Source organism: Carcharhinus amblyrhynchos, chromosome 10 (genome assembly GCF_965287045.1).
Source record: "Carcharhinus amblyrhynchos chromosome 10, sCarAmb.v2.hapA, whole genome shotgun sequence".
Classification (NCBI taxonomy): Eukaryota; Metazoa; Chordata; class Chondrichthyes; order Carcharhiniformes; family Carcharhinidae; genus Carcharhinus; species Carcharhinus amblyrhynchos.
Window position 1 is genome coordinate 42,425,016 of NC_137333.1, and position 144,179 is coordinate 42,569,194.

The 144,179-nt window shown below is 44.1% G+C and overlaps 2 protein-coding genes across 2 annotated transcripts; one reads left to right on the top strand and one right to left on the bottom strand.

Annotated features, from left to right (window-relative positions):
• Window positions 1-3,897: 3,897 nt before the first annotated feature.
• LOC145349488 (uncharacterized) lies at window positions 3,898-67,892 on the top strand. The gene is made up of 21 exons (XM_080198023.1): window positions 3,898-4,014; window positions 4,133-4,389; window positions 5,238-5,386; window positions 7,085-7,210; window positions 7,700-7,861; window positions 10,266-10,389; window positions 11,343-11,476; window positions 11,929-12,088; window positions 12,179-12,282; window positions 14,648-14,743; window positions 36,147-36,198; window positions 38,246-38,384; window positions 38,507-38,745; window positions 38,833-38,981; window positions 49,010-49,135; window positions 50,268-50,429; window positions 54,568-54,688; window positions 54,784-54,917; window positions 57,189-57,348; window positions 65,564-65,667; window positions 67,236-67,892. The coding sequence occupies exons 1-21, from the start codon at window positions 3,898-3,900 to the stop codon at window positions 67,334-67,336; spliced, it is 2,916 nt and encodes a 971-aa protein (XP_080054149.1). The 3' UTR covers window positions 67,337-67,892.
• Window positions 67,893-74,416: 6,524 nt separating this feature from the next.
• LOC145349489 (matrilysin-like) lies at window positions 74,417-109,447 on the bottom strand. Its single transcript, XM_080198024.1, has 6 exons — window positions 109,305-109,447; window positions 99,443-99,588; window positions 97,499-97,644; window positions 84,329-84,454; window positions 77,024-77,185; window positions 74,417-74,835 (listed from the first exon to the last, which is right to left on the bottom strand). Exons 1-6 carry the CDS (start codon window positions 109,410-109,412, stop codon window positions 74,417-74,419), a joined length of 1,107 nt encoding a protein of 368 aa, XP_080054150.1. The 5' UTR covers window positions 109,413-109,447.
• Between the last annotated feature and the right edge of the window lie 34,732 nt (window positions 109,448-144,179).

Consider the following 144,179-nt stretch of genomic DNA (forward strand, 5'->3'; position numbering starts at 1 on the left):
TTGGTCAGCTGACTTACATTATGGAATTGAACTGACAGACGAACAGTTCATCTTCAGTCAGCCATTACAGAAAAGGACATTCATTGTTCTCATAATAATGCAGCTCATATCATTGTCAATCACAATCAGAGTAGAGGGGATGGTTTGTGTGGGGCAGAAAGAGAGGGGAGAAGAAATGTGAAAAGCAATGAGCAGGAGGAGAGATGGAAGAAGCAGTAAGATGGAGAAGAGGGGAGTGAAAGAAAGGAGTATGAAGGACATGGAGGGGAATCAACAAAATGGAATGAGAAGGGAAGAGTGAGGAGAAATGAGGGAGGAAGAGGTTCAGGATGGATAGATATATGAGAGGAAGAGAGGAAAGGGGAGATGGGGTTAAGAGTGTAGGGGAAAAGAGAGAAAGTGAATGATAGTGGAGAGATGGGAAGAGGGAAGGTAAATTGCATAGTTTGTTGTTATACTAACCCTACAGTGCAAAGCATGACCGGAAACATTTCCACATTTCTACGTAGTTCACTTGCAGGAAATGTGATGCTTATGCACTTTGTGGGATTATGTAAATGTCAAAATGGATTCTAAGGAAAACCCAACACTGCTTCTTTTCTAATGCAATCAGGCTAGCAAAAGGGAGGTCCTATTAAACTCTGGATCATTTCCTGACATTGATGGTTTCTGTGAACTTCCAAATGTGGCTGACAACCACAGGGGATGTACAAGCACCAATGAGACAGCAGTCATAGCTGAGATTTGAAGAGCAGCCAATTCATTTATGGCTCTCAGCCTGTGAAAGGATTGGGGCTGATGGAGCTGTCAAGTTTGTCACCACTATCCAGCACAAATCCTTTTACTGTATTCTCATTAGTAATCTGATTTAATCTAAACATTTGCAAAATAGTTAGACACATTGCACAATAGTAGATGGCACAAAATATATTGGTTCTTTAATTGCATGGGTTTTCTCTGGGTGCCTCGGTTTCCTCCCACAGTCCAAAAATGTGCAGGTGATATGGATTGGCCATGATAAATTGTCCATTAGTGGCAGGGGATTAGCAGGGTAAATATATGGCATTGCAGTGATGGGGCCTGGGTGGGATACTGGCACAACTTGAAAATACGTGTGCTCAGTTTCCTCTTTGTGTTTTATGCATTTGACTATGAGTTCCACAGGGACAAAAACTCTTAACAGAGATCTGAGGGAGATTCTGAGAATTCCAGCAATGCGTCATTGGCAAAATACTCTTCTTGTGTTTCTGATTGATCGCAATTATATTAATTAAGTAAGAAGGGGTTTTTGGAAGAATAACGCATTTGGGATCATTCTGCAAAACTTTAAACACTGGCTGCAAAAATGGCCTCAGCTTGCAGAAATGTGAAGCTGATCACTCAGAACAGGTTCAAGAATTTCCCACTGCAGGGAATGAAAAGGAAGGATACAGATTAAAGAGTGAGGGCAAGGTAGGCAGTAACCAGAGGAAGAACACAGGATATAGCCCAATGTTTTCAGTATATTAATGGCCAGCTACTATAAAGTTGCTTCACATCTGATTCCTTCTTCCTCACACCAACAACAACCTTTGTTGATATAGCACCTCAATTATAATAAAGTGTCTCGAAGCTCAGGGAAAAATCAATAGCTCCTGCTGAAATTGGCAAATGAACTTGGAATCTGTAAATTTCAGTCAAACACCCCTACCCCAAACCCCCACCTCCAAATGAATTGTTTTCACCATGGACAAGTTGCAAAATCCCTTACTTTTAAAATCTCCTCCCCAGGTCTGTTACAAGACAGAAGTTCATTTATCCTGTTCTATCACCCCAATTTCTCAAAGATGATGTATGCTCAGTATTTGTAGATAAAGAAGGAAGCAACTATTTTGGAGGATCCACTTTCTGGCAGCCTTTCTTGCAGGTATAGCAAGGGTATCAGCCTGAGGTGGGAAGTTCTCTTGTGTCCAGATTTTCTTCGTTCGCTATGGCACAGAGCCAGTGACACAGAGCACTCACTGGATCATCACGCTAACGGGCGCCTTTCATGAACCGCAAGGGATTCAACCCTCTCAATGTCTGATGTGTTTGTGACCACATAGTGTGCATCTTGCAGGTGTGTGCCCGTTTTCCAAGGACACCCATGGAAATTATATCTTGGGTCACTAGCAAATACTAGCCATCTTTTGAGGGAGAGTGGTGGCTGGAAGAATGACTCCTCGGGGACAAGGGGCACCCACCCACTCACTCAGAAAGTCACGGATGACACTGGGACAGGAGGGAGGGTGCACAAATACCAGTGGAGACTTGGTACAATGAGACTCATGCTCTAATCTGTAAGCCGGTGGAGCAGACCATTGGACTGGTGAAGATGCTGTCTGGTATCTGTGTCGGTAAGGGAGTGCTCTACAATATAGCACCCAGCAGGTCTCCCACATTATTGTGGTGTGAAGCACACTCCCGTCAATGAATGGGGATGTGGGAAAGCTTTCCTGGGTTTCTGGGGGTTGGGGAAGAGTTGCCGTCAACTGAGTGTCTATAGTTTCCTCACTGTGGGTGAGTCATCGCACAGCCGTTCTCACACTCATCAGGGATGAAGTGCTGAGTGCCTGTAGGGGTTTACATTGTTTTCGGCACCAAATGATATGGTGACGGCTCTGTGGGTTAACAGAGTGAATCGTTATTCTCGAAGTAAGTACAGTGGTGACATTTCTACACTTATGCCTACTTTCACCCATGCCAACTCGGGGCCAACAACTTCCTACCCTTCCTTACCCTTGCACTACGTCTAGGTGCTTCCCTAGAATCCACAGCTGAGGTTGGAGAAGCTTGCTGACTTCTACACCCTGTTGTCTGAGATTACCTTGGTGAGCACCCCCAGGTGGGCCTGGATCTCATGGGTTCTGGCCTGCTTTCAGGCAGCATGGGTGTTGCAGTGCTGCTGTCTATGGTATGTTAGCCTGGAGGCATGTTGCTGACAGGGAGGGGGTGCTGTCAGATAGGCTGAACGCCCCTGGGGTCTCCAGGGCCCCAGGTCATCCTCATCCCTACTGATGCCTGATGGCCTCAGTACTCTTCATGGGATAGAAGGGCAGTTGGAGTGAGATCTAGAAACCCCAGCATCCTCTGGCATTGACATTTGAGGATTCCAACTGATGCCTGCATCACGCATTAGAAACCCTGCACCACGGAGCTCACACCCTCATGTGGAGATCATGAGCTGAACCATTGTGCCAATATTCTCTTCCATGGAGTATATGTCCTGTGCCAAGGTCTCCACTGTGAATGCCGCCCTTGCAGTGTTGGTCTTGTTATGTTGAATTGATGGCACAATTTCCTCAGACAGAAGGCGATGTGACTCCTCTGGTTGGCTTTGCACTCCGAGGAGGGATGTGGTCATCCCTTCCTGATGCTTGTGTCTCTTTCCAGTTCCATCAGCTCTGAGATGACCAGATTCAGGGGTACATCATCGACCAGGAGCCCAGCAGGGTCCTAGCCTCCGGCATCCCTCTGAGAGCTGGTTTCCTGCATTGGGAGGAATCCGTCCTTCTTTCACCCAGAACCGACACTGATGAATTCTTGTAAGATTCCATGTTTAAGTCGTAATCAGACAAAAATCTACACTGATTTTGTTGACAATTGTTCACTTAAATACAGTTTAAACTGCTTCTTGGCAAATAAATACTTAACAATATATCAAAGAATTGTATGTACTGAATAAGGGAAGACAAGCATGTCCTTTAATGGACTTCCTATCTTTGCTTAATTAGTCATGACATGTTTGGGGTTTCTGCTCTCCCTCAAACATGAATCATTTGATAATTAGCAGAACATGGGACAGAAAATACTATATAAGCTGTAAGGAGAGAATCAGAAGCAGAAGTTTCTCTCTCAGTTCCAGTTGAGAACAGAAAGATGAAGCACTTCTGCTTTTCAGTGTTGTTTGTTTTACTTTCTGCATCTTTTTCTTCTGCTGCTTCACTACGTTCAGAGAGCTACAAGAGAGATGGAGAGGATCGGCAATTTGCAGAGGTACTGTGTGGAACGTAACTAATATAATAAAACTATTGAATGGATTTAAACAGATTTGTCTTTCTTCTTTCACTGAAAATGTCAAGATTAACAATGTTGATATTTTGTTTTCTTGAAGGCCTATTTGAACCAATTTTACAAGTTCGAAGACAGTTCACCACTGTTTTCTTCAAAGGTGCTAAACTACGTATCGAAGAGTTCCCTGTCCAAAAAGATTAGGAAAATGCAAGAATTCTTTGGTCTTGAGGTAACTGGAAATCTGGACTCTGCAACGATGGAAGCCATGGAGAAACCTCGATGTGGAGTCCCTGACGTTGCTGAATATAATCACTTCCCCGGAACTATTAAATGGAAAAAGAACAAAATAACATACAGGTAATACTTTTCAGAGCATTTCAGAACATCATTTCCATAATTGATTGGGTCAAATGTTGCTGTAAAGGTAAAAGTGTGTTAAGAATGACTGATATTATTAAGGCACAATTGGGCAGGAAGTTCAGGGGGTGAAGAGATCTTGCCTGTGTTGTAAATCTCTAAGACGTGCACATTCCATTTGTTCTGCTCAACTGTTTCCCTTAAACAAACGCCATATAGTTTTAACTAGACTGTTTTTGTAATTTTGCATTAACTGATTATTAAATGGATACAGAGGCTGGAATTTTACCCCTTCGCCCGCCTTGGAATCAGAGCTGGCAAGGCTTGCAGAACGGAAATTTCCATTGGCCTCGGGCGAGCGTAAAATCCCACCCCAAAAGTTTTGATCCAAGGACTAAACTCATGAATGAGGTTAGAATTGTTAATTCAAGTCAAATCAGGCCTCGTGTAGGGGATAATCTGTATTCTTCAATCTCACTCATCATATTTAAAAAAAAATGAAATCCTTAGATTTTAAAAAAGTTAAATGTAATTTTTCTTTTTAAATTTCTAATTTTTGTTTCTCTTATTTGAATTCAATGTATCCTGCACACCTTCAGTCCTGTTCTCCCCACTTCCTTATCACTTGTTCCTTTATTTCGTTCTCAGTCCTTGGATCACATTGTTCAAGTAAATAGACTGTTGCTGCTAATGGTCACTGAGGTTTCATTGTACTTACGGTGCCATTCTCAGCCCTCAGTTGCAGCAAGTTAACGGGGCAGTTGATTTGTGAGCTGAAGGGTGTCAGCAAAATTTAGCCCAGTACCTTTGCAGACACAAAACCTTATGTTCTGTTTTCTTTTATGAAGAATTTTAAATTATACCCCGGATATTTCCCCCGGCAAAGTGAACGCCGCCATTAAAAAAGCCTTCAAGATTTGGAGTGACGTCACGCCTCTGAAGTTCAGAAGAATCTCTGAAGGAGAAGCCGACATCATGATCTCATTCGGGGCTCGAGGTATTAACACAAATCATTTCCATTACTGTTGCTTTCAGGATTCATTTAAAAATCAAAATTTCTTGTTAGCTGGTGGATGAAATTGTAAGAAAATGAGCAGTGTTGATGGAGTTGAAGGGAAACGTGTGAGATCCTGGTTTGATGACTGTTTGGTGTTGTAAGTTGCCTACAGATGTTAGGAATGGAAATACACACATACAGTATATCTCATAATCCCATTCTGAATATACAGGTCCTCATTTGTGTTGTTGAAATTGGATTTCCCATTTGAAGATAGAGTTAGGGCTCTGTAGATGGTTTACAGGACAGTCCATATGGAAGCATTGGAACCTGTAGGATCTCAATTTCACTTAATGACCAATGTTGCAAAGTCAATGTCAATTGTAACGGTGTGATTCACTCTATTTCACCTGGATTAGAGCAGGAGAAAACTGGAGAAAACCATCTAGAGGTTCTCATTTCAGTTCAAATAACATACAAACTGATGGAATTCCAGTAAGTATCAGTGTGTAGACCATAATTTCATCTTGCTGCAGCTGTATAGGGCATTGGTGAGGCCGCAGCTGGAGTACTGTGTGCAGTTTTGGGCGCCGTACTTACGCAAGGATATTTTAGCCTTGGAGGGAGTGCAGAGGAGGTTTACTAGGCTGATGCCGGAGTTGAGGGGGTTGAGCTATGAGGAGAGGCTGAATAGATTAGGCTTGTACTCGTTAGAGTTTAGAAGAATGAGGGGAGATCTCATTGAGACGTATAAGATGATGAATGGGTTGGATAGGATAGAGGTGGAGAGACTCTTCCCGCTCAGAAAGGATAGTAGGACTAGGGGGCATAGCCTCAAGATAAAGGGGGGGGCGGTTTGGAACAGAGTTGAGGAGGAACTTCTTCACTCAAAGGGTGGTGAATCTCTGGAATTCTCTGCCCGTTGAAGTGGTGGAGGCTGCCTCGCTAAATATTTTTAAGATGCGGGTTGATGGGTTTTTGATGAGAGAGGGGATTAAGGGTTGTGGGGAGAGGGCCACGACAGATCAGCCATGATCTTATTGAATGGCGGGGCAGGCTCGAAGGGCTAGTTGGCCTACTCCTGCTCCTATTTCTTATGTTCTTATGTTCTTAAGATGGAATGGTTGAGTTGAAAATGCATTCTTTTACACAATTGAATGGCCACCACCAATTTTAAAGGAACCTTTCATTGGATTGCCACAGTCCAATGTTGGTTCTTTGAATATTGCTGGAAAAGTGGAGAAATTGCAATTTCACCAGCAGAGGTGACAAGAGGAAGGTCAGTTTGAACTGATCTCTGTAGGGCCAGGGGGAGTAGGAATCTTCTTTAACATTCCTTAAGAATAATGCAGACACTTGCATTGCAGGTTCCACTGTTGTGTGTTCAACTTTCCACAGAAAGCTTTCAGGTGGTGGGCATTACACTGGTTGGTAACACTGAGCTGGGTTGTTATAATCATATTGATCATCCCCAGTCACTGGCTACGTGACAGCCTTCCTCAAAATGGGCTTTAGAAAGGGCAACATACCACCTGGATGGTGCGTTCTCATAGTCAGCTGCCTGGATCTATCCTTTGTATCCTCTCTGAGGGGGGAATGTTGCTGCACTTTGAAAAGCAGGTTCATTGTGAATATTTACCTTACAGATTTTGCAGTTTCAGAGTTCACATTGATGGTTGTCTGTTCCATTATTTTCAGAACATGGTGACCATTATCCATTTGATGGAGTTGATGGAACACTGGCCCATGCTTTTCCACCTGGAGGAGGCATTGGGGGTGACACTCACTTTGATGAAGATGAAACCTGGACAATGGGATCAAAAGGTACAGAAATTGACCAATGTTATTATCATAATTAGTGTCAAAAAGATGAAAAAATGAGTAGGATACTTCCAGTTAGAAAGCAATTTACATAGCTATTAACTGGTAATGTTAATTAGTAATTTTTGCAATATCTGAATGCAAGATTTTAACTTTGATGTCAACATATATACACTTAAGGGTTACAAATTCTTCAAAAGCCTCTGAAAAATACAATGTTGTTAATAATACCTTTGACCTGAATATTTGCCCAGTTACCTTCAGTAAGTGTAAGATTTGGAAGTGTATTGGAAATTTTTAAAGGTATGAAACACTCCAATCTGAGGAAATGGACAGGGCAGTCACATGAATTAAAATATATGTTCCTGTTCTAAACCATTCAATAAATAGTTTGGTGCTCAGTTGTTATTTTACAAAAATTTGAAACCTCATTACCCTTGGAAGCACATTCACCAGATTTTAAATTTGCTGTTTTGTAACTGTTTCGTTTAGGATATAACCTGTTCCTTGTGGCAGCCCATGAGTTTGGCCATGCATTGGGACTGGCTCACTCTCGTGATCCTGGGGCATTGATGTACCCCATATACTTATTTAAAAAGCCAAAGTATTTCCGTCTTTCTCAGGATGATGTGAATGGAATCCAGGCTCTATACGGTAGGTTGAAATATTCTTTCCTAAGCATTTACCGATCATGCAGATAATTAAATTGTATCAAGGTAATAACATCATGTGATCTGATTGAAGAGAAAGAATGAATCATTTTCATAACCAATACGATATTCAAAGTAACCTAATGCTGTAAAATAAAATATTAAAGCTTCCTGGTGTCCTTAACTTGCTATGATTGGACATTTTAGGGTGGCAGGGTGGCACAGTGGTTAGCCCTGCTGCCTCACAGTGCCAGGGACCTGGATTTGATTCCCAGCTTGAGTCACTGTCTGTGCAGAATCTGCACGTTCTCCCAGAGCCTGCGTGGATTTCCTCTGGGTGCTCTGGTTCCTTCTCACAGTCCGAAAGAACACAAGAACATAAGAACATAAGAAATAGGAGCAGGAGTAGGCCATCTAGCCCTTCGAGCCTGCCCCGCCATTCAATAAGATCATGGCTGATCTGTCATGGCTCAGTTCCACATTCCCGCCCTCTCCCCATAACCCTTAATCCCCTCTCTTATCAAGAACCCATCAACCCGCTTCTTAAAAATATTTAGCGAGGCAGCCTCCACCACTTCAACGGGCAGAGAATTCCAGAGATTCACCACCCTTTGAGTGAAGAAGTTCCTCCTCAACTCCGTTCTAAACCGCCTCCCCTTTATCTTGAGGCTGTGCCCCCTAGTCCTACTGTCTTTTTTGAGTGGGAAGAGTCTCTCCACCTCTATCCTATCCATCCCATTCATCATCTTATACGTCTCAATGAGATCTCCCCTCATTCTTCTAAACTCTAACGAGTACAAGCCTAGTTTATTCAGCCTCTCCTCATAGCTCAATCCCCTCAACTCCGGTATCAGCCTAGTAAACCTCCTCTGCACTCCCTCCAGGGCCAAAATATCCTTGCGCAGGTGCGGCGCCCAAAACTGCACACAGTACTCCAGCTGCGGCCTCACCAATGAAAGACATACTGGTTAGGCACATTGGCCATGCTAAATTCTCCCTTGGTGTACCCGAACAGGCGCTGTAGTATGACAACTGGAGGATTTTCACAGTAACTTCATTACAGTTTTAATGTAAGCCTACTTGAGGCACTAATAAAAATAAACTTAATAAATTTTAATTTGGATCGTACATGGGACGGAAGCATTCAGAGCAATTTTTCCATGCTTGTACATACCTTGTTTATTGTTTGAATGATGAGTTGAAATTAAAATTGGTAAAGAAATCCGCAGTTTTCCATATTGTGGAGTCAAATGTATCACTCGGAAATCTATTTCAAATGTTGAAGGCTCTTTATATAGATTAATATTTCCTGATCTCAAACCAAAACTGACCATTAAGGGGAGGGAAAGGACACAAATCAGGTTTATTCCATTTATAGAAAGGAAGGCAATCGACAGCTCAGCTTCCATGAAAAAGACTCACATCTCGCTGAGGTGGAAGCAATGATCCACATATTTTGTCTAGAGTTAATTTTATTCTGTGCTTCTTTCTCACCCACCTTCTGTATCCATTCCTTCAGACTACCTTTATCCGTCAGTCCCTGAGTGGTCAATGTTTTGCTCTTTGTTGGAATAGCCACCAGGAGTCCAGATAACCAAAACTGGACAGAGCAAACCAAAACACTACAATTATACTGCACTGACAACACTTAGCAGCATGTTATACAATTGATTAATTGATTGTGGCTCCACATTGATAGAACATCTTAAACACCAAAACAAACAACAAGTTTAGGATGTTTGCAGTTTTTCCATTGGCTGCTTCTCATCACTTTATAAAAAGCATGTATGTTACTCATGTTCTCTTCCAGGGTACACATCTTTACTAGTGTATGCATGACATTTCTCTCTCATTCTTTGAGAGCATGTTAGGCTGAATTTCTGTGATATTCATTCCAATACTCTGCTGTAACTTTGATGGAAAAGCTATGGAAACCCCAAATAAATGGCATAAATTCCATATGTGCTGTTTTTGGAAACTCTATTCCTCCTCCTCTAAAGGCACTGGGACAAACAGGGAAACTCTCTTGAAATGAAGCACTTTCATTTCTTCCTATCTCCTTAGGATCCTAGATTCTGCCTCCAGGGTAAATTTCCACCTTGTCTTCTATTTTGTCAGCTTCACCAGTCATTGAAATACTGTCAATCTTATTACTTTTATTAGAATTGGAGTTCAGCATTAATCTCCTTTAGCCTGGGATTACTAACTCTGCTTTGAACATTATGGTTGGAATTTTACCACCCCACCAGCCAAGGAAAGTAGACTAGGCAAGGAGCAGACAATGGGAAGGTCCATTGACCCCAGACAGGATTTTATGGTTCAGGACAAGAGAGGATGTAGAATCCTGCCCTATATTTGATATTGTTTAATAATTGCTTGTTTAGTAATATCACCTTATTTTACTTAAGGTGCAACAAATGATCCTCTTCGCCCCGGACCACCACCACCAAGGACACCAGAGAAATGTGATGCAAATTTGTCCTTTGATGCAGTTGCAAATTTTCGAGGAGAGATCTTTTTTTTCACTGATAGGTATGAACTATGTTGAACACACCAGAACATTTATTAAAATTTATTTTTGATTTGTTTACTAGTTAGTAGTCATACACTTTCATATGGGAAGGTTTTAGCAAATATGTATCAGTTACATTTTTGGTTAACAATCTTGACTTTTTACGTTGAATAGTAGCTTGAGGATGTTTTTGTCCACAGTTCTCCACATGTCAGCTTCTTACTGCATCAGATTTCTGGAAGCGGTGATTATTTAAGTCAAAGTGCTTTCTTTTTATTCATTATTTTATGGGACATGGGCCAGCATTTATTGCCCACCTCTAACGGCCCTCCATTCCAGAGAATCTGCTTCTGGAGTCACATGTAGACCAGACCAGGTAAGGAAGGCAGATTTCCTTCCCTAATGGACATTACTGAACCAGATGGCTTTTTACGACAATCGACAATAGTTTCGTGGTCAGCGTTAGATTTTTAATTCCAGATTTTTATTGAACTCAAATTTCACCATCTGCTGTGATGGGAAGTGAACTCAGGTCCCTTGATCTTGTCCTTGGTCTCTGGATTATGAGTCCAGTGACAATACCATTTCACCACTGCCTCCCCTTCACTTAGTGAGACACTGAAAACCAATCAACCTGGCTAACCTGCCAAATGTTCCAGGGACTGGTTATAGAGTAATGACGCTGAACAAAGGTTTGCATTTAAATCAGATCTTTTGGGGTTTCAAGATGTCCTTAAGTGCTTCCAATCAATAAAATGTAGTTATTGCTGAAACCTATGACTTGGATTTGTACAGCCCTGGAATCCATCATATACGTACTATTTGTATAGGGAACATTTTTAAGACATATGATGTACCTAGAAAGATAACGGTTTTTAATGAAGAGTTTACTAATGCTGTATTATGGAATAACTAACTATAATGCCAGTGGATTACTTTTAATATATCCCAACAAATCCTTGCTTTTGATTAGGTTTCTCTGGAGGAGACATCCACAACTGTCTGAGGCTGAACAGAATTTAATTCATGCATTCTGGCCAAAGAGTCCTGAAAGCATTGATGCTGCGTATGAAAATGTGAAGAGGGATTTTCTTGTTGTTATTAAAGGTTGTGTACCGTTACTTTTCTTGGCTAAAGAAGAGATAAGTTAGTGATAAGTTAGTGCTGGAAACAAGAATGTTACCATGAAGAGAGACATAATGTCCTGGAATTTGGGTTCAGTTCACATTTTTGAATGTGTGCTTTGGAATTGAAATTAAAGACAATTTCTTCTTTGGGATTGAAATTGAAGACAACTTCTTCTTTGGGATTGTATGTGGTGATGTATAATGCTGTATGTCAAGGGCTGAACTTTATCAGACAGAGCCAACAAGGGATGGAGGGAACTGCAATTCTGGCAAAAAATAATCAACTTGAGTGCAATGTCAAAAGAATGGAACTAGATTGGCTGTCCAACATTTTAGTCAAGAAATGGCGCCCAGATGAGGAGACATGGAGGATAAGGAAAATGTATTTCTTAATAATGCAGATGTAACAACATCATTTCTGTAATCCCATAGGAAACAAATACTGGGCCATCAATGGCCATGATGTCATGCCAGGTTATCCAAAGTATATCCATCAATTCGGTATTCCAAAATCCGTCAGGAAAATAGACGCAGCTGTTCACATTATGTCAACTTCAAAGACTTTATTCTTTGCAGGAGACCAATACTGGAGGTAATGGCTCATTCCTTAAATCAATATTCAAGTCAATATTTTCTCATCACTGTTTCTCTGTTTACATAAAATATGTGCTTCTTCTTCCAGTTACGATGAGACTAAACAAGCCATGGATGAAGGTTACCCACGCCTGATAGTAGATGACTGGCCAGGCATCCCTGGAAAATTGGATGCAGCATTTGAACATCAAGGTAAATTAGAAAGCAAATATTCATTGAAGTATTGAGATAATCAGAGTATTAATGCACTCTTTTCCAGTGGAAAAGCGACTTTGAACTGACTTTGCCTTGAAAAAGTGCATGCAGTTTTTTTTGTTCAGTTACCACTATACAGAATTTCTCAATGCACAGTGAGTTAACCATTCTGTACATGAGCTACGCAGATGACCAACTCCAGATTTGATCCCTGGTCTATTCAGGGATGTGACCTTAGCTTGGGTATTAATAGCGTCAGTATATGTCCAGTGAATTCCTCTGGTTCGGGGGCAATAAAATCAATCATAGTTCCTGTTCTGGATTGCTATTTATTGACCCCTGGAAGTGTGCATGTGGGTGTATGCTTGGTCACTGAGTCTGAACTGGCCTTCTGTTTGTTGCCAATGTTAAGGCACTATGTCTAGAAGTGATGATGCAAAGTCCACTTTCATTTGCTGTTTGTGTCAATATTATGACCTTCAGAAATATGAGAGATTTTCGCTCTGTCAGTTTGGGGAATGTTGTCCCTGATTGGACTGGAGTTGTTCGATTTGATCCTAGTTGTTATCTTGAATATGAGGATAGAATTTCTGCAGCAGTTCCACGTTTCCTGTTAGTAGGAGCAGTTGCTTGAATTGGATGTTGATGGCAGCCTCTAGAGCAATGATCTGAATTCCGTTGGTGTCTTTTCACTGGGATTGCACTGACCTGTTGCAGATATTAGGGTGGGACATCAGGAGCAACCCTGCAAAAAATTCCTGGTGACAATGATTTTGCTTCTATGATAAAAAAAACAGGGAACAAGGAACAAGATAGTTGGGGGCAAATAATTAGAATAAGCTAGCCTCAATTTAAAGGTTTTTTTCAGTGCTTTGAGGATAGTATGCATACATTGAAACTATCATTGTGTATTCAATTCAGGTTCATTAGTTAAATTAAGCCACAATTCAGTGTTGAGCAGAAAAGGCAACACAGATGTCAGACATTTGATACCTTCTTTCTGAGAGCATGAAATGTTGGTGAAGACAACCATTCATTCCACTGATTTTCACCCTTCCAGAAAGATCCTTATATTCCCCATTGCCCCGCTCTCTCTCCCCGCCGCCCCGCTCTCTCTCCCCCGCCGCCCCGCTCTCTCTCCCCCAGTCTCCCGCACTTGCCCCCCACTCTCGCACTCTTTCCCCCACTCTTTCCCCACCTCTCAATCATGCCGTGTCTTGTTTCTTAAACAATTTCTGCCTCTGCCGCTGTCCCCTGCTGTCCATTACTGATAGGAATCATTCTCCATAAAAACTTCTTGACATCAGCTCTAAATTTCCCGATTGTCTATTCTCAAAGTATTTTGAAGAAACTTCCCATGCTCACACTGTCCTCCCTCCTGCTGCTCTCTTTACCATCACTCCTTAGCCACTTCCCTTTGAGGCTTAAAGCTGCTCTTTTTCTTCCAATTCCACACTGGATGCTAGGTATGAGCGCTGTGATTCCTCTTCACTGTCTTGAGTATTTGAATATCTCCTCAATGCTTCACATCTGAATCACATCCTCAATGTTTCTAATCAGTTTGATTGTGTATTTGTTTAGCTTATACTCAGTTATTTGTACTATACAGTTCAGCATTCTGTATTTATTTTATTCATTCGTGAGACATGGGTGTTGTTTGCTGGCCAGCATTTATTGCCCATACCCAGTTGTCCTTGGAGGGCATTTGAGAGTCAACCACATTGCTTTAGCTCTGGAATCACATGTAAGCCAGACCAGGTAAGGGCGGCAGATTTCTTCTCTAAAGGATATGAATGAACCAGATGGGTTTTTCCGACAGTGGTCAATGGTTCCACAAGCACCAGTAGATTTTTAATTCCAGATTTTTTTTTATTGAATTCAAATTCCACCAGTTCTGGTGGCAGGATTCAAACTTAAGCCCCCAGAATATTAGTTTGGTTTCTGGATTAATGGTTGAGCGATAATACCACAGGCCCGTTGCCTCCCCAGAGATATTGGCTCAGTTGATTGCATCTAATAACGTGCATTTTCCCTGTCACTGTTTGATCCGCTGCGATATTTTGTCAGACTCATTTGTAATTCCTTGGTTACCTCTGCTGATTCCATTGCTCTTCCTTGTTTGGGATGATCTTCAAGTTTATTCACTTGGATCTGAGTTTTTGATTTCAAGTTTTGATCCAATTCAAACTTACTTTGTGACTTTGGAATTCATTACATCTGCAATCTGCTAAGGAAAGACTGCGGAATGGTCCATCTAAAATGTAACAATAATAAATACATCTTGTTTCCTTTCCTCTTTGCATCAGGTGAAGCTGTTTGTGGATCTTGGGCTGAGCATTAACTTTTCTATTTTGTTTTGTAGGAAACGTTCACTTCTTCTCTGAATCGCTTCATTACGTGTTCAACATCAATGGACAACAAGTGCGTTATATTGGCAGAATCAACCGAGCGGTGGGCTGTTAGGTACATACCTTACACATTTGTAGTTGACAAACTGATGAACAATATTAGATGGATTATACGTAACATAATAGTGACATACTTCTCAGAATAGCTTATTTTTATGGTTCTAACTAATATTGTTTTGAAGACCTGTTATAATGATGATTATAAAGAAATTATTATAAAGAAAATTATTATAAAGAAGAAAACTTTGATATAATTTAAGATAATTCTATTCTTTTGTACTTATTATTTATAGTAGTGCTATTTGCATACTTACATCAATTTTATTATTTAATATTTATGCTACAAAATCTGATTTATTTATTGTATTTTCATTTTTTGTCTGTGTATGCAGTAAATTTATAATTATGTTTAAGTATTAATGATGCCGTTAGGCAGATTTTTGACAAATGCATATTCTTAACTTGGGCAAAATATATTGTCATGAGTAGATGAAATGCAGGAAAATAGGAAATCCCTATCATTCTTAACCTAATATGTTGAAAACAAAATAAAACAATATGAAATTTAATTTGCTTACTGGCTCTTTGTAGTATGTGTCATATATCATTTGACTTTGGGTAATATCAGCTGTTTTAGGACTAAATAAATGCAAAATATTTTAATAACATGTTCAACCTTTTGTTCAAAATATTGGACTTCAGATTGAGGTTTCCAAAACCTAGAATCCTCAGATATCCAGAAATTGTCATATTTTATTCACAATCATTTCAGAATTCTGAATATTGTTGTTGCCTTCCTGCTGCTTTCTTTATATTGCAGTGTAAGAATGTTACTTATAATGACACAGAGTGGCGTAAGTTCGGTGTAATGTTCATTTTTGGTGGTGGCAACAAATGACCAGTTTGGGTGGTCTCAGACCAGTCACTTACTTTACTCAGGTGGGATTTTCTGGCCACGCAAGACCAGGAAATCCCACCTGAGGCCGACGTACTTTTGTATGGCTCATGTCCTGCCCATTATGATTCCCGTGGCAGGCAGGATGGGAAAATTCCATTCAGTGTCTGGTATTCAGTTCTACTGAACATAACAGAACTCATTCTTCAACTGCCTTACATGCTGAACACCTGATCAGCTCTTTCTATGAGACTTCCCCGGATGAGATGAGGTTGAGAAATGGCTGGCTGGGATACTTGCCATGAATGTTAGAGGCAGACATACTGAGATGGCTCTGATTCCCCTTGCAGGGGGCTGAGTGAAGGTTTTCAGAGGTAATCTTTTCCATGTTGTTCTGTCTGGAAAGCAGTTGGGTCACTCCTTTGGGAATGTCTGCGTTCACAACTCCTCATTGGGAACGTCCGTGTTTACATCTCCTCTTTGGCAATGTCAATATATATTTTGTTTAAGTTGTGTAGGATACAATAGGCTAAAAGTATACATATTGCCTGAGCTGAAATATATTACTGAGACTTTTTAATAAGCTCACAGAGATATAGACCTCATTGTAATACTGCTGTGCAATTATTTAGGCCACAATTAGAGAGATGATTATCCATGGGAGCAGATGGCATGCTTTGTCATGCCATCTATGATTGCATATGCAGAAGTCAGGGAGGACCAAATTTCAAAATATGTGCCGCATCTCAGCACATCTTTTGTTGATGTAGAGGATCCTCTGCATATTATCACATAGTCTATACATTGAGTAAACCCTAACACTCAGATCTCCTGCCTTGAGTAACAACATCCCCTTGGTCAACATCATTGAATGAAGGTCAGCAGCAAATACCTTCTTGCAACAACAACTAGCCAACAATATTGGAGGTGATGGCCCTTGTGCATTCTTTAGTGTCTGTCTTGCAAGCCCCCTCATCTGGCCTATGTTGCTTGTATTTGCAATGGAATCCTGGTGGTTACTGCATGGACAGATGGATTGCTGTCCCTTTCACTGGAGGAGATTGCAGATGGCCTTGCAGGAAATTTCCTGGGCCATGAGGCCTCAGCCTCAGATTGCACTATCTTGGCATGGATGGCGGCAGTCTGGGTGGCTGGTTCGGAGGTAACACCAAGGAAATTGGCAAAATTGCATTGGTATGAGCATGAACACTATCATCCTGAGAGAGTACTGCATGTTTGTATTGCACGGAGCCACTGCCACCCTCAGGGGGCAGGACCTCAGCATTCCCAATAACGTGCTGCAACATGCATTGCTTAAGAACATAAGAAATAGGAGCAGGAGTAGGCCATCTAGCCCTTCGAGCCTGCCCCGCCATTCAATAAGATCATGGCTGATCTGAAGTGGATCAGTTCCACTTTCCCGCTTTCTCCCCATAACCCTTAATTCCCTTGCCTACCAAAAACCTATCTACCTGCGTCTTAAATATATTTAGCGAGGTAGCCTCCACCACTTCAACGGGCAGAGAATTCCAGAGATTCACCACCCTTTGAGTGAAGAAGTTCCTCCTCAACTCCATTCTAAACTGCGCCCCCCTTATCTTGAGGCTGTGCCCTCTAGTCCTGCTGTCCTTTCTGAGCGGGAAGAGTCTCTCCACCTCTACCCTACCCATCCCTTTCATTATCTTATACATCTCTATAAGATCCCCCCTCATCCTTCTAAACTCCAACGAGTACAGACCCAGAGTGCTGGACTGTGTGAGCCACCATGCCCCTTTGAGCACTAACATCTGCACCCATGATGCCAGCTGTCAGAGCCTGCATGGCATCAGGCATGGATCACATTGTCTCCATCTGAGCTTCCATTGCAGCAGCGAGAAGGAGATCTAGAGACGCTGTTACGTGCTGCAGTGGGAGTTAGGACAGTGAGCAGTAGGCATTCCATCATGGGTTGCTCTGGTACTGCTACATTGGAATGGAAAAGATGAGCTCCAACCTCTGCAATGCCCCATTGCTTCACTGTTCCAGACTCCTAGCCAACGACTACAGGCTGCCTGGCAGACCTGTCAATGCAGCTGGTATCTTCGTATGCTTTATCATCTGTCTTTTACAGTCAGATTTGCAATAGAACTCATAGAATCCTACAGTGCAGAAGGTGGTCATTCAGCCCATTGCGTCTGCACTGACCACAATCCCACCCAAGTCCTATCCATATAACCCCTTCAATTTACCCTAGCTAGTCCTCCTGACACTAAGGGGCAATTTAGTGTGGCCAATCCACCTCACCCACATATCTTTGGATTATGGGAGGAAACTGGAGCACCTGGAGGAAACCCATGCAGACACAGGGAGAATATATAAACTCCACACAACAGTGACCCAAACTGAGAAGTGAACCTGGGTTCTCAGTGCTATGAAGCAGCAGTGCTAACCAATGTATCACCGTGCATCCCCGAAAGCTCATTTGCAGTCTTACCCACTGATGAGATAGGAACTGTCCAATCTTCCTGACATGGCTGCAGTCTACTCTTGATTCAGTATGTGCAGCTATTAAGAGTGGAAACATCTTCTTCGCTGTAGAGGGTTTGTTCTCCCTCTTCTTTATAATTCAGAGGCTGCTGAAATCTCAGTGCTTAAAGGTACAAAAAAGAAAAGAATAAGAGGTAGGTAACAATGAGGGAAGGGGAGGGTAGCAGTGAGGGAAAGGGGAGGGTAACAGTGAGGGAAAGGGGAGGGTAATAGTGAGGGAAAGGTGAGGGTAACAGTGAGGGAAAGGGGAGGGTAACAGTGAGGGAAAGGGGAGGGTAGCAGTGAGGGAAGGGGGTAACAGTGAGGGAAGGGGGTAGCAGTGAGGGAAGGGGGGGGTAACAGTGAGGGAAGGGGGTAACAGTGAAGGAAGGGGAGGGTAACAGTGAGGGAAGGGGAGGGTAACAGTGAAGGAAGAGGAGGGTAACAGTGAGGGAAAGGGGAGGGTAACAGTGAGGGAAGGGGAGGGTAACAGTGAGGGAAGGGGTAACAGTGAAGGAAGAGGAGGGTAGCAGTGAGGGAAGGGGGTAACAGTGAGGGAAGGGGGTAGCAGTGAGGGAAGGGGGGGGTAACAGTGAAGGAAGGGGAGGGTAACAGTGAGGGAAGGGGAGGGTAACAGTGAGGGAAGGGGAGGGTAACAGTGAGGGAAGGGGAGGGTAACAGTGAAGGAAGGGGAGGGTAACAGTGAGGGAAAGGGGAGGGTAACAGTGAGGGAAGGGGAGGGTAACAGTGAGGGAAGGGGAGGGTAACAGTGAGGGAAGGGGAGGGTAACAGTGAGGGAAGGGGAGGGTAACAGTGAAGGAAGGGGAGGGTAACAGTGAGGGAAAGGGGAGGGTAACAGTGAGGGAAGGGGAGGGTAACAGTGAAGGAAAGGGGAGGGTAACAGTGAGGGAAGGGGAGGGTAACAGTGAGGGAAAGGGGAGGGTAGCAGTGAGGGAAAGGGGAGGGTAACAGTGAGGGAAAGGGGAGGGTAGCAGTGAGGGAAAGGGGAGGGTAACAGTGAGGGAAAGGGGAGGGTAACAGTGAGGGAAAGGGGAGGGTAACAGTGAGGGAAAGGGGAGGGTAGCAGTGAGGGAAAGGGGAGGGTAACAGTGAGGGAAAGGGGAGGGTAACAGTGAGGGAAAGGGGAGGGTAACAGTGAGGGAAGGGGAGGGTAGCAGTGAGGGAAGGGGGTAACAGTGAGGGAAGGGGGTAACAGTGAGGGAAGGGGGTAACAGTGAGGGAAGGGGGTAACAGTGAGGGAAGGGGGTAACAGTGAGGGAAGGGGGTAACAGTGAGGGAAGGGGGTAACAGTGAGGGACATGGGGGTAACAGTGAGGGAAGGGGGTAACAGTGAGGGACATGGGGGTAACAGTGAGGGACATGGGGGTAACTGAGAGAAGGGGACAGTGGCTGGGAGATCTCTTATTCAGCAGCATCATTACTGGGAAAGCAGCAAGGCAGAAGAAGGTTAAGTGATGTGATAGAGATGTATAAAACTGTGACAGGGATGGATAATGTAAATAGGGAGCAACCGTTCCCTCATAGAAGTATTGAGAGTGAGAGGGCACAGATTTAAAGCCATTTGCAACAGAAATAAATGTGCCGTGAGAAAAGCTTTCTCGCACAGCGAGTGGATTGGGCCTGGAATGCTCGGCCTGGGAATGTGCCAGAAGCATTCAATAGAACATTGGATGATTATTGGAACAGAAACAATGTGCAAGGTTAACGGAAAAAGGCAGGAGAACGGCACTGAGGCATCATGCTCATTTGAAGATCAAGCACAAATACAATGGGCTGAACGGCCTGCTTTTCGAGAATAACAATTCTGTGATTCTGCAAAGGTTGGACACTCTGAGAGAAAGATATTCAGTGTTGCGGCTGACATGCAAGATGTGTGTGGGATCTTGCTGTGCCAGGTTGGCAGGGCCAGGTGAGGGCGTTGGCGGGGGTCACGGTTTTGAAAGGTAAGGGACGGGGGAAAGCGAGGATGGAGGCTGGCACATACTTAATTACCTCCCAAAAAGGAATCATGTTTTATGAAATCCAAGCCTTTGACATGTTAATAACATTGTGATATAAATTTCTGAATGCAGGGAAAAGCATAGCAATAAAAGGAAGAAGAGAAAATAAATGGAGTTATCACAGAGATGGACAGAGATGGTGCCTGGATGTGGCGGGGGGGGGGGGGGGGGGGGGGGGGGTGGAGGAAGTGGGGGCGAGGGGGGGGCAGTGAGGAATTGATAACCAAGGAAATTCTTACTGTAGAGTCAAAGCACATTTTCAAAGGCAACGCTTCTCAATATTCAAAAGAAATCTGGAAAATAGTCTCTGCATTAGAGAAAAATACTATTTGGGAATAAATTTGAAGTTTATGAAAAATCATGGATGAAAAATGGTTTTCTGGTTCATTGAAGCTTCTTCTTTCACTATCCCAACAGGGAAGAGAAAAAGCCCCAAAATAGTCAGGAGGGACGGAGGAAGAGAAGGGATGAAAGGGAAGAAACGCAGCACAGAGAGCGAGAGTCGGACTCATCTGGGAAATCTGAGTGGTGGGACAAAGGGAGAAAGGTTTTGTCATTTGATCAAAATGTTAATCAGTAGAACAGAAATTTAAGCTTCCTAAATGTTGATTTGCTGCTGTAGGATGACAGTATTAAGTTGGATGAGGTATCATAAATATCATAGAATCCTGACAGTACAGAAGGAGGCCAATTGGCCATCGAATCTGTAACGACTGCAATCCCATCCACACCCTATTCCTGTATTTACCCTGCCTAATCTCCATGATACTAGGGTCAATTTAGCATGGTCAATCAACCTAACTTGCACATCTCTGGACTTTTGCCGTGGTCATTATTTCTGGGGCTTAACTGGTTAGCTTGAAGAGAAATGAAAGAATTTAACCTCACTCATCTTTGCCCATTTGGCTGGCTTTCTCCACTTTCATTGATGTAGTGACATCTGGTGGTGAATATTTGGAATTGTCACCATCTCTGTAAATAGAATAAAGACAATATTACTCAATGTTAGGTGTCAGCTCATTATACTCAATTAGTCATGCAATGTTACATTTAGAATGCCACCTACAGGTAACTGCCTTGAGACCAATCACCCATTTTAATATATAATAGATCTTTACATTTTTGTGGCTTGTGGCCAACATTGTGAGACTGGGTGGGAGAAATTAATTGTGCTGGTTGGAATGATCTTGAAACATACCCAGAGATGTTGATCTGAGGTCCAAGCAAAATGAGGCCTAGGGTTTCATTAGCATTGAACTGGTGAGCTGTGGACTTCAATTGACAATCCTGCGTCGCCTGTATAGGTACGATCAGATCGATTCCATTTGATATCGGATACACCCGTTCTTCTGCTCATCCCAGTTCCATTGAAATAAGATTATTGACAACTCGGCTTACATTTTTTACAGAGGGATCCAGTTGTTTCCTGTAAGAGTTGAAAGTTAGACCACAAAGATGCAAACAACTGCCAAATTTCAATAGGAGATCTTTTACCCAGAGTTAGAATCCTGATTTGAACATAAAGGGCTCGCTCTTACTGGCCATTCACCCTCCCGCAACAGTGAAGTGGACTGATCCTCCAACCTCACCCGAGGCTGGGATTTTCCCCTCCCGCAGCAGTGAACGGAGATTTGGCTGGGTGCCAAATTGTCTGATTTCGCTGCAGAGGGAGCATGGCGTGAATAGCTGGTAAGGGCATGCCCAGAGAATTTGGCACTCATCCAAATCTCTGTTCACTGCAGTGGGATGGGAAAAGCCCCGCTGTGGGCGAGGTGGGAGAACGCGGCCCACAGGTTTTTCTTTCAAGTGCATCTCAAATGTCACCAGCTCCCACTTGCTCTCTTTCTACTCAAGTCTGGAATAGGAGTCAGGTATTTGTGAGTAAAATAAACTTTGCTTTGGAGATGATGCCATCAAGTTGATCACATCATACAAATGTAACATGTAAATGTTCATTCTCTCCACAAGCCAAATCTTACTTTTGCAAAAAACCTTTCTTTCTTTAAAAATGAAACAACATTTTCAAAACAAAATTGTTGCAAATCAAGACTTTCCATAGACGGCGCACTGTTATGCTTGCTTTTAAAATGCTATAAATACTGTTCTGTAGCGCTGAGGGTGTTTCTGCTATTTCAAATCAATAACCCAGAACTCTAATGTTAATCTATCTCACAACATTTCAACAAGGTTTTTGTAACAATGTTAATTATTATATAACACAGCTAACACTGATATATTCAGACCGATGTCCTGTCGCGAACAATAACGCAGTCCTTTCAGGGTTTTTGAGGAAGAAATACAACTCACTCCAGGTTCCTGCACGAGGTGGGCAATGAATCTCGAAATGAACCTGAAAACATCAGCCTGAGGCCTGACTGAAATTGGGCCTGAACTTCAGTTGGATTGAACCAGCAAACTACAGAAGCCAATCATGAGCTCAAATTCGTTATCAGTGGCCTCAGGATTTTGGGCCAATTCTGACACCCAGCCCACAGATAGATGGTAAAGCAGAGGGGATTGCCTAGGGTAGCAGCAGCCTGCGTTTTCTTTGTGGACCAAGGAGAACTCTTGCTTCTGTTGATTCCACAGAAGTTATACTATTACCGCAGTTCTCTTTTAGAGTAGTCCTTTTAAGAATCACCGGTCACACCGCTCAGGGCCTGGAATATGCATGACGTAAGATTTTCCTACATACTGACGAATATCGATAGGATTCTACAACTGGTCCCCTCGTTGACGGAGCTTAAAAATAAATATGGGCTCCATGTCTTTATAACTAGTGGCATTGGCTGGAATTTTACCATCTTGCTTGCCCTGATTCCAGGACTTGCAGAATGGAGTTTTCTGTTGGCCTCGGGCCTCATCCAAGTGAAGTCATAAAATGCTGCCCATTGTCTATATTAGAAAGGACATTTTGTTTGACTTTCATAAACTACTACTTCAGTCTGAGCTGGAGGATTGTGTTCAGTTCTGGGCACCCTGCTTTAGGAAGAATTTTAAGGTCTTAGTGAGGATGCAGAAAAGTTTGAACTTGAGTGGCACTGGAGAAGATGGTTTGAGGTGAAGCTGAGAGGATGTTCTCTTTCTAGGAGAGAATGTTAAGGAGAGATTTCCTTGAAATGCTCCAAATTGTGAAGATTTTTGGGAGAATAAATGAGGAGCATCTTCTTCTACCTGAAGAAGGTTCAGTAACCAGAGGACTCAGATGTAAGATTATGATTTTCTTTTTACACTGAGGTGAAGAACTTTAGAGAATTCAGGGTAGTTCTCCTTAGAGCAGAGATTTGGCGGTGAAGGATATGGTTTAATAAAGATGATTAAAATGATAAGGTGTTTGATTGAGCAAATGAGGAAAAATTAGTTTTACTGGCAGGAGGATTGGTAAAAAGCAGAAAGAAGATCTTTCCGCAGTGGATTGTTGAAATCTGGAACGCACTGCCTGAAAGAATGGCAAAAAGAGATTCAACTAATAAATGCTTGAAGTGAAAGGCATTGCAGGGAAAGAACAGATAACTGGTAGCACAAAGAACAAAGAACAAAGAAAATTACAGCACAGGAACAGGGTCTTCAGCCCTCCAAGCCTGCACCGACCATGCTGCCAGACTTAACTAAAATCCCCTACCCTTCCGGGAACTACATCCCTCCATTCCCATCCTATTCATGTATTTGTCAAGATGCCCCTTAAAAGTCACTGCCATATCCCCTTCCACTACCTGCACCAGCAATGAGTTCCAGACACCCACCACCCTCTATGTAAAAAATCTGCCTTGTACATCTCCTTTAAACCTTGCCCCTCGCACCTAAAACCTGTGCCCCTGAGTAATTGACTCTTCCACCCTGGGAAAAAGCTTCTGACTATCCACTCTGTCCATGCCTCTCATAATTTTGTAGACTTCTATCAGGTTTCCCCACAACCTCCGTCATTCCAGTGAGAACAAACCAAATTTCTCCAACCTCTCCTCATAGCTAATGCCCTCCATACCAGGCAACATCCTGGTAAATCTTTTCTGTACCCTCCCCAAAGCCTCCATATTCTTTTGGTAACGTGGTGACCAGAATTGAAAACTATATTCCAAGTGCAGCCTAACTAAGGTTCTATAAAACTACAACATGACTTGCCAATTTTTAAACTCAATGCCCTGGCCAATGAAGGCAAGTATGGCTTCTTGACTACCTTCTCCACCTGCATTGCCACTTTCAATGACCTGTGTACCTGTACACCAAATCCTTTTGCCTATCAATATTCTTAAGGGCTCTGCCATTTACTGTATATTTCCTATCTGTATTAGACCCTCCAAAATGCATTACCTCACATTTGTCGGGATTAAACTCCATCTGCCAACTCTCTGCCCAAGTCTCCAACTGATCTAAATCCTGCTGCATTCTCTGATGGCCCTCATCGCTATCCGCAAATCTACCAATCTTTATGTTGTCCACTAACTTACCAATCAAACCAGTTACATTTTCCTCCAAATCATTTATATATATATTACAAACAGAACTGATCCCTGAGGGACACATGCCACTTGTCACAGCCCTCCATTCAGAAACACACCCTTACGCTGCTACCCTCTGTCTTCTTTGACCGAGCCAGTTTTGTATCCACCTTGCCAGCTCACCTCTGATCCCATGTGACCTCACCTTCTGCACCAGTCTGCCATGAGAGACATTGTCAAAGGCCTTACTGAAGTCCATGTAGACAACATCGACTGCCCTACCCTCATCAATCATCTTCGTCACTTCCTCGAAAAATTCGATTAAGTTCATGAGACATGACTTCCCCTTCACAAAACCATGTTGCTTCTCACTAATACATCCACTTATTTTCAAGTGGTAATAAATCCTGTCTTGAAGAATCCTCTCCAATAATTTCCCTACCACTTATGTAAAGCTCACTGGCCTGTAATTACCTGGATTATTCTTGCTATCTTTCTTAAACAAAGGAGTAACATTGGCTTTTCTCCAATCCTCTGGGACCTCCCCTGTAGCCAGTGAAAATACAAAGATTTCTCTCAAGGCCTAGCAGTTTCCTCCTTTGCCTCTCTCAGTATTCTGGGGTATATCCCATCAGACCCTGGGGACTTGTCTACCTTAATGTTTCTCAAGAACCCCAACACCTCCTCTTTTTTGATCGCAACATGACTCAAACTGTCTACACATCCTTTCCCAGACTCATCATCCACCTAGTCCTTCTCCTTGGTGAATACTGATGAAAAGTACTCATTTAATACCTCGCCCATTTCCTCTGGCTCCATGCATAGATTCCTCCCTTGTCCTTGAGTGGGCCAATCCTCTCCCTGGCTGCCCTCTTGCTCTTTATGTATGTGTAAAAAGCCTTGGGATTTTCCTTAATCCTGCTGGCCAATGCTTTTTCATGACCCCTTTTAGTAATTAAGTAATTCTTTCAAAATACGGTTCAGATACCATTGTCTAATTGGCTTTCTCCTATGTTGTACAGTCCTCTGATTCTAGTTATTGTTAAATCTCTATTGATATATTCAAGCCACCTAACACCTGTGTCAGGGAGGTGACCTCATATCTATAATTCACGAGCTTCCAATCTGATTGAGAGTTTGGCGTAGGAGGTCATGACCTGAAATTGACCCCTGACTTCCATTTTATCCACAAAAAAACCCAAAGAATGATTATTTTCTTCCTTTGCTTTTCTTGTTTTGTCAGGTTCTGAGCAACACACACGACCAAAAGAAGTTCAACCGCTTTAACCGCCCAAAGATTGTTACAAAATAAACAATTAATCCCATTACTGCATACATTCCTTCTCATCTTACTCATGCAGTCATTAATGCCTAGAATACACTGCACCACAGCAACCAGACACATGAGGGCTGATGTTACTAAACTGAGCTTTTGGTTAGAAGTCTTGCCCTCCAGAAACAAATAGTGACAAAGTGCCGCACACTCCCCGTGAATTACCATCCCATTAATTTTAATGGATGAAAAGTTGTGCAAAGGCTGCTTGTGATTTTCAGATATGTGCTCCCTGAGAATAGGAATGCTTTGATTAAAGGGATATATCTCTGCCATCATTTAACATTGATTCTTTTCTGTTTCTTTAAATTTCTCAAATGTCCAAAGACCGTGTTGTGAGGGAAACTGCATCTTCCTCTTTCCCCTGTACTGCTCAACAACTGTTGGTCTTAAGCAGTAAATCCTCAGCAAATGTAATTGCTGAGATTCGGGAAGGAGCTACATTCTGGATGAATTCACTTCCATTGGGACAGCTGGATACTTTCTTTTCCATGGTAATTAAGGTAAAGCAGATAGTGCCATTTCCAAGCACACGTAGACTGAACTGTTTGTGAATTGGGTAGATCAGCTATCTAGTTAAAGAGATGCAGACATTTTACCTGAAACCTGAAGTACAGAATCAAAAACAAATAATTATACTTTTTCCGAATCAATAATTCCACCTTTCATTAGCTTAAAATCAATTTCATTTAATAGTCATACATCAACACAAATCTCTGTCAAGTACTCCAGCCAACCATAAGATTCTTAATAGCATGGTGATATGGCATTCAGCCAGTTAATATGGTTGTCACCTCCATTCTTGGCTCCAACGGCATCTCCGTTGTCTAGTAACAGCAGGTGCTCCTGCAAGGTCAAAATGGACGTTCCTACCAGCTCACTGCCAAGTTGGATATACATGTGTTCCTGCGTCTAGGGGCATATCTCTCCGCGTACCTATATACCCTCATAGGAATTCATCCGATAAGACTTGCTGACTAATCTGTTCCCAAACCTTTGGCTTCAAACTATTGACTTTTACCTCAATATCTTTCAGTAACTTTGCTTGACTGAAGTGTGCAATACATTAAAATACATTTAAAATATCAGCATATATATGGATGAGTCAGTCTTTCACATTCTACCCTCTGTAAACTTGAGGTCGACCAAATCTCTGCTTCTTGGACTGTTACTCACACCCCATTGGCTCCAGTTAAACAATGTCGTGATTTCAAAATTCTTATCCTTGTTTACAAATCCTTCCGAGGCCTTTCACCTTTCTGTCTATGTAATCTCCTCCAGGCCCACAATCCTGTAAAATAGGACAAGAGGTAGGAGTGCTAATGAGATTAAGTTCTTGGATCAAGGGGATAGTTGAATGCTGACTGATAGGGATGTGATCGGGTTGAGAGAATGGCAGAAAGTATGTGATGGGTGGAGGGAGCAGAAAGGAAGTCACTGGCTGGATTATTAAGGCCCCTCTCCACGGCAGGTTTTCCTTCAGTGGAGGTAGCTTGCTATTGGTCACTGGCAAGATTTTCCTGTTCCCCCAAAGTCAATGATAATTTACATGGCTCGCCCTTCCCATCGCCGGGAAACATGTGACAGGACCAACTTCAGCGGGACTGTAAAATCCCACCAGCAGGAAGGGCCTGAAAACCCTACCCACTGAGGTCCAATTTCCCCATAACACCCACCACAAATACAGCGTGCAGTCATTAATGACTCACTGCCCCACCATATCATGGCATCAAGTCACACACTAGCTGGAATTTTACTGCCCCGCGAATCAGAGCAGGCGAGGGACTGAACATGGAAAGACACGTTGACCCTGAGTAGAATTTTATGGCTTTGGGACGAGCGAGGCTGTAAAATCCTGCTCACTAAAGAAAGGAGAGAACACAGGAGGTGCGGGAAAGGAGACCAGAGGCAGAGAAGCAAAAATGTGCAGTAGCACGAGATACATTGTCCAAATTATCACTTGGGAAAGGAGATTGACTATTACTTTTGAATGCAGTCACTGTTGCATTGTTGGTGAAGAAGGCGACATACAAGGTTAAAATAAATCAGCACGCAAACTAATCTTTAATCTGGATGATTGAGAGAAGAATGTCGTCCAGGCACCTAAAGAATTCTTGTCTCTTCTTCAAATAATACCTCAGAGCTTTTTACATTCTCCTGAACAGTTAGACAAGTGTAAAAATTTGTTCAATGGATCACTCCTTCAGTACTGCGCTCAATTATCAGCCTGGATTAAATACCCTTATTGTGGATTGGGAGAACCAGAAGCAAATTGTGCCACCAACTGAATTAAGCTGATAGTTAAAGGGGGCAGATATTTACAATCCACTGCCGGTGGGTTGCTGACATGGAGGGCCTATATGTACAATTCTCCTCGTGACCTTCCCACTGCCCTTTCATCCACTCTGACCAATCAGCAATTTAACATGGGACAGGTGAGGCCTTGGGCTGTCCACCCACCCACACCCCTATTGAAATCTTTAAGGCCAATTATTGGCCACTTCCTGATCAGCTTCAATTTTGAAGCTGGCTGTAGATGTTCCCGATGGGGTGGAGTTGGGAGGGGGAGCATGGCCTGTCCTCCTGCTTGGGCCTTGAGCCCCCTTTGCACATTGGGCATACCTAACAAGCCCCCTATCCCTTCTCTCCTCCAGCCTCACTTTCCCTCCCCTATAGCAAGACATTCTTCCCGCACTGACCTGATCCTGGGGATTGATAGTAGTCCCAGACCTGGCCATTGCTGTCATTGGGACTACAGAGCGCTGGCCAATCAGACTGGCTTGCAGTCTGAGACAAGATGGCCACTGTTAAATGTGCCGCTGTGATTGGTGGAAATTCATTTCCCATGGAGTCTTTGGGTGGCAGAGTGGGAAACTCTACAATTCAAAAAATCCAACCCTGTCTTTCCTTGTGATGCAATGACAAAATAACCATAGTAAATGCATAGTTAATTCATGGGAAAGAAAGTAATACATCTTTCAATATCCCTCTCTTTGTTTGTATCCCTCTCTGTGACATGGATTTTTGATTTAGGCTAAATCAACAGCAAATTTACGCACTTGCAATAGTACCTGACAGAACTAAGGTTAACTGACCACTAAGGCATCCTGTAATTTTAATTTAAAGAGTTAGGAATGGTGACCAGGTGTGATTTGGTAATAGCATTGACCAGAATACAATATCTTTCATTTGGTATGGGAGACTTCTTTACCTAAAATAGCGATGATCAGATTTTCACAATACCCTCTCCCTCCACCCTTTGTTTTCTACATTGATAATAGCTGCTATTATAAGGCAGTAATCATTGGTGGGGTTACGTTATTGTGGTGGTGGTGTTGTTGGGCTTGGGCTTAACAGAACATTATCCTGACATAAACTGTCAGCAATCTTTCCTTTAAAATGTAGTTGCTGTGAACAGCAGTTTTGTTTTGAGCACAGTTTAACGCACACGCATTATATACCCCAGAACAAGGTCTGTGTGTACCTTGCAGGCGGTTGTGTGACCATACACCCACACAGCTGACTGAGAACACTGATGGTTGGAACATTTATGAACAAAGTCTGTAAATTTGATGATCAAATTCAATGTAGCCACTTCAATTGGATCAAAACCTTCAACTTACTTAGCTGCTTAAATCAATTGATATTTTTCTGATCACCTGCCTAACCCTGACATCAGGAACCAATTACTAGGAACTCAAAGCCTCAATGTTCAATGGATGATGTTAGGAATTTGGGAAGTTAACAAGGTCAACAGTTGAACTTGAGTTGAAAACAAAACAATAGAAAAGTCACAAGATTAGCAGGTATCTAGAGGAATAATGAGATGTGATTTTCCCAGTAACAAGATTAGCAGATGTCTAGAGGAATAATGAGATGTGATTTTCTCAGTAACAAGATTAGCACGCATCTAGAGAAATTGAGGTGCAAATTGATATATCAAAAATATTGTTTACCAGAGGCTATACAAATGATAACTTCTAAAGACAGGGAATTTCAGAAATAGACAGTCAAATCCACAAGGCTGAATATCAGAGAGACTGAATAATATAACTGCTAACACCTTCATTGAAGAAAGGGGCAGTTTTCTACCCAACAATCAGGCAGGTTTTTCAATCCGAGAGGCCAGTTCCATCTATGATCAGAGCCATGGAGACCTGGTTTATCTAAGATTTAGGGGCACGGCAGATTGCAGATATTCTCCTAAAAAAAAACAAGTTTTGTACTTGCACTGAACCAGGAAAACATGGTTTCCCAGACTGGACATTTAAGCAGGATTATTTGGTAACTGTTAGCTGGATTTGACTTAAAGGGCAGGATCTTGAGCCTGTACTCGCCATCTGCAAGATTGCTGGCGGGCTCAAGATCCAGAAGGCACTGATTTCAGATCTTCCCCGTTCCTTGCTGACAATGTCATAATGGGTGTGAACCTGCTTTACATGTATTTGAATGTTTTTAAATATTATTAACACGCCATATATTGACCCCTGTCATATATTGACACCGTGCTGATGTGATGTCATGTCAGCACAGTTTATAACAGATTCACCTAGACATGAACCTGTTATGGGGATCTCCTCAGGTATGCAAATGTTCATAAATCCCCCGGAGGAGAGGAACATGGCCAGGAAATAGCCTGACAATACCCCCTGACAGTGCCAACCTTCATCAAGGTGGCACTATGTCAACTTAACAGTGCCAATCTGTGCCAAGGGGCAAGGGGGTGTAGAAGAGGCTGATGATTGTGGGGGTACAGGGGAAAGAGGCCAATGATTGGGGGGTGGGGGTGCTGAGATGTGCCAACTCTGATTGGGGGTGGGATGGGGAGGGGAGCCCCTGTAACCTCTGTGCTGGGCTGGGGGTTGGATGGGGAGGCATATACAAGTTATGATCAGGGTACCCTTTAAAGATGGTGCCCTGATTTCTGAGCAGCCGAGTTTTGGCAGTGTGTTAAGCCCCACCCCCTGTATGATGGCATGAAACACGCCCCCTTGATTTTTTCTGGCAGAGTCTTGAAAGATCTGTACAGAGAAACACACTGTTTTCCTCAGCAGAAACAACATTCTGGCATCTTTTTGCTAAGATTTTGCCCATAGAGTTATTTTCTTTGGGAATAGGGAGTCTCAGTGAGTTCAGGGAATGTGAGTATATTTTGGGAACAAGAAGTAATTTCAGATAAAAATGTAGTGTTTAGTTAATAACATACGTAAATGTTATATATTTCTTGCTTTTTTTTACTTTAATAAATACTCTTTATTAATTGTTTCCACAATAACTGGACCATTTGTCATTGGGTTGTACATTGTTCCTCACAGGAGAAAGATACAGGAAGGTCCAGAGGTGCAATTTTTTCCACACAGAGGGTGGTGAGTGTCAGGAACAAGCTGCCAGAGGTATAGTAGAGGCGGGTACAATTTTGTCTTTTAAAAAGCATTTAGACTGTTACATGGGTAAGATGGGTATGGAGGGATATAGGACAAACGGGGGCAATTGGGATTAACTTCGTGGTTAAACAAAGGGGTGGCATGGACAGGTTGGGCCTATTTCCATGCTGTAAACCTCTGAGTCTATGACATGATCCAAAACTAACAGACATGACTGAGAACCAATGTCCAAGTCACCCTTCAAGATTTTGAGACACTCACAGGTAACATGAGCTGAGTCCTTAATAATGAACCTAAGTCATGCAGTACTGCGAAAGAGAAAAAAGCCCCTTTCTAAAATCAGTTTGATTTTTCAAACCAAGTCATCTGTTACAACACAGAGGTTAATCCCCTTTACCCCACGTCATAATCTACTACAATTATTTGGGAAGGTGTTGGCTGCTCTTTATTAACGTTAGAGATTCATTAACATAAAGGCTGACACTCACTTTAAGTGAACAATTGACAAGGTATTTTATTTAGATAACCAGGAACTTTAACTAAACAAGTAACATTTGAATTAAAGGGAGTTTTCAACTGAAATGCTGTTTGGATAAAACAAGGACCATTCAATGCTGAAACAGTAATAACCAAATCTTAGTCACTCTCAAATAAACTATATATGACCAAGTCTGATAGCATTCGGAAGTTTGGAGTCCTTCAGCTGTCTGTAAGCACTGTGTAAATTGCTGCTGGTTAGAGGGTGGTTTATTTTAAACCCTGTCTGACATTGGCAGGGTTAAGAACCAACTTTTTTTTATTTATATATCCAATTTAATCCAATCAAAGTCTAATTCAGAGTCTCAACAAGTTGAGACATTCCTGATCCAAGCTGACAAGACAGGGCTGTCACTTGGGCTTGATCTACATGATCCAAGCTGATTGGAGCAGGCATTGCACTTCCTCCAAGGCTTGATCTCATTTGCATCTTAGCCAAAAGGCTGCTTTAAAAAATTCCTTCAAATGAAGCCCCAGTGTAACCTCATGACTTCAAACAAGTGCAGCACATCAATGCTACTCTTGATCTTAGCCAAAAGGCCAAGAAGCAACTGACCCAGTCAAAGTAACCCTGCTTCTGGCTGAATTGCACTGAAGGCAGTTGTGTTCCTCTTTTATAATCCTAATGACCTATCAACATTCCTGCACTCAGGATTGGCCTGAGATTGGCAACAATAGTAAATTCAAATTTGATAGGTTCTCTTTAGCTGTGTTTCTTTAAACTCATAGGCTGTTAGCTGAGTATCTTCTTTAAACTCATAGGCTGAGGCAATGCAAAACCTGCAGATCTGGTTACCAAGACAACCCTAAGGCTTGCTCCTTTTGAAACAAATGTTGCCGCTTCAAGCCTGTGTGTACTCTGCATTTTAAACATCTCAACATTGAACAAAAACAGCTTTCAAAGACCCTGATATAATCAGTTTTTAAAGGGACCACGCCTTACTGTTTCCCTTTTAGTAGTTTACATTCTTTATAGACATTCTGTACATCATTATACACCCAACTTCAAAACACATCTGAATTATTTATTTTATTGTACCTCCTTATAACAACATTCACGTTGACCAGAATTGTGTTATGTAGCCTTGATAAGTTAAAGCATCTTTGGTTGCACAAAGACTTAGAAATAAAAACCAGTTAATGCCAGGAATTAGACCCGAGACTGAACTGAAACGGAATAATCCTGAGCACAGATTAGAGATAATTTAAATAATAATTATGATGCATGAGCTGTCGAAAACTTCATGATTCAACCTTAATTAAAACTACATTAACAAATAGAACCACCCTTTAACAATCAGCCTTGGCTGCTAAGTTATCAAAACATAAGGATCTAATAATTGGAATCTGCTGCTAGCCGGGTGTGAGAGTCTTAATTCATGTTGGACTGTAACAGTCCCAGGAGAGGTAGGCAACTTAGAAATTCTTTTCTGCTATGATAGGGGCATGCAGCTGAGGGCTTACTGTACGACACACAAGACAGTCTGAACCTTTATCTTGTGTCTCAACAAGCCTCTAGATCACCAAAGCAGTCTGTCCCTCTTTAAGGTAAGTGAAGGCTGCAAAAAAAATTCTCAGTTGAAGATTGACCTTGAAAAAAAATGCAGCACTTGCCCAAAGAGAGGGCTGAAAGTTTCAGTGATGCTGTGTTGGGGCAATAGTATTGGTGAAGCATCAAAAGGAGAGAAGCGATGTTTCTGTGTTGGGGGCCGGGGTGAGACCAGCAGAATGGAATGGAAACAGCTTTCATTGGGTGGGGAATGGTATTTAAAGTTAACGTTTCTTTAAAGCTAGTTTATTAGTATCACAAGGAGACTTACATTAACACTGCACTAAAAATACTTTCTATTGCTAGAATTAGTCTGATCAAGGATAGACATCACACTTTTAAACTTTTTCCATCCTGTACTAGATTCCAGGCATTTGCTTCCCTTTGCAAGCTGTTTCCATTCCCTTCTGTCTGAAGGACGTGCTGGGTTGGTGCATTGGCCACGCTAAATGCTCCCTCAGTGTACCCACACAGGCGCCAGAGTGTGGCATGCATTTAAATTGAATTAATGAACTGCCCGCCCAACTTTATCAGCATTTCCCCCTTTACCACTGCATTCATCGCTCTGGAATCGTGCCGAAACGGACAGACTGAATAAAAGTCTGAATCGGGCGCTCCAGCCACTGAAGAGTTGAGTTCAGAGTTTCCAACGGCTCCCTGGTTCAGGTCTGTAGTGGGGTGGAGGGGGAGGAAGGAGGTGGGCCAGACCATTCTCTGGTGGTGGGGAGGGGGAGGACCGATTGTTGTCTGGCTGGGGGGGAGAGAGGAGGAGGCGAGTCAGATGTACCTCTAGGGAGGGGGGAAATGAGGCCGGATTGTTCTCTTGGTGGTGGTGGGGGGTGGCAGTGGGCAGGGAGGGGGAAGTAAGGCCACTGCATTCTCTTGGGGGGAGGGGATTGAGGCTGGAGGGGGGAGGGTGAGGCCAGATCATTCTCCGTGGGTGGGGGGAGGGGGTAATGGGAGAGTGAGGACAGATCATTCTCCGGATTGGGGGGGGCGTGGGTGGGCAGTGGAGTGAGGCCAAATCATTCTCCGGGGGTGGGGAGGTAATGGGAGAGTGAGGACAGATCATTCTCCGGATGGGGAGGGGGGGTGGAGTGAGGACAAATCATTCTCTTGGGGGAGGGGATTGAGGCCGTGTGGGGCAGAGTGAGGCCAGATCATTCTCCGGGGGTGGTGGCGGCGCAATATGGGAGTGAGGCCAAGTCATTCTCTGGGTTGGGGGGGGGGGGCGCGAGTGAGGTCTGATCATTCTCTGTGAGGGAGGGAGGGGGGCGGGTAAGATGTATCTCTGGTGGGGAAGGGTTGGGGGTGGGCAGGGGGGGTCCTCTGCCACTCTGCCAGCAATCGGTGGGATGGATGGGGGCAGGGGATCATGATCGGTGTGGGTGGGGGTGGGGGTGGGTGGATAAGGGGGCAGTTATGTCTTTCTCTGCTTTCTGGAGCCCGGGAGTGATCCGACACGGTCGTGCTTTTTCAAATTTTTGTCTAACTGCGCATGCGCCTTTCAGAGTTCTGATCGTTTTGGGCACGATAAGCCCCGCCCACAGCGCAATTAAGACTCACGATTGTTTTTTCAGGCTGAGTGCGTATGAGAGCACCTGGAAACAGATTTCCAAGTCGGATCTGAATTGTGCCCAGATTCAGCACTTAGAATGGAAACGGTAAAATCAGGCCCAATGTCTGTTTAACTGTGATGATCTAAAGCTATTTAAACCATAGCCCATTAAAAATGAAAAACAATTAGGCTGTAGCTGTCAGCTAACGTACAAAAAGCAGCTCGCTGCTGTTGGAATATATTGATTGACAGGTTATTTAGTGTAGCTTAAGAAAAAACCCAACTGTTTCTGCAGTTTCACTGCACTTCACTGTTGATATTTCCATACGGCTATTATTACCAATTATGAGCTCGTTATGAATGCTTGGCTGAATGTCAAAAACTACAAAAGCACTTATCTTGGCATGGGTCTGAGTTCGCAACTTGATTGACAGGTTTAAGAGGCCATTAAATGATTAGCTGTCTTCTGGTTAGTTACGAGAAGTTTGTTTGTTTGTTCTGACAATACATGGGGTGGAATTCTCCCAAAAACAACTTCACAACGGTGAGACAACAGGGGCGATCTGTCTCTGAGGCACACAACACTGCAATTGTCCCATACCTAATTACTTTTATGAAGAGTTGAGAGTTTTGCACTGCACTGGGGGGAGAGGCTTGCTGGGGGTAACAAGGTCAAAACATACCAGTGAGCCTGGATTCATGGCACTTGGGTGCCAATTTGTAGGGGCTCTCTGATCTCACAGTATACTGGGAGATCTCATTAATCTCTCCATGAACATCAGGAACCCCTCTCATCTGTGACATGTTCTCCCATCCCCTTCCCGACATGGGTCACTGGCAACAGGATCCAGCTGATGTGTGTCTCTGCCCAACCCCAGATATGGCCTCTTACCATGGCTCCCAACATGCCTGTCCATTGTGATCCCCCCATTAAGACTCCTGACATGATCCACCACTCTTTGGCCCCTCCTGCATTCAACCACCCCCCCATCATAGCCCCACTCAGGCCCTACCCCTTGGCACTGCCCCCAGCACATTGGTGGTGCCAAACTGCCACTGCCAGGATGCCCAACTGGCACTGCTGTGTGCCTAGTAGGCACTGCCAGGGTGTCTTGTAGGCACTGCCAGATTGTCCAGTGGTCACTAATGTGAGTTTCTTAATGTGAGTTTTTTTGTAGTACGTGTGTATGACAGAGAGCTCTCTCAGACTGTTGGAAATTTTTCCATCTTCACAGGGCTCCTGAGGTCTGCATGTAAAGATAAATGTTCAGTGGCTATGGAAATTGCGTAAGGAAATAGAGTCTTGGACATTGCATGGGGGCATGGAGGAAATGGAGGTGGCAGGGGATATGAGGGAATGGACGTGGCATGGGGATATGAGGAGAATGGAGTTGTACTGGAGTCTGAGGGAAATGGAGGTGACATGGGGATATGAGGGAGAATAGAATTGACATCACTATTAATTGCCGAAACTATCAATTGAAAAGGAATTCACAATTCACGCATTTAGCCAGGTTTTAAAGTTATTGATTTTCATTTCCATCTTTGCTGTAGGAAACACTTCAATCATCAAATGGAAGGGCACCTTATAATTCACGGATTTCTGAAAATCTTTAGTTCCTTGTCACTAATTTGGGTTAGTAAGAGATCCTTGAGGAACTAACCCTCGGTGATTATCCTCTGAGATCCCACTATCCCTCTTCCTGATTTTGTTATATCTGATCAGCAGGATGATTTTTCCTGTGTCACCAACACCAGTTTTGAATATTGGAATTTCAAAATAAATTCCTTTAATTGCATTTCAACCAATGTCTGTGATATATTTGTTTCAATGTTAATGCACTGGGCAAAACAGGGGAATTTATGACTGAGATGCCATTACTCAATGGAGGATACCATTGATTGCCATGGCAAGCAGTTTGAATGAGAAATACCAGACTGACCCATAAACTGCAAGTTGTTTATCCTGCCTGATCATCAGTTCCTGTCGATATGAAGCCAGGTCCCAGGATGGCTTAAGGAAATCATTTGCATTTTGTTGCCAAATCCAACAACATGGGGACAAGGTAAAGGATGACTATTTCTGTGGCTGAAATGACATAACCCTTTACTTTCCTTTGACAAGTGAAGTGTTTTTAACTCCATTACCCAATTGCAATCAGATGCTAACTGGAAGAGAGATACTTTTTCTCATAGCGTATATTGTGAAGTCCCCTTAGTTCTCACGGTTAACTATTTCCATTTTTCTCATGTATCTGAAATGACTTTAATCAGGCATTGGGGTTGGCCTGTTAGAGTATGAACTCCCTGATTAAGGGCCAAATTGATGGGTCGGTCTGGGATCCTCTTGATTTGCACTTAACCAGGAGTGTCAGTTCCTCTGGGACTCCAAGTGTAGACTCCGAACTGAAAGCACTCTGTGTGCTGTTGTCAGACTTATAAATAAAGGGATTTTGGTGAAGGGACTTTTGTCTCCGAGGACTTATTACAGTTTCATAGAGTTCATGTGATTTATGAACATTAACTCAATTTTAAGGACACCATGTGATTTTAGGTGAATTTGCCAACAGGGTATAATTACTTAATGCTCAATAGAACTTATTTATTTGCCAAATATTCAGCACCAATTATCTTTTCTTGCTAGAAGATGTTGATCCATTCCTGGGTACAATGTCTTATCCAAGCATTGTCATGTAAATCTAAATGTTTGCACTGCATTTTGGTGAACTATTCTCCATTGGGAGACATTCTGTTTTCATCTAAGAAATCCACATTTCCAATCTGGAGCAGAGAGAATTCTGACAGTTGTTTCCCGCTGTTACTGCTCCCTGGTCTTCTGAGGGCTTTATGTTCGCTACATCATTGCCAATTAACTGAAGAAACAGTGGGGCTCAAATCTGGAACTTGCCTTCAGCTGCGCAATGATGCATTAGGAAAGATTCTTTACTGCAGCTTAATATAATAAATCTTTTCTGCTCCTTTATTGCCATCTTGTTTTTATTGACTAAAAAAGACTGAAAGACATTAAAGTTTCATCATCACTGCCTCATCAGGATATTGGCAACATAGGCATCTTACCTAATTGTCTAATTGTCCATGAACATTATTTTTAATTACTGTATGTGTGGGATTTCTGCACTCAAGAGTATGTCAGCCTGGGTCAGTACTTTTTATTGCATTTTAATGCGTTATTTAGCTAATTATTCTTACATCATTCTCCTCCCAATCAGATTGTAACCTACTGGTGGAAACTTTCTTTAACAAGAAATGAATCATCAAGGTTTTAAACAATTAACTGCGGGGTGATCTCCCTTCTCGGCAAGAAATGATTTAGTTCATTAGGATCAGCTCTGAAGATGAAGCCTCTTTGCTATTCACTTTATTTCCTCTTTATGAAGATTGTTTCCTCTTTGCCTGTTTTTTCTCAAAGTGAAGATTTGGAAATATCTCCAAGTGACTTGAACTATGCACAGGTTTGCAATATTCAATCATTTGTGAATGTGTTGAGGGATTGGTGAATTGTACATTTCTTAAATCAATCTAAGAGGGGGGTTTGTGAAATATATTTGACCTGATCTTTTACTCTTTTGAATAGAAATATATTAACCAGTTCTACACCTTAGCGGATGGCTCTGAAGGTCTTTTAGAAAGTAAGGACTCTCTCTCAGGAAAGATTCGAGAAGTGCAGCATTTCTATGGATTGAAGGCAACGGGAAAACTGACCCAGGAAACTATGGAAATAATGAAAATGCCTCGATGTGGATTTCCTGATGTTGCTCACTACAATCTCTATCCAGGAAGACCCCGTTGGATGAAACCATTTGTCACATATAGGTAAAGAATTTTGGCAGCCTATTTCTTTCTATTTTTGATTAACAAACAAAAATTGCAATGATAAAACCATGTTTTTCCTTCTTCAAGAGTAGTGAACTATGTACCTCAACTAAGCTACTTTGAGGTGGAAGATGCCATTTGGAGGGCTGTGAGTGTTTGGCAAAAGGCAACCCCACTGAATCTTGTCAGAGTCCATAATATTGAAGCTGATATCATGATTTCATTTGAACGACGTGGTATGTTAACTGTTCTTAAACTTGTTGCTCATTAGCAAGGGAATAACTTATCCCCTTAAGTTTTTATTCACTTTCTTTAAATTCATTTCACGGTAACATAAACTGTATGGTTTATGTGCTGAATTTTGAAATGTACTTGTTATTTATTGTTTTTGATATTGTATATCAAAGTATTGTTATTGATATTGTATAACCTTATGAAGTGTTTATCACATTCCATTGAGTTAAATTTTGATACATCAGCTGGAATTCTCTGTCCTCGCCCGCTTCTGGGATTTTCTGTTCCCGCTGCTGTGAATGGAGATTTGGCAGAGCACCAAATTCTCTGTTGTCACTGGCAGCGGCAGCGGGGCGTGCAATAACAGAGAATCCAAGCCTTTGTAACTTTTGAGAACACTTGTAATGCCGTTCAAGATGGTTTTAATGGATTTATTGGTGGCAGCAAAGGCTCATCCTAAGGGCAGCATGGTGGGTGGCACAGTGGTTAGCACTGCTGCCTCACAGTGCCAAGGACCCAGGTTCAATTCTGGCTTCGGTGAAAGTGTGGAGTTGGCACATTTTTCTATGTCTGTGTGAGTTCCCACCGAGTGCTCCAATTTCCATTCCAAAGATGCGTGGGTTACATTGATTGGCTGTGCTAAATTGCCCCTTAGTGTCTGGATGATTAGTAGAGTAAATTATGGGGATAGGGCCTGGGTGAGATTGTTGCCAATGCAAGCACGTTGGGCTAAATGACCTCTTTCTGCACTGTAGGGATTGTATGTTTCAGTGAAAATGCTTGAAGTAGTTGCCTACACAGTGCAGTAATGTTAAGGATCATTGTGATGATAATCTGGATTAAAAGACTGCAGCAGAAAGATCACCAGTAATTTACTGTCAATGGCACTTCTTATGGAGGCATAGTCAAATCTGTTATTGCATTTGCAGTATTTGGTGGCAAAATTCTCTTTGACATCACTTAATGCCTAGAATTTTTTTTTGTTATTTTTGATGCAACAGAGCAAAATAATCTGTAATTTAATAATCTGTTAACCTATTCCACATACACTAATTTTTATGGATACTATTAGCACCCTCAATAATGTCACAATTTGAGGAGATGAGAGTAATCTTTCTCAGCTAACTGTTGATAGTTAATAGATTTTGTGAGGACCCTGGTCTGCTGAGAGGTTGAAAGTGATCGTTTGAAAATCACAAATCCATCAGCTCTGAAACTGGAATTGTTATACAGTTCCATCACTTCTGGTATTTTCAAGTTATTAACAATAATAAAACCTCTGGGTCTCAGTTATCACCATCTCAGACTTTCATCACCCAGAACTGGCCACTGAAGGTTATGGAATTTCAAATGGGTCTTTTATCCAGGGTAAATTGAATTTCTGTAATCCATTCCATTGCTTTGAAAAGCACTGTGCTGGAATCCAGCTCCACCCATTAACAGCAGCCATATCCCTAGTTTAAATTATTGGATGTGGCGAGTTTACACTGCTTGTGTCCATCTGCAGCCCTTTGAGAAGTTTCTTCAAATTAATTTATTTTAGGCACAAAACTCTTTTCTTTTAAAGTAAAATAAATGTAAAAGTGTAAATACAAAATACTGCAGATGCTGGAATTTGAAACAAAAACAGAAAAGTGCTGGAAAATCTCAGCAGGTCTGACCACATCTGTGGAGAGAGAATAGAGCTAACATTTTGAGTCTCGCTGACCCAAAAGCTCTATTCTCTCCACAGTTACTGTCAAGAACTACAGAAATTTTCCAAATATAACAGTGTATTTAACTTACTGAAGGACTGACTAATGTACACCAATTAGTAAACGGTTCTGTATAGTTCTTGAAGTCATTTAAAATCAGGATACTTAAGCTGATGCATCTGGCAGAAGGATGTTGCCGGATCTGGGATGGCAGGGGTGGATATGGATGAAGGGGCTGGGAAAATAGCAGGGTCATATCCAGATGGATCTCCGATACATCTGTGCCACTCTGTGACTGGGCCAGCAATATCAGGAACCTGCCTGCAGTCCTAATGGGACGTGGAGCTTGTGGGAGACTAGTTAGGAGCCATTTTCGGGAAATAGCTCACCTGCTTTGGCTCCTGTTAAGTGCAGGCTTGGGGCCTCCATTTGAGGTCAGGGATCCTGAAGCCTCCAGCAAAATCCTGCCCCATTCTTAATAAAAAATGCAGCATGTTATGAATGTTAATTATTTGATGGAATAATGAAAGTAAATTGAAAATATTAAAATATAATAGAATAGTTGTTAATGAAAGAGAGATAAACAATAATAGGCAGATACGGTCAATTATGGATATTAATCAAGACTTTCTATTGCAATCTAGCTGCGGGTTGAGGTTGTAATCAGGCAGGCGTCTGTGGGAAATGGGGTGGAGATCCCTGAGGCTGGCTGTCCCCACAAGTGCCCATCCCATTTTCAGCTCCCATTTCTGGTGGCTGGGGAAAATTTTGATCCCAAAAAAATTGAAAATTAAATAAGATGTCCTTAGCTCAGGCATCCTGCGTACCATTGCTCACTATTCTGTCATACGGGATAACTCCGACTAAGTTCCTGTTCACCAGCCTTGCAGCAATAGTGGTGTGGATATATGCTTTCAGAGGTCTGATTTTAAATTTTCAAGAAACTCACTTCATATTCAACTTTAGAATAACTGAAGTTCCTCATCCCTGGAACCGCACTTGTGAATCTTTTCCGCACTCTCCTTAATTCCTTCACATCTTTCTCAAAGCGTGGTGCTCAGAACTGGGTGCAATACTCCAGTTGAGTCTGAACTATCATTTTTAGCAGTTCTTATATTTCTTCTTTGCTTTGGTGATATTGATAAAGTCCAGGATGCAGCACACATTATGAACCACTCTCTGTGTCCTGTCACCTACAGTGATTGATGCACAGTGGCTCCCAGATGTCCCTGCTCCTGCACCTTTAGGATTGTACTGTCTGTTACCAATGGTCTGTTTGCTTGCTTCCTACCAAAATGAATCACTTCAAACTTCTCTGAACAAAATTTAATCTGCCACTTCTCCATCCATTCCATCAACTTAAGAAGTTCTGCACTATCCTCCTCACAATTCACAATGTTTTCACATTTCATATCATCTGCAAATTCTGAAATTGTAGCCTGTGTGCACAAGTCTGTGGGGGAGTTCTCTGGGCCAGCCAGCACCCAGTGAGACACAGCTAGCACCCAGTGAGAGACAGGCAGCACCCGGTAACGGACAGCCAGCACCCGGTGAGACACAGCCAGCACCCGGTGAGACACAGCCAGCACCCGGTGAGGGACAGCCAGCACCCGGTAACGGACAGCCAGCACGCAGTGAAGGCCAGTTAACTCTCGGTGAGAACTGCAATAGTCTAGAGAATCAGGCATCGGGAAAAAAACAGGTTTGCGCCCTCTGCGAGCTAGATTGCCATTTCTCTTTCTACTAGATAATAGAACACACTTTCTAAAAATAAACCCCACCAGCTACTCACTTCTTCAGTATTGGCAGGTTAACTGAAATGTTTTATTTCACACTAAATAACAGTACATTTCTAAAAAAAGAGCCCCAGCTTCTTAGGCGAACTGCCTACTTTGTAGAAAGGGAAACAAAACTACAAGGGCAGAATGGTACTGCCACTTTCTGCCCGTTTTGCGGTGGGAGAATGCTGTAAAATCAGGTGTAAAGCAGGTAGCGCGATTGGCGCCGTTTTCACGACTGACATGATTTTATGACACCTGGAATTCCGGTGTGGTCAGCCGCTCGCTGGAAGTGGACAAGAGGCTGATTTCCAAGCGTTTAGTGAGCCCGGTGCTCAATTATCTGGGCTCACTTGCCTTCACTGGGAGGGGTTCTCTCCGGCAAGGAAAGCACCTGCTCTCCATGAACGGGGAAGAAGTTGCATTGGCCGATGGAGCCGGAGGCCACTGAGGCCACCTAGGGAGGCCGAGTGCAAGGTGGGGTCATCCCTTGGGCAGTGCCAGACTGGCAATGACACCTTGCATCTTGGCAATGCCAGCCTGGCACCTGGGCAATGCCCACTAGGCAGCGTCAGGGGCTGGGTGGGGGTAGAGAAGGATGCCGCAATCGGTCTGGGTGGTGGGGGTGTCGTAGAGGGCTGCAACTCAGGCCATGGACCCCTGCAATTATTGGGCGTGAGCTGGTGGGGGCTGCCTGCAGGAGCAGGATCTGACAGCTCTCTGTCTGTCCATCAGACTGTTGGTCCTGTTAATGCACATTGCAGCACTAGAGGTCTGCACATGCACAATGTCTCCCTCCACAGGCTGTCCGCAGAATTAAGCCCCATTTAACAGCCTCCCCAGCCAGAAATAGATCAGTCCAAAATTTCAGAGACAGACTGCATAAGATTAGATGTGAAAACCTGCCCAAAAAACTGATCAGGAACTCTCCCATTTTCAGACTAGCTGGACACTTAAAAAAAAATCTCCACCTCAATACACAGCAGCTAACCAATCTTACAATTTCAGCTTGATTTTGTTTTCATTTTCCTGCTTCAGTTTAGTGATCCAATGTCGTTCACAGCCTGCATCAGAGTGATCTTGTCCTGCTCCTCAGCGATCCCGCTCCGCTTCTCGGTGGCACAGTGGTTAGTACAGCTGCCTCGCAGCACCAGGGATCCGGGTTCGATCCTGGACTCGGGTCATTGTGTGTGTGGAGTTTGCACATTCTCCTTGTGTCTGCGTGGCTTTCCTCCCACAGTCCAAAGATGTGTGGGTTAGATTGATTGGCCAATGCTAAATTGACACTTAGGGCCCTATTTTACCATTTTGATTCTAAGTGCTGGGCGGATTTGAAACTGGGAGTGTTTCAGACCCGACCTTTAGACCTTTTCTCAGGTGCCCCCGTATGCACTTTGCCTGAAAAAATATCAGCAATTCTGAATCACGCTGCAGAAGCCTGTGCGCGGGGCTTAATACACCCAAAACTCTGCAGCTCTGATCGGTGCCTCCAACTCCACATGCACAGTGAAAAAAAAAGAAATAGCTCCCCTGCCACATCACCCCTGGTCCAGATAATGCAGCCACCCCCCCCTTGTGCTCACAGACGTTGCCTCATCCCCACAACATAACTGATCCCCTTATCCCCCCACTACCCCCCCACCACCCAGACTGATCACTGACCCTTGTCCCTCCCCCCACCGATCACACACAGAGTGGCAGTGGACCCCCCTTTCCCCCCAGTGTTGTCACACAGAGTGGCAGCAGACTCACCTTGCCCCCCCCCCCTGCCCCCCTGTCCCCCCACCAAAGAGCCATCTGGTCTGCCTACTTACCTCCCCCCCCCCCCACCAAGACAGCTATCACACCTGTCTCCCTCCCACCCTCCCCCACCAGCGATCCATCAGACCCACCTCCCCTCTCCCCCACGTCAGAGAGCCACCTGACCCACCTCCCTCCGCCCCCTCCCAGCTACCAATCTAGTCAGAGGGCCACTGGAAGCTCTGAGCTGACCTCCTCAGAAGCTGGAGCGCCCGACTGGACTTTTGCAGACCATGTCTGTTTTGCGCCGAATCTGGACGGGCGAACGTGGTGGTAAAGGGGGAAGAGCTGGTAAGTTTGGGCATTTAGCCCATTAAGTCAATTTAAACAGATGCAGTCTGTTTCGGGTGCAGTCCCAGTGGTGGCCATATTTGGTCCTTGGTAAAAGGGAAACTGACGTGGAGGCAGGCACGGATCATGCTAATCGCCTTTTGCCTGACTTTACCAAGTTTTCCTGCCCAAAAATGGACACAACCTGATGGTAAAATTGGACCCTTATTGTCACGGGATTAGCAGGGTAAATATATGGGTTTACAGGAATAGGGCCTGGATGGGATAGTGGTTGGTGCAAATTCGATGGGCCGAGTGACCTCCTTCTGTAGGCATTCTATGATTCTATGATTCTCAGCCATCCTAACTTGCTGCACGTGCCTTGTGTCCATTGTAGCTTTGATGTATGCAGTCAGCAATTACATTTAATCTGTGTTGGATAGTACTGTGCAGGAAGTGCCAGAAAGCTGCAGCATTGGGTATTGCTGTTAAGTGTGTCTAGCAGTACAATGTTTAAAGTGACAGATATATTTATGTTGGTTTTTGCAAACTGTAGCTGGTTGCCCTCATCTTTGTGGATCTAGTGCGATCATTTAACTCTTTCTGCCACTGAGTGACTATGATGTGGATGTGCCGGCGTTGGACTGGGGTAAACACAGTAAATAGTCTGACAACACCAGGTTTTAGTCCAACCGATTTATTTGATAGTAAACTCACAAGCTTTCGAGGGGACTCCCCCTTCGTCAGGCGAATGGAGAGTTCTGGCCTCGGACAGAGCATATAAAGCACAGACAGTTTAGAGATTACTGATTAGAATGCGAATCTTTATACCTAACCTGCTGTTCAAGTCCTAAAGTGGCTGACAATGTGTGTGGAAGCAACACTGATCACAGGTTGAAGAGATGTGTATTGTCTCCAGACAGTACAGTAAGTGAGGTTTTACAAACCCAGGCAAGTCACGGGGGTTACAGATAATACGACATGAACCCAAGATCCCTGTTGAGACCGTCTCATGTACGTGGAACTTGGCTATCAGTCTCTGCTCAGCGACTCTGCGCTGTCGTGCTTCGTGAAGGCCACCTTGGAGAACGCTTACCCGAAGGTCAGAGGCTGAATGCCCGTGACCACTGAAGTGTTCGCCAACAGGAAGGGAACAGTCTTGCCTGGTGATTGTCGAGCGATGTTCATTCATCCGTTGTCGTAGCGTCTGCATGGTCTCCCCAATGTACCATGCTTCGTGACATCCTTTCTTGCAACGTATCAGGTAGACAATGTTGGCTGAGTTGCAAGAGTATTTACCGTGTACCTGGTGGATGGTATTCTCACGTGTGATGATGGTATCCGTGTCGATGATCCGGCATGTCTTGCAGAGGTTGCTGTGGCAGGGTTGTGTGGTGTTGTGGTCACTGTTCTCCTGAAGACTGCGTAGTTTGCTGCGAACAATGGTCTGTTTGAGGTTGTGTGGTTGTCTGAAGGCAAGAAGTGGGGGTGTGGGGATGGCCCTGGCGAGATGTTCGTCTTCATCAATGATATGTTGAAGACTCCGGAGAAGATGTCGTAGCTTCTCTGCTCCGGGGAAGTACTGGACGACGAAGGGTACTCTGTCCACTGTGTCCTGTGTTTGTCTTCTGAGGAGATCGGTGCGGTTTTTCGCTGTGGCGCATCGGAACTGTCGATCTATGAGTCGAGCACCATATCCTGTTCTTATGAGGGCATCTTTCAGGGTCTGGAGGTGTCTGTCACGATCCTCCTCCTCTGAGCAAATCTGGTGTATACGGAGGGCTTGTCCATAGGGGATGGCTTCTTTAACATGTTTAGGGTGGAAGCTGGAGAAGTGGAGCATTGTGAGATTGTCTGTGGGCTTGCGGTACAGTGAGGTGCTGAGGTGACCGTCCTTGATGGAGATGCGTGTGTCCAAGAATGCAACTGATTCCGGGGAATAGTCCATGCTGAGTCTGATGGTGGGGTGGAATTTGTTGATATCATCATACGCCAACATCTTCATGCACAGGTTCAAACAAGACTTCTTTGCTGCACAGAATCTTCAACCGATGCTATACACTAGATACATCGATGACATTTTCTTCCTTTGGCCTCATGGTGAACAATCACTGAAACAACTATATGATGACATCAACAAATGCCTGGAGGTGGTGTCTAATGTGTTATTTTGATTTCAAAACCAACAGAATCTGATATTGGCAATTGCAAATTCTTGTGTAATTGCTAAGGACTTTACCCAAGTCCATGGAACAGAAACAGAGCCAAACTGAGAAGCACTCCATTTACATCTTGGTCATTATCAGAATTTTGCCAATATCAGATTTGGAATTAAGAATCTATTGATGATCATGAAACCATTTGTCAACTGTTGGAAAAACCCATCTGGTTTACTAATGTCCTTTAGGGAAGGAACCTGCCTTCCTTACCTGGTTCGGCCTACATGTAACACCTGAGCCTCAGAATGTGGTTGACTCTCAACTGCCCTCCAAGGGCAACTAGGGATAATAAATGCTGGCCAGTCAGTGATGTCCATGAACGAATAAAAAAAAGGGTTGCTCATAGAAAGATTCTCAACTTAAAACTCTTGAGTTCATAATTCGGCAATGTAAAAATGAATTGTATTTATCCCACCTTAGCTGGAGATCAAATGCTTGACATTCTATGTCTGAGACCATCCACCTCTGCCACAGTTTAACTGGGTCTAGCCAAATTCAAATGTAAACAATCACTCTTTGTCCTTGTCAATCCTGCTGGAGCCTTTGGCATAGTTACTCATATCATCCGTCTCCAACACCTCTACTTTGCGTTCCAGCTTGGTGGGATTTCTGTCATCTTTTTTCCATTCTCATCAATATAATTGTAGCCAAACCACAGTCAACAAAAGCTTCTCTTCCAGCTCCCATATACTTATCTCTGGTCCCCCCTAAGGATCTATGCTCCTATTTTCATCTAAATGCTGCCCCTCAGTGAAATCATCAAAAACAGAGGGACAATATCTGAAATATACTGACAGTTCCCAGTTCCACTCCACCATGATGTCCCAAAACTTCCCACTGTTTCCTTGAATAGACACTGGGAGGACAGAAACCATTATCTTCAGTTCTCACTATACACCTTGTCTTTTCCTGGCAATTGTCTGAGTCTGCAGCAGACTATTCACAATGGCATTATATTTGACCCTTGGACGAGCTTCTGACCATCTCGCTTGACCATCTCCAAGACCGCCAATTTCTACCTCATTAACACTGTCTGATTGGCCATCCTTCCTCAACTCCTCTGCCGCTGAAACCCTTAGCCGTGCAATTTTCACTTGAGTACTTCAAAGTACTGCCTGCCAAACTCCCACATTCTACACTTTCTGTAAATTTGAAGTTGTCCAAATTTTTTTGGCACCCGTTCACCCATTGGCCTCTTGTCGCTGACTGACATGGACCGCTGATTCAACAACACTTTGATTTTAAAATTCTCATCTTTGCTTTCAAAACCTTTCATGGCCTTTCCCTATCTCTGTCATCACCTCCAGTCCATAACATTCCAAGATACCTGAGTATCTTTTAATTCTGGTGCCTTAAGCAAAGCTGATTTGAATTGCTCCATCCTTGGTTTCCTGGGCCCTAATTCAAGGAATTCCTCCCAAGTCTGCCCACCTTGCTTTTAAGACACTCCTTAAAACTAACCTCTTTGATCATGATTTTCGGCCATTTCATTCAGTGTCTCAGTGTTGATTTGTTTTTGTTTGTGAAACACTTTGGACTGCTTGATTATGTTTAAGATGCTATATAATCACTTGTTGTTGGTATTAAACTTATTTCTCAGCATTCTCATTCTGTCCAGTCAGCTTTTGCATCAAATATAATGCAACCATGCAGTTTGCAATAGGATAAACTCATTATAGCAGCAATACCGATCAGTGATTAATGAATATTAACATTTTTATCCTTATTATGGCTGCTCTTGAGCATAAATTAAGTAGTATAGTGATTGAAGGGCATGGGGCGGAACCTTACCATATGGTGTCAGCTCAGCTCAGACTGAAAATCAGTGTCTCGCCCTCCGGTTCACAGGCTGGTTTTTTCTCCAGATCTTCAGCCTCTCAGAATGAAAACAAATGAATGGGCAGGGTTTACTCTGGTGGGGTGGAGCGTGTTCTCCAAGTTCCCCCAACCCTGCCCCCCCACGTCCCCCCCAACCCCCACCTCACATAAATAGAGTCTTCTTCCCCCCATGGTCGAACATGTGGTGGGGGGAAGGGAGCTGGGCAATGATGTTCAAATGCTTTCAAATCCATTAAAATAATGGTGTGACCCTCATGCCGTTACCAGCGAGCGTCGGGTAGAAGTGATTTCTCTGGATTTTCAGCCTGTGCCACCATTCTCTCTGACGGCGAACTCAGGCTGAAAATCACCCCCAGAGTCTTGGTCAATAAAGCAATCTAACTGCAGTTATTTATGACATTTCTCTGTTCTTATTTCATCCTTTTGTCAGCTCATGGTGACAATTTTCCATTTGACGGGCCTGGAGGGACTTTGGCTCATGCATTTTCACCTGCACCGGGTATTGGAGGGAATATTCACTTTGATCGGGATGAGAAATGGACAGTGAGACGCTATGGTAAAGTCACTGAATATTCACTAAATCTGAATGAAATCTCAGATTTGTAGTGAGAGCTACATATATTTATAGGGGTTGCTCCAATTTGCACAGGTATGGACTAATCTAATTGGTTTTGCTAATCTACGAAAGTCTTCTTTTAGGTAGGTATCTCCACAATGAAATGTGTCATGATCCCTTGCCCATATGAGTGGCCAGTTTCTTTCTCGGAAGCATAAGCAAGTGCTGGAAGCAATCCAGAGGATTTTCATAGTCGCTTCATTGCAGTGTTACTGTGAGAAGGCATAAGTTAAAGAATTCCTCAGCCTTCTTGAATCAGTGCTTTCCACTCTTAAAGCTGATAGGAGAAAATATTTTATGGTCCAGTTTGAAACTCTGTTAGGTTTGACTCTGTTAGGTTGGGAGCAAATTTCTGTCAATTTGGAAATCCTGATTTGTGTCAGTTTGACACTGCAGTTTTTTTCATGAGTGTTCATTGGAGCAGATGCCTCTGTAGCAGGAGAAAGCAGGGAACGATGGTAAAAATTTCAGGCTGTATTGTTAGTCAGGACATGTGGCACATTAAACCTGATGCAAACAAAGTGCAGCTACAACAAAAGGTACATTTACTGTGAGAACTCATTAATTATCAGAAAGAAGTAGTTGAGGCATAGATCCATTTGAGGGGAAGCTAGATAAACAAATGGGAGAAAGCAGCAGTCGAATATATTGATGGCATTCAATGTGGTATAAACACCGGCATGGAGCTGTTGAATCAAATGCTCTGTCTCTGTGCTCTAAATGTTATGTGAGACTATATGAGAGAATGTCACACAAGCTTTGGTTTTTGCAAGCAGATTATAAACTGTGACGTAGATGTGTTTAAAAAGTTAGATTATTTTCTTGGGAAAAGCATTTACACAATGTGCCCTTTAACAATCAACTCACTCACTCAGAAATTACTATCATCACTGTTGCAATAAACAATTTCAAATTAATGTTTATGTTAATATAACAGATTGAGAAATGGCCTCAGCAGCATGTCACATGTACTACTGCTGATACAGGCAGTCATATCAAGGCTATTAACTCTTACTGACTTTTTCATGTATTTCGAATTTGTCCATGACATAATTAATTATTTCCTTTTCAGGTGTCAACTTGTTTCACGTTGCTGTCCATGAATTTGGTCATGCATTGGGGCTTGGCCATTCTAAACATCGATCTTCTGTGATGTATCCCACGTATAAATACCATCGATCAAACATATTGTCTCTTTCTTGGGATGATATCAGGGCAATACAAAATCTGTATGGTATGATCAAATTATTTTTTGATGTGACAAATAACAAAGAGTTTGTTAAATGAGTGCCTATTTTTCAAAACCAAAGATATTACTTCCTGAGTTGTGCATTTAAGCAGATACAACTAATTGGGAAACTAAATGGACATCTGTTACAAAAGATCCCGAACAATTCCTCATCTTGCCCACTCTTGCAAACTTAATTTTCATAGTTCCATGATAGATACTGCCCATGTTCTTTACATGAGAACTAATTTATCTACTTGAGGTGAAAATAACAGGACGATGCCATGGACTCTATTTTTCTGTCACTTTTGCTCGGGTATCACTATTTCCGAGACTCATCCAATATAAACTGAGCATTTCGGATTTCTAGATGCTGAATTGTGATTGGACATGAGTGAGGTCCAGTGGGAAGACTGTCAAACTACCTGATAATACTGTAACTATTTCTCTTGTTTTTCCTTCCTGAATACACTTCTGAAATTGTTCTGGTGCTGCCTTTCCCTCAGTTGACCCGATAATGCCAAAATGCACTTTCTCATAGGAATCCCCTCCTATCTGTGCTTTTTTTGGTGGAATTTTAGGATCTAGGGAGGCATGCTGAGCAGATCATTTCATATCAGGATTACCTTTCACCCAAATTCTATTACAATTCCTCACAGCAGGATCTACAACCTGAGGTTGGGGGATGCAGTGGCCTAACAGTATTGTCACTAGACTGCATTATCCAGATACAAAATTTGGGGACCTGGCTTCAAACCCCACTTGTGGTAGATAGTTAAGTTTGAATTCAATAAGAATCTGGAATTAAAAGTTTGATGAAACAATTGTAAAAACCTATTAAGTTCACTAATGTTTTTTAGGGAAGGAAATCTAGTGTCCTTACCTGGTCTGGCCTACATGTGACTCCAAAATGTGGTTGATTCTCAAATGCCCTCTGAAATGGAGGGCAGTTGAGGATGGACAATAAATTCTGGCCCAGCTGGCTATACTTCTGTCCTTTAAATGTGAATTTAAAAAATAAATTTGTTACATGAAATGTGTTTATTGACTGATTGACAAGGGATGGCATGACGCAATGACATCATATACTCCAACTAGACGTGTAGCTTAATCTTTCTACAGGCCATGAACTGCCAGTGGCTGTCAAGGTCAAAACCACCCTGTACTTGAAGATGGTTCCCAGCTGCAATGAAAACGTCAAAAATTTAAGCCAATCGGGTGCCCATTGATATATAAAACATACCTCTGATGCTGCATTTACTTCAACAAGCAATTTCATATCCTCTTCATGGATAATCACATGCATCATGAATGTGCTGTGCAGCTTTATGGAGTTCTTGGCATCCTGAAATATCAAAGGTTCCATTCATACACACAGAATGACATATTTACTGAAGAACGCCATTATCTATGTGAATAGGAAAGGATTACGCTATTCATCACACTATTCAGCTTTTGAATCCTTCAGCACTATTAACGGAAATCTATCCTCACCATCCAGACAATTTTTACAACCCTTCATTTTAAGGCAGTCTGCATTCCCACAAGGACAGGTACCAGGGTAGCCCCTGTGTAATCAAGGCCAGTGGGGCCATGGATCATACGGCCCCACTGGTGTAGTATTTCAAGACAAAATCTAACATGATCAGTTGGATTGTTCCACCTAGAGAGCCAAGAATCGCAACAGTGCTGGAAGAGGCCATCCGGCCTACTGAATCTGTACACAGACAGGTCCTCCCCTTCTCCCTATCCGCATAACTCCATGCAGTTACATTGGCTAATCCACCTAACCTAAAAATCTTCTGACACGAAGGGGCAATTTAACAGGACCAGTCCACCCAACCTGCATATCTTTGGACTGTGGGAGGAAACCAGAGTTCCAAGAGGAAACCCACACAGACACAGGGAGAATGTGTAAGCTCCAAACAGAGAGTCATCTGAGGCCTGAATTGAACCCGGGTTCCTGGTACTATGAGAGAATAATGCGAACTATGTGCCACTGTTACCTCAGTTGGCTGGGATTTTATGGACTTTCCCACCTGGTGGGATATTATGGTCCCACTGAAGTACTTGGAAATTTAAATGGCCTGTACATCTTCCTAAGGAGGTGGTGGGAGGAGGGACGGCAGTTAGGGTTAAGTGATGAAGCTGTAAAATCCTGGTCATTATTCTTTCTACAAGTTCTGAATGCCTATCAGAGAGCGAGCCCATTCCAGCCTGAACCCTCTGACCTCTATGGCATTATGATCTTTGTTATGACACCTGACTGCAAGTAACTTGGAGCTGACATGTGAATATTTCTGCCCGGTTTCAAAGTGGGGACTTTCCGCGTGTGAGATGAACGTGATAACCACTACACTACAAAAACAACTAAATGTAAAGGGTGGCACGGTAGCACATTGATTAGCACTGCTGCCTCACAGTGCCAGGGATCCGGGTTCAATCCCAGCTTCAGGTCATTGTCTGTCTGGAGCTTGCATGTTCTCCCCGCATCTGCGTGGGTTTCCTCCGGATGCTCTGGTTTCCTCGCAATGTCTGAAAGACATGCTGGCTAGCTTCATTGGCTATGTTAAGTTCTCCCTCAGTGTACGACTAGGGGATTTTTGCTGCATGATGGATTAATGGACTTCTCTGACCAAGCCATCTCCTTCAATGCATTGATGGTATGGTTTGTGCTGAGTACATCAACACAAGTCAGTCTTTCAGACAGTATATTCCTCTTCCTTCCATACCACCGATATCTGTGTTGTTCACTCATATCTGATCCGGTGCTTACTCCCAAGGTAAATAATTTAATCTCTGGGATATGTGTGCTTCAGCTGATTCTTGAAATTAAAGAACGAGAAATAATGTATGCTATTAAGTGCTGGCATGCCTGATGTACTGAGAACAGGCTTGCTTTTACATTGAGGAGAAGGAGGAGAACATTTGGCCTTTCAAGCCTGCTCTGCCATTTGATCTGGTTGTTGTATCATTGCACATGTCTGTCTTTCCCTCTAGAGGCCTTGAATTCCTTATTTATTAAAAATCCATAAAATTCAATCATCTGGTCTCCACTGCTTTCGCAGAAGAGAATTCCATAGGCTAATTATGTTCTGAGAGAAAACATTCCTCCTCATCTCTGTCTTAAAAGAGAGACCTCTTATTCTTAAACTTTGTCCCCTAATTCTAGTCTCCCCCACAAGAGGAAACATGCTCCCCGCCAAGTTCCCTCAGGATCTTATGTTTCAATAAGATCACCCTAGTTCTTTGAAACTCCAGTGGGTATAGGCTAAACCTTTCTTCATGAAATGGCCTCTTCATCTCAGGAATGGATTAGGTGAACTTTCCCTTAGATCTAGAGAAATGAAAGAGGAAGACCCCTTTCTATAGTATCCTGATGAACTACGTCTGTATGAAACTTGCAACAGATTAAGGGATGTGGCTCAGAGTGTTAATATATTCCTTCTAGGCAACTAAACAATGAGAGAAGAGGATAACACGAAGATCAACAGAATTTGAAGCCTGACTTGGAAGCAAAGCTGCTTTTTTTTGTGAATTGTTCTGCTTTATTGGGATTTTCTGGCAGCACTCACCCCAAAACTAGAAAATCCTGCCCGAGGTCAATGGACCTTTGCATAGTCCGGCCCCTACCTGCTCTGATTGCTGTGGCGGCCGGGATGGGAAAGTTCTGGTGATTGTCTCTCACCCCGCGATTTAAAGGATTTCTTCCTCATGCTTTAAAGCGAGCAAGTTTGTCTCCTTTAGAGTCTGTCATGGTCACCCGTCCCTACAAGAAAAGTGAAAGAAATTAGAAGTAAAGGTGACATGTAATAATAATCAAACGTCAGTATGCAGTCTGGGACAGCTGCCATTTGTACACATCTGTCAGTCATTTTAGGTGGGAAATCATTTGAAATATTTCTTCTCCCAATATTAACACAAATTTTAATGTCCATGTTTAATTTCTCTGAGAAGATTGGACTGGGGCTTCTTTTTGCTGCAGCTCCTGCTGTGATGATGCTTATATAATGGTGCTGATAAGGGCACTACTCTGACAGTGAAGGAATGATGTTAAAAGCCCAGGCTCTGTCAGCATTTTCAGTAATTCTGTGGTAACTTTAACCTTTTTCTCTTTGTTCTGTACACTTCATTTCGTCTTTAGGAACCATGCAAATATATCACCAAAAATCAGCAGAACCACTAATACCAGATAAATGTGATGTGTCCATATCGTTTGATGCTGTCACCAAGGCACAAGGAGATATTTTGCTCTTCAATAATGAGTAAAACTTTCATTATTTATGTAATTATATAATTTGGACATTCTTATTGTACTCGAACCTCATTTAGTGGTTTTTGGTTTTTGAATCTTGATTAGATATTTCTGGCGTGTATACCAACAAAGGGCTAATCCCAAGTTAACCTCTATCCAAGATGTTTGGATCGGCCTCCCATCAAATATTGACGCAGCTTGTGAAATCCCTGATGAAGATACTATTTACTTTTTCAAAGGTAATGCAAGTTATTCTATATTGCTTTGATATTGGAGCTGAACTGCAACAGTGTAATAAATTTTGCACTTTGATCATAGGACATTATGTAAGAAATTAAAAATAACTTCAGCAGGGACACAACATATATGCCAGTGATAAGGAAGGACTGTAGAAAAAGAAAAAGTCAGCCATGGGTATCTAAGGAAATAAAACAGGGTATCAAATTGAAAGAAAACCCATACAAAGTGGCAAAGATTAGTGGGAATCTAGAGGATTGGGAAATCTTTAAATGTCAGCTGAAAGCCACGAGAAAAGCTATAAATAAAAGTAAAATGGATTACGAGAGTAAACTAGTTCAGAATATAAAAACAGATAGCAAAAGTTTCTACAAATATGTAAAATGAAAAAAAGTGGCTAAAGTAAACATTACTCCATTAGAGGATGTAATAACTGGAAATGAGAAAATGGCTAAAGGCATTTTGTGTCGGTCTTCACAGTGGAAGACACAAATAACATGCCAAAAATAGTTGACAGGAAGGCGATGGCAGGTGAGGACCTAAAAACTATCATTATCACAAAAGAGGTAGTGTTGGGCAAGCTAATGGGGCTAAAGGTGGACAAGTCTCCTGGTCCTGATGTGATGCATCCCAGGGTACTAAAAGAGATAGTGGGAGAAATGGCAAATGCACTAATGGTAATTTACCAAAATTCACTGGACTCTGGAGTAGTTCTCGCAGTTTGGAAAACAGCAAATGTGATACCAATGTTTAAAAAAGGAGGTAGACAAAAGGCGGATAACTATAAGCCAGTTAGCTTAACTTCTATGATAGGGAAAACGCTTGAATCAATCATCAAGGAAGAAATAGCCAGACATCTGGATATAAATTGTCCCATTGTAAGACACAGCATGGGTTCATGAAGGGAAGGTCATGTTTGACTAATTTGGTGGAATTCTTTGCAAACATTACATATGCAGTGGACAGTGGGGAACCTGGGGGTGTGGTGTATCTGGATTTCCAGAAGGCATTTGACAAGATGCCACACCAAAGACTACTACATAAGATAAAGATGCGCGGTGTTATGGATAATGTATTAGCATGGATAGAGGATTGGTTAACTAACAAAAAGCAAAGAGTGGGGGTAAATGGATGTTTTTCAGATTGGCGATCAGTGACCAGTGGTGTGCATCAGGGATCAGTGTTGGGACCACAATTTACATAGATGATTTGGAGCTGGGGACAAAGTGAAGTGTGTCAAAATTCGCAGATGACACTAAGATGGGTAGCAGAGCAAAGTGTGCAGAGGATGCTGAAAGTCTGCAAAGGGATATAGATAGTCTAAGTGAGTGGGCGAGTTTCTGGCAGATGGAATACAATGTTGGTAAATGTGAATCATCCATTTTGGTAGGAATAAGAGCAAAATGGATCATTATTTAAATGGTAAAAAATTGCAACATGCTGCTTTGCAGAGGGCCCTGGGTGTCCTTATGCAGGAATCTCAAGGAGTTTGTTTGAAGGTGTAGCAGGTAGTTAAGAAGCCAAATTAAATTTTGTTCTTTATTGCTAGTGGAATAGACTTTAAAAAGTGAGGTTATGTTGCAGCTGTATAAGGTGCTGGTGAGGCCACACCTGGAGTACTGTGTACAGTTTTGGTCTCCTTACTTGAGAAAAGAAATACTGGCATTGGAGGGGGTGCAGGGGAGATTCACTTGGTTGATTCTGAAGTTGAGACGGTTGGCTTATGGGAAGAGACTGAGTAGTTTGGGGCTATAATCATTGAAATTCAGAAGAATGAGGGGAGATCTTATAGAAACATATAAGATTATGAAGGGAATAGATAAGATAGAAGCAAGGAAGTTGTTTCCACTGGTGGGTGAAACTAGAACTAGAGAGCATATCTTCAAAATAAGGGGAAGTGGATTTAGGACTGAGTTGAAGAGAAACTTCTTCACTCAAAGGGTTGTGAATCTGTGGAATTCCTTGCCCAGTGAAGCAGTTGACGCTACCTTGTTGAGAGTTTTTAAGGCAAAGATAGATGGATTTTTGAACAGTAAAGAAATTAAGAGTTACGGTGAGTGGGCAGGTAAATGAATCTGAGTCCACAAAAACATTAGCCATGATCTGATTGAATGGCGGAGCAGGCTCGAGGGGCCAGATGGCCTACTCCTTCTCCAAGTTCTTATATTGTTATGTTCTTAAGATGGGTGGTCGTTGATTATCCACTTCACCTGATGAAATCCACCTAGTATTTCTTGAAAGGAATTCATAACACAATTTTTTTTAATTTGCAGGATCAAAGTTTTGGACCTATCGCCATTATGAACTGAGTCAAAATTCATCTCAATCTATTTACCTGTTTGGACTCCCAACATACGTGAAGCAAATAGATGCAGTAATATTTATTCAACAGACAAAGAAGATAATATTCTTTGTTGGAAATATATATTGGAGGCATGTATTGTTCACTTTTATTGCTTTTAGCTGTTTAATCTTTAGTCTTGTGTTGGTCAGAAAATATTTGCCGCAATCAATGCTCTCAATCACTCCCTGTCGTTTTTGATGTACTTGTCTACAGTGAAACATTTATTCTCTTTTCCCAGTTATTCTCCCTGTGTGTCCGCTGGCTTTGCTTTGTCATATACACAGAACACAGATCTGAACATGTGCGGCACACAGTTTGTTCAGCTTCCATTATCAGATCTACTTGAACGAATCAACTGCTAATTGATTCTCACTATCTTCTATCAAACCAACTGCTACTCCAGGGCTATCCTGTAGTGTAGAAATAACCTCGCTCTTTCTTTTCTCCATGACTGCCTCCTTAAACACCCCCCCTTCCTTTTTCTATCCTCACATTGAAATCATGGGATTTGTTGTCACTCTGACTGACAATCTTTATCAGAAACTAATCAATTTGAACTACTCTAACCTACATAAGAGTTCTTTTTCCTTGACAACATTCCCACCATATTGGTGACCATCTTCCTCACCTTACTGGTCCTGGGCTGGCAGATGTCACAAATGAATCCTTTTCCGCTAACATTTCAGACTTTACTTCCAAATATGGTCTCAGCACTTTCTACCTTAAAAAAAACCACCTTCAATCTCTCAGTTCTTGTAAACTACCATGCATTTCAAACCTCACGTTCCTCTCTAAATTCTGCAATACTTAATCACCTTTTCATTCTGTGCCCATATTTCCTACAACGCCATGTTTGAACCCTTAGAATCAACTTTTGTGTCCATCTACGGCACTGAAATGGCCCTAAGTTAAATCACTTCCACTCCAACTGTGTTTATTTCCTCCTTTTGATCCACCTTCACCTGTCTATATTTTTTCATCATCTTCTGTAATGTCTCTCCTCCATTGTCCATCTCAGTGGGACTGCTTCTAGCCAGACCAGCTTGCACTCCCATTCCCTTGCCTGTAGATTCTCCGAAGGATCAATCTTTGGTCCTCTGCTCCTCTTGCTTTACATGCTGTCCCTTGGTGGCACCATCCAAAAATATGGGGTGGGTGCGGGTGGCGGGGTGGAGGGCACCTTGTACATATAGGGCAGAATTTTAACTGTGGTATACCATCCCTAACATTGGACCTGGAACCATCACTTCCATTCTCTTGCTTTCCTCACTTTCCACGCAATTGCAATTCAAATTTCAAGTACTGTTGCATACACAGGAAACACATGTGACCCTGCAGCAAGGGAAGCTTTTCATTGGTGAAATCATCTGTCAGCTGACAATGTTGCAGCTATGCGTGGGCTATAAAAGAGTTTCCTTGTCCAACAGGGAGGCTCTGTATCACTGTCGAATATTTCCTGCCTGTACCTATTGCCATTAACATTGGACTTATTGAGAGCACAAAAGTAGCAAGGGCGTTTTCCAATTAAATTTATATTCTAAGTATTTCACATTACATTGTTTTCACCTAATTCATATGTGCATCATCATTGTTTGTTAAGACAAGCTTAGTCAGAGAGCTAACTGTGTTGGTGCCCTTCATGGTTGGCACGCATTGTTGGTTACAGGGGAGTTTGGAACATTTCCTTTATTGTGAAAGAAATAATGTGTTTTTTGTTCAGTATTTGTGTGTTCAGTGTTGTACTTGCTAGTCTGTGGGACATGACTTAACTTGCAGTTTCAGTTGGCCCTCTCATCTTTACATTGTGAAGGACATTGTCCAGGGATAATTGAAATGTTGTAGCTGAACTCAAAGCTCTGTAAGGACTCTGATAACCAACACATTGAACTGGACACACAGTACTGACCCTGTCCTTTAGACCTCCAATTACATTACCTTGACAGACTGTCACCCCACTCTACCCCAACACTCAGTTGCGCTTCACTCTTCCATTGTCCAGAACCCTCATCCTCCCTTCTTCTGATCATTCATTCAATCTCCCACGCACCCAGACTCCAATCTTTCTAACAGCAACCACACTGCTGCTGCCCTGACTGACCCTTGCTGATTCTGAGCCTCCATGCAAGCTGCTATTCTCCTGCTCCCCTCCCTTGTGCTGCAGAGTTCCTCAAGGAAAACTGCTGACCTCGGACACAACTGGACAAAGCTGACTGGTGCAGACCACCTTTCAACGTCTGCTGTGAGATTCAGGTGCATCACTGACTTTCCTTTGAAGGTAGGATGTAATTTTAAAAAGTTTTATGCTGAAGATGCATGGCTTGTCAATATATTACAAGTCTGAACCTGCCACAGGTTGGAGTGAGGCTTGGAACACCACAAACACATTGCTGAAGTAACCTCTGCATCTCAACCCCCTATCAGGATATCAAAATTTCATCTCCTACTTAATTGAATCATCCCGGATGCCATGTTTCCTACTCTTGAGGGCTCCATAAATCCTCCCATACAGCAACAACACCCAGTTTTACCTTCTTCATTTCCTGAGACTGCTGTATTGTATCTGTGCTGTCAGATTGTTTGTTTGATATCACGTAGGGCCCGATTCTCTGACCTCGCTTTTATCCTGCTTCAGTGAACAGAGATTTGGCTGAGTGCCAAGTTCTCCATCCTTGCTGGCAGTGGCAGTGGGGCATGAATGGCTGGCGAATTCCAGCTTTTACCTTTTTGTTGGCATTATCTTTGGGTCTTCCTGCAAACAGTTTACTCTTGCCATTGATTCCATGTCCTTCTCGGGTTGCTGTTTCAGGATAAACCAACTGTTAGAGACTTTGCTGTGCCATTGAGGCTATAATGAAATCAGGAACCAAATATACTGTTTAAGTGGTGCTTGATAGCACTGTTGATGACACCTTCCATCATGATGAAGCATAAACTGATGGGCTGGTAATTGGCTGGTTTGGATTTCTTCTCCTTTACCTGGACAGGACATATCTGGACAATTTTCCACATTGTTGGGAAGATGTCATTGTTGTAGCTGGACTGGAACAGTCTTTCTTTCTCCCTCTTTATTTTGCTTTCTGCATCCAGATGGTGGACCAGCTTTGGGGAATCAGGAGAGTAGTTACTCGCCGCAGGATTCCTCACCTCTGAGCTGCCCTTGGAAGGTTGGTCCTGTTCTGTTTCTGGTCAGTGGTAACTCCCAAGATGTTGATAATGGGGGTTTCAGCGATGGTAATGCCATTGAATGTTGAGATTGTTAGAATCTTCTTTATTATAAATAGTCATTGCCTGGCAATCACGTGCACAGATGCTACTTGGCAATTCTCAGCCTGAGCTTTGCTTCAGATGGACACAGACTGCTTCAGTCTCTGAGGAGTACAAATAGTACTGAAGTCTGTGTGATTATCAGTGCACATCTGATCTTATGATGGAGAGAAGGTCATTGATGAAGCACCTAAAGTTGGTTTTGCCTCAGATAGAACCCTGTGGAACTCCTGTAGCAACGTCCCAGGACGAGATGATCGATCTTTAACAATCGTCTTCCTTTGTTCTAAGTATGATTCCAATGAGTTTGGAGTTTTCCCCTGATTCCCATTGACTCCAGTTTTGCTAGGGCTTCTTGATGTCATGCTCAGTTAAATGCTGCCTTGCTTTCAAGAGCATTCACCCAACACAAAGGGAAGGGATTATGGTTGTGGAAGTCAATCATTTCAGCCCAGGATGCTGCTTCAGGTGTTCCTCATGATCGTACTTTAGGTTTAACGTTCTCCAGCTGCTCCATCATAAGGTCAGAAGTGGGGATGTTTGCTGACGATTGAAAATTATACAGTGCCATTCACAGCTCCTTGAGTACTGAAGCTGTCTGTGTCCATATGCAGCAAGACTTGGACAATATTCAAGGCTGGCTTGATGAATTGTATGTGACATTCACACCAGACAAGTGCCAGGTAATGACCATCTTAAATACCTGTGAATCTAATCATCTCCCCTTGACATTTAATGACTTTATCATTTCTGAAACTCCCAATATCAACATCCTGGTGGTTCCTATTGACCAGCAATGGCCCTGGGCTAAACATATAAATACTGCAGCTACAAGAGCGGACCAGAGGCTGGGAATTCCTCCTGATTCTCCAAAGCCTGTCCACCATCCATAATTCAGGAGTGTAATGGAATAATCTCCACCTCACTTAATCAATGTGGCTCCAACAAAAATCAAGAGTTCAACACCTTTCAGGACAAATCCACGAGCTTGAAAGGTACTCCAGTCCCCACCTGAAGCATTCACCCCCTCTCTCACTGACACACAGAGGCAGCAGTGTGAAGATAAACAAGATGCATTGCAGCAACCTGCCAAACCTCCTTTGAAAACACCTTCCAAACCCCAGGCCTCTATTACCTAAAAGGACAAGGGCAGCAGATGCATGACACCATAAATATCAGCAACTTCCCCACCAAACAGCACACCATGCTGACAGGAACTATGTCATCCTTCCTCACTGACTCTGGGTCATAAACTGGGAACTCCCTTCCCAATAGCACAGTGAGTGTACATACATCAGATGGACTGCAGCGACTCAAGAGACAACACACCACCACCTTCAAGGACCATGAGGAATGTGCAACAAATGCTGGCCTTGCCAGTGATGCCCACGAAAGATTTAAAAAGAAAAGATTTTTTTTATTAATTCATAGATCATGCTGGCTGGCCAGCATTGATTGCCCATCACTTGTTGTCCAAGGGCACTAGTTGCTGTGGCTCTGGAGTCACATGTAGGTCAGACCAGGTAAAGATGGCAGATTTCCTCCCCTAAAGGACATTGGTGAACCAGATGAGTTTTTCTGACAATTGACAATAGTTTCATGGTCATCAGTAGAATTTAATACCAGATGTATTTTTAATTGAATTCAAATTTCACCAGCTGCTGCCGTGGGATTCAAACCCTGGTCCCCAGAACTTTAGCTGAATCTCTGGATTAATAGTCCAGCAATTTTACCACTGGACCAATGCCTCCCCAATAAATTCAAGGAGATAAAACAAGAAGAGAGAAAAAACTGTGAGTACTGTGGAGAGGGAACAGAGTTAACGGCCCATATTGGAAAGCGGCTAATGTTACGCCGTTGTTTAAGAAGGGTGCCAGGCAAAAGGCGGGGAATTATAGGCCGGTTAGTTTAACGTCTGTTGTAGGTAAAATGTTAGAATCCGTCATCAAGGAGGAAATAGTGAGGCATCTTGAGGGGAATTGCTTGATAGAGCAGACGCAGCACGGTTTCGTTAAGGGGAAGTCGTGTCTGACAAATTTATTGGAGTTCTATGAGGATGTGTCTAGGGCGGTGGATAGAGGAGAGCCGGTGGATGTGGTCTTTCTTGATTTTCAGAAGGTGTTTGACAAGGTACCTCACAAGAGGTTATTGCAGAAGGTAAGGGGGTATGGAGTTGGGGGTAGGGTGTTAGCGTGGATAGAGGATTGGTTGTCAAATAGGAGGCAGAGAGTGGGGGTTAATGGGTGCTATTCGGATTGGCGGTTGGTGACTAGTGGAGTGCCCCAGGGGTCGGTGCTGGGGCCTCAGCTATTTACCATTTATATAGATGATCTGGAGGAGGGAACCGAGTGTATGGTGTCGAAATTTGCTGATGACACCAAGATTGGTGAAACGGCAAATTGCGAGGAGGGTGTGGAGAGTCTGCAGAAAGATCTAGCTAGGCTGGGCGAATGGGCCAGGAAATGGCAAATGGAATTTAATGTTGGCAAGTGTGAGGTGGTCCACTTTGGTAGGAATAATGATAGGAAGGACTATTACTTACGGGGTGAAAAACTGCAGCAGGCGACGGTGCAGAGGGACCTCGGGGTCCTTGTGCATGAGTCGCAAAAACCCAGCCTGCAGGTGCAGCAGGTGGTCAGGAAGGCTAATGGGATGCTGGCCTTCATAGCGAGGGGGATTGAATATGAAAGTAGGGAGGTCTTGCTGCGGCTGTATAGGGCATTGGTGAGGCCGCAGCTGGAGTACTGTGTGCAGTTTTGGTCGCCGTACTTACGCAAGGATATTTTGGCCTTGGAGGGAGTGCAGAGGAGGTTTACTGGGCTGATACCGGAGTTGAGGGGGTTGAGCTATGAGGAGAGGCTGAATAAATTAGGCTTGTACTCGTTAGAGTTTAGAAGAATGAGGGGAGATCTCATTGAGACGTATAAGATGATGAATGGGATGGATAGGATAGAGGTGGAGAGGCTCTTCCCGCTCAGAAAGGACAGTAGGACTAGGGGGCACAGCCTCAAGATAAAGGGGGGGGTGGTTTAAAATGGAGTTGAGGAGGAACTTCCTCACTCAAAGGGTGGTGAATCTCTGGAATTCTCTGCCCGTTGAGGTGGTGGAGGCTACCTCGCTAAATATTTTTAAGACGCGGGTTGATGGGTTTTTGATAAGAGAGGGGATTAAGGGTTATGGGGAGAAAGCGGGAATGTGGAACTGAGACACGACAGATCAGCCATGATCTTATTGAATGGCGGGGCAGGCTCAAAGGGCTAGATGGCCTACTCCTGCTCCTATTTCTTATGTTCTTATGTTCTCCATCCTTCGTCTCAGCTGAGATTTTCTGGTGCCACTCAGACTGAATGGGGTTTTGGATGGAACATCAAATTTTCCATTCTCACTCATAACAGTCCCTGCCCGGGCGAGACCAGATAATCCCATCCAATATTTCAGGTTGATGACTTTTCATCGGGACTGGCAGTAGCTGGAGCTGTAATAGGTTTTGAATAAGGTGTGGTTGTGAAAAGGGAGGAAAGTTCTTATGATAAAAGTCTGTGGTTTGACAGGAGAGATTGAATGACAGAAGAGTTAGTCTTCCAAGAACAAAGAGAATGGTGACGGGAGAAAGAAAAGAAACAAATAAATAAAAGCTGTGGCTAGAGCAGGTGCTGCTAACTGAAAGAGAAAATAAGAGAATAGCTGAAAGATACAAATAACAGGAAATAAAATGGTATAAGGCTGAAACTATTGAATTCAATGTGTACTTATCTGGATTAATTCAGCCTTCACAAGTCCTTGGAATGCCATTATGAATACATATATCCGTTTGTGTGCACATGTGCAAAGTAGAGCAAATATTATTGTTTTGCTTTCTTTATTTATTCATGGGATGTGAGCATCGCTGGCTGGGCCCACGTTCATTGCCCCTCCCTAACTGCCCTTAAACTGAATGGCTTACCAGGCCATTTCAGAGGGCATTTAAGAGTCAACCACATTGCTGGAGTCACATGTAGGTCAGAACAGGTAAGAATGGCAGATTTCCTTCCTTAAAGGACATCAGTGAACCAGATGGGTTGTTCCAACAATCAACAATGGCCGATATGATCACATTGGACTTTTTAGCTCCAGATTGTTAATAAATTCAAGATTCACCTTCTGCAGTGGTGGGATTTGAGCCCGGATCCCCAGGGCATTACCCTGGGTTTCTAGATTATTAGCTTAGTGACGATACCACTATGTCACCTCATCCCTAAAACAATGGGATACACATACTGCCACCTGCCTGAACTACAGGGAGCCAATGTTATGAAGAGTCATGGATGCATCCCTTAAAGAGTGGAAATTCCACCTTGTTGAAGATATGGCAGAAATCTTGAGATAGTGGAAAACACCAGCATTGGATTTACTGTTTTACACTACCATTTAAAAAACAGCAAAGACAGGTTCAGTGATCCCAACCTCCCAGTGGAGAGTTACACTCAAAAAGAGATGGGCTGCAAATATATCATAATGGCCAAGATAATTCTAAGATTTTGCTCCTTCAGATCATTGCAAGGTAGTATGAAAGGTGAAGTAGGGTCAAAACCAATAAACATTGTTGTAATAGTTGGAATGGAAATTCAAATAAATAAAGCATTATTCCTGTATTAAATTTGAACTCAGAAATTCTACAACTTGTGTGTAGATTAGGCTGATTGGCCATGTTAAATTGCCCCTTAATGTCAGGGGTACAAGCAGGTTATGTACATGGGGTTATGGAGATAAGGCCTGGGTGGAATTGTTGTCGGTACAGGCTTGATGGGCCAAATGGCTTCCTTCTGCACTGTAGCGATTCAATGAATAGAATAGACAAACATATAGAACAAACTTGTTTGGTATTAATTGTAAAATGGAATGTTATTGCATTTTGAAATGAGTAAGTTTCAGTTCTAAAGCATTCTCAAGGATAGGTCCTCAAATAATAGATAATGTGCAATATTATTTATCCATTTAGTGGTATTGCAAGGTGTGCTATGAGCCAGTTTAACTAAAGGTGTTTTATTTTTTGCTGTTCAGTTACAATGAAGAAATGAAGACTATGGACTACGGCTACCCAAAATGGATAAGTGGTAACTGGCCAGGAATCAATAACAAAATAGATGCTGCCTTACACAAGGATGGTAAGTGCATCTGTTGGGCGTCATCTTACCAGAATTTGGCAGAGTGTTGGTTCCAGTGACGATAAACAATGGGCGCGTTTTTACGGCCTCGCTCGAGTGAGTCCAGAAATTCCAGCCTGAGGTCAATGGACATTTCTGTTGTCTGCCCCTCACCCACTCTGATTCTGTCACATGCGGGGTGGGTGGTAGAATTCCCAGGAATGTCTGGTTTGGTTTTTCTCTCCAGATTTTACCACACACTTGTCACCACTGGGTGAGTTTCATGCTGTGATGAAGGGGGGCTGGGACTAAACACATCAGCAAAGCCCAGCTGAAGTGAGATCAGGACATGAACGATTCTTCCCTCTAGCCCATCTCAGAGGTCTCAGGGACTCCTGCAAACCCTCCACTATGATCAATGTTGGCATTTCCCATCCCTGTATCAGAGCTGCACCCACCCTGCCCTGATTGAAATTGGCATTTCTCCACTCCCCATTCCTAATTGGAGTTGAATTCAGCCCTCCCACCTCCTGATTGGTGTTGGCATCTCTTCCTGCTTCCTGTTCCCTTAACAAGTCAGTGCCAGCACACCTCCTTCCCTCTGAGCATTGGAAACCTTGTCCCCCCACCTCCCTACCCCAACACCCCAACCACACAGTGAGTGCCAGCAACAACCCTACCTCCACCTCCAAATGGCCATTGCTGGATCTCCAGATCCTATGTCGCTCTGGGCCATCACCACATACAAGTGAATCCCCCCCATGAGACTCCCATTGGGGTCCACCACAGGATGTCAACTTGCTGGTACCAACCTTACAGTGCCAACCACTGCTTGGCAATGTTCCTCTGCCCCAAGGACCATACTCGCCTTTACACCCACAGGGGGACCCCATGACAGGTTCACGCCTAGGCGAACCTGTTGTAAACCTTGCCGAAGTGACGTCATGTTAATGCAGTGTGAATGTATGGCAAGAGGTCAATATATGAGAGGATTAATAATATGTAAATCCATGGAAATATACTTAAATCAGGTTCACACCCATTGATTACATCGCCAGCGAGGATGGTGAAAGTTGCAATCTCACTGGCCAAATCCATGACTTCTGGGTTTCGCTGCATCTCAAGCCCCTGTCAGCAATTTCATGGACTGTGAGAGTGGCATCAAGTTCCCAGCCAAAGTAGCAAGAGTTTCTTCAAACTTAAAATGGACAACAAGATACCCTTCACTTGTCAGGTTAAATTCTGCTGCATGACTCAGAGTTCTGTGTAATTTAGAATCACAGAATTCATACAGCACAGAAGAAGGTCATTCAGCCTATCGAGTCTACAGTGGCAACAATCCCAACCAGGCCCTATCCTTGTAACCCCAAGTTAACTCCGCTAATCCCCCTAACCTACACATCTTGAGATGCTAAGGGGCAACTTATCATGGCCAAGTCACCCAACCTGCACACCTTAATTTGATCAACTTATGGTAGGATAATCATGTTGAGGGTTGATGAAGTACAGATGATTGCAGATTGGATTACATAACCAATTCTATTCTCATTCCAAATTTATTCAAGCATTGCTTTTCTGTTTTCTCCTAGAATTATTTTACTTCTTCAGTGGGCCACGACTGTATGAGTATGACAGCTGGAAAAAAGAAATAGTTCGCACATCAAATTCTAACAGCTGGCTGGGATGTTAACTATTGGAATTCTGACCCACTATATAATGCATATTTTAAACTGAAGTCCAAATTTCTATGGCAAGACCTTGAGAAGAAGAGAGCACTGGATTTGAATTAATTAAGACCATGAGACGTCGGAGCAGAATTAGGCCACTCAGCCCATCGAGTCTGCTCCACCATTCAATCATGGTTGATATCTTTCACCTCCCTCTCCTCTTGCCTTTTCTCCATAACCTCTGATTCACTTATTAATCAAGAACCTATCTATCTCTGTCTTAAAGACACTCAATGACCTGACCTCCACAGCCTTGTGCAGAAAAGAGTTTCACAGATTCACTACTCTCTGGCTGAAGAAATTCCTCCTCCTCTCTGTTTTAGAGGATCGTCCCTTTAGCCTGATGTTGCGTCCTCTGGATCTAGTTTTTCCGACTAGTGAAAACATCCTCTCCACGTCCATTCTATCCAGGAAATTAAATAATCCAATTAAATAAAATCTGGATGCGACAAACTCATTTATTGCACTGTACCTTTTGGCAAAATAATCAATAATAAACACATTAGAATGTGAAATGGCCTTTCAGTCCATTGAGGTTGTTTCTTTCACAGATCACTGATGTATTGTTAGATTTCAACACATGTAATTACAGCAAAAATACCACCAGAGACTTTGTTCATCATTGAGTCCATCTCTCTGAACAATGCCTTTTGGTTGAGATTATACTTTTCAACTATTTCCTTCTCCTATTAACAAAATCATTTCCTATATTGTCAATTCTGTGACCTGGAATTCAATTGCACCCAAAACCAGACTAGTGGAATGTGGCGAATGGCTCTGCATGGGGGCCCAGCTAGTTACAATCCAAATAAATGACTTAGATGAAGAGACAGAGAGTAAAGCATCTAGGTTTGCTGATGCTGTCAAGCTAGATGGGAATCTCAGCTGAGAGGTTGCAAAGAGATATCGGCAGGTTGGCTGAATAGGCAACATGGCGGCAGTTGGAGCATGTTGTGAGGAGGTTTGAGGTCAGTCACTTTAGTAGTACAGTAAGAAGTCTCACAACACCAGGTTAAAGACCAACACTTCTTACTGTGCCCACCGCAGTCCAACGCCAACATCTCCAAATCATGACTTTGGTAGTGAGAATGAAAAAGCTGATATCTTTTAAATGGCATGAAACTGGTAAATGTTGATGTTTGGTGGGACTTGGATGCACGCTTACAAGGAACAGGGTAAATTAGCAAGCAGGTACAACAATCAATCAGGAAAGCAAATAGCATTTTGGTCGAGTACAAAGGCTAAGAATAAAAGCCCAAAGCTCCTGAGACCCAGGGTAGTGAAATCTGGCCTGAAGTTGGTGCAGCATATCAGAACCCTTTGGAAGGCCAAGTGCTGGAATTGCTTGGGATGTTTAAACGTCTAACAGGGTGATCTAGGTAATTTTCTCTGAAGTTGAGGTCAGGGTAGGAGCCTTAGGCGAGATACGCTGAATTTACCTGCAAAGTGACCTTGGAAATGTCATGTTGGTTAATATTTAAAGTAACTCAGTGATTGGCAAGTGTAACTGCACTGAGGCCCCCAATCACATTCCCCAACCTGATCCAGCTGCCTATCCTATCTGATCCGATTACACCCTCAAGAACCATTTATCTGCGTTAAAAAATGGTGAGAGTGATGATTCCACTGGAAGTGCAGCCAGATCCAGGTTCACAGCACTGTGGGTAGCTCAGCAGCACGAGAGGGGGAGGAGTAAGAGTGGATGAGCAATAGTGGTAGACACTCGATGGTGAAGTCTGCTGATAGGCATTCCTGTGGGCACAGATGCGGCTCTAGACTGGTGTGTTGCCTCCCAATGCCAGATGTCACTGCAGGCTATTCAAAAGGGAGAGGGTGAATACTCGGAACTTGTGGTTCACATTGCTACCAATGTCACTGGTAGAAAAAGAGATGAGATCCAGCAACAAGAATTTGGGGAGCCCGGTCGCAGATTGAAAAGTAGGACATCAAAGATTGTAATCTCGGGATGATTCCTAGTGTCATGTGTTATAGGTGTGGGAATAGGAGGATAGAGCAGGTAAAGAGGAGGTGGTGTCACAATATAGATCAAGGAGTCAATTCCTGCAGTGAAGATGGATATGATGTTAGCTTCTCAGCCGAGGCCAAATGAATTGAGCTTAGAAACAAAAAGAGGGCAATCGCATTGCTGGGGGCATGTTATAGGCCTCCAAACAGTCAGAGAGTGATAGAAGAGCCGATACATAGCAAATCACTGGGAAGTGTAAAAAAAAACAAGTGAATATTAGTAGGAAATTTCAACATCCCCAATATTATTTGTGAGGCTTAGAGGGGATGGGATTCTTAAAGTACATCCAGAAGAGCTTTCTGAGTCAGAACAGGGGAAGTCCTGCAGGACACGGGCTGGTACTGGACGTATGTGTAGGGAATTAAGCCGGATAGGAGGTGAAAGTGTCACTGAGGGCGGGCATTACAGTTGTGACCGTAACTCATTAAGATTTAAGGTCAGCATGGAAAACGAAAAATGCGAACAGGAAATAAAGGTTTGGAATTGCGATATAAAAGTGGGAATCATTCAAAAAGGAAGAAAAGAGAGTACAGCGCCAACATGTTCCCGTAAAGGTAAAGGGTGAAACCAGAAAACCCTGGATGACAAGGGATACAGGATTGGGTAAGGAAAACAAACAGGGAAATACAGGAGGAGTCAAAACAATGGAAGTTCTACAAGTGTTGGAATAACTTCAAAAGTGACCTCTTATGGCTTTAAGTTAAGATGGGCTTATTACCAAAAATATATATTTATGTACAAGCATTGGTCTAACAGAATTGCAATACACAGTTACTCTGTCCTGCTCCCTGGTTCCAACCTAGTTTTCTCCCTGAACCAAAACGCATGGCCTAGCACCTGATTGTTTCGGCTTCCCATACCGTCCATGAGCCATAGGATCTGGCTCAATCACATGGCCCTTAGGGATTTCCCCTTAAAGGGGCCACGGTACCACACCCCTTCCCCCTAACTCCTTAGTTCACTTACGAATGAAACAAAAAGAACATCATTAAACACAGGCATTACAACTCAACAAGGCATGAGGGACGCCTCAGAAAAACTCATCAAAAGTTGAGTCTGTCAGGAGACTTCCAGACCTCCGGAGGATCATCTCAATTCGGTACTACGATCTTCAGTGAGAAAGGCAGCGGGCTATCGCAAAAGTTAAACTCATCAATCAGTGGTAAAGATCCTCTTCAGATGGTACAGCCCCTCAGTTTCAGAAACCGCTGGATGGCCCGACTCCACATTTATAACAGGGATCCCTGTGTCAGCAACTGCTGAACACAAGTCAACTGCAGGAGACGTCACGGGGGCACGGGGTAGCACGGTAGCGCAGTGGTTAGCACTGCTGCCTCACAGCGCCAGGGACCCGGGTTCAATTCCATCCTCGAGTCACTCTCTGTGTGGAGTTTGCACGTTCTCCCCGTGTCTGCGTGGGTTTGCTCTGGGTGCTCCTGTTTCCTCCCGGAATCCAAGATGTGCGGGTTAGGTTGATTAACCATGCTTAATTGACCCTTGGTGGTAGGGAGGTTAGCAGGGTAAATATGTGGGGGGTATGGGAATAGGGCTTGGGTAGGATTGTGGGCAGTGCAGACTTGACAGGCCAAATAGCCTCCTTCTGCACTGTAGGGATTTCTATGAGATACAAGATGATATTTTGCATCAGACCCAACTCTCTCCCCCAGATGTTCCACTTATTTTTTTTACAAAACAGCCTTGCACTTCTGTAATGTAGGAGACTGGTCCCATTCTTCCCATACTCACACTAATAATTTGATTGGATCAATGTGCACAAGCAGTGACAATGAGTGTAAAGCCTGCTTAACTTTGGCAAACACTTCATTTTGTGTTTCTCTCCATTTCCAATGCTCATGCTTCTTCAAAAGCTGGTGAAGTGGGACTCAGATTGTAGACACATTTTGTCAGAATCTACTGTAATAATTCACCATTCCCAGGAATGATTTTAATTCTGACACATTATTAGTCTGTAGTACTTCATTTATGACTTTAACCTTGTTCTCCAAAGGATGTAAGCCTTTAGTGAATACCCTGAAACGCAAGTACAAAACTTCATCCGCCTGGAAAGTGCATTTCACTGGATTCAAATGGATGTCCACTTCTTTAAATCTTCTCAAAATTTCCTCCAAGTTTGAGCTGCAGGTCCCAGAGGATGCTCCAGTAATCAGGATGTCATCCAGACAGACCATTACGTTAGGAATATCTTGTTATAAACTTTCCATAGTAGGTTGGAATATGGCACAGGCTGAAAAGACTCCAAAAGGTAAATGTGTGTACTGGTATAGTCAGTCCATTGTGGGTGTTGATAGTAACCGACCTCTGGGGATCTTCATCCAACTCCTATTGCTGGTATATGTGACTGAGATCTAGCTTGGTGTACTTCAGGCCCCCTGATAATTTTGTGTAAGAATTGTCAATTCTAGGAATAGGGTAGGTGTCTATCTGAGCTCTGGATTAATAGTTTATAATTCCCACATATTCCTACAGTACGACCCGGCTTGAGGGTAGGGACTATGGGTGCAGCCCATTCAGGGAATTGTACAGATTTTACAACATCTTCCAATCTTCCTAGCTCCAATTCTACCTTATGATGGAGTCCATAAAGCATTGGGCAGAACTGATAAAATGTTGGCGTTGCCTCGAGATTCAGATACATTTTGGCTTTAATCCCTTTTATTCATCCCAGTTCCTTTCCAAAAACCTCTGAGTATTTATATAGTAACCTCCATCCCGTAAGTTTAATATTTCTAACCAATCTAATTTTATCTGGTTCAATCAATCCTGACCCATTAGGCAAGATCTGTGACCCTCAATTACCAGAACTGTAGTTGAGCTGTTTGGTTTCTGCAGAATACTGTAACTGACCCGACTGTCTTCAGCATCTCTTCTGTATATGTGGACAATATGGCTCCTGGCTCACTCAATCTCCACGGTTGAAGGCCTTTTTGAAGGTAATGAAATGTCTGTTCCCCTTGACTGTGGCCATGCCTCCTAGATCAACTTCCATTTTAAGAGATCTGTCGTTTACCTTCAAGGTTGTATCTATAGGATGCACCTTATTGAGCTGGGCCTGTTTAAGTTATACAACTTGGATCCCTTGTTGGGCTCCTTATCCAGTTTTTTTTTAACAGAGTTAAACTAACCGTTGTTATTTTTCTGCATGTTCTGTCCTGACTGCTTCATTTGGCACCACACTTGTAAATGACCCTTCCGGTAGAACTTTACTGGCACATCTGCCCAAGTTTCGCCGATCCCGCCCGAGGCCAATGGAGAATGCCGTTCTCCGAGCCGAGCCCGCCCCTGGAATCGGGGCTGGCATGCCGGTAAAATTCCGGCCTTCCTTTCACATTGGTAACATATCTAATTTCTGCACCAGCAAGTTTCTTGAGAGTGCTCTTCTCATCAAAAACAAGGTTCCACCTCCAGTGCTGTACTCCCCTTCTTGGAATCTGCTACACCTCACTTGGGCTGTTCCTCACAGCAATTGTTGCCTGCCATAAATGGTTCACCTTGCAATTCACTTACTTCCTGCTCAGCACATTCAGTCATCTCCACAGCTTTTTCTGAAAAGATCTTAGTCTCAGCTAGTAACTACTTACGCATTACAAGGCTGTTTATTCTACAGATCAAATAGTCTCTTAACATCTCAGTTAGCACTGACCTGAACTTGCAATGCTCTGCTAATCCTCTCCATCTGATCATGAAGCCCAAAACAGTCTCCCTGGATTGCAGAATGAAATTTATATTGAACATGACGATTGAAGGTCGGGGTTAAAATTATTTTTGATCAATTCAATTATCTGGAGCACCAGGCTGTGTTAGACCCCTCACTAGGCTGTACATTTGTGTGCCACAGGCCATAAGCAGTATCACTTTTCATTTTACCTCTACTGTGATCTCATTTGCAATAAAGAAATATCACAGTCATAGAATAGAGTGCCTACAGTGCAGAAGGAGGTCATTCAGCCCATCATGTCTGCACTGATCACAATGCCAGCCAAGCCCTATTCCCGTAACCCCGCTTATTATTTGCCCTAGCCAATCCCCTTGACACTAGGGTCGATTTAGCATGGCCAATCAACCTAACCTGCACATCTTGGACTGAGGAGGAAACCGGGGCACCCGGAGGAAACCCATGCAGACACAGGGAGAATGTGCAAACTTCATACCGGCAGTCACTCAATGCCAGAATTGAACCCAGGTCCCTGGGCTGTGAGGCATCAGTGCTAACTACCATGCCACCATGCTTCCCCTTTTTTAGTCTTTCGATATTCTGCCTCCAGTTTTCTAGTTCTGGGTTGAATGAGACAATCTTTCTAATTAAAAGCATTTTTATGTGGTGTATGTATGTTGCTTCTTCATAGCTTCTATGCTCACTCTCCTCCCCCTTTAATTGCACACTGCAATCTCCCAATGACTAACAAAAGATTTTCTTCATTGTCAGTGTAATAATTTTGAAGACAAGTCATTGTGACTTAAAGTGAAGAAGGATTTTTTACCAATAACATTCATATACAAGCAATGGTCTAACAGAATTGCAATATGCATCTATAGTCCTCTGCTCCCCGTCTCCAACTGAAGTGCCTCCACAATCCAGGATACGTGCTCTTACACTCGCTCTGCACTGTGTCTCCTTGGATCTGGCCTGATCACGACATCGCTGGGATTTGCCCCTTAAAGGGATCATACTAGCATAGGAGTACAGTGCTAACCACTGTGCCCAACTTTGCTGAATGTTAAGGGTTAACTGATGGGGCAGTAACTGGCCAGGTAAGATTTTGGTGGACAGTTCAAACCTGGGCAATTTTCCTTAATGGGGTCAGAAGTTAAAGATAGGGACTCCTCTATACACTCAATCGCGTTGTCGCCTCTGGTGTGTCTGTCCTGCAGATAGGACAGGACAAGCCCAGCAATGGTGGGAATGGTTGGGAGGGTTACTAAAAAAATAAATTTGGAGAGCAATAAGGGGGCATGAAAAAGCACTGGTGGACAAGATAAAGGAACATCCCAAGATGGTTTATATGTTTATTAAGGGAAAGAGGATAACCAAGGAAACGATATGGTCCATTAGGGACCAAAGTGGTAATCTGTGCGTAGAGCTGGAAGACGTAGTCAGGCTTGGGGCTTGTGTCAAAGTCTGGTTCAGAGCTTGTGTCGAGGTCTGTTTTGGAGTTTGTGTTGAAGTCCAGTTTGGAGTTTGTGTGAAAGTCTGGCTTGGAGCTGGTATTGAAGTCTGGCTTGGAGTTGACGTTGAAGTCTGGCTTGGAGTTGACGTTGAAGACTGGCTTGGAGTTGACGTTGAAGACTGGCTTGGAGTTGACGTTGAAGACTGGCTTGGAGTTGACGTTGAAGTCTGGCTTGGAGCTGGTATTGAAGTCTGGCTTGGAGTTGACGTTGAAGTCTGGCTTGGAGTTTGTGTTGTGTCAGCTGCAGCTCCTAAATTGAAAGGAACAAGATTTGAAATGATGTGAAATGAAAGGAAATTGTGAGACTGTAAATATAGTAATTTGAAAGAAAGGCCTAATAGCGCTTAAAATTTGTTTTCATCCTTTATGAGTCTCAGCCAGCTCCGCTTTTCAGCTAATGCCCAGTCTCCTCCGATCACCATTGCTGGGTTTGTCCTGTCCTATCTGCAGAACAGACACACCAGAGGTGACAACGCAATTGTGTGTATAACAGGAGTAAGCTCTATCTTTGACTTCTGACCCCCTTAAGGAAAATTGCCCAGGTTTGAACCAAAATCTTACCTGGCCAATCACTGCCCCATCAGTCAACTCTTAGCATTCAGCAAAGTTGGGCACAGTGGTTAGCACTGCTGCCTCATAGCGCCAGAGACCCGGGTTCAATTCCAGCCTTGGGTCACTGTCTGTGTGGAGTTTGCGCAATTTCCCCGTGTCTACATGTGTTTCCTCTGGGTGCTCCAGTTTCCTCCCACAGTTCAAAGATGTGTGGGGTTAGGTTGATTGGGCATGCTTAATTCTCCCGAGTGTTGGGGCATTAGCAGAGTAATCATGAAGGGTTATGGTAGTGGGGCCTGGGTGGGATTGTGGTTGGTGTGGACTCAGTGGGCCAAATGGCCTCCTTCTGCGCTGTAGGGACTCTATGATTCTATGAAATTAATGGGAAGGGAAAGAGGATTTTGCTATCAAGTAATACTTACTCACCACAAACCTGCTCATTGCCCCTGAGTTTGATTCTCACCAGGACTGTTTGTTCCAAACCTCATTACAACCTTGGAACAGATATGGGCAAAAGAACTGAATTCCAGAGGCCTGGCGAGTGTGACTACTCTTGAGAGCAATTGACACAGTGCGGTTGCTTATTCAATCATCTTCCCTCTGTTTTATGCTGAGAAATGGGGGTACTTCTGATGATTACACAGTGTTTAGTTCAGTTCTAACCCGTGAAATAATCATCAGTGACATGTAGCAAGATTTGGCAACATTTAATCTTGGGCTTCTAAATGGCAAGCAATATTCGTGCCACATTTGTTTTAGATTCTGAGCATCTTGAACAAGAGATAGTTAAACCATCCCTTGACATCCAACAGTTTTGGTATCAGTAACCTCCCCACAAATACCCCTGGGGAGGAGAGTTCAGCATTGACCAGGAATTGAATGGAACCAGTGTAAGATGCAAAAGCAGTTACAAGAGTCTATCAAAGGCTGGGAAGTCCACAGTGAGTAACTTGTCTCCTAACTCTCCAAAGGCTGCCCACCTTCCACTGCACGCATGTCAGGAGTATGAAGGAATACATGGTTATGATGGGCCAAATAGTCACTTGTCATGCTACAACCATTGTAAAATCCTATATCAAATCACTTGAAATTTCCACAAGAATGTCTCCAGATGACCTATATGATTTAGCTGGAAGATCAGCAGAAACCCCACAGAGATGACATTGAGCAATGTTTGCCCACAAAAACAAAGTGTCGAAATATTGGAGAATGAGCCCAACTTCAGGCGGCGTGGGCTTGTTGGGCCGAAGGGCCTGTTTCCCGTACTGTGTTGTTCTTTGTTCTTTGTTCTCAGGCACTGGTTCACAAAGGCACCTTGATCTCATAGTGAACTGGGAGACACGTCCCACTCCCATAGACATTGGGACTCCAACTCCCCACCCCCCACAATTGGTGGCATCTTCTCTACCACAGCCCCTCCCCTTAACTCAAGTTGTCTGCATTGGGGCATCAGAATCGGCCCGATGGGTCACCTGCCTGGTGTGTACTTGCTTTGAGTGTACTTGCTGATCTAGTTTGGCTCCCAGTTAAGCAAGACTCAATTTCAAAACTGCCATCATAGGTTTCAAATTCCTTCATGGTCTTGCTTCTCCCCTCATAACATTCTCCACCTTACAAACCTTCAAAATAATTGTGCTCCAACTCTCTTCCTCAGGCATTCCAGTTTTTAATCCATTTACTACTGACTTCTGTGCTCTGGAATTCTCTGCTCAATCCACTCTGCATCAAAACCCCTTTTTCTCCATTCAGATGCAACATCAAAGCCTTGCTTTGCTCAAGCTTTTCGTCAGCTGCTGTTATTTCCTGAAGTGTTGAATTTTACTCGACAACTCCTGGTGAAGTGCTTGTGAAAATCTCCAAATCAATAAAAATCAACATTGTTGTACCGTATAAAGCCTGGATTCCATCAATATCATCCTCTGAAAGTTTAAAGCTTTCTTTTGGCACATATTGGTAATGGGGAAGCATCACAGAGCCGGGAACATCAGTGTGACCAAGTCCAAGAGAGTGGCCAAATTCGTGAGTTGCAACAATCAGCAAGTTGATTCCTGGAAAAACAATGTTCAAATATTTTGTTCAAACCTGTTTAAACTGAAGTGGATAAAGCATATTTATTCACAAATTTTAATTCTGTCAATCTTGTAAGTGGCTATTAAAATTGACTCTAAAGTCAAGGAAAAAAACAAATTTACAATGATCTTTCATCCAAATGTTTCAATTTTATATTGTTTCAGAGAAATCCAGGTTCAAATGGACCAGGAGATGGTCACAAGAATAAAAACAAGCAGGCATCGTATTACTCTACATCAGTAGAAGACACTGGCAACTCAATGATACACAATGAGGTAAACTTTTAGATCTAAAACATCCAATACAGAGTTGATTCATCTTAAATTTCCAGTTATCCACTGTGGGGATGCCAATCCGAGAACAGTCACATTGATCTGCAATGAATACAGGTGATCCATTGGAAATTATGCCACACATAAGCAGCATACAGAAATACATAGCCTCCATGGACCTCATCAAGCAATGCACCGATGCCATTTCTCACTGTCTCCCACTGGGAAAATTGCTGATCAAGGCATCTCACGTTATCATCACTTTCAGATTTAGAACCATAGAACCATAGAAAATTACAGCTCAGATCAGGCCTTTTGGCCCTTCTTGTCTGTACCAAACCATTTTTTGCCTAGTCCCACTGACCTGCACTTGAAACATATCCCTCCATACCCCTCTCATCCATGAACCCGTCCAAGTTTTTCTTAAATGTTAAAAGTGACCCCGCATTTGCCACTTTATCCGGCAGCTCATTCCACATTCCCACCACTCCCTGCGTGAAGAAGCCCCCCTCTAAAATTCCCTTTAAACTTTTCTCCTTTCACCCTTAACCCATGCCCCCTGATTTTTTTCTCCCCTAGCCCCAGTGGAAAAAGCCTGCTTGCATTCACTCTATCTATACCCATCAAAATCTTATACGCCTCTACCAAATCTCCCCTCACTCTTATACGCCCCAGGGAATAAAGTCCTAACCTATTCAATCTCTCTCTGTAACTCAGTTTCTCAAGTCCCAGCAGCATCCTTGAGAACCTTCCCTGCACTCTTTTTCAACCTTATTTACATCCTTCCTGTAACTAGGTGACCAAAACTGTACACAATACTCTAAATTCAGCCTCACCGATGCCTTATATAACCTTACCTTTATGTTCCAACTTTTATACTTAGTACTCCGATTTATAGACTAATGTACCAAAAGCACTCTTTATGACCCTATCCACCTGTGACGTCACTTTCAGGGAATTCTGTGCCTGTATTCCCAGGTCCCTCTGTTCAACTGCACTCTTCAGAGTCCTACCATTTAGCCTGTACGTTCTACTTTGGTTTGTCCTTCCAAAGTGCAATACTTCACACTTGCCTGCTTTAAATTCCATTTGCCATTTTTCAGCCCATTTTTCTAATTGGTCCAAGCCCCTCTGCAAGCTTTGAAAACGTTCCTCACTGTCCACTACACCTCCAATCTTTATATCATCAGCAAATTTGCTCATCCAATTTACCACATTATCATCCAGATCATTGATATAGATGACAAACAACAATGGACCCAACACCGATCCCTGTGACACACCACTAGCCACAGGCTTCCACTCAGAGAAGCAATCTTCCACAACCACTCTCTGGCTTCTTCCATTGAGCCAGTGTCTAATCCAATTTACTACCTCCCCATGTATACCTAGTGACTCAACCTTCCTAACTAACCTCCCATGAGGGACCTTGTCAAAGGCCTTGCTGAAATCCAGGCCTTCCCTTCATCCACTTTCCTGGTAACCTTCTCGAAAAACTCTAATAGATTTGTCAAACATGACCTACCACGCACAAAGCCATGTTGACTCTCCCTAGTAAGTCCCTGACTATCCAAATATTTGTAGATCCTATCCCTTATCACACCTTCCAATAACCTGCCAACATCAAACTTACTGGCCTATAATTTTCTGGATTTCTTTTGGAACCTTTTTAAACAACAGAACAACATGAGCCACTGTCCAATCATCCAGCATCTCATCCGTGAATATTGACGTTTTAAGTATGTCTGCCAGGGCCCCTGCAAGTTCAACACTAGCCTCCCTCAAGGTGCATGGTAATACCCTGTCCGGTCCTGGGGATTTATCCACTCTGATTTGCTTCGAGACAGCCAGCACCTCCTCCTCTTTAATCTGTAAAGGTCCCATGACCTGCCTACCTGTTTGCCCAATTTCCGTAGACTCCATGCCCGTTTCCTCAGTAAATACGGATGCAAAAAACCCATTTAGTATTTCCCCCATCTCTTTTGGTTCCATTCACAGTCTACCACTCTGGTCTTCAAGAGGACCAATTTTATCCTTCACTATCCTTTTGCTCCTAACATACCGATAGAAGTTCTCCGGATTTTCCTTCACTCTGTCTGCCAAAGCAACCTCATGTCTTCTTTTAGCCCTCCTGATTTCCCTCTTAAGTAGCTTCTTGCATTTTTTATACTCCTCGAGCATCTGATCTGTTCCTTGCTGCCTGTACATTTTATACAACTCTCTCTTCCTCTTAATCAGTGTTCCAATCTCCCTCGAGAACCAAGATTCCTTATTCCTATTTACTTTGCCTTTAATCCTGACAGGAACATACAAACTCTGCACTCTCAAAATTTCTCCTTTGAAGGCCTCACACTTTCCATTTACATCCTCACCAGAGAACAGCCTGTGCCAATCCACACTTCCCAGATCCCTTCTCATTTCATCAAATTTGGCCTTTTTTCAGTTCAGAGCTTCAACCCGAGGACCTGATCTATCCTTATCCATGTTCAGGTTGAAACTAATGGCATTCGGATTGGCGGTTGGTGACTAATGGAGTGCCCCAGGAGTCGGTGCGGGGGCCTCAGCTATTTACCATTTATATAGATGATCTGGAGGAGGGAACCGAGTGTATGGTGTCGAAATTTGCTGATGACACCAAGATTGGTGAAACGGCAAATTGTGCGGAGGGTGTGGAGAGTCTGCAGAAGGATCGAGATAGGCTGGGCGAATGGGCCAGGAACCGGCAAAAGGAATTTAATGTTGGCAAATGTGAAGTTGTCCACTTTGGTAGGAATAATGGTAGGAAGGACTATTACTTATGTGGCGAAAAACTGCAGCAGGCGACGGTGCAGAGGGACCTTGGGATCCTTGTGCATGAGTCGCAAAAACCCAGTCTGCAGGTGCAGCAGGTGGTCAGGAAGGCGAATGGGATGCTGGCCTTCATAGCGAGGGGGATTGAATATAAAAGTAGGGAGGTCTTGCTGCAGCTGTATAGGGCACTGGTGAGGCCACAGCTGGAGTATTGTGTGCAGTTTTAGTCGCCGCACTTACGCAAGGATATTTTGGCCTTGGAGGGAGTGCAGAGGAGGTTTACTAGGCTGATACTGGAGTTGAGGGGGTTGAACTATGAGGAGAGGCTGAATAAACTAGGCTTGTACTCGTTAGAATTTAGAAGAATGAGGGGAAATCCCATTGAGACATATAAGATGATGAATGGGATGGATAGGATAGAGGTGGAGAGGCTCTTGCCGCTCAGAAAGGACAGTAGGACTAGAGGGCATAGCCTCAAGAAAAAGGGTTTAGAACGGAGTTGAGGAGGAACTTCTTCACTCAAAGGGTGGTAAATCTCTGGAATTCTCCGCCCGTTGAAGTGGTGGAGGCCGCCTCGCTAAATATATTTAAGACGCGGGTTGATGGGTTTTTGATAGGCAAGGGGATTAAGGGTTATGGGGAGAGGGCGGGAATGTGGAACTGAAACGCGACAGATCAGCCATGATCTTATTGAATGGCAGGGCAGGCTTGAGGGGCCAGATGGCCTACTCCTGCTCCTATTTCTTATGTTCTTATGTTCTTATGCATTATGATCACTGTATCCAAAGTGTTCCCTCACACTGACATTCATTACCTGCCCTAACTCATTTCCCAATAGGAGATCCAGTATCGCATCCTCTCTAGTTGGCACCTCTATATACTGATGTAGAAAATTCTCCTGAGCACATTTAACAAACTCTACCCCGCCTAAACCTTTAACAGTATGTGAGTCCCAATCTATATGTGGAAAATTAAAATTCCCTACTATTACAACTTTCTGTTTCTTGCAGTTGTCAGCTATCTCTCTGCTGATTTGCTCCTCCAATTCTATTGGGTGGTCTATAATACAACCCTATTAATGTGGTCATACCTTTCCTGTTTCTCAGCTCGACCCATAGGGCCTTTGTAGACAAGCTCTCTAATCTATCCTGCCTGAGTACCACTGTAGCATTTTCCCTGACCAACAATGCCACCCCCCCACCTTTTATCCCTCTGCCTCTATCACGCCTGAGACATTGGAACCCTGCAACATTGAGCTGCCAGTCCTGCCCCTCCTGTAGCCAAGTTTCACTAGTGGCTATAATGTCATATTTCCACGTGTCAATCCACACCTTCAGCTCATCTGCCTTCCCCACAATACTCCTGGTGTTGAAATAGACACACCTCAAAAGATTATTTCCACCACTCTCAACCCTTCCATTTGTGATTTTGCTTAACTAACCTGTCTTTTTACCCCCACTCCACTATCTGCTCTGGCACTCTGGTTCCCATCCCCCTGCAAATCTACTTTGAACGCTCCCCAATAACACTAGCCAACCTCCCTGCAAGTATGTTGGTCCTCTTGTCATTTAGGTGTAACCTGTCTCTCTTGTACAGGTCCCACCTGCCCCAGAAGAGGTCCCAATGATCCAAGAATTGGAAACCCTGCCCCCTACACCAGTTCCTCAGCCCCGTGTTCATCCGCCCAAGCATCCTACTCTTACCCTCACTGGCACGTGGTACAGGTAGCAATCCTGAGATTACTACCCTCGGGTCCTGCTTTTTAACTTCCTTCCAAGCTCTCTATACTCTCTCTTTAGGACCTCCCCACTTTTCCTGCCTACGTCATTGGTACCAGTGTGTACCACAACATCTGGCTGATTACCTTCCCACTTTCGAACGCTGTGCACGTGTAAAGGGTGGGATCAAAAGTCCAGAGAACCTTGGATGTCACTTGATGTACAGCATTGGATAAGGAAAAACAAGGGAGGCTTATAGCAGATGCAGGGGCCTTTAAATAGTGGATGCCCAAGAGGAATAGAGAAATTGCAAGGGGGTGGGGGGGGGGGGAGTGGGGGAGCAGTGGGGTCGTACTTACAAAGGAAATTAGAAGCATGAAGAGGGAGAATGAAAAAGCGCTGCTGGGCAAAATAAAGGAAAATTTCAAGGTGTTTTATAACTTTAAAGGCATTACGGAGAAAAATAGCACCTGCCATTTGGAGCCAAAAGTTGTAGGGAAGGTATTAAATGAGTATTGTGCATCTGCATTCAATATGGAGAAGGATGATGCAGGGAAAAGAACTGTGATATAATTGAACAGATTAGCATTGACAGAGAGGAGTTGTTAGCAGTTCTAGTGGGTTTAAAAGTGGATAAATCTCCAGGCCCAGATGAGATGCATCTGAGGCTGCTGTGTGAAGCTAGGGAAGAGACTGCAGAGGTTCTGACGCTAATTTTCAAATCCTCTCTGACCACACTTACCTGATGAAGGAGCAGTGCTCCGAAAACTAGAGGCTTTACTACCAAATAAACTTTAAAGTGGTGTTGTGAGATTTCTTACAGAAGATGTGCCAGGGGACGAGATGGTAGCTAAAGTGGTACCATTATTGATTAAGAAAAATAGGGAAAATCCATGTAATTACAGGCAACTGAGTCTAACATCAGTGGAAGGGAAATGGTTGGAAAACTATCTGAGGGACAAAATTAATAAACACTTGGAGAGGCAAGGATTAATCAAGAATAGTCAGCATGGCTTTGTCGGCCGGAGATCATGGCTAACAAATTTCATTGAAATTTCAAGAAGGTGAGAGTCCATGGGATCTAGGGCAATTTGGTAAATTGGACCCAAAATTGGTGAAATGGCAGGAAGCAGAGGCTATTGGTTGAAAGTTGTTTTTGTAACTGGAAACTTGTATTCAGTGATGTACTGCAAGAATCAGTGCTGGGTTACTTGCTATTTTTACTACATGAATGGTCTGGACATGACTATGGGAGATATGATCAATAAGCTTGCAAATGACATGAAAACTGGATTAACAAGGCAGGGGAATAAATAATGAATGGTAGGAGTCTTGGAAATACAGAGAACCAGGGCATCGGGGAAAAGGTTACAAAAGTTTGAGGTCTCGTACCAACCAACTCAAAAACAGCTTCTTCCCTGTCTGACCTTTGAATGGACTTATCTTGCATTAACTTGATCTTTCTCTTCACCCTGGCTATGACTGTAACATTACATTCTGCAATCTCTTGCTTCCTTCTCTATGAACGGTATGTTTTGGCTGTATAACGCACAGAAAACAATACTTCTCACTGTTTGTTAATACATGTGACAACAATAAATCTAATCAAATCAAATCAAACCTTGGGGTGATGTCCAAAGCTCCCTGAAGGCAGTATACAGGTAAGTAAGATAGTTAGGAAGGCATATAGAATACTTATTTTTATTAGTCAAGGCACAGAATATAAGAGCAGGGATGTTGTGATGGAGCCACAGTTAGAGTGCCATGTGCAGTTCTGGTCGCTACGCTATAGGAAGGATGTGATTGCATTGGAAAGAGTGCAGAAGAGGTACACCAGGATGTTGCCTGAGCTGAAGCATTTCAGCCATGAAGAGAGGCTGGTGAGGCTGAGGTTGTTCTCCCTAGAGCAGAAAAGCCTGAGGGGGGACCCGATTGAGGTGTACAAAATTATGGAGGACAGAGGGCAGATGTGAATAAACTATTTTCTTAGTAGAAATGCCTCGTGTCCCGCATTAAGAGCTTCAGTAAGCTTTAATATTTTTTGTTTCTCTCTGTCAGCCTGAATACCACCCATTTGCCCGACTCACACCAGCTACCTCGTCGCCCCCACCCATACATCAGGAGAAATGATAACTTCACAGCTTTCTCTCTTTCATTAACACTCTGATTAGTTACTTTGACAACCTGCACCGTGCAAACAACATACAATAAACATCAGGCATGACAATGCCCAGGCTTTTCAATTCCACTCTGCACTAACAGCAGCAGTAGCTATCTCCCACCAGCCAGCTCTCAGGCCATTTGGCTCATTGAGTTTTAGTTCATGGTGAAGTATATTTACCTTCATCTGTAGTTGACCACTCTTCATCCTCATCGAAATGAGCATCACCTCCAATTCCAGGGCCAGGACGAAAGGCATGAGCCAGAACGTTAGAAGGTCCATCAAATGGAGATCCATCACCATGATCTAACAAGTAGAATTGAACAAACAGCTCAGTAAAGATTAGTTTCCAGCTTTTATTTTTATTCATCCGTGGGACATGGGCATCGCTGGCTGGCCGGCATTTATTGCACTTCCCTAAGTGCCCTTGTTCAGGGGACAGTTGAGAGTCAACAGCATTGCTGTGGATCTAGAGTCACATGTCGGCCAGACCAAGTAAGGACAGCACATTTCCTTCTCTATGGACATTAGTGAACCAGATGTGTATTCCCGACAATCGACAATAGTTTCATTAGTAGATTCTTAAATCCAGACATATTTTTGTGAATTCAAATTCAAATTCCACCATCTGCCGTGGTGGGATTTGAATCCGGGCCCCCAGAACATCAGCTGAGTTTTTGGATTAATTGTCTAGCGATAACACCACTAGGCCATGGCCTCCCCTGGCTGAGGATGAAAGGATTACATGCAATTGTTTGGACAATGAAATGAAGCAATTGATTGCTGGCAATAACTGTTCACTGATCTGCTGATGCCTTCTATTATTCCACAATTAATTAATTACTTGAATTTGATTTCATCGAGCTGGGATTTTACACAGGGGTCGGCAAAGTCTCTGTCACCCTGCTGGAAAAATCAGAAGTGATCCTGCCTCAGTTTGGTGAACGAGTCCCACAGTCATTTAACGGCTGTTCCACTGTTGGTTGGGCTGAGGTGGAACTTTGACTCCGTTCCAAGCTGATGTCTGATCTCCAGGGCTTGCTGGTTAATCAAAAGGCCAACAGCTCTGGTCCTTGGACAATGAGGCGACAACTGTTGGGATTGCACAATCTCTGAGAAGGTATTCAGTGACTGAGCCCACACTGTGAGCTGAGTCCAGAAGTGTCACCAGGCCCATGTCAGTGACCCCAGCAGAATGACTGAGGGAGCTGGGGGGAACATAAGAACATAAGAAGTAGGAGCAGGAATAAGCCATCAGGCTCCTCAAGCCTGCTCCGCCATTCAATAAGATCATGGCTGAACTTTTCATGAACCCAGCTGTACTTACCCGCCCGCTTACCAATGCCCTTAATTCCTTTACTGTTCAAAAATGTATCTACTCTTGCCTTAAAAACATTCAATGAGAAAGCCTGAACTGCTTCACTGGGCAGGGAATTCCACAGGCTCATAACCCTTTGAAAGAAGTTCCTTCTCAACTCAGTCCTAAATCTGCTCCCTCTTGTTTTGAGGCCGTGTCCCCCAGTTCTAGTTTCACTCTCCTGTGGAAACAACTTCCCTGCTTCTATCTTATCAATTCCCTTCATAATCTTATATGTTTCTATAAGATCTCCCCTCATTCTTCTGAATTCCAATGAGTATACTCTGTCTCTCCTCATCAGCCAACCCTCTCTACTCTGGAATCAACCTAGTGAATCTCTTTTGTTCCCCGTCCAGTGCCAGTATATCTTTTCTCAAGTAACAGACCAAAACTGTACACAGTACTCCAGGTATGGCCTCACCCGCAACCTATACAGCTGAAACAAAACCTCGCTGTTTTTAAACTCCATCCCTCTAGCAGTGAAGGACAAAATTCCAGTTGCCTTCTTAATTACCTGCTGTACTTGCAAAATAAATTTTGTGATTCATGCTCAGGGACACCCCGTTCTCTGCACGACAGAATGTGCAATTTTTTCACCATTCCAATAATGGTCCATTTTGCTGTTATTCCTACTAAAATGGTTGACTTCACATTTACCAACATTGTACTCCACCTGCCAGACCCTTGCCCACTCACTTGAAGCTAAGCAGGCAATAGCACGACTGGAAGCTAAGTGCACTGAACTGTAGCCGCCAATAAAAGCGCGACATCAAACCAGTAAACAGCGACAGGCAACCGCTGACCACTCCAAATGCCAGCGAGAAATTTCACGGCTGGAATTCCTATTTTCGGTTCAAAACGGATTTATGTGTACCTTCAGGACAGTAGAGGAAGAGGAGATAGAGGATGCAGATTGGGGAGAGTTGAAGGAGAATGCTAAACTTTACGTTACGCGAACCTGAGAATTGGGGTCCACCACCATCCTTCCCCAGGGAAGCCATGCTCACCGTGCCCCCAAATTCAACTCCAGTACCGATGCATCAGTGATGACTGTACGTTGGGTAGGAGAGGCTTAGGGCCCAGCTATTACATACACAACCCCATTTACGGTGGCTCAATTGGCTGAGATCACAAATAAAATCCCAACCTTTGAGCCATCGGCTGCCCCCACACAGCTTCTTTGAGGATGTCAGGCAGCAGAAGATCGTGTATGGGCTCGATGAAAGAGAAGAAGTGAAGCTGATAGTCATGTACTTAAGCAAGTCTGTACAGTCTGTCCTGCCAGCCCCTCAAAATGTCAGGGAAGGAAATTTAAACTAAATTAAGGAAGTGATATGATCACTGTAAGGCTTAATAAAGGAGATCCTGTAGACGGGTTAAATAAATGTAGGCAGAGGAAAGGGGAACATCCAACTGTCTTTGCCAGTGGTTTATAGATCTGAGCGCACACTATGGAAGTCAACGGGGTATTTGTACTCTTTGGTGTGGGACCCCTGGTTTACTCCAGTTGGTCAAGTTTGTATTCCGAATTCTTTATTGCTGGTACTGATTGACTATTTGCATTCTTGTACCCATCTTGGCAAGGAGGGAATGGTACAGCTACTTCTAAATGCTTGGTGGCACCCAGATTTGAACACAGCAGCACAAACATGGCTGGATTGATGCCTCATTTGCATGAGAAATAATAAGGGTAAAGGTATTAAATGCCTTCCTGGAACCACTCCCTTGCCAGATGGCCCTTTTGCCTGTATACAGCTTGATTTTATAGATTTACTAAAAGTACATTGTTATAAATATTGTTTAGTAATAATTGATGTGTTTAGTAAATGGATTGAAGCCTTCCCCACCAGGAATTGTACTACACATACGGTGGTGAAATTATTGTTGACAGAAGTTATTCCTCGTTTTGGGATACCCAAAATGGTGAGCTCAGATATTGGACCACATTTTGTGCCTGGATCAATACTGAATTGTGCGAAGCTCTCGTGATTAAACAACAACTGCACTGCGCATTTCACCCACAGGCAGCAGGAATTGTGAAAAGAATTAGCAGGACTTTAAAAGAAAAATCATCTGAATTGATGAAGAAACTGGATTAAATTGGCTAAAGGTATTGCCCTTGGCATTGTTTCACATGCGGGTGATTCCCCATTCGCAGACCGGACTGTCAACTGCAGAGATAGTCTACAGTCGGCCAATGAGGACTCCCTGAGATGCCCATGAAAATCCCCTGGAGGGAGTAGACCTCCATGTGATGGGGAAACAGATGCAGAATTATTTGAAGCGATTAACGCTTTCTGTGAAGTTTCTCCACTCCCAGGTAAAACAGGCACATCTCCCAGAGACAGCAGGGACAACCACCTCTCAATACCCCGTGATCGAACCCGGAGATTACGTATTGGTGAAGAACTGGGATAGAAAGAAACTAGGACAATGCTGGAGCTGACCTTTTCAAGTGCTACTGACCACACTGACTTCCATCAAGCTTGAAGGACGTTCAAGTTGGATACATCTATCCGATTGCAAGAGGATTGTCTCCAATCCAGATACGAACACAGGATGAAGATCTTCATTATATTTTTTGGACTTTCTGGACTATTTGGCCTTAATGGCCACTCGGTAGTGAAAAAGCAAACTACCCGGGGACTGCATGCTAATACCTATTTATATTTGTCATATATGTATGCTGAACAATTGAATGTAAGCAAGTGTTGGGTTTGTACCCACATCCCTGTCCATTGGAGGGAAGGAATACCTCTCCAATCCCTCCCATTCCATATACAGAGACAGCTGAATGGATTCTATGTCAAAACCAAACAGGGATCGGGGGAGATATGATAAAATGGAATTTGGCTGGCTATGAAATGACTCGGTTTTCAGCTTGGTTCCAGCCTGCTTATAATCATGCCTCGCTTCCACCCTCCCTTATTATCCCCTCGAATGAAGTGCGAGGTTCCCTATGTTTTAGTAAATCAGGGAAAGGAAAATTGATGGGGCAAAGTAGATGCAACCTTATAGCTGAGTGGCAAAGACCAGTAGCAAACCTATCTAGCAAAGGTACGTTTGTTCTTGACTGGTCCAGGGTATGGAATATAACCTCCAATAGCTCATGGGCACATACTTCCCCAACACCCTGGATGACATTGGCTGATGATTTTACGGCCTATAATGGAACAACTGGCAAACATAACAACAGCAGAAACCAGGGCAACTGGACAAGCACTGGCTGAGGTCTTGTCTGAGCTGGTGGCTGTCTGGACCGTGGCATTACAAAATCGACTGGCTTTGGATTATTTGTTAGCCTCACATACACCATTGTAGATCAGAAATGCTGTCCTATATCCCAGATACCTCTGAAAATATCACCAACCAGGCTGACCATATTAAGAAACAGGCTGCTCAAATTCAAGAGATTGGTCGTGAATTTCATGATTATGATCCAGCGGGTTGGTTGGGGTGGCTGGGTTATGGATTATTTGATTGGATCTTTAAGGCTTTCATGCTATTGGTATTGGGGATAGGATTGCTTGGTTGCTTGTGTAAGTTCATTTTTAATTGGGTCATGGATATACCTATTTAATTAGTTGTCATGATATGACAAAAGGAGGGAATGTGAAGTTGTACGAATGAAGTGGTGACATGATGGGAAAATTGGTCAAGTATTTGGTACAAAATAAGGAAAGCAGATCAAGCTATTCCAAAATGCCAGACCCGTGTAAGATTTAATAAGACTGACTCCGCATAACATAAGGCATGTAAAAGACCGGAAAAGGTCAAGACCTGATAAAGCTGATTCCGCATAACCTAGGGCTGTATGAGTAAGACAAGATAAGGTCAGGGATGAAGGAGTCACTGACACTCTTCTGCTCTATCAAAGGGCAAGGTAAAGGTGTGAATGATGAGACAAAGAGTTCTAGGAGGTTTGCAGGTTGTACCATGATTTATGATATTGCTTATGACGCTATTACTGATCAAATTCCTGAATAAGGTCTGGTTATGAAAACTGATAATGATTATGTACAAATACTGAATTGATTCTTTATGTAAAGGCAGACTTGAGGAAGAATTAGCAAGTCGTAATGATGGCTCTCTGAACTCAAGTTTTTGCCAATACTACATGCAGTCTTTCGGAAATAAAGACAAATTATTTTGTTGGAATGAACTTTGTTGTGTCTTTCTACCACAGTCAAGAAGCAGGAAAATTTCCACTTCAACATATTATTACAGATGAACACTAAAGAGGAGCTTGTAACATTGCTGGGTGAATTGCTCACACTGCTCTAATCATTAGGCTGCAAAGTCAACTTGAAAAAGACTCAGATTTTGCAACCCAAGGTCATATATCGAGATGCATTGAATACTCATGGGAAGAGGGAGATTGAACAAAAAAGGAGATACTCCATAGTGCACTTCCCACTGCCCCAGGCTGTGAGTGCCCTCTGATCTTTCCTAGGTCTAGCAGAGTGCTGTCGGAACCATCAAAGCAGCCCCACGGTATGAATTGCTAAAAAAAAACACAACCTGGGAGTGGACTGCGCAGCACACAGCTGCAGTAACCTATTGAAAGCATGCCCTCACCACAGCACCAGCCTTACTAGTTCCTGACCCAGATCTATCATACGCCTTAGAGATTGTCGCCACCAACCACACATTTTCAGCAGTATTATTACAACAAAGACAAGGTTGACCAGGCCCACTGGCCTACACCTCACGAGTATTAGACCAAGTGAACAGGGCTTCTCCGGGTGTGAACCACACCTGCTCGCTGTATTTTGGGCTGTGCAGCACTTTGCCTGTATCACCGAACTGAACCCAATAACCCTTCTCACTGAACACACCCCAACCCAGCTTCTGCTGGACTTAAAGATGGCTCAGTAAACCAGGTCCGCGCTGCCCATTAGATACTACTACTGCAGGGTAGAAACATCACTGTAAAGCGATCCAAAACACCCACATTCCCGGCAGATAATTTAAATTATGGGGGAGATCTGCATGAGTGTCAAGTTATAGCCACAAAGGATACCACAGGTCTGTTTATCCCAAAACAACGGGGGACACGGTCAGGGACAAACCAAACAGCCAGCCAACAGGCACAACTCAGCCATGAGAATTTACATAGACAGCTCATCCACCATAGAGAATGGGACCAGAATCACAGGATGTGGCACTTATGTGGAAAATCAACAGGGACAGCCACTAATAGAACTCGCCCTCAAACTACCCAGCCATTTGAGTGCTCAAGCTGCTGAACTAGCAGCAGTCACATACGTGGTGAGTCACCCAGACATATTTCCAACCCCCGCCAACATACACTCCGATAGCTTGTACATCTGTAAACAGCTGGACTGAATTCCCACCATTATGGGAAACCAGAGGCTTCATCTCTGCAGACGGAAAGCCCCTACTGTCAGCTCCCTTATTAAAATATTTTCTGCATACCACTGAAAGGTACACATATTGAGTTATTAAGGTTAGGAGCCACTACAGGACCTCCCCACCTGGTGACTGTAAGGCTGATGCATTGGCCAAGGCCGGTGTCCATCTGGGACAGTTTTGGCAGCCCATCCATTGGAGAGCAAGTAAACACTGTGGCCATTTGCCAGACTGACCTGGTCCAGGCACAGCACACTGACGGTTCCCTCAAACAGATTTTAGAAGGAGTCTAGCCAGCCCCATATGAGAAATGGAAGGATAAAATACAGATTGAGGATGGTTTGATATTAAAGGCAAGCACATATGTAATCCCTACCCAGGACAGAAATCAGCTCATCTACCAGTACCCATGATGGGCATGGCCATCAGGGCATAGAGACAAGAATCGAGCAATTAAAAGAATTACGTTGGTGGCCCAAACTGCATGATGATGTTGCTTATTATATCGACAATTGTTTAATTTGTGCCCAGAACAACCACGATAGGTATGCCAGGAAAGCGGAGCTAAGGCATGCACGCCCAGTAGAAGCCTCCTGGACAAACCTCCAAATTGATTTTATCGGCCCACTACTGCCATGTAGGAATGGATTTAAATATGTCCTGGTAATAACAAACATTCTCACATAATGGGTTGAGGCATTCCCCACTAGATCCTACACAGCTAAGGCCACGCAAAGATGTTAGCCCACAAGTATTCACACGATGGAGTCTTCCCCGCAGCATAGAGTCCGACTAAAGGATACATTTCACCAGGTGGGTGATACAGAAGATTATGGCTATGTTCAGCATCCAGCAGAAATTCCACATCACCTACCATCCACAATCCAGTGGAATCGTATAGCGCATGAACCAAACACTAAAAGAGATCATTAGCAGGATGGTGCAGCAAAATAACACAACATGGGATACAGTACTTCCCTTTGCCCTCATGATGGTACACAACACCGTTTCCAGTTCTACTGGATTCACCCCCCAACACATTAATGACTGGCTGACCTATGAGAGGAGCTGAATACTTGTTGGGGTTTGACTTAACGGAACCTGCTATTACATCGATCACCCATGAGAAAGCCGTCCAGCAGATAACCGAAAACATTAAAGAAGCCCATTTAGCTGCGGCTGTCCGATTAGGAGTTAAAAAGAAACAAGGCATATTTCGATGAAAGGGTACACCGGGTAGAATATACAGCTGGCCAGCAGGTAATGATTTCCCTTTCCAACCCCAGTTCTTTCTTGTCACCAAGATATGCAGGCTCACACACCATCACCGACAAAATAAGCCCCTGAGTGTATAAGGTCCTAATCACCAATGGGAAAATCAGCTGGTTCCATGTCGATCGACTGAAAGTTTACAGGACTCGGAATAATCACTTCCACCATCTCACATAAGAGATAGGGGAGGATGACACTAGGTGACTGGAATGGCCTCACCCAGGAAATATATTTTCCCCAGAAACTTTCTCATCCACTTTCAGGTTCAGACCAGAACCTTGTCCCTACCACGCTACAGCCCAGAGCCTTGTCCACACCTGAAGGGGTACTGCTCGACTCAGACATAACAGGAGACTTGTACACCCCAGAGGACTGGCGCGACTCGTTAGATATCGGCCCACGCAGCATTGTGGATTCCCCCATAAACATAAATCTTATTAGCCCCTGACACAACTGTGAGACCTTGACTAAATGTCACCGTGTTATTTTGACGGGGACACCCGATGCTGCATCCCCCATCTGGGTAAAGGACCAGACACACGGGTTAATTAGAATGGGTGACAAGGATAAAGGACCCCCAAATCCAGATTCAAAAACAGACCTCACAGTGCAGTCCGATGAACAGACATGGATATGGAGGCCAGGCGAGGAGTTAATGATGGAGCCCCATGAGAGAAATGATTCTGAAGATGAGTCTCTGTTGAGCAATTTGTTAACGGAAATGCTAAATGAAGGAATCTAAGGTGCTCGAAATGATAAAATTCAGTGTACAGTGCAGACCGATGCAAGGTACAAGAATCTCTGATGGAAACACCCACTCAAAACCCTTCAACCTCCAGGTCCACCGTGACTGACCAAATATAAAATGTCCATGGTTAAATACAACCTACTCATCCCCATACCGTTTGTATACTGCTGGTACGATTAACCAGGTTATTTACACAGTCTGAAGCCATGCTCTTTGGCCACCTTTCTTCAGTTAAGACTGATCATGAAGGCAACCGTGTCAAACTTTGAAATCATTGAGGCAACTGTGCTAAATTTTAAAATCATTGAACGGCTGTGCTAAATTTTAAAATCGTCAAAGTGACTGGGCTACGTTTTCAACTCTTAGGGATATTTGTGCTAAATTTTAGATGTGCTCTGCTTCAAACTCCAAGACACTCATGGAACAGACATCTCTTCAGGTCATTACAGACTGACTCCAGTGCTATTCAAATCCCTGGGCTAAAGGTGACTGGTTCTAGAATAAAACAGGCTGTCTTGATTTTGCCGACCCATTAAACAAGCTCTTTTCCGACCATTCTACGACTCGTCTATTTATCGATCTGAACAAAAATTTGCTCGACAGTGGTTCACAATTAGAATTTTAAAAATCTACGACACGCAAGCGACAACTGGGTCCTCCTGACCACACCATAAGAAACATAAGAACATAAGAACATAAGAAATAGGAGCAGGAGTAGGCCATCTGGCCCTTCGAGCCTGCCCCGCCATTCAATAAGATCATGGCTGATCTGTCGTGGCTCAGTTCCACTTTCCCGCCCTCTCCCCATAACCCTTAATCCCCTCTCTTATCAAAAACCCATCAACCCGCGTCTTAAAAATATTTAGCGAGGCAGCCTCCACCACTTCAACGGGCAGAGAATTCCAGAGATTCACCACCCTTTGAGTGAAGAAGTTCCTCCTCAACTCCGTTCTAAACCACCCCCCCTTTATCTTGAGGCTGTGCCCCCTAGTTCTACTGTCTTTTTTGAGCGGGAAGAGTCTCTCCACCTCTATCCTATCCATCCAATCGATAGTGTTTAAAACAAAAGGGAGGGGGCATGGACAGTTTAAGTACATATATATACATCAAATATTGGGTGCGCTAACAGCAGAAATTACATTGATCTCCTCAGGACAACGACGGACAACAACAGAGATGCAACCTAGGATCTACCTCATTGGACTCACCATCGAGATAAGCACGCAGGACACTCCAAGCAAGATGAACCTGGGGTATCCTATTTATGACTTGCCCCACCTGATGTGGGGAATATGAGGGTGGTGTGTTATGAGTGCATCCCGATAAGAGTGTAATGTTTGGGTGATATACAAAAAACCAAATGGCAGTTCAACTGAAAATTATCAGGGTGTCACCGTAGCAGGGGATTGGTGGGGATTTTCAAATAACGGGTGCCCCAAATTTGGATGTCTGGTCAACTGTCCAGAAAAAGGATTAGGGCTCGGGCAGCGGTGCCCCGGGGCACTCACAGAGGGGAGCTTTGCATTGTGCGAAATAGGAGCTGGGCTGAAGCCAATCCCAAAACCATCCCACTCGATTTGTCCTGAAGCCAACCCCAGACCACAGAATGGATTGATACTAAAACACACAGGAAAACCCTGTATGACAACATCCACTATGGATAGGTACCTGTGGTGGTGGATGTAGCTGGGACCCAACTGCCAGAGTGGTGCTCTCCCCAGTTTAAGAGATTATACCTCCACTTGACTCACAGATTGTTAGGATGGAAGATAGGAATGAATGAAAGGCAGGAAAGATCTAAGAGGGAGTTAGTCAATGACATGGCCACAGCATACAGGGCAGGGGTAACAACCATCAACGCCCTTGATTTAGGTGACCTAGACAATAAACTTAGGATTCTGACCCAACAGGTTAAACAGACACAAAGTTCTATCAATGAGGACAATCAGCAAGATGCTGAAGGGAACTGACTGGAAATGCAGCCAGCAACCATATGGTCGCTGTATTGGAAGGACACACCAAGACAATCAGATTATCAGGGAAAAATTACAGGACGATGACAGACAACAGGACCCGACTTTATGTAGTGCATATGGACAGTGGATGAAGGAACAGCTAAGGGAAAACCTACTGCAGGTACACAGTGGACACAGTGGACAAGTTCCATCTTGGATTAGTGATGAACAGATGGACCACCTATTTACGGGTAAGAAACATGCCAAGTTATCTGGCTGCCAGATGCGACATTTATCAAAGTCTGGTTCAATGACGACAGCAAAGGGACTCCAGAGAAAGCCCTGGGAATGATATTGGGTTTCCCAATAATCACTGACGACTGGGTCAGACTATATTGAAGTGGAAAATATAGGGACTATCCATGGGGATATCTGGATAGGTTACGACAGCACTTTACTGTATGCGGTGGAGAAAGAAGGCACTACTCTGGACAAATGTCAGCAAACTGATGAAATAATCACATGCCCGTACCCAGTTTACAATGAGCATGCACCATGTGGCTTCAGAACAAACACTAGCCTAAAGTACTCAGTAGAAACTCGTAGTCTGGACACAAACATAACTCAGGTGGCTTACAAGGGAGCAGGGAGATACTGTCTCATCACCTCCCTGAAACAACATCAGTATGGCACGACACATTGTGACATTACTGACACTACATTCTGTATCATACCAGAATATCAGCCAGGGTGGGCCTCATTCAACTAATAGACATTCATAAGAGGGAGAGGGTAGATTTAAACGCCACTGACAAGCTCCGACAGACTCTAGGGGAATACCAAGAGAAATATGACGCAAGCCCAAAACCCCTGCCAGAGGAGTTGAACCAAATTTGGATAAAATTGGCTACAGCCCACAGAACCTTCATCAAAGTAATACAGCAGAGCCAAGAGGTGGAAAGGAGAATTAAAGAAATTAAAGTCACCTCCTACTGGAATGATCTTTGGAACTGGGGCTCAAACATCCAAATCCACCCATTTGTTCACATAATGTCACACCTGCTGGTATTACTGACTTTATTCATCCCGGTGTATCTAATCATCCTCACAGTCCAATTCAGCTGATGAAAATCGAGGATCACCCAGAGGCAGGATGTAACCTCCTTTGTTTAAGTACAAGACACTGGTATTGGATTTAATTTTTCATGCTCCATCTTATTTTAAATTCAACCATATTGTGATCACTTCTTCCGAGAGGAATCCTACCTATAAGATTATTAATTACTTCTGTCCCATTACACAGGACCAGATCTAAGGTAGCTTGCTCCCTCATAGGTTCCATTACATATTGTTCAAGGAAGCTATCGTGGATACATTCTATGAACTCCTCCTTAAGGCTGCCATGACGACCTTGTTTAACCAATTGACATGTAAATTAAAATCCCCCATGATAATTGCTGTACCAGTTTTACATGCATCAGTTTTTTCAATGTTTTTTCTCACACCACTGTGATGTTATTATTTGGTAGCCAAGAGATTGCGCCTAGCAATGACTTTTTCTCCTTACTATTTCTAATTTCCCCCAAATGGATTCAACCATTTTTTCCATAGAACTTACATCATCTCTTACTACTGCCTGATGTTATCCTAAAATATCAGAGCTACACCATCTCCCTTTCCTTCCTGTCTGTCCTTCTGAACAGTCTGATACCCCTGGATATTTGCCTCTCAGTCAAGACCATCCTGCAACCATGTCTCTATAATGGCTACCAAATCATTCTCATATGTGATGATTTGTGCCATCAACTCATTTGCCTTGTTTCGAATGCCACAAGCATTCAGATGAAGTGCCTTTATGCTAGTTTTTGTACATTCTTTTTGAATTCTAACACCTTTAATGATAACATCTCCTGAGTTCTCCTTTCTTTTAACATTTTTCCTGATTTTTGACATAATTGGAACCTTCTCCCCTCATGCTAACCTGCTGCTTTGCTTTCTATTAAAGAAGATGGTTACAGGTCAAGGTGGGGAAATGCGGAAGTAACACAACACTTTCAGGAGCGGATTTTATTGTTTGAACCTACCTCCGAAAACAATGAAATAAAGCAATTGATTGCTGGCAATAACTGTTCACTGATCTGCTGATGCCTCCTATTATTCCACAATTAATTAATTACTTGAATTTAAATTCAGCAAACTGGGATTTGAACTCATGGGTTAGATTTTACACAGGGGATGGCAAGGTCTCTGTTCCTGCTGGGAAAATCAGAAGTGATCCTGCCTCAGATTGGTGAACGAGCCCCACAGTCATTTAACGGCCGTTCAGCTGTTGGTTGGGCAGAGGTGGAACTTTGACTCCATTCCAAGCTGATGTCTGATCTCCAGGACTTGCTGGTTAATCAAAAGGCCAACAGTTCTGGTCCTTGGACAATGAGGTGACAACTGTTGGGATTGCACAATCTCTGAGAAGGTATTCAGTGACTGAGCCCACACTGTGAGCTGAGTCCAGAAGTGTCACCAAGCCCATGTCAGTGGCCCCAGCAGAATGACTGAAGGAGCTGGGGGGAACATAGTTACAGGTCAAGGTGGGGCAATGCAGAGGTAACGTAACATTTGCAGGAGTGAATTTTATTGTTTGAACCTACCTCCAGCAATAAATATAATTTCAATGTCTGCAGGAGATGTTGTCTGTGTAAATGTCAATGGAGTGACATCAGCCCAATATTGGAAAGCCTCTTTTATCGTGGTATCCACAACATTCTGCAGTAAGTCAGGTGTATATTTCAGTATCCTGTGTGGAGACAAAGTCAATTCCATCACTATCTGTATAAACTGTCGGATTAATTATGCTGATTGTGTGCAGGTGTTTCTGAGGTCAATGTTTGCCCTTCAGAAAACAGCTCATGCCACCTACTCCAGTCACTCCCACAGTGACAAACATTAGCATCCAAACAGCAGAGTTCAGATGGCCAGTTTCCGGGGAGAGATTATGTGAATCACTGAGAAGGAGTGAAAGGAATCCAGATCGGAGAACCAGTTCCTGATTTTATTCAACTGCTGAACCCATGGATTTAGACAGCAAAGGACCTGCCTGCAAATTGAATTCAGCAGAACTTTATCAATTCATTTGAGAATGTCCCAGCAGCATGAAATGTTTGGGGCATTTCTGTGTGAAATGATTCTACATTTGTGCAGTGCTGTGTAACCATCTGATTGAGCTGCCCAACATCATGCAGACCAGGGCCTTCTACAACAGACAAAGTCTCCTTGATGAGTCTGGTAACCCAGTCGTTCTGCTGCTACTTACAACCTGGAGGTTGCGGTCTTCATAAATCCTCAGTCACGCATTGTGACTTTGGATTCAACAAATCTGATCATTTGTGGATTAGCATCAGAAAATAATAATGGAAGCTGCTGGGTTGCTATAAAATTCCCATTGATTCCCTGATAGTCTCCACCCGCACTGGCCACAGCTGATGTGAGTGTAATCTCACACTACGTGTGGTCAACTTGATTATTCTACATCATTAGACTTTATTTTGGATGAGGAATAAGACTAAGAATAGAAAATGATTTGCTGGCCTGACATTAGTTCAGGGTGCCTCTCACCTCCATTGGAGGGAAACACACACATGGTGAAATATATTCCATTTATAAAGCTCCACACCTTGAGGAAACCTGCAAACTAGTGTATTATTGTTTTAAACATGGTTTTGAGAGGGAAAATATTGAAATCTCTGCCTGACTGGATAATACCACTGTCAGATACTGGAGTCAGCTATGAACTGAAATGTCCACAGATATCTCCAGTTGTTGTTCAGAAAGAACGAGAGTAAAACAGCTCAAGACATTGATCACCCTGACAGCCAGAGACTGAATTTATTCTATGAAGATGCTGGAAGATGTGGCTTCACGAATCTGCACATTTCTGTCACAGCTTCACTCAAAGATAATGGGTCTCCCAAGCAGATCCCTTTGGATATGTCTAGACTTACTCACCTTGGACTATTTATGCTGATATCTTCAGCACCGAAGCTGCAACTGATCTCTGTGTGAACGTTCTTTTTAATCATCCTATTCCTCCCCCAGATCCAGCAGAATGACTTGTTTACCTGGTGATTATATTAAATACCTCTGTAGCCCTGGACATATCAGTCTCCGATTGGAGATCAGATGCAGCTCAAACAAACTAATTCTCCCCTAATAGCCCAGAAACAAACAATTCGCTGTTTGACTTTGTGAAAGCTTTATTTCCAACACCTATCTCGCGGATTGACTTCCAGAAGATTCAAATGGCTAACTGGACATATAAACCTTTAGCACAGAACGTAGGTCAGAGGCTCTGTTTTCAGTGAAGGTTGGTTATTTAACACACTTTCTGCACCTTAACAATCCTGGCCAAGCCAAGCACGGTGGCAGTCATTGTCAGATATTCTATCAAAGTGGAACCAATAGGGAATAAGCCTACTGGGTAAATGATGGATCAGATGTGTCATTTCTGCCTGGTACATTTGAAATTGTAGCTGATGCTAATAAAATTGACCAATTTTATTGAATAAACAGGAATGTCAAAGTGCCAAGATCTATACCTGTATGTGAGGTCCTTCTTCCCAAATACACTGCCGAGAGTAGTGAACTCTTCCGCATCAATCACTCCACAGCGAGGGGCCTTTGGATTCACCCCTCCATAGGACAAGTTTGCAGCCACTTTAAGACGATAACCTTTCTGTGCTCCCTAGAGGCAGGAGGAGAGTTGTTTTTTAAGGGATAATATTTCATTCCCTAATTCTTTTAATGTCATTCAGAACTGAAATTTATTTTTAAATGAAAAAACAAACAATGTCTATTTTTACCCAAAATTAACAATCCAGCGATTTAAAAACACGCAATATGCAAATTGGGATTGTTGAGCCTGCAATTTAGTTTGCAGCTTGCTATTCAAGGGAAACAGCCGTTTCTCCACCTTTCATTCAAAGAGAAACTTCTTCACAATCTTTGTATTATCCAAATAAATATACTTGATAGTTTTAGGTGATTTCTGAAATGTTAAATATCGTAGTATTTTCACTGTAGCAATTCATTTTTAAATGCCTGTATACAGCGAAATGTGGTCCCTCAATGAAAGTCTCCTGACGTAAAATTCAAATACACAGAGCAGGTTGCACTCTTGGTTGTTCTCACAGCAACCCTGCCAACATTCTGTGCTGATATGGGCACACACGACCATGGGTCCTCCATGAACACATTGAATTGGCACTATATTAGCGTCACTCAGCCTGACTTCCTGGTTTGATGTCAGGATGACAAATGAGGACCAAGCAGGAAAATAATTTATAAAGCTGATGCGCCTAGATGTAGAAGTCATAGAGGTCCCATAATGTTGACCTTAGGGAACAAAAAGGGAATGGATGGGGTGGAGGGGGGGCGGTGTAGGGGTGGGTTGGGTAGTATGGAAGTTAAAATGCTCAGATTAAAAAAAAAATCATGCCTTCCCTGTAACAGCTTGTGAGAATGTTATTAGTTGCAGCCCTTCAAGGGAGCCTATCTGCTTTAGACTATACTTCTTTTGCCTAATCCTCCAAACATTCTGCTTTCTGACCTTCACTAAAGGGTGAACAAAACCAGATTTTTTTCCATAACAAATACCAAAGGTGAGATATGGGGATATGCTATGCAAATGAAGGATTAGCAGAAGTCAGTTTTTCATCAAATGAGAAAGGGTGAAAAGACAAGATTTAGTTGCCAAAATATGTACATCAATGAAAGATGTGAAAAATATCTTGTTCCTGATTTGCAGTAATCGACTATAACTGCTGAGTTGTTTCTCTGTAAAGTCAGAACTACTCCAGCCATTTCGATAGGGGTAGTGGATTTCTCCTTGTGCACAAGTAATATAAGACCTCACATTAGATGTATGGTGTCCAGCGCATTTTGTAATAAGAGCTGACTAAGTGTGCGTAAGGTTACTGGTACCCAAGGATCTCTGACAGGTTTTGCAGGTTCCACTAAGATTGCAAACTACCGGAATGTCTACATGGGAAGAAACCGTGGTGCCTCGCTGACCAAAGACTCGGTGACCGCCGCTGCCTGATTTTGGGCATTGAGACATTTTGACCGGGGGAATGCACACACTGTCCTCTGTAAGCATTACCAGGGTATACACAAGGGCTCAAGTCCCCTGAAGGTGCAGCAGAAGGGTTGGGGGTTGGACCCCCTGTAGGCACGTTTTTTCCAGGGTTTGGGTCTCTGGAAAGCTGCAATCCCAATTTGACTGATTACCTAATTCCAAATTGATTCAGGTCTTTTTGCTGTTATGCCCTTTTCTGCCACATGATGGCACTCTGGACCAGATGATTTTGCTCTGTTCAAATCGCAAGTCCTTTAATCCTTTGTCAGCCTGTTTTTTTTACATTTTTCTGTCTGCGTGGCACTGTATCCCATGCCTATCAGCAGGATAGAACAGATCCCTGCTTTGATCATGGGAAATTCCTCAGGGAAGGCACATGAGCCTCCTCCGAAGGAAATACAATTGGAAATTCAGTCCCTTTCTCAGATGGTGCGACAGAACTGCATGACCTCAATCTCCTGTTAGCAGCACTGGGGTGGGGGGTAGTGTGCATGGCAGTCAATGAGACATGCTGTTTTTACATTAATAAGGATCATAACATCGAGACAGATGTACATACCATTCAGGAGCAGGTGCCTTTTTTTGCATTCAGTTGTTCGGGAAAAACCTTTTAATTGGTGGGGCTGGCTCTCGAAACCTTGGCAGGTGATTTGGAGATTTTTAAAGACCCTTCTCAAGTACCTTACTACAGGCCTGGCTTTGCTCATTGTCTGATTATTTACTTTGTCTCTTGCTGGATCCATTCTATCTGCCGCCCTCATTCCTTTCTCCACAACCCAGAACCCCATCTCCTTCCCGTCCTCCCAGTTAACGAACAAACCGAGGAAGAATTTAGAAAACTGATGTGCGTAGATGTAGAAGTCATGAAGGACCCATAAGGTTGTACTCAGAGGACAAAAAAGGGGGGAAGTGTGGAGGTTAAAATGCTCAGATGAAAAATATTCATGTTTCTCTGTAACAGCGTGTGAGAATGTTATTAGTTGTAAACCTTCAGGGGAACCTTTATGTTTTAGACTGATCCTCTCACGCCTAGCCCTCAAAACATTCTGTTTTTTGACTTTCACTGCAGGGTGAACAAGACCAGCTTTCTTCCATAACAAATACCAAAGGTGAGATATGGGGATATGCTATGCAAATGAAGGATTAGCAGAAGTTAATTTTTCATCGAACGAGAAAGAGAGAAAAGCCAGGATTTAATTGGCAAATATGTATGTCAATGAAAGATGTGAAAAATCTCTTGTTCCTGGTTTGCAGTAATTGATTATCGCTGCTGAGTTATTTTCTGTAACCGCAGAACCACTCCAACCATTTCGATAGGGGGAGTGGAGTTTTCCTTGTGCACGAGTAATATAAGGCCTTGCATTAGATGTATGGTGTCCAGCACAGTTTGTATTAAGAGTTGACTAGGTGTGCATAAGGTTGCTGGTACCCAAGGATTCTGACATTCCCTTTTGGTTTCAGATTCCAGCATCCGCAGCAATTTACTTTTATAGAGGGAGGAATGTGTTCAAAATTAAACTGTAGCTGTGAGTGATTGCACCAAGATGTAACAAGTTTAAAAACAAATGGCAGATGGCCTGGTGTGAGAGGGTTGGCAGCAGTGAGGGGTTTCACTGAGACAATGCATGTATGAGATATTTTAAAAAATAAGGGTTTGAGATGGAGGGAAAAGGTCACAGTCTAAAGTTATTGAACTCAGTGTTGAGTCCTGGAGGCTGCAATGCATCTCGTCAGAAGATGAGATGTTGCTCCTTCAGCTTTCACCGGGCTTCACTGGAACATTGCAGCAGGCCAAGGCTGGACATGTGGGCATGAGGGTAAGATACTGAGTTAAAAGCAACAGGAAGGGTGGGGGTCATGCTTGTGGACTGAGTGAAGGTGTTCCAAAAGGGGATCACCCAGTCTGCTTTCAGTCTCCCAAGTGTAGAGGAGACCACATTGGGAACACATTAGACCATAGTGCAAGTGAAATGCTGCTTAACCTGAAAGGAGGGTTTGGGGCCTTGAATGGAGGAGGGAGGAGGAAAAGGGAAGGTGTTGCACCTTCTACAATAGCAAGGAAAGGGATTGGGAGTTGGGGGTGATGGAAGAGCAGACCACGTGTCACGGAGAGAGCAGTTCCAGTGGAATGCAGACAGCAGGTTAAGGGAAAGATGTGTTCCATGTTAGCATCATGCTGGAATTAGAGAAATTGGTGAAAGATGATCCTTTGTGTGCAGAGGCTGGCGGAATGAAAAGTGAGGACAAGGGGGATCCTATCATGTTTGTGGGAGGGAGGGGAAGGGGTGAGGTGAGATGAATGGGAGATGAGTCAAACCCAGTTGAATGCGCTGTTAATCATAGGGGGAGGGAAATCTTGGTTTGGAAAAAAGCTGACATGTCAGGAGCGCTATGTTTGAAGGTGATAGCATTCACACAGATGTGACAGTGGCAGACAAACTGGGAGAAACGGATGGTCTCCTTACAGGAAGCAGGATGTGAGGAGTTGTGGCCAAGGTAGCTATGGAAGTCAGTGGGTTTGGGAAGAATATTGGCAGTCAGTCTACAACCGCAATTAGAGACAGAGAAGTCAAGGAAAGAAGAGAAGGGAAGTGTTGGAGGTGGATCACGTGAAGGTGAGAGAGGGATGCAAATTGGAAGCAAAACCAATAAAAATTCCCAAGTCCAGACGAGATCAGGAAGCAGCATTGATACTGTCTTTGATGAAACAGAAAATGTGTTGTGAATGCGGGCCAGGGTAAGACTGGAACAGAGCATGTCCAACAGAACCCACAAATAGGCAAGCTTAACTGGGACCCATGAGAGTACACTGAGCCACACTTTTCATTTGCAGGAAATGAGACAAGTTTAAGGAGAAATTATTTAGTGCCAGAACATGTCCGGCCAGGTGGAGGAGTGTGGTGGTGGTGGATGGGGATTGTTTGGGCCTATGCTCCAGGAAGAAGCAGAGAGCCCTGTGACCCTCCCGGTGGGGGATGGAGGTGTAGAGAGATTGAACCTCCACAATGAAGAGGAGGCACTTAAGGCCACGGAACTGGAAATTGTTGATATGCCATCGGACATGGGAAGGGACTGGATAAAGGGAGAGACAGAAAGGATGGAGCCAAGATAAGAAGAAAGGAATTCCATGGGGCAGGAGCAGACTGCACAGTGGGGTTACCAGGGTAACACTGTTTGTCAATTTTGGGAAGGTGGTAGAAATAGACTATGCAGGACTGGGGACAATGAGATTGGAGGCTCCGGGCAGGAGATCACCAGAAGCGATGAGGTCAGTGAGCATCCTGGAGACAACGTTTGATGTTTAGTGGTGGGGTCATGTTCGAGGGGGAGGTAGGAGGAAATGTCTGAGAGTTGGCACTCTGCCTCTACAATGCAGATAATGTACGGACCACCTGGCAGGGGTATTCGCAGATATCTTCCACCTCTCTTTATACCTTCTGAAATCACTATCTGTTTCAAGAAGACGACCATCGTCCCTGTACCAAAGAAAAGCCAGGCAGTGTGCCTTAATGACTATCGCCCGTTGGCTCTGATATCCATCATTATGAAGTGCTTTGAAAGGTGTGTCATGGCACAAATCAATTCCAGCCTCCCAGATTGCTTGGATCCGCTACAGTTCACCTATCGCCGCAACAGATCCACAGCAGGCACCATCTCCCTGGCCCTACACTCAACTCCGAAACACCTGGATATCGAGGATCTCCATGTCAGATTTTTATTTATTGACTACAGCTCAGCCTTCAACACCATTATTCTGACAAAACTCATCTTGAAACTCCGTGGCCTGGGTCAGAGATCGGAAAGGAATGGTGATATTGCTCTGAGTCAGGATCGCACGTGTCAGCTGCCCTGCTTCCTTTTGGTGGTGGAGGTTACAGGTTTGGAAGCTGCGACTGAAAACAGCCTGGTGAATTCCTACAATCGTACCTCTTTAAGGTTTATCCATTGCACAAGATCTTTGCTGTACACTTCCTGCAAAACCGGTTAGTATTTCCAGCAACAGAATGTGACAGTTCAGGCCTCGAGGTGTTTGGGGAGGGTAGCTTAATGAAAAAAAAAGTTCTGTACAATACACAGCTGATACAGCTTCCAATGTAAATTCTGCTCCGGCACATGTGATTGAAGTTTCTAGGCTGAATGGTGTAAATTTCAGGATAACTTTAGGGATTGTAGTCCCGTCTCTAATGACAGGGGCAGTGTTGGAGATGTCTATGGGATGATTCTGGCAGCATACGTCTGCCCTCTGGAAGTTAGAAGTTTGCGGATAAGCGCCACGCATTTTGCTGCATTTCAATCGGAAAGTCTGGCCCAACACTTTCCAGGCAGCATACAAACACTTAACTGTGTAGGTGCCCCGTATCTTGGTAAATGGGCTTTGCACACATGATGGACCAGAGATAAAATCAGGAATCAAAGCTGAAAAGCCAGTCAATCTTCAAGGCTTTTGGTACTTTATGCTGCAATGGATAGATTTAGTGTTCCCATAAAGTAGAGAAACTACAGCTTAGGTAAATACTGACTGAACTTGAACTGTATCAGGCTCAGTATTTCATATTCTTTAATCATATTACCAAGAATGGTTAATCAAAAACATAAAGAACCTGAAGTAGAACAAAACAAGAATGTGGTCAGGTTAATCATAGAATCCCTGCTCTACAGAAAAAGGCCATTCAGCCCATTGAGTCTGCACCAACCACAATCCCACACAGGCCCTACCTCCATATTTACCCACTAATTCCTCTAACCTACGCATCTCAGGACACTAAGGGGCAATTTATCGTGGCCAATCAACCTACATCTTTGGACCGTGGATGGAAAACGGAGTGCCTGGAGGAAACCCACGCAGACACGAGGAGAATGTGCAAACCCCGCACAGACAGTGACCCAAGCCAGGAATCAAACCTAGGTCCCTGGAGCTGTGAAGCAGCAATGCTAACCACTGTGGCCCCTAAAGGAAACATTTGCTCAACGTGGGGCTTGAACCCACAACTCTGAGATTAAGAGTCTCGTGCTGTACCAACTGAGCTACCTCATATCTACTTGATACTCTTACATTGAAACATAGAAACTAAAAGCAGAAGTAGAACATTTGGCCCTCTGAACCTGCTCTGCCATTCATTATGACGTTGCTGATCATCAAATTCAATATCTTGAATACCCTTTCCCCACATATCCCTTGATCCCTTTCACACTTAGAGTTATATCTAATTTCCTCTTTAAATCAGACCATGTTTTGGCCTCAACTACTTTCTGCAGTAGCAAATTCCACACATTCGCCATCCTCTGGGTGAAGAAATTTCAGTTCGAAAAGGATTATCCCTTCTCCTCAAACTATGACTCCTAGTTCTGGTCACCCCCCACCATTGGGAACCTTCTTCCTGAATCTACCCTTTTTAACCCTGTTAGACTTTTATAAGTTTCTATGAAATCCGCTCTCACTCTTCTAAACTCCAGTGAATATAATCCTAACTGATTTAGTTTCTCCTCATGTGACAGACCTGCCATCCCAGGAATCAGCTTGGTAAATCTCCATAACCTTCCTCTGTAGATAGGACATTCTTCTTCAGATAAGGACACCAAAACTGCATGCAATGTGGCCTCAACAATGTCCTACACAATTGCAGCAAAACATCCCCGTCCCTATACTCAAATCCTCTTGCTATGAAGGCCAACATAACATTTGCCTTTGTTACTGTCTGGTGTACCTGCACGCTTACATTCAGCAACTGATGCACGAGGAATTCAAGGCCTCGTTGAGTAACCACCTCTCAATTTGCACCCATTCAAGTAATAATTTGTTTTCCTATTATTGCTACCAAAGTAGATAACTTCACATTTATCACTGCGTCTGATCTGCGGATGCCCACACATTCAGCCTGTCTAAATTATGCTGAAGTATTTCCTGGCACAGTAGTCGGTAATGTGAGACCTGGTCGAAAGCCTTCTGAAAGCTTAAATAAACCAGACCCACTGATTCTCCTCGTTCAAGCCTATCAGTTACATAGAGTCATAGTGTCATAGAGGTTTACAGCATGGAAACAGGCCCTTTGGTCTAACTTCTCCATGCCACCCTTTTTTTAAAACCCCTAAGCTAATCCCAATTGCCCACATTTGGCCCATATCCGTCTATACCCATCATACCCACAGAACTATCTAAACGCTTTTTAAAAGACAAAATTGTACCCACTTCTACTACTACCACTGGCAGCTCATTCCAGACACTCACTATCCTCTGTGTGAAAAATTTGCCCCTCTGGACACTTTTGTATCTCTCCCCTCTCACCTTAAACCTATGCCCTCTAGTTTTAAACTCCCCTACCTTTGGGAAAAGATATTGACTATCTAGCTGATCTATACCCCTCATTATTTTTTAGATCTCTTTAAGATCACACCTCAGCCTCCTACGCTCCAAAGAAAAGTGTCCCAGTCTATCCAATCCCTCCTTATAACCCAAACTGTCAAGTCCCGGTAGCATCCTAGTAAATCTTTTCTGCACTCTTTCTAGTTTAATAATATCCTTTCTATAATAGGTTAACCAGAATTGCACACAGTATTCCAAGTGTGGCCTTACCAATGTCTTGTACAACGTCAACAAGATATTCCAACTCCTGTATTAAATGTTCTGACTGATGAAACCAAGCATGCTGAATGCCTTCTTCACCACTCTGTCCATCTGTGACTCCACTTTCAAGGAGCTATGAACATGTATCCCCAGATCTCTTTGGTCTGTAACTCTCCCCAACACCCTACCATTAACTGAGTAAGCGCTGCCCTAGTTCAATCTACCAGTTTGCATCACCTCACATTTATCTAAATTAAACTCTATCTGTCATTTGTCAGCCCACTGGCCCAATTGATCAAGATCCCGTTGCAGTTGGAGATAACTTTCTTCACTGTCCACTATGACACCAATCTTAGTGTCATCTGCAAACTTACTAACCGTGCCTCCTCTATTCTCATCTAAATCATTAATATAAATGTCAAATACCAGTGGACCCAGCACTGATCCCTGAGGCACACCACTGATCACAGACCTCCAGTTTGAAAAACAACTCTCTACAATCGCCCTCTGGCTTCTGTCAAGAAGCCAATTTTATACCCATTTAGATACCTCACACTGGATCCCATGAGATTTAACCTTCTGCAACAACCTACCATGTGGTACCTTGTTAGAGGCCTTGCTAAAGCCCATATAGACAACATCAACTGCACTGACCTCATCTACCTTCTTGGTCACCCCTTCAAAAAACTTAATCAAATTTGTAAGACATGATTTTCCACTCACAAAGCCATGCTGGCTGTCCCTAATCAGTCCTTGCGTCTCTAAATGCCTGTAGATCCTGTCTCTCAAAATACTTTCAACAATTTACCCACCACAGATGTGAGGTTCACCGGCCTGTAGTTCCCAGGCTTTTCCCTGTAGCCCTTATTAAACAAAGGCACAACATTTGCCACTCTCCAATTTTCAGGCACCTTACCTGTGACTATCGATGATTCAAATATCTCAGCTAGGGGACCCGCAATTTTCTCCCTAGCCTCCCACAATGTCCTGGGATACACTTCATCAGGTCCCAGGGATTTATCTACCTTGGTGTGCTTTAAGACTTCTAGCACCTCCTTCTCTGTAATATGTACACTCCTCAAGACATCCCTATTTATTTCTCCAAGTTCCCTAATATCCATGCTTTTCTCAACAGTAAATACTGATGAGAAATATTCAGTTAGGATCCCACCCATCTCTTCTGGATCCACACATGGATGACCTTGTTGTTCCTTAAGAGGCCCTACTGTCTCCCTTGTTACTATTTTGCCCTATATGTATTTGTAGAGGGTCTTTGGATTCTCCTTTGCCTTATCTGCCAAAACAATCTTGTGTCTCCTTTTTGCCTCCTTATAAAATTCCAATAGATAGGAAGCATTCCAGAGTCCAAAGAATTTTGGAAAATGACCACCAATGGATCTACTATTTCCAAGGCCACTTCTTAAGTACTCTAGAATAAAGATTATCAGGACCTGGAGATTTATCCACCTTCAATCCCACCAATTTCCCCATAGCCATTTTTCTTTTAATGCTGGTTTTCTTCAGCTCCTCACTAAAGCATGTCTCTCTCAGCACTTCTGGCACATTATTCATGTCTTCCTTTGTGAAGACTGAAGCAAAGTACAAATTTAATTCCTCAATCATTTCTTTATTCCCCGTTAAATATTCTCCTGTTTCTGAACGTAAGGAGCCTACATTTTTGTTTTTATCAATGTTTTTCTCTTTACATATCTGTAGAAACTTCTATAGTATTTGGTATGCAAAGCTTAAATATTTTACATACCTCAGGTTCGTTTGCGTCCTTTACTAAAGACAATGGAAGTGCAGTTGAAGAAAAGGCGAGAAAGCCTAGTTCGAACACAACTATAAGATGAAAGTACATTGCCTTCATTTTGGCTGCTTACGGCGTGGTAAACAGGTTTGTGATAAAAAGGTAGTCCACTGCCTTTATATAGAATTGGAGTGTTAAGTCACTCAATGAGTCAGAGCAGAAAGCCATGCCTCAGTGCAATTCTAATAAATAAATAAATTGTTGCTGAGACATTGAACAAGTATTTTCTTACGCAATTGCTGTCAGTTAATAATAAACCCTTTCAAATTTAAATTATGAAGGAAGGAAGCAGAAAAAGTCCTGGAAGCCAAGTGATATTTTACATTATAAAACATTGGAGAAGCAGTAGGATGAAGTACAATAGCTGTAATGTTCTACAAACTCAGGTGACATATTTTTCAGCTCTGGACTCTCACACTTGGTGCAACAGAAAACACCGGAATTCAAATAAAATGTATGAGGTCAGCCAGAGTTATCTCTCTGACATCAAAGAAATACATACCCAACGGCAGACTGTCAGGGATGTAAGTATATACCCACCAATAAATCCTCAGGAATAACAACATGAACTTGCTTTTATGGAACATGTTTATCACAGTGAAGCAACCCAAGGTTTTCAGAGAATTGTTATCAAGAAAAGAAATACAGATATCTAACTCATAAAGAAAATATTAGGGCAGGTGACCCAAAGAGTGCTCGCTGAGGGAGCTCTTAAGGAGCATTTTAAAGAGGAGAAAGAAGGGAGAGAGTTAGAGATGGCGAGTGAAAAATTTCTAGAGATTAGGGCCCAGTAGCTGAGGGTATGGCTGCTAGTGGTGGGCCGATTGTTGCCTGCCACTCAGTCTGTTTTAACCTCGATACGGTGGACAAATAACTACGAGTCGATGTCTTGTTAATACAACCAATATTTATTTAAACCTACACAATCAATAATCACCCACTCAAGCGTGTGTGAGGGGGATGAGTGTGTGTGAGGGGGTGAGTGTGTGTGAGGGGGTGAGTGTGTGTGAGGGGGGTGAGTGTGTGTGAGGGGGGTGAGTGTGTGTGAGGGGGGTGAGTGTGTGTGAGAGGATGAGTGTGTGTGAGGGGGGTGAGTGTGTGTGAGGGGATGAGTGTGTGTGAGGGGGGTGAGTGTGTGTGAGGGGGGTGAGTGTGTGTGAGGGGGGTGAGTGTGTGTGAGAGGATGAGTGTGTGTGAGGGGGGTGAGTGTGTGTGAGGGGATGAGTGTGTGTGAGGGGGGTGAGTGTGTGTGAGGGGGGTGAGTGTGTGTGAAGGGGGTGAGTGTGTGTGAGAGGATGAGTGTGTGTGAGGGGGGTGAGTGTGTGTGAGGGGGGTGAGTGTGTGTGAGGGGGGTGAGTGTGTGTGAGAGGATGAGTGTGTGTGAGGGGGGTGAGTGTGTGTGAGGGGATGAGTGTGTGTGAGGGGGATGAGTGTGTGTGAGGGGGATGAGTGTGTGTGAGGGGGGTGAGTGTGTGTGAGGGGATGAGTGTGTGTGAGGGGGGTGAGTGTGTGTGAGGGGGTGAGTGTGTGTGAGGGGGGGTGAGTGTGTGTGAGGGGGGTGAGTGTGTGTGAGGGGTGAGTGTGTGTGAGGGGTGAGTGTGTGTGAGGGGGGGTGAGTGTGTGTGAGGGGGTGAGTGTGTGTGAGGGGGGGTGAGTGTGTGTGAGGGGGTGAGTGTGTGTGAGGGGGTGAGTGTGTGTGAGGGGGGGTGAGTGTGTGTGAGGGGGTGAGTATGTGTGAGGGGGTGAGTGTGTGTGAGGGGGGTGAGTGTGTGTGAGGGGGTGAGTGTGTGTGAGGGGGGGTGAGTGTGTGTGAGGGGGTGAGTGTGTGTGAGGGGGTGAGTGTGTGTGAGGGGGGTGAGTGTGTGTGAGGGGGGTGAGTGTGTGTGAGGGGGGGTGAGTGTGTGTGAGGGGGTGAGTGTGTGTGAGGGGATGAGTGTGTGTGAGGGGGATGAGTGTGTGTGAGGGGGTGAGTGTGTGTGAGGGGGTGAGTGTGTGTGAGGGGGGTGAGTGTGTGTGAGGGGGTGAGTGTGTGTGAGGGGGTGAGTGTGTGTGAGGGGGTGAGTGTGTGTGAGGGGGTGAGTGTGTGTGAGGGGGTGAGTGTGTGTGAGGGGGTGGGTGTGTGTGAGGGGGTGAGTGTGTGTGAGGGGGTGAGTGTGTGTGAGGGGATGAGTGTGTGTGAGGGGGTGAGTGTGTGTGAGGGGGATGAGTGTGTGTGTGGGGGTGAGTGTGTGTGAGGGGGTGAGTGTGTGTGAGGGGGTGAGTGTGTGTGAGGGGGGTGGGTGTGTGTGAGGGGGTGAGTGTGTGTGAGGGGGTGAGTGTGTGTGAGGGGATGAGTGTGTGTGAGGGGGTGAGTGTGTGTGAGGGGGATGAGTGTGTGTGAGGGGGGTGAGTGTGTGTGAGGGGGTGAGGGTGTGTGGGGGGGGTGAGTGTGTGTGAGGGGGTGAGTGTGTGTGAGGGGGTGAGTGTGTGTGAGGGGATGAGTGTGTGTGAGGGGGTGAGTGTGTGTGAGGGGGGTGGGTGTGTGTGAGGGGGTGAGTGTGTGTGAGGGGGTGAGTGTGTGTGAGGGGATGAGTGTGTGTGAGGGGGTGAGTGTGTGTGAGGGGGATGAGTGTGTGTGTGGGGGTGAGTGTGTGTGAGGGGGTGAGGGTGTGTGGGGGGGGTGAGTGTGTGTGAGGGGGGTGAGTGTGTGTGAGGGGGGTGAGTGTGTGTGAGGGGATGAGTGTGTGTGAGGGGGGGTGAGTGTGTGTGAGGGGATGAGTGTGTGTGAGGGGGTGAGTGTGTGTGAGGGGGGTGAGTGTGTGTGAGGGGGATGAGTGTGTGTGAGGGGGGGTGAGTGTGTGTGGGGGGGGTGAGTGTGTGTGAGGGGGGTGAGTGTGTGTGAGGGGGGTGAGTGTGTGTGAGGGGTGAGAGTGTGTGTGAGGGGGTGAGTGTGTGTGAGGGGGGTGAGTGTGTGTGAGGGGGGGTGAGTGTGTGTGAGGGGTGAGAGTGTGTGTGAGGGGGTGAGTGTGTGTGAGGGGGGTGAGTGTGTGTGAGGGGTGTGAATTGTGGTGTGTGTGAGGGTGAGTGTGTGTGAGGGGGTGAGTGTGTGTGAGGGGGGGTGAGTGTGTGTGAGGGGGTGAGTGTGTGTGAGGGGGGTGAGTGTGTGTGAGGGGTGAGAGTGTGTGTGAGGGGGTGAGTGTGTGTGAGGGGGGTGAGTGTGTGTGAGGGGGGGTGAGTGTGTGTGAGGGGGTGAGTGTGTGTGAGGGGGGTGAGTGTGTGTGAGGGGTGAGAGTGTGTGTGAGGGGGTGAGTGTGTGTGAGGGGTGTGAATTGTGGTGTGTGTGAGGGTGAGTGTGTGTGAGGGGGGTGAGTGTGTGTGAGGGGGGGTGAGTGTGTGTGAGGGGGGTGAGTGTGTGTGAGGGGGTGAGTGTGTGTGAGGGGGGTGAGTGTGTGTGAGGGGGTGAGTGTGTGTGAGGGGGGGTGAGTGTGTGTGAGGGGGGTGAGTGTGTGTGAGGGGGTGAGTGTGTGTGAGGGGGGTGAGTGTGTGTGAGGGGGTGAGTGTGTGTGAGGGGGGGTGAGTGTGTGTGAGGGGGGTGAGTGTGTGTGAGGGGGTGAGTGTGTGTGAGGGGGGTTGAGTGTGTGTGAGGGGGGGTGAGTGTGTGTGAGGGGGGGTGAGTGTGTGTGAGGGGGGGTGAGTGTGTGTGAGGGGGGGTGAGTGTGTGTGAGGGGGGTGAGTGTGTGTGAGGGGTGTGAATTGTGGTGTGTGTGAGGGTGAGTGTTTGTAAGAGGGGGCAAATGTGTATAAAGGGGAGGTGAGTGTATATGGGGGAGTGAGAGTGTCTGTGTGGGGGGCTGGCGAGTGTACATGGGGGAGTGAGTGTATGTGTGGGAGGTGAGTGTTTGTAAGGGGGGGGTGAGTGTATGTGTGGGAGGTGAGTGTGTGGTGTGTGTGACAGGTGAGTGTTTGTAAGGGGGGGACGAGTGTATATGGGGGGGTGAGTATGTGGGGGTCTAAATGAAATAATCATAGCCTGTGGATACGAGAATGATGTGGCGATGCTGGTGTCAGACTGGGATAAGCACAGTAATAACACCAGTTTAAAGTCTAACAGATTTATTTGGAAGCATGAACTGTCAGAGTCTCTGTCTCCTTCATCAGGTGAGTGAGGAGTTGTGTTCACAAACAGCTCATATACAGACACAATCATTATCTTGTAAATTGAGTTTGTGTCTGTATATGACCTGAACACAAGTCCGCATTCACCTGATGAAGGAGTTTGAGACTCCGAAAGCTAATGCTGCCAAATAAATCTGTTGGACTTAAACCTGGTGTTGTGAGATTTCTTATGATACGAGGTAGGCCATTTAAGACTGAGATTAAGACTTTTAATTCCTCTCTGGTCACGGGGGAAGATCCAGAGAGCTGGAGGGCAACAAATGAGGTTCCATTTTTCAAAAAGGGTGGATGAGTTGAATCAGGAAGTTACAGAGCTGTGAGTCTCACATTGGTATGGAAGCTATTGGAGAAAACTCTGAAAGAGAGAATTAATTTCCATTTGGAAAGGTATGTTTTGATTAGGGATTGTCAGCGTGGCTTTGTCAGATTGAGTTTATGCCTAACAAATTTGACAGGATTATTTTGAATGTGTGATTAAATGTGTGCTTGAGGGAAGTGTTTATATGGATTTTAGCAAAGCCTTTGACAAGGTCCCACATGGGAGACTGTTTGAGAAGGTTGAAGGATGTAGAATTCAGGGAGACTTGATGAGATGGATCCAAAATTGACTTAGAAATAGGACACAAAGGGTGACGGTGGAAGGCTTTTTGTGTGACTGGTGACCGGTGTCCAGTGGAGCAGCGCAAGGGTCAGTGCTGGGATTGATTGTTACATACATAAATTATATCGATGATAATGTAGGCTGTTAGAATGACTGGACACTAGCGTTCAGTGGTGTACCACAAGGTGGGGGAATGATAAGCAAGTTTGCAGATGACACTACGACTGGTTGGGTGGTTAATAGTGAGGAAGAACGTTGTAATTTGCAGGAAGATAGAGGTGGTTTGGTCAGATGGACAGAGCAGTGGCAGAGTCTATTTAACCCTGAAAAGTGTGAGGTGATGGACTTTGGAAGAAATAACAAGACAAGTGAGTATTTAATGAATGGCAGGACACTAGGAAGCTCAGAAGAATGAATCGAACTTGGGGTACTTATTTACAGATCCCTGAAAGAGGCAGAGTAGGTGAGTAGGGTCATTACGAAGGCGTATGGGACACTTGCTTTTGTCATCCGTGGCATAGAGTGTAAGAGCAAGGAGGTAATTTTGGAGCTGTAGAGACATTGGTTAGGCCACAAGTGGAGTACTGTGCACAATTCTAGTCACCTCAATATAAGAAGGATGTGAAAACAATAGAGGGGGTTTAGAGGAGATTCACCAGGATGTTGTCTGGGATGGAGAATTTGAGTTATATAAGCTGAGACTAGATAGAATCATAGAATCCCTACAACTCTGGGGCGAGCGTAGCCGGAGAATCCCACCCCATATGTCAGTCGACAGTGGGAATTGTCGGTGTAAGATGATTGTTTGTTGCGTTGCATGTGGGTTGTCAGCCCGCAGTCTTTGAGATGGAATGTATTGGAGTAATTGCACTAAGGACACTCAGAGATGGCGCAAATGAATGAGGTGGCCCTCAGCAATATGTGGTGGCTGAAATAAATGCCTGCACAGAGGAGAAAGCAAGCTCATGTGAGTCGTGTGCCAAGATTAGAAAGGCACGACCTGTGTCACCATTGCACTACGGGAATGGCCTGGGATTGGGTCCACATAGATTTTGTGGGATCAGCAGAACGTCAGATGCTGCGGGTGGTTGTCGATACACATTCAAAGTGGCCAGAAATGATTTGTATGAAATCGCTGTCCACAGAAACAACCTTGGACAAGCTCCATGTTTACTAGGTTTGCTTACCCCAACCAAATTGCCAGTGACAACAGACCACAGTTTGTGTGGGCAGACCTTGAAGTGTACAAGGAGTTACACTGCATTCACCGTGTAAAGTCTGTGCCATACCACCAAGCGATGAATAGGCTAGCAGATTGTTAACCTCTCTTTGGTGGTTTCACAGGGGGAGAGGTCATTGATGTGAAGATTGAATCAGTTCTTGAGCACGTATAAGAACCCTCCTCTGCAACAACAAAATGCTCTTCCATCGTGCTGATGTTCGGGAGATAGTTGTGTACAATGTTTGACCTATTGAGTCCTGATGAGACGAGATGAGTGGTGGAGAAGAACCAGGAGATGCAGATAGGCTATGGAGCTGCACACACCAAGCTGAGGGCCTTTCAGAAGGCTGATTTGGTACCGGTCAGCAACTATGCTTGGGGAGAGAAGAGGGTTCCTGCTATGATTGTGACCAAGTCAGAGCTCTTGCTTTGTACAGTGGAAACTCAGGACAAGTTAGTGTGGTGCCAACATGCAGACCAACATGGAAGCCCCACACTAAGGGGGAAGAAGGTCACCTATAGTTTGGAGAGGTTCCAAACAGTGCCCAGCAGAGGTATCAGGAGAGGGAGGCCTTGAATCGACAGCTCCTCCAGTCTTGGAGGAAATGAGGAACTTGACTTTGGTGACTGATGAGGTGCGGAAAGACAGGGCACTGCTCGTAGGCTCATCGAGACCACACTTGCCAGAAAGCATCATAAAACCAGTTCCAGTCCCCATGAAACAACCCCCAAGGGATTGTCATCGCCCAACAGGTTGATCATGTCTATGGAAGATGGATGTGAGGGTGTGGAATGAACTATGCATCATATTATAAATACGCTGTGGGTTCTGCACCAAGCACCTGTAAGATGTAAATAGAGAAAAATGTACAATTGTATGTAAGTAGTTTAATACGCTGTAAAGTTTATTTATCAGTGTCACAAGTAGGCTTACATTAACACTGCAATGAAATTACTATGAAAGTCCTCTCGTCACCACACTCCAGCGCCTGTTCGGGTACACTGAGGGAGAATTTAGCATGGTCAAAGCATCTAACCAGCACATCTTTGGACTGTGGGAGGAAACCGGATCACCTGGAGGAAACCCACACGGTCATGGGAAGAACGTGCAGACTCCACACAGATAGTGACCCAAGCTGGGAATCGAACCCAGGACCCTGTGAAGCAGCAGTGCTAACCACTGTGCTACTGTGCTGCCCCTCTGTTGGTGTTGCTGTATGGGGCAGTTTGCTGTTTATAGGGGAGCAGTGTTACATCTGTTGGGGCATTGCCCTTTTAAGGGAATGGTTTATGTGTCCTTGGGTGTGGGATGAGCTGTTGGGATGTGTCCAAAATGGACAGTCAACATTTGGAGTGTGGATCGAATAGACTGAACGACAAGCTGTATTCCCTGACTGTGGAGTTGCTGGTGAGGAGATTCCTCACTACAACAGGATTTAACAAATAGGAAGATGCCGTTCCCTTTAGTTGAGGGAGGGTCAATCACAAGGGGGCATAGTTTTTAAGGATAAGGGTTGGAGATTCAGAGGTGATTTGAGAAAAGAAATTCAATCAGAGGCTGGAATATGGAATGCTCTGACTAGGAAGGTAATGGAGGCCAGAAAACTTACAACATTTAAAACACATTTGGATGAACATTTGAAACATCATAACACTCAAAGGTAAGGGACTAGCGCTGGAAAATGGGTCTAGCATGCCGTTTGTGGTAGTCATTGTCAGTGCTGACTCAACTGGTTGAAGGGCCTTTTCTGCACAACTTTAGTACTCTATGACTCCATTTGCTTTGAAACAGCATCACCTCCTGTACCCATAAGTGCTGGGCAATGTGCCAATGACCTGGGCACAAACTCCTTAAAAGTTGAAGAGCAGAATGTGCTGTGCCCCCCCAGATTTTAGCATCTTGCAATACAAGGGGCTCACTGAGTAGCTGGAACTCTTACTCATCCTACCTGAATACAACAGTTCATTGAACCTCGAGCTGCACTGCACACGGGATCATCAATATTCCTTCGAGAAACTTATCAGCTTTGCAGTCTGACTCCATGCATTCTTGCCGTTCAGTCTGCAGGGTAGAGAATGTCTCTGCTGTCACTATTGTGGCAAGATCACGGATTTTTCTCAGATCTCCTGTCTGTTTCCATGTCCTGTCATCCTGATTTCTGAACAGACAAATCACAGTAAGTGTGTTGTGTGCGTCATTAGCTTGGCACAATGCCATGATAGCAAGGGGATGGTGTTTGCTGCTCTGCTTGCCAGTGATGTGTTCTCCATGTACAGGCTTGTTGGCCTAACTGTTGCTGTGCAAGTGTCAATGTGTCCTGTGTTGTCACCGCATGGCAACATTTTATAGGGCCAGATCTCCTTGAGGGATGGATAAATCTTGGGCTGAAATAAGGCTGGGTGCCACATGCTGAGCTGAGAGCACTTCTGGAGGAAGAGGGATTGTATGAGAGCTGCAGCACTGAGGTCTGAGTGTTGGTACAGCCCCTGAACTGGGTGGCTATACCCACTTATTCAGTTGCATTGGGACCTCTGCATGTTCACTTTGTTGAATGAAACCACTTGTAGGCGTGTGGCCAAACAGGCCATCTAAAATCTGATGATTTGCAAAGCACTCTGGGACAATTGGGCAAAACTAAAATGACAGTCTGCAACCCTCACGAGTGAATAAACACGATATGGGTCATCTCCAGGATGAAAGAGAATTTCTGGTCACACTGGGTTATTTACCTGACGTGAGGGTGCTGTGGCCTCTTGTCTGGGGGGAAAGGTGTGAACTCTATGTGCCCCCATCACCTATAGGCATGGCCATTGGGTACACACCCAGAGACGGATGTGGCAGCACCTGATTGGACTCTTATCGATCAGGGTGATCAAGTCCTGATTGATCGATTGGCAATGGCCAAAAGAGGTATGAAATCCAATGGGGTATAAAGGATGCTGCACGACCAAGAATCTCTCTCTCTCTCTCTGACCCCACAAATGAGCTACAACAATGGTGAACATCACCAGTGACGACCAGCACGAGGAGAGCCACCACACCCGAGAAGGAAGGAAGAGCAGAGCCAGAGTGCCAGACCAGACCAAAGGACCAAAGGACCAGAGGATGACCGAGATGGACGCACTGATAAAGGCCAATATCTACCTGGGTACTTGCCAGTCATGCAAAGTTAAATCAAGATCTTGTATTGGACTTGAATTCAAGTATTTCCTGTAAGATAACTTATTGTTGGTTGGGTGATTATTGATTGTGTGGATTTAAGTAAATATTGGTTGTCCTAGCAAGACATCTACTTGCAGTTATTTGTCCACCATGTAAGGATTAAAACAGGCTGTGTGGCAGACACAACAGGGGTATGTAGAGAAAGGCCAAGCTAGCAGACTCCTCAGAGGTGGATTTTCACACGCAGTGGCAGGATATCAATGGATCATTAATTTGTTAGTTTACTGAGAGATTCTTCATACTGGGCCAACAGGGCAATAGCCAGCAATGATGTCAGCAATGACAGTAAATACGCACAGGACAAATTGTAACCAACAGTTCCAGTGCTGGAGGCAAGTTCTTCAAAACAATGTCTTCCAATTCTGACAGCAGGAAGATTGCAGCAGAAGTGGGCCTTTCATTAGCCTTGAGATAGGATGGATTTATCTCTGCTGTTTCTGCTGCCCACTGTGTGTCTGGAAATGTGAGAAAAGTATGTTTGATTGATGGACAGGTTGGAGATGGGAATTCTGGAAATAGACAATCCTAACATGAGAGAACATCCAAGACAAAATTTTAAAGCTGTAGCAGAAACTGATGGACAGAATGGAAGTTAAAGGTTGAGGCATTTTCTGCAGTGGTGAAGGGGCGATCGATTATAAGCAGTCAATGTTTTAGAGATAAAGATAGTGCTCAATGTAAAAAACTGAACAAGAGGAAGGAGATTCCATGTATAGAAACATATAAGATGGGAGCAGGAGGAGGCCATTGGCCTTTCGAGCCTGCTCCGCCATTCATTACAATCAGGGCTGATCATCAAACTATGGTTGTGTAGGCTGTCAAGATTAGTCCTGATTTACTATGAGGTGTCACTGGGCAGTTTGAAAGCATTGAGCTTGAAGCCATCTAGGTGGGGCCAGCTTTGATTAAATCAATCTTAATGCCATAGCAAGTATGAATCAAGCAGTCTAAATTGTCACCAGGATAGTTATAGAATCATGAAACCCCTACAGTACAGAAGGAGGCCATTTGGCCCATCAAGTCTGTACCAACCACATCCCACCCAGGCCCTATTCCTGTAACACATGCATTTACCGTGCTAATCCCCATGATAACAGGCCCTTGTTACCATTGTAATGAGGTCCATATGCGCTTGTGGTAAAAAAGCATGCAAATCCCTCTCATCTCCATGGTAGTCAAGCCCACATGTTCTCCACATTCCTATGGTAACGAGGTCTATAGTACAGCAAACCCAGGGAGTGTGGGCCACAGGAGGAGAGGAATGAATGGAAAAGCTTAAACAGACTGTAGTATCCACACACACACACACCAAAGTACAAATAACTACATCTCAGACAGCGCTAAAACAGTCCCACATCAGGTGGTGTCAGTCCAAGGTTTCAGCAACTACCATGAGAATTGATAACAATTAAGGCTCCAAAAAATCTTGAGGGGCCATTGTGCCTCTGAAAACTTAATCAAACATCCAGGGGATGTGACAATTACACCCCATCGAAATCAGTTTGACAAATACAATGCATTGATATTATAAACAGGTGGACAAGAGGTGTCCACCAAGCGATTAAAGCTGAATCACTCAAGACAATGCATCTGCATAATGTAATCAAAAGCAAAACTGTAACCAATTTCAAGTAACAATCTGATGACCTCATCAAAATGTAGCAATTTGTAATGTAAAGAAGTGTAAGAATACGCAAGAGCCAGTGCTCAGTAGAGTGGCTGGGAAGCAAGTTAAACTTACAGCCACGAGGTCTGCTCTTCCTCATGCGTGTCGAACAAAGCCATTTTATTGATGTTCCACACCGTCTCAGAAGACTCAGTTCGTTCATTTCCTCCAACATAGTTCAACTTCAAAGTTGATTTTGCATCTTCTTGGGCCTAGACTTTGCCAGTGTCAGTTCTTTCTTCATATTGCATCCTGGGTTATCTGAAAGCTGCTTATTATGGTTATCACACATCTCTGATTTCTAGCAGTCTTTGGCCTTGCTGTGACATGAGGAAGGTGGAAGAGGCAAGCTCTAAAAACTACCTCAACCAACAAAGGGACTGAACCGTTACTGTCGATGTTGGTCCACACGTTTTCTATCTGAGCAAGTGTGAAAAGAAATGTGTCTACTTGTGATTATGTGGAGTGTCTTTGTTGCATCAACTATTTGAAATGAGATTTAACCCTCTGTTTGAAAAAAAACCCTGCACTAGTTAACTAACATTTGACTGATGTTGATTTTTAGTTGGATCATTATAGTTGAAACGCAATAAAAAATCTTGGTTAACAAATCATTCTTTCCATTGACTTTGTGAAGGTTCCTTTTCTTTTAAAACTTATTTCAGTTTCTATGGGCATTGTATATTCTAAGTCCCCAGTTGAATTATCTAATGAATTTCCTGGAGAATTATCCAAGGAGAAAAGATTTGCAGGGCTATGAGGTAAAAGCAGGGGAGTGAGATTAAGCTGAGTTGCTCTTGCAGAGAGCCAGCATGGATGGAATAGGCCAAATAGCTTCTTGCTGAGCTGTAAACACTGGCCAGAATTTTACCGGAATCGCCAGCCGTGATTCCGGGGGTGGGCTCGGCTCGGAGAATGGCATTCTCTGTTGGCCTCGGGCGGGATTGTGCAAAACTTGGGCAGACATGCCGGTAAAATTCCGCCCCATTGTCTATTATTGCTTTCCTTGAATCCATCCCATTGGCACCCTTGCTACTAATCTTCCTTTGCAGATTTAATGCTGAAATTTCAGTAATTTTCATCACAAAACCGTGCAAACAAATCCATAACATTGTGGATAAAAATAATAAGTTGACTCCTTCTATCTCATGGTATAATCATGTTATACTAGTGGGTACTTGCTTTGTGGATAAATCACACCATACATTGTTTCCTAAATTCTAAAATATGATTTGAATTACAAACTGTCCATTGAATTCTATTCTCTTCCTCCAAAAAGAAAATAACACAGAGAACTCCAAATCATTAGCAATTGGTATGATTGCGTGAAATAGCTGTAACATCCCCTGCTCTGGCTACACTGCAAATGTCCAGGAATCTGCAACCTCCTCCCCACTGACACACATTAGAACCTGACAGGAACATTACTTTCCATTCTTGCTGACAAGACAACAAAGGTGAGACAGTCCCAACTGACTAGGAATTCCTGCTTCCACAACTTCCAACATCATTGAGAGAAACGTGAAATCCATGAAGTCTGCAGTGCAGGCACCCAAGTGAAATACATTGTAGGAATAGTTTGGAGACATATGTCCACCAGCAAAATAGTCCAAGTTTGATTACTCAGGATGAAAAAAAACTCTCCATGTGAATGGAATCAAAAATTGATTACGAAACTAAGCAATCTTGACTACAGGAGTCCAGCAATAACCATTCTGTCATCAGTTTTCCCCAAGGTCTTGAGAAGGACAGATCAATCCGTTCTTCCCTAACACTCTCGGTTTTTGTCAGATCTGAATATTCAGTTGCTCCTGACACCAAATCAGTCTCAATGAACTTTCAAACCTGAACCCCCCCAAGTTCTCAGTTTTCATACAAAGGACAAATCCAAATTTAAGAAGGAACAGCAGTTTTCAGGAGGACTGCAGAATTTTATTTGTTTTGATTTGATTTATTATTGTCACATGTATTAGTATACGGTGTGAAATATTGTTTCTTGCGCGCTATACAGTCAGAGAAGGAAAGGAGAGATTGCAGACTGTAGTGTTACAGTCATAGCTAGGCTGTAGAGAACGATCAACTTAATGCGAGGTAAGTCCATTCAAAAGTCTGACAACAGCAGGGAACAAGCTGTTCTTGATTCGATTGGTACTTGACCTCAGGCTTTTGTATCCTTTTCCTGAAGGAAGAAAGTGGAAGAGAGAATGTCCGGGATGCACGGAGTCTTTAATTATGCTGGCTGCTTTGCCGAGGCAGTGGGAAGTGTAGACAGAGTCAACGGATGAGAGACTGGTCTGCATGATGGATTGGGCTACATTCACGACCTTTTGTAGTTCCTTGTGGTCTTGGGTAGAGCAGGAGCCATGCCAAGCTGTGATACAACCAGAAAGACGGCTTTCTATGGTGCTGTAAAATCTGTCTACTTGAGAAAGTAGAGGCATTGGTGGGCTTTCTTAACTATAGTGCAGACATGGACGGTGCAGGGTTAGTAATCCAGAGACCTAACTTTAAGGTCCGTGTTCCAAGTTCAAATCCCACCATGAGGATGTGGAATTCAAAACTCAATTAAAAAACGTCTGGAATTAAAAGTCTAAAGATGACCATGAAACCACAATCAGCCCAAGTAATTCATTCATGTTCTTCATGTGACTACAGACTTATTGTAATGTAGTTGATGCTTAGGCGCCCTTTGAAATAGCCAAACAAATCACTCAGTTGTACTCAGCCATGAAAAAGGAAACAAAAAAGGAAGGAAACCAGACAAACCTGTTGGCATCGACTGAGGTACCGTAAATAGAAATGATAAATCGTGCCTTGTTGTCTGCAAATTCCTCCTTATTATCATCTGGGCATTGTGCCAAAGTTGGGAGAGCTATCTTGCAGACTAGTCAAGCAACAGCCTGATGTAGCTATATTCACAGAATCATAATTTGCAGATAACGTCCCAGACGTCACCATTCCTGGATACAGACTCAGCAGAGGTGCCAGACAGTAGTATATGGAAGAGGGGAAGTTGCCCTGGGGGTCCTCAACATTGCCACTGGTCCCCATGAAGCCTCCTGGTACCAGATCACTAGTCTGGTCTGTCACTAGTGGTGTGCCGCAGGGCTCAGTACTCTTGTCTTTGTAGTATATATAAGTGACTTGGAAGAGGGAGTAAGTGGTGTGATCAGCAAATTTTCAGATGACACTAAGATGGCTGGATTGGCGGGCAGTGAAGAGCAGTGTCTGGCAATACAACGGGATATTGATAGGCTGGTATATTGGGCAGATATATGGCAAATGGAGTTTAATCCGGATAAATGTGAAGTGATGCATTTTGGCTGGAATAATGTAAGGGGGAGTTATATGATAAAGGGTAAGCCTATAAAGAGTATAGAAATGCAGCGAGACCTGGGGGTGCAAGTGCACAAGTCTTTGAAAGTGGCAGTACAAGTGAAGAAGGTTGTGAAGAAAGCCTATGGTATGTTAGCCTTTATAGGAAGAGATATAGAATATAAGAGCTGGAGTCTAATGTTGCAGTTGTACAGAACGTTGGTTAGGCCACATTTGGAGTACTGTATCCAGTTCTGGTCGCCTTACTACCGGAAGGACGTGGAGACTCTGGAGAGAGTGCAGAGGAGGTTTACCAGGATGTTGCCTGGTATGGAAGGACTGGGGTATGAGGAAAGATTGAGCAAATTGGGGCTGTTTTCCCTTGAAAGACGGCGACTGAGGGGGGGTCTAATAGAGGTATATAAGATTATGAAGCATATAGATAGAGTAAACAGAGGTAAGCTGTGTGTCTGCTATGTTAGAGACACACAGTACAAGGGGCCATGGTCTTAAGGTGAGGGGGGAGAGGTATAACACGGATATTAGAGGGAGGTTTTTCACACAGAGGGTAGTGGGGGTATGGAATGCTCTGCCAAGTAAGGTGGTGGAGGCAGGCACGCTGGAGTTGTTTAAGAGTAACTTAGACAGGCACATGAGTGGGTTGGAGATGGGAGGATATAGGAGATTGTTTTAAATAAGGTTCATTAGCATTGGGATGTCCCTGGTAATGTAAAAGTATGTAGTTTGATAATAATGTTTTTCTCTTTTAATTCACAGGTTTTAAGTTGGTCCGCCTTGTTGTCCAACGAGGGGCATACATGTGATGGGTCATACTTGGGCTGCTCTTGAATGTTTGAGAGAGGCCTAGTGCTTCATGTCGTTAGTGTGTGCTTAAACTGGACAAGATACTGGGCAAGACGACAGCTCAGTGACTATCGCTGATTGCTGTACAGACACATGGATTTGGGCCGGTGTCTGTGGGAGTTTGCGCATTCTCCCCATGCTTGCGTGGGTTTTCTCCGGGTGCTCCGGTTTCCTCCCACACCCAAAAGATATGCTATTAGGCTGATTGGAAGTAATAAATTGTCCCTGAATTAGTTTCCCTCAATGTGGATTGCCATAAAACAATAGATAAGGGTCATGGTGGAGGGGGGGACTGGTAATGTTAAAATGGAAGCGCGGGCTCGTTGGGCCGAAGGGCCTGTTCCCCGGGCTGTTTTTGTTCTTTGTTCTTTGCTCTTTGTTCTTTATAAGAAGGAAATCTCCTGCTGATTGCCCGCCCTCAGCTGATGAACCAGCACTCTTCCAAGTTGAGCACCGATAGTGACACTGGTCTCTCGTTGTTAATGACTGCATTGCTTCTCTCCTACTGTTAATGGATATCTTATTCTCCACTCATTGTTAATGGCCCTGTTGCTCCACTCTTGCTCCTCTAGGTGTGGCCTACTACCTCAATCTCCTTTTTGCACTCTGTCTAATTGATAGTGGTTACTCGTCTGGATCCTATATTCCCCCCATCTTCCACATGTTTCTTTTTAACATTTCCTCAATTCTTTAAGTTATAAGTCAGTGATTGTGTCTTCAAATGCCATATCTCTCCCACCACATATCTAGTCATTACTCAGTACACTGCATCCCCATTAATCACTTCCCAACATTTCTTATTAATTATGTCTCAGATCTAACATTCATATCTTTGTTCCATACAATGGGAATGCTGCAAACGTCATACTCACCTGTGTGCACTCTCAGTTATTCACTATGTGCACAACAGCATCCAAATAAGTCACACAACTTATCAACTACATAACCTCTGTTGCAGAACGACCTGGTGCACAACTGGAGGCAGCCACTCCTACCTGGGGGGGGGGGAGAGGCGCGGTGCATGTCCTTTCTCACATGGGGGGAAACAGTGGGCATCATCATTGCAGTGGCCCCAATTGAGGCCATTGCCAGAAGTGGATTGAAACTATAAAGGATTACGATAAACTCAAATCTAATCCTCTTCCTCACATCGCGGTTTCCCACAATCTTTTCTGCAATAAGTTGCTGATGGTGTAAGCGTGCACCTCTCACCTTCCTCAGGCTTCTCAAAGCAAACCTGTGCCGGGATGTTCTGCTCCTGTTCTTTTCTGGAGGGTTTGATGACGGGAGTGAAAAATCTCACTGGAGACCCAAATTGCATTTTATGTCAGGGGTAATCTCGTTGCGAATGTCACCACCCCACTTCCTGCTTCGTGAGTGACGTACCGGGAATCAATGATAGGAAATCTTGTTGTGAATGTCAACCCCACCAACCACATCCGCAACACCGCCCCCCCTCCCCCCCCACCCCCACCAGAGCCCCTAAGTTCTGGGAATCCTCATGCCCAACAATGGGAACATCATTACAATGAATTTGAATCTTATTAGGCCTCTATCACTAACCATTACCCTGCCCAACCCTTACCCGCACTGAGATAATCCATTCACGTTGGTGTGAGGGAATGCTGATGTGAATTATTACAACAAGTCTCCCATGGCATGCACCTGGCAGGCAGACCCCACAGGGAACTCAGGTGTGTGAGGTTCATGCCGGGGCAGTGATCCAAATAGGGACCAGTAACTTCTAGCGAAAGTAGATAAAGTGTTAGATTCCAGGTGGCCGCAAGATTCCATAGTTGAGGAACTAATCAAATAAACCTGAATAGGCAGTCAGAAATATAAAGATTACAGGCTGCATGGTAGCACAGTGGTTAGCACTGTTGCTTCACAGCTCCAGGGAGCTGGGTTCGAATCCCAGCTCGGCTCATTGTCCATATGGAATTTGCATATTCTCCCTGTGTCTGCATGGGTTTCCTCCAGGTGCTCCGGTTTCCTCCTACAGTCCAAAGATGTGTGGGTCAGGTTGACTGGCCATTCTAAATTGCCCCTTAGTGTCCCGAGATGCATAGGTTAGAGGGATTAGTGGGTAAATATGTAGATATATGGGGATAAGGGCCTGGGTGGGGTTGTGGTTGGTGCAAACTAGATGGGCCGAGTGGCCTCTTTCTGCACTGTAGGATTCTATGATTCTATGGGAGGAAGTTTGAACAGTGACACGGGCCCAAAATCCCGACAGTCGGAAAACAAGATACATGTCGGCAAAATCCTCATCCCCAATTTTCCGTTCTCCACACCCCATGTCGGTGACGTAATGTGGTCCCTGTCTAGCAAGGTTGTGAACCTCATTTTAATATGTTAACATCTCATTAGTGAGGCATCCTGCCAGCTCTCCCTGTCTCAGAATATTCCATCCTCACCAGAGTGACGTCACGCTGGTCCAGTTTGCAACAACTCAAGAACAACATAAACCTGGTGACCAAACCTCCAAAAGGAATCACAGAATCCTTACAGTGCCATTGAGCCCATCGAGCCTGCACCAACAGCAATCCCACCCAGGCCCTATCCCCACAACCACAAGCATTTACCCTGCTAATCCAGGTGACTCTATGGGGTGATTTAGCATGGCCAATCCACCTAACATGCACATCTTTGGACTGTGGGGGGAAACTGAAGCACCCAGAGGAAACCCACACAGACATGGGGATAACGTACAAACAGGCAATCACCCAAGGCTGAAATTGAACCCAGGTTTCTGGCACTATAAGGCAGCAGTGCTAACCACTGTGCCATCATATTGGAGGTGAGCGCACAGGTTGTTACTGCCCAGAAAGGAGCCGAATGGAGAGGGGGTATCACGGTATCAGGGAACCAATAAGAACATCACGGGTCTGGGAAAATGAATCTTTGGTGGACGGATTTGTCACTAGCTGGGGATGGGCTCCTATTATTGTGAGGGTGGATGTGTGTGGGTCTTGATAGAGGGAGTTCTGTAGTGTGCGTTCCAGTTGTTACAGTGAGCCTTTGCTGGGGTGAAATCATTTGTTTCTGTCAGGGAATGCCTTTCTGGGGAATTAGCAGGAAAAGGCTTGCAGCAGAAGCAGTCATTGGGTCAGCAGATGGGGTGATGGAAACGTCCCAGGGTGATTTGATTTGATTTATTATTGTCACTTGTATTAGTTTGCAGTGAAAGGTATTGTTTCCTGAGCGCTATACAGACAAAGAACACCTTTCAGAGAGTACACAGGAGGGAAAGAAGGAAGAGGGGGCAGGATATTGTCTTACAGTCATCGCACGGTTGTAAAAATAGATCAACAAGATATGTGCATTCAAAAGCCTGGGAGCAGCAGGAAGAAGTTATTTTAGAGTCAGCTGATAGGTGATCTCAGATGTTTGTTTTTTTTTCCATTGGAAGAAGGTGGATAAATGTATGTCCAGGGTGTGTGGTGTCGAGAATTACGCTGGCTGTTTTTCTGAGGCAGCAGGAAGTGTAGCTGGAGTCAATGGATGGGAGGCTGGTTTGTGTGATGGATTGAGTTATGTTCACAACCTTTTGTAGTTTCTTGAGATCTTGGGCAGAGCAGGAGCCATTCAAGCTGCGATACAACCAGAAAGAGTGCTTTCTATGGTGCATCGATAAAAATTGGCGCGAGCCGTAGCGGACACACGGAATTTCCTTAGCCTCTTGAGAAAATAGAGGTATTGGTGGGATTTTGTAACTATAGCGTCAGCATGGAGAGACCAGGACAGGTTTTGGTGATCTGGGCACCTAGAAACCTAAAGCTCTTGACCATTTCCACTTTATCACCGTTGATGTAGACAGGGGCATGTCCTCCATTACGCTTCCTGAAGTTAATGACTATCTCCTCATTTTACTGACACTGAGGGAGAGATTATTGCTGTCGCACCAGCTCACTAGATTCTCTACCTCTTTCCTGTACTCTGTCTGATCATTGTTTGAGACCCGACCCACTATGCCGATGTCATCAGCAAACCTGAAAATGGAGTTGGAGGGGAATTTGGCCACACAGTGATAAGTGTATAAGGAATATAGTAAGGAGCTGAGGGCACAGCCTTGCAGGGCACTGGTGTTGAGGATAATCCTGGAGGAGCGGTTGCTGCCTATCCTTACTGATTCCAGTCTATGGGTTAGGAAGTGGATGGGGATTGTGAGCCATTCTATGTCGGCTGGGGTCTATGCGGCACAGTGACAAGGGGTCACGATTAGTTCCGTGAGATAAACAGACCCTGCAACTGAGGGGGACAAAGACACCATTAAGACTTCTCCCCCACCCTCTAGACTGCAAAACACAGCTGCACGGCCCTAACAGGACGGAGGAGCGATTACAGGAAAGCTGGCTAACTGGGCTGATAGCATCCAAAATGGAGAGCTCGTAAGAGCTGCTACCCCCAAGAGGGGGATGCAAGCAGAAGTTAATAATTAAGTAGAGTTTAATCTGGAGGCTGGTGAAAAATCATCTACGGCTGCCGCAGGATGTTTATCTTGTAGAAAATCAAATAACCAATTAAGCTAAATCAAATAAACTGAGGGGCAAATTAAAGGGACAATTCCTTAAAAGGATGCTGCCTGAACCAAAAACAAAAATACAAATGAAACTTAAAACAATGTTAAGGGGGTTGATAAGGCATCCCATCCCCCAGGAGCCCAGAGGGCACAGAAGGCCTCAATTACACTGGTAGAGACTATGTCCTCTCTCTCTCAGGTTACCCAGCCTCCATTGTAGCCGTAGTAGAGAGGCAGGTAGTTGGATCAGATGACCTCCTTGAGCACCCACTTCCTGGACCTGTTGATGGTGAGTTTGGCAGGTCCTAGGAGCAGGTTCACAAGGGGATTGTCCTCCTTCCCCATCCCTCTCCACAAAGGGCCTCCATTGATCTAAAGCATGGGGCAGAGGTTAAAACTCCAACAAAGATTTATTGATGAACTGAAAAGAGGTGCAGCTTTAAATAGGCAGTTAAAAAGCAAAAAGGGCAGGCACCTTGCCCGGGAGATAATAAACTGATACCGCCAATGGTTATATGGCATTTCTGAACGCAACAACCTCCACCCCAGGCCCCAGCTGGTAAGAAAGATCTCCACTGGGGACTTTTGCCGCTGGACGGTAACAAGTTCACCAAGGGTGATGGGAATGGGCAAAGGCAAGCAGCAGCAGCCCATATGGTAAACCCTTCCACCGTTGCATTGAGTTGGTTCAGGTGGAGGGGCTCTGACTCTGGAGGGTAGGCTTGGGGTTTGTGAAATTCTGTTGAAGCGGGACTGCGCTCAGATGGAATTCACTCACACCTGCGGCTCCTCAAGACCACGAGTGCCATCGGATGTGACCACGGCCATTTTAAGGTCATGGATGGCATTAGCTGTAACCTGGATATTCAACACTGCATGCTATCTCATGGGGTGTCATCCACCCGGCACTGATCCTGGTCTCTCCACCTGAAATGGTGCTGTCGGAGGAGTAGATTCCTAAGCAGCGGCTCCCTGATGACAACCGCTACTCCAGACGGGGGAGAGCTGTGGTGCTAGGTGACCGTGTTTTCCAGACTTTGACTAGGTCCTGGACCTAGATGGTCAACATCCACAAGGAGCTACAGAAACCCCTCAGGCCTACAAATGGGAGCTGCACATCATAGTTCAGACCATGCACCTGGAGGAAAAAATACATCACCAGGACACGCTACTGAGGAGGGGGCTCAATGTAAAGGTATCACTGCAGGGTTTGAAGTTCACTACCTTGGTGCAGAGGCACACCAGCACCTGACTGCCCTCCCTAAGCAAGAGATTCAGAACCTCAACGGTGACCCAGTGCAGTCTTTTGTCCCAGGAGAAATGTATGAGAGATTTCTAGTGGCATGTGACAAAGTCAGGAGGAGGGGGTCACAGTGACCACAGCACGGAGGCGATCCGCTGGTTTAAGACGAGAACTCGCACCCTGTAAGACAGCACCGGGAGCAGAGCTGCCCAGTGACCCAGGCGAGCAGTGATCTTGGCCTCCAGCTCCTGCCAATTCATTGGTCAGGATTCCTCAGCCGGTCAAAGCTGGTCATGCTCCAGGTGAAAGGCCTGAGCCCCTCTGGGAGGGACCGACCAGGACACCGGAACACTTGGCCCAGTTTTTACTGGCAGAGGACGTGGCAGAGTACACAGCCGGGCACTCGTGCATCCTTTGCATGGACATGGGACGAAAACACCACCCTAATGCCCGGCCCATGCAGAACCAATCCTAACAACCTCCTCCACAAGAGGTGCAGGAAGAGCTCTACACAGATAGAATACAATTGGTCAGACAAGGGCACCTCTGACATACTGCTCTCCCAGGTTAATTTTAGAATTCAAGTTTAGCTATCTACCCTGGTGAGATTTGAACCGGGAACTCCAGACCATTGCTTTAGGCTTGTGGTTTATCTGTTCAGTGACTTTGTGATTTCACACATACAGTCATGGAGTTTGTAGAGTTGGCGGATATTCTACCAGTCATAAGGCAGGACAGGTGATGCCAATGTCAAAAAAGAATGTAACAATCCGAATTGAGCTCGACATCAGAGATGGCAAAGGCACATCCGTCTCCGCCCACCCTGCAAAATCTTCAATTTGGCATGTTGTGCCAAAATTGGCAAAACTTTCTGACAGATGACACAAGCAACAACCTGACATAATCATATTCACTGAATCATAACTTACAACCAGTGAACCTGACACCTCCATCACCTTCCCTTTGTATCTACTGTCCCAATGGCAGGATAAGCCCATCAGAGGTAGAGCCACAGTGATACCCAGTCAGGAGGGATTGGCCGTGGGAGGACCCATAAGATCTCATGGTCTCAGATTAAACATGGACACAAAACCTCTTATTGATTACATAAGAATATAAGAACCAGGAGCAGGCCCCTCTAGCCTGCTCCGCCATTTAATAAGATCATAGCTGATGTTTTAATGGACTCAGCTCCACTTACCTGCCTGCTCACCTTAATTCCTTTAGTGTTCAAAAATTTATCTATTCTTGCCTTAAAAACATTTAATGAGGTAACTTCAACTGCTTCATTGGGCAGGGAATTGTACAGATTCACAACCCTTTGTGTGAAGAAGCTCCTCTTCAACTCAGTCCTAAACGTGCTTCCCCTTATTTTGAGGCTATGTCCCAGAGTGCTGGTTTCACCCATCAGTGGAAACAGCTTCCCTGCTTCTATCTTATCTATTCCCTTCATAATCTTAGATGTTTCTATAAGATCTCCCCTCATTCTTCTGAATTCCAATGAATATATCCCCAGTCTATTCAGTCTCTCCTCATAAGCCAACCCCCTCAACTCTGGAATCAACCAAGTGAATCTCCTCTGCACCCCCTCCAGTGCCAATATATCCTTTCTCAAGTAAGGAGACCAAAACTGTACACAGTACTCTAGGTGCGACCTCACCAGCACCTTATACAGCTACAACATAACCTCACTGTTTTTAAACGTCATCCCTCCAGCAATGAAGGAAAAATCCAAGCTGCCTTCTTAATTACCTGCTGCATTTGTAAACCAACTCCTTGAGATTCCTGCACAAGGACACCCAGGTCCCTCTGCACAGCAGCATGCTGCAATTTTTTACCATTTAAATAATGGTCCATTTTGCTGTTATTCCTACCAAAATGGACGGCCTCACATTTAGCAACATTGTATTCCATCTGCCAGACCCTCGCCCACTCACTTAGACCATTTATATCCCTTTGCAGACTTTCAGCATCCTCTGCACACTTTGCTCTTCCACCCATCTTAGTGTCATCTGTGAATTTTGACACACTGCACTTGGTCCCCAACTCCAAATCATTTATGTAAATCGTAAACAATTGTGGTCCCACCACTGATCCCTGAGGCACACCATCAGTCACTGATCGCCAACCAGAAAAGCACCCATTTAACCCCACTCTTTGCTTTCTGATAGTTAACCAATCCTCTATCCATGCGAATACATTATCCATAACATTGGGCACTTTTATCTTATGTAGCAGACTTTGGTGCGGCACCTTGTCAAATGCCTTCTGGAAATACAGTTACACCACATCCACAGATTACCCATTGTCGATTGCACAAGTAATGTTCTCGAAGAATTCCACCAAATTAGTCAAAAATGACCTACCCTTCATGAACCCATGCTGTGTCTTACAATGGGACAATTTATATCCAGATGTCTCGCTATTTCTTCCTTGATGATATATTCAAGCATTTTCCCTGCTACAGAAGTTAAGCCAACCAGCCTATAGTTACCTGCCTTTTGTCTACCTCCTTTTTTAAACAGTGGTGTCATATTTGCTGTTTTCCAATCTGTGGGAGCCACCCCAGAGTCCAGTGAATTTTGGTAAATTACCACAAGTGTAGTTGCTACCTCTCCCGCCATTTCTTTAAGTACCCTGAGATGCATCCCATCAGGACCAGGGTCATTCCATCAGGACCATTACGCACAGTCCTCCTCGGCTAGTCAATTCCTCTGTGTTGAAAATCACCAGGATGAAGCACTGAGGGCAAGGACAGAGAATGTACTATCTATCAATATTTAATATCTATCATTAGTAGCTCAGCATCACCACTGTCTGGCCAAGTCCTGAAGGAGGTATGTGCTAGAGTGGATCTGCAGCAAGTGATGAAAGAACCAATAAGATAGAAAAGCCTACTCGACTTTGCTATCAGAGAAAAGGTGAAGTTGCTTCCCAGCTTTACCAGCACCAAGCAGACAGACTGGCCCCAGCGATCAGAGCGGGTGGAGCAGTGGGGGCATGAGGAGCTCATTCCATTGGTGCTGCCCTACCTGCAGGATAGCCATTGCTGCCTGGAATCGTCCCTATGGTCCCTTGAGGGATCATAATGAAGGATTCCTCAGAGAGACCACTGGAAAGCAACAAGGGTTTATCCAGAAACACGTACGTTGCATAGGTTCATCCTGATACTGGGAAAACACAGGAGTATTAGAGCAGGAGTAGCCCATCTAGCCTACTCTCACTATCATGGCTGATCAGCTACCTCTGCGTCATTTTCCTCATTATCCCCATAACCCTTCATATCATTGGTGTCCAGAAATCTATCTTGAATATACTAAATGACCAAGCCTCCACTGCCTCTGCAGTACAAAATTCCAAAGATACAGCACCTTCTGAGTGAAGAGATTCCTACTCATCTCAGACTTACATGGTCTGCCTGACATTCTGAGCCCGCGGTCCCTAAGTTCTAGACCCACCAGCAAGGGAAGCATCCAATGTGTATTGAATTTGTCAGTGCTGTAAGAATTTTGTAAGTTTCAATGACACATTTCTCATTTGTTGAAACTCTAGAGGATACAGGCCCATTTTCATAGGACAATTCCCCCCCTCCCCCCCATCCTAGCAATCAGTCTGGTGAGTCTTCACTGTACTCCTTCTATCTAAAGTGTATTCTTCTTTGGATAATAAAACCAGAATGGTACACATTGGACAAAATTTTCTGGCTTTTTTCAGCCAGTGGGATCTTCTGGTCCTACTAACTGTGACCACTCAGCATGGGTTTCTGGCAGCAAAGAGTGCAAACCCATTGACACAGGCAGGACTGGAGGATCCAGCTGCTGGCCAATGGTAGCCACCTCCACTCAGGTGAAACACAATGTGGTATGTGGGGGGGGAGAAATCCCACCAAAAAATCCAGATGTAATCTCACCAAGAATCGATACAATTGGAGCAAGATATCGTTACCCTTGTAATCTAATCGCCTTACAATGAAAGTAAACAGACCATTTGATTTTTGATTTGATTTGATTTGATTTGATTTATTATTGCCACATGTATTAACATACTGTGAGAAGTATTGTTTCTTGCGCGCTATACCGACAAAACATACCATTCATAGAGAAGGGAACGAGACAGTGCAGAATGTAGTGCTATAGCCATAGCTAGTGTATAGAGAAAGATTAACTTAATGCAAGGTAAGTCCATGCAAAGTCTGACATTAGCAGGGAAGAAGCTGTTCTATAGTTGGTTGGTATGTGACCTCAGACTTTTGCATCTTTTTCCCAAAGGAAGAAGGTGGAAAGGGAATATCCAGACTATGTGGGGTCCTTAATTATATTGGCTGCTTTGCCAAGGCAATGGGAAGTGTAGACAAAATCAATGGATGGAGACTGGTTTGCGTGATGGATTGGGCTACAGTCACGACCTTTTGTAGTTTCCTGCAGTCCTGGGCAGAACAGGAGCCATACCAAGCTGTGATACAATCAGAAAGAATGTTTTCTATGGTGCATCTGTAAAAGTTGGTGAGAGCCATAGCTAACATGCCAAATTTCCTTAGTCTTCTGAGAATGTAGAGGCATTGGTGAGCTTTCTTAACTATAGTGCCAGCATGGGGGGACCAGGACAGGTTGTTGGTGATTTGGACACCTAAAAACTTGAAGCTCTCGACCCTTTCTACTTCGTCCCCATTGATGTAGACAGGGACATGGTCTCCTTTACACTTGCTGAAGTCGATGACAATCTCCTTAATTTCGTTGACATTGAGGGAGAGATTATTGTTGCCGCACCAGTTCACCAGGTTCTCTATCTTATTCTTGCACTCTTGCTCATCATTGTTTAAGCTCCGATCCACTACAGTGGTGTCATCAGCAAACTTGAAAATCGAATTGGAAGAAAATTTGGCTGCACAATCATACATGTATAAGGAGTATAGTAGGGGGCTAAGAACATAGCCTTGTGGGGCACCGTGTTGAGGGTAATAAAACAAGTAGACTAATAATCCAAATGTGATTGCCACGCCATAGAACCTATGGTCCAATGTCATAGATATGCTGTTATCAGGTTGGGAACTTAGTTACTGTACATGCCTGCAGCCTATGTCCTGATCAAAGTGTTCAAAAAATAGTACAGCACAGGAACCGAACCTTCGGCCCCCAAGCCTGCGCCGATCATGTTTACCTATTTAACCAATTGCTTATATCCCTCTATTCCCCGGTTGTTCATATGCCTATCAAGATAAGTCTTAAATGTGGCCAATGTAACTGCCTCAACCAGCTTAATGTATTCCAGGCCCCAACTACCCTCTGTGTAAACAAACTTTCCCCGCACATCTCCTTCTGAATGTTTCCCCCCTTATTTTGAACTGGTGCCCCTTGTAATTGTCACTTCTGCCCTGGGAAAAAAACTTTGAACTGTTCACTCTATCTATACTGTCATAATTTTATAAACTCCTTTCAGGTTGCCCTGCAACCTTTGTCTTTCCAGAGAGAACCATCCCAGTTTATTCAATCTCTCCTCATAGCTAATACTCTCCATATCAGACAACATCCTGATAAACCTGTTCTGCACTCTCTCCAAAGCCTCCATACCCTTCTGGTAGTATGGTGACCAGAATTGGAGACACTATTCCCAATGTGGCCTAATCAATATTTTATACAACTGGAAGATAATTTGCCATCTTTTATGCTTGATGCCCTGTCCGATGAAGGCAAGCACGTCATATGCTTTCTTCACCACCTTTTCCACCTGTGCTGCCATTTTTAAGGATCTGTGGACTTGTACTTTCAGATCTCTCTGTGTGTTTATGCTCCTGATTGTTCTGCCATTTATTTTATCGCTCCCACTTGAATTGGATCCAAAATGCATCTCCTTGCATTTGTCCAGATTAAATTCCATTTGCCATTTCTCTGCCCAATTTTCCAGTCTATCTATATCCTGCTGTATCATATGACAATCTTCATCATTATCCACAACTCCGCCAATCTTAGCATCATCTGCAAACTCGCAAATCAGACCAGCTACGTTTTCTTCCAAGACATTTAAATATATTACAAACAGCAAAGGTCCCAGTACCAATCCCTGTGGAACATCACCAGTTCCACACCTCCATTCAGAAAAACACACTTCCACCGTTACCCTCTTTTTTCCAAGACCAGGCAAGTTCTGAATCCATCTAACTAGTTCACTCCTGATCCCATGAGATTTAATCTTTTGCATTAGCCAGACATAAGGAACCTTGTTGAATGCCTTGTTAAAGTCCATTTAGACAACATCCACAGTCCTTCCCTCGTCAATCATTTTTGTCACTTCCTCAAAAAACTCAATTAAATTAGTGAGAAATGACCTCCCTCATGCAAAATCATGCTATCTGTCGCTAACAAGACCATTCAGTTTCAAATGTATATAGATTCTATTCCTAAGAGTCTGCTCCAATAGTTTCCCCATCATTGACCAGTCCTCAATATCCTATTTTCAAAGAGACAGTTGAATGTTGCTCCGAAATTCATGCTTGAAGATCACCTCAGACACACCTCTACAAGAAGCTATATCCACCCCTGTTACTTAAGGTTCACTCCAGGATTTGAAATGGTGTCGTAACAGCAAGTGGGGACCCCTGGGTGTCCTTTTCCCAGAATTTCCACATTTTTGTTTTCATAAAGACATCAGTGCCTTGGACAAGATTCAGATGTAAGTGTTTCTGAGACTTATGAGCAAAGCCTGCAAAGTATAAAAATCCTTATCCTTAAAATGCTGAAAAATAAAAACAATACTGATGCGATTTTGTTCCACAATAGGGTTGCAGACTAGAGGACGCAAGTACAAAACTAGGAAACCTCAAAGCTCAAGTGAGATTTGAGGGTGATTTTTAACTCCGTTGTTCCGGGAATAAGGTGTGGTGTAGGGTGCCAATGTTGTCCAATTTTCACTCCAGTGGTTGGGTGGTGAAATTGAGAATTAGTTCCTCGGTTCCCAGAGCAGTACGGATGGGAAAGACACTCCCATTAAAAACAGTTCATACTTTGTCAAACAGCTCCTTGAGAAAGAGCTGAATATCCTCTGGTTATGTAAGGAACAGAAGGTTATCAGGGTAAGCTAGGTGGACTTTCTCATATTGATGTTAAAGAGAAGCAGATTACTCCACAGAGGTGACTTTGAGATATCTTACCAATAATAGTGCTGATGTGTGTAGAATGTACGACCTCTGAGATCTGTTGTTAACTCACAAATCCTTGGCCTCTGGGAATTGGGGCTGACTTGCCAGCTGCCAACTTGTTGTCTGCTCTAACAGGTGGCAGCGTTAAAATGGCATTCCCACCTCTCAATCCTAACAGTTGATTCCCGATTCCAGTGAGGTAAAAGCAAAATACTGCAGATGCTGGAATCTGAAACAAGAACAGAAAATCTCAGCAGGTCTGACAGAATCTGTGGAGAGAGAATAGAGCCAATGTTTTGAGTCTGGTCAGAAGATGATTTGATTTATTATTGTAACATGTGCTGTATGCAGCAATAGTACTGCTTCTTGTATACTATATAGACAAAGCATACTGTTCAGAGAGTACATAGGACAGAAGGAAAGGAGAGGGTGAAAACATTGTGTTACAGTCACAGCTGGGATGTAGAGAAGATCAACCCAGGTTAATTAATTATTGTGTACATTACCGTTTATTTATAACATTAGGTATGTTCAGCCATGGTCCGAAACATTTGAGCTTCCATTCTTTCATGGCAAACCCTGAAAAAAGTGGTGGTGGAAAGCAATACTCTTTGAACTGGGACACAGACTGCTGGGCAGATGTGTTCTATGCATTGTAAATAAGAATGGATTATATGTGTGAGGCATAGCCCCTTTAAGAGAATGAGTCATTTTACCTGGGGCATGGGATAACCTGCTCGGGAAACTGCCCCTATAGCCACTCGAGGGCTGGAGTGTGAGAAGTACAGTCCAATGATAAATCCTAGTATTCCCATGGCTTGCATTTGGTATGACATCTTTGGAGCTACCTCCTCGGTAGTCTCAGGCTTAACACTGATGATGAGACACGGTACCCTGGTTCCACGACTGTGAGGGAGGAGCGACAATATTATTTTTACTCCGCACCAGACCAGTGAAGGACCCAAGGCAAGTACACTGCTTCAGGGAGATGTTCAGGATCACGTGACAGCCACATTAAATATTGGACAGATAGTAAGGGAAGGAACTGGGTACTCGATTTTGGGTGCAGTGATGGAGCTACTCATTACAGTGTTACTGATCGAAGGGAATGGCGGGGTGAGTGAGGAGTCCAGTGGTTTTTGGGGAACCGCAATCAGCAGCCAGGAGCCAGTGCTGAGCAACAGGCTTCGGGCCTAGCGTGTGAAGGCAGGCAACCAGCCACGAGGCAGTGCGGAGGAACAGGCTTCGGGCCTGGTTGCACTGAGGTGGGAAATATTGCCACTGTCTGGGCGAAATGTGGGAAAGTTCGGGACCGTTGGAGAGTTCCATGGGGAGACCAAATCATGGCTGGCTTACATAAGAGAGATTCTGTATCCTTATTACTACAAACAAGATTGAAGGCAGCCTCATTGTTCCAATATTCTTGAGCACAGTGGGCAGCTAAACATTTAGCCTCCTAAGGGACATATTGCAGCCACAGAACTCAGCTGATAAATCATTTACAGAGTTGTGCAAGTTACTGAAGGGACACTTCACACCACAATCATTGCAAATTGCAGAATGGGACAGGTTTTACAAATGGGAGCAACTGGAGAGCAAAAACATTATTAAATTAGTCATGGCCTTCAAATTGGCAGAATAGTGTGATTTTGGGGCTCTCCTTCAGGAAGTGCTGCAAGAACGTTCTATATGTGGGTTACTGCAGGAGGAAATTAGGTGAATGTTGTTAATGGAAGGTAGTTACTCCTCGAGATCACAGTATCCATGGAACGGCTGCCGCAGAAGCCTTGCACTCAGGCACGAGAGCAGCAGTATACAAGATGGTAGATGCCCCAGGAAATCAATCAAGACCGGTGGAGTATTCTCACTGTGGTAAAAAGGGTCACACGGAGACCAGTGGCTAGATGAGGGGAGCTCAATGTTGGAACTGTGGGAGAATGGAGCAATTCCCACAATTGTAGGAACTAATGGAGCGAGTGAAGTTTAATCTGAATGTACTGTCAGTCAATTGTGAAACAGAGGGGTTTTGGACAATACCTGAACTGTAAGGGAAGATTGTGAAGCTGGAGGTGGACACGGTGGGGGCATTGTCGTTGATTCCAGAGAATATAAAGAGATACTGAATCATCTTCCCTCGAAACCTACAAATATTGTCCTGAAAGCATACAGGGATCAGGTGGTGCTTTGAAGGGATATATATCTGCCATGGTGCAGCTGAAGAATTAGTGTACATGTTTTCCTTTGTACGTCATCAATATGAATTGCCCTGCATTGTTTGGCAAGGTCTGGATGGAGAAATTGAGACTAAATTGAGAAGTATAAATAGACTTGCAGAAGCTGCTTGGGGCCAGGATGGGATATTGGGAAATACCAGGAGGTGTTTAATGGAGCCATAGCGGCGATGAAAGGTATGAAGGCGAAGACTGAAGATTCAAGCTTGCCCCAAGAGCATGAAAGCTCGGCCATTACCATACACAATTAGACCCAAAGTCAAGGCCAAACTGGAGATATTGGTTGAGTCGGGAGGTTTGGAACCAGTGACTTCCAATGAGTGGGCCATCCCATTGTCCTGGTCATGAAGACGGATCTACGAGTGGGGACTTTAAGGTCGCTGCCAACCCAAACTTATGGTTGGAACAATATCCATTACCCCTCATCGAGGATCTCTTCAATGGCCTGGCTGCGGGGGAAATAATTCATTAAAATGGATCTTTCCCAAGTGTACATGCAAGTGGGGTTGGCTGAGAATTCACAACCATTGTTAATGATTGTCACTCAGAAAGGATTGTTTCACTACGAGTGACTACCCTTTGGAAATTACTTCGGCTCCGGCCATTTTCCAGAGGGCAACAGACTATTTTCTAAGTGATCTTCAGAGGGTGCAGTGTTTCTTAGATGATATATTAATTACAGGTGCCACTGACAAGGAAAGTTTATGTAATCTGGAAGAGGCGCTGAAGAGGCTGCAAGAACACAGTCTGTAAATTCAGAGAGACAAATATGAATTTTTCAAAGACTCAGTCAAGTACATGGTCTATGTCGTTGACAGTGAGGGGTTGCAAAAGGTTCCAAATAAACTGCAAGCTATTATGAAGGTGCCCAGACTGGGGGATGTGTCACAGTTGGGGTCCTTTCTGGGATCGATCAATTATTACGGCAAATTTGTTCCAGATCTAGCGACGATATTAAAGCCTCTGCATTGACTACTGATGAAAGGTCAGACATGGCGATGGAAGCTGGAATGTGAGAAGGCCTACTACACGGCAAAGGAGGCATTAAAGGAGTCTGAGGTGTTGATATACTTTAACCCAAAGTTACCTATTCAGCTGGCATGTGATACATCACCATACGGGGTGGGAGCGGTTCTTTCCCACATGGTGGACAACGGGGAAGAACGACCCATCGCTTTTGCGGCACGATCACTCTACAGCACAAATGAGAAGGAAGCACTGAGTATCACTTTGGGACTGGCAAAATTCCACCAATTTTTGTATGCTTGGAAATTTGCCCGACCAGCGGACTATGGACCACTTACAAGAATTTTGGTCTGCGTTCAGGTATTCCATCAATGGCACTGACAAGGTTGTAAAGGTGGGCCTTGATCTCATCAGCACATTTGTCTGAAATCCAATATCAACAGTTGGATTAACATGTCAATGCAGACACGTTATCAGGACTGCCTTGGCCAGGGAAAAGAGAAGATTCCGAAGAGATGGTGAACATAATGTATTTTTCACAAGAGAATAAAGTCCTGACTACAACTTCGAATGTTAAGCAAGCCACAAGGAAATACCCCATACTGAGTCGAGTGAGTCATCTGGTAGGGAACAACTTATCACAAGAAGGACTCTGACTTGAGGCCAGATTTGTATGTACAGTGGGAAATGTCGGCACAGGACAGCTGGTTGCTGTGGGGTATGTGGGTTGCTATCCCGATCACACTGAGGAAGAAGGTACTGGAGCAGCTGCATCAAGAGTACCCAGGGCTGGTACAGGTGAGAAAGGCGACTAGGAGTTACATCTGGTGGCCAAACATTGGCCTTAAAATAGAAAACAAGCAGCAGCATATGTAGTATGTCCCCAAATTCAGAAAGCATAACCAGCATTGCTAATATTTCCTTGGGTATGGCCAAAAGGGTCATGGGAACATGTCCATATCGGTTTCGCTGGGCCAGTGCAAAACTACATGTTTCTACTGGCTGTGACAACATCCCGTAAGTGGCCAGATGTGCATGAAAACAACTAGCGCAGAGGCAACCCTGGACAGATTTGATGACATATTTGTCAGGTTTGTGTATGGAGGAAGTGATGAATAACTACAGGCCACATTTTGTGTTGCAGGAATTTGAAGAGTGTATGGAACAGCGTGGCATGCAGCATGTGGAGTCTGCACCGTATCACCCGGTGAGGAATGATTTGGTGGACTGGTTTGTGCAGTCAGTAAATATTCCTTGGTTGCGTCAAAGGGGGAAGTGTTGTTGAGGCGAAGAATGAACCAATTTTTAAACATGTGTCGAAACACGCCACCTGCAATGACAAAATGCCAGTGATGATGAGAGGCCCGTTGTGGACAATGATCAACTTATTCAGGCCGGCAGAGACCAAGGGAGTGATGGACATCAGTCAGGGCAGGCAGATGGACCAACCAACCAAACATGCAAGACTGTGAACCTTTCAAAAGGACAAAGTAGTCCTAGCAAGGAATTACCCAGGGAGTAAGTGGGTTCCAGCAGTACTACTAGTAGTATTGGTTAAGGGCGGCACGGTAGCACAGTGGTGAGCACTGCTGCTTCACAGCTCCAGGGTCCAGGGTTCAATTCCCGGCTTGGGTCACTGTCTGTGTGGAGTTTGCACATTCTCCTTGTGTCTGCAAAGGTTTCCTCCGGGTGCTCCAGTTTCCTCCCACAGTCCAAAGATGTGTGGGTTAGGTTGATTGGCCATACTAAAATTGCCCCTTAATGTACTAGGATGCTTAGGTTAGAGGGATTAGCGCGTAAAATGTATAAGGATATAGGGGTTGGGCTTGGGTGGGATTGTGGTCAGTGCAGACTCGATGGGCTGAAGGGCCTCTTTTTGCACTGTAGGGCTCTATGGTTCTAAGACTAGACCACTGTCCTACACTGTGGAGACACAAGATGAACTGCTTGGTGTAGCCATGTGGACCAATTACTAGTGGCACCATATCAAGGAGTGGAGACAGCAGCCGGAGAGACGGAGACGGTTCAGCCAGAACTGGCAGTGGTTCCCAAGGAAGGGAGAAGGGTGCGCAGAGCTACATCTCCAGCTGAAGAGCCGGAAACACCGGTGGTAGTGTATAATGACATGTGCGTGGAAGAATCATCGGAGCCACGATCGCTGGAAGGCCAGTCCCAGCCCCCAAGAAACAACCTTCATGTAACCATCGGCCTCTGGACCGATTGACCATGTCTATGTAACACCATCCACATTGTACAATATTTCTGTCTGTAATGTGTAAATAGTTAATTATTATTTCTGGATGAGGATTGCTACTTAGAAGGGAGAAGTGTTATGCATGTGGGGCATAACCCTTTAAGATGACCTGAGGTGTAGAGTGATGTGCCCGGGAATCTGACTCAAGGGTTGGAATGTGAGAGGTGTAGCTCTTCAATAAACCTGTTGTTCCTGTGGCTTGCTTTTGGTGCGGCTTCTCTGGAGCTACCTCCCCATTAGTCACAGGCTTAATAGAATGAAACTATTCAAAAGTTGTCTCTTCACATGGGATACAGGGACAGGTAGCTAGGTGGATTGAGAACTGGCTGGGTAATAGGAGACAGAGGGTAGTTGGTGAAGGGACCTTTTCGGGCTGGAGGCCAGTGACCAGTGGTGTGCCGCAGGGCTCAGTACTGGGACCTCTCCTCTTTGTAGTATACATAAACGACTTGGAAGAGGGCGTACGTGGTGTGATCAGCAAGTTTGCGGATGACACCAAGATGGCAGGATTGGCGGATACTGAGTGGATTGTCAGGTGATACAACAGGATATAGATAGGTTGGTAAATTGGACAGATAGGTGGCAGATGGAATTTAATCCTGACAAATGCGAGGTGATGCATTTTGGAAGGAATAATGCAGAGAGGAGCTACGTGATAAAAGGTAGACCGATTAGGAGTATAGAAATACAGAGGGACCTGGGAGTGCAGGTTCACAAGTCTATGAAGGTTGCGACACAAGTGGAGAAGGTTGTGAGGAAAGCTTATGGAATGCTAGCCTTTATAGGAAGGGGTATAGAGTATAGGAGCTGCCGTCTAATGCTTCAGTTGTACAGAACGTTGGTTAGACCGCATTTGGAGTACTGCGTCCAGTTCTGGTCACCTTACTACCGGAAGGACGTGGAGACTCTGGAGAGGGTGCAGAGGAGGTTTACCAGGATGTTGCCTGGCATGGAAGGACTGAGTTATGAGGAAAGGTTGGAGAAACTGGGACTTTTCTCCTTGGAAAGACGGAGATTAAGGGGGGACATGATAGAGGTATATAAGATACTGAAGGGAATAGATAGAGTCAATAGCGAGAGGCTGCTCCCTAGATTGGGTACAGTTACGAGAGGTCATGATCTAAGGGTGAGGGGGGAGAAGTATAATTTGGATATGAGAGGAAGGTTCTTCACGCAGAGGGTCGTGGGGGTATGGAACGCGCTACCGAGTAGGGTGGTGGAGGCAGGAACGTTGGACTTGTTTAAGGTTTACTTAGATAGACACATGAGCGAAACAAGGATGGAGGGTTATAGTAGGGGGTATTAAATAGGGTCAGAGCCTCGGGAGACACCGGAAATGTAGACTTACATGTTAACGTTTTTGTCTTTTATTCTGCAGGTGGAGGTCCACCTTGTTGTCAAATGAGGGGCATGCACACGGTGGGTCGTGTGTG

Excerpts from the sequence above, each read along its gene's own strand:
- LOC145349488 (XM_080198023.1), top strand. The coding sequence starts at position 3,898 with ATGAAGCACTTCTGCTTTTCAGTGTTGTTTGTTTTACTTTCTGCATCT. Across the intron at positions 4,015-4,132 it reads AGGATCGGCAATTTGCAGAG|GCCTATTTGAACCAATTTTA; the intron begins GTACTGTGTGGA and ends GTTTTCTTGAAG. Across the intron at positions 54,918-57,188 it reads TACTATTTACTTTTTCAAAG|GATCAAAGTTTTGGACCTAT; the intron begins GTAATGCAAGTT and ends TTTAATTTGCAG.
- LOC145349489 (XM_080198024.1), bottom strand. The coding sequence starts at position 109,412 with ATGAAGGCAATGTACTTTCATCTTATAGTTGTGTTCGAACTAGGCTTT. Across the intron at positions 97,645-99,442 it reads AAGAAGGACCTCACATACAG|GATACTGAAATATACACCTG; the intron begins GTATAGATCTTG and ends GTCTCCACACAG. Across the intron at positions 77,186-84,328 it reads GTGGTCAACTACAGATGAAG|GAATCAACTTGCTGATTGTT; the intron begins GTAAATATACTT and ends TTGTTTTTCCAG.